General features: G+C 41.0%; 1 protein-coding gene across 2 annotated transcripts; it reads right to left on the reverse strand.

Annotated features, from left to right (window-relative positions):
- Positions 1–6,193: 6,193 nt before the first annotated feature.
- LOC115257976 (bestrophin-2) lies at positions 6,194–111,482 on the reverse strand. 2 transcript variants are annotated; one of them, XM_029857932.2, is made up of 9 exons: positions 111,233–111,482; positions 49,844–50,785; positions 13,025–13,135; positions 12,732–12,903; positions 11,580–12,422; positions 11,260–11,518; positions 11,015–11,190; positions 10,752–10,947; positions 6,194–6,847 (listed from the first exon to the last, which is right to left on the reverse strand). In XM_029857932.2, exons 2-9 carry the CDS (start codon positions 49,912–49,914, stop codon positions 6,384–6,386), a joined length of 2,292 nt encoding a protein of 763 aa, XP_029713792.2. In that variant the 5' UTR covers positions 49,915–50,785; positions 111,233–111,482; the 3' UTR covers positions 6,194–6,383. The 2 variants fall into 2 exon arrangements, with proteins under 2 accessions (XP_029713792.2, XP_029713793.2); XM_029857933.2 differs by lacking the exon at positions 111,233–111,482 and adding an exon at positions 110,364–111,226.
- Between the last annotated feature and the right edge of the window lie 6,304 nt (positions 111,483–117,786).

Consider the following 117,786-nt stretch of genomic DNA (forward strand, 5'->3'; position numbering starts at 1 on the left):
AGACAAACAGACGTCTCACTCTACTCACTTCCCATCGTTACCCTTTTTACCGGTTAGTTTAAATATTTTGTAGTTCGCAAATCGCTCGGTTACGGCGCTCGCATCGTTTTTGCTCTTGTTTGACGTTTGCTCACTACTGCCACCTACTGAGTAGTTTGCGTAACACAGCCTGGCTAGCATTGGGCGATTATGTTTTCGTGACGATGGTTTTTATCGCAAATTGTTCCAAGTCATACGTCTGTTTGTAAAGAGACGAACCAGCCAAGGGCTGAAAGTCTCTCTAATAAAGACAAATCAATCAATCAACGTCTGTTTGTCTGTGCATTTAGTATGTCACGCTAAAAATGGGAATTTTCAACCCCCCTCCCCCCTTCGTACGGGTTTTTCCTATACTTAACACATTGATTGTCACACTTTTCACAACCCCCCTCCCCCCTCTAAGCGTGACGTACTTTATGGATGCTCCCTAAAGTCTACGGGTGTTACGGTAATTTCTTTCATTATACAAAGCTGCGATTTGTAATCTGTCATGTCCAGTAAATCTTTTGAATGTTGAATGGACATCATCAGATCGGCTGTGGTCATTCAAACTATTAAGGTGGTAAAACTCTATTATCTACAGCAATTGGAGTTTCTGTTTTGGCTATATAGAGATATGTTTTATAATCTATTATACTTACTGGAGCTCACAGAATACTATCAGAGACTGACCTAGCTTCGGGATATTCTGATATTCAGAATCGTACACACAGTCCAGCAATATGGGTGCCATGCAACATGGAGTCTGCAGCTGTAATAATATCTTTTTTACTGTTTTGAGTTACACAACAGTACCAATCGTAATGATTGTACAGGGGTTACTCAAAATAACTGGGACAGGTAAAATTTTCACTTTTCAAAAAATGTTCAACTCGCTGTAACTTTTCGAAAAGTGCATCAAATATTCTCAATTTTTTACTGTAAGTTCATCATCTAGTTGTGTATCAGTAGTCCAATTTTGGAGAAGATCGGATCATTGTCCACGGAGTTACAATGATTCTAGAAAAAGGTAAAATTATCCGATAGCCAACTTTGAGCTGTTATATCTCCGGATTCAATGAACCGAATGCAATGAAATCTTGACCATTCATGACTTGTATAATGAGCTATGAAAAACCTTTGACATAACTTAAAATTCTTAACACGGAAGAAAATTATAACCATTGGATTATTTTTCTAATAAAACAACAAATTATCCAAAACTTCAACATCGTTTCAAAATTCAAGATGCAAATTATAGTTCAATTAATTTCCCTCTAAATGACTTATATACAAATGTGTTTTGAAGGAAAGTTACAACATAACCGCTAATAAATTGAGAAAGTAATGGGATGCATATTAGAAATTGATGAATTTACTAAAAAATCGTGAAATGAATGAAATCGTTATAACTTTTTCTCTTGTTAAAAATTTGAAGTTAAGTTAAACGTTTTTAAGAGTTCATCATATAAGTCATGAATGGTCAAAATTTCATTGCAATCAGTTAATTCAATCCGGAGATATAAAAGCTCAAAGTTGGCTATCGAATAATTATACCCTTTTCAAGAATCTTTATATCTTCGTGAAGAATAGCCCGATCTTTTACAAATTTGAATCACTGATACACAACTAGTTGATGAACTTACAGTAAAAATTTGAGAATATTTGATGCCCTTTTCAAAAAGTTACAGCAAATTGAACATTTTTTGAAAAGTGAAAATTTTACCTGTCCCAGTTATTTTGAGTATCCCCTGTATCTATTTCATTTATTTAGCAGTTATAACAATTATATTAGAACAGAATCAACAAACCTTCACCACAACACTTGATTCGTGGCTGCAATCCTTATTCTCGGCTTCGTCATATCTTCATCTTACCTGGAAATTCTTGGTTGTAGGGAAATTTGGTAAACCTGAAATATCTCAAAGGTATTTTGGAATTGCTCTGAGTTTTACATAAGTTCACGGATCTGGGTGGTTTAGACTAGGTAACGTAACTTTTTATAGCACAAATGTTTCAAAGGTACAATATAATGCCTAATAGTCTTTGAAGAATATTAGTAAATATGGTTCATAATGTATCATTATTTATTGTAGCAAGCTAGCATTGCAAGTGTTGATATAAAGTTGTGTACTCCATGTAAGATTGGATGATCTAAATTATCACAAATATTTCATGCAGTGACCCTTGAGAGTTACTTAAAACTAAGCTCCAAGCTCCATAATAGTAAGCATGGCTCATAAAATCCCAAAAATATATAACAACGCTTTTGGTTCCTCGAACTACTTTGGTAATTACACTGCCATGAATCACATTTCAGCCCCATGTTTGCTGGATTTTCTATGCAAATGGGACAGATATGCGATTCATGGCAGTGCAGTGAATGTAACACTACTTAACGTACTGACAAAGGCTATTATCACAAGTGTAGAACTGAAGCTAAGGTCTCCGAAGTGGTTTAGTTGATATTTCAAAATTGTCTTGGAATGGCTCATGAAATGCCAGGGGGACTACAAATTCAGTTGGATGTGTAATGGTACAATTCACTGTGAGAATTGCTACTGTTACTGTCAAGAATTAAACTTCAGGACAGTTTGGACGGCCCATAATGTTTCAAAGGTCCATAATAATATATAGTAGACTTCTGGTTAGTCCAGTGACCACGATTTATTATGCAACGTTACTCAGTATATCAGATATGGCTGCTGTTACGAATGTAGATCTGAAGTTCTGAACTTCAAGAACTGTGGCTGACCTGAAATACACCTATAGTGTCTCAAAAAGACATTTGAGGTTTCAAGAGCTTGACAGATCCCAGCAGATTATGCAGTGCTATTATTTATAGTGAAAACACATAAAGTTATTCTTGTAGACTTGAAGGACTTCATTATAGGACAGTTTTGGCAACCCTGAATGTCGCAAAGGTTTATAATAACATCACGTAGACTTCAGATTTCCATGGTTGAATATGCAACGCTACTCAGTATACGATAGTAATCCTACATTATAGAGATCTGCGGAGGCGGCCATTGTGAGCCAATCATGCAGAGAGAACTGTCAAAGTGTGAGCCAAATGAACATGCTTATCGTTCGTAGGAAGGCGTCATTTGAATGGTATTGCAATAATCGGAACTAAATAAATTAAAATTATTTATTTTTAATATCGAGATATTGGCGGCAATGTATGTTTAATAAAAAGATAAAAATTTATTAATTCTGCTTTCAAAAGCTCATGCTTATGACGACACTTTTGTTGCTGCACTTGTCGAAAAAACTTCCATTGCGCTTCTTGCTTCACTTCTGCCGATATAATTAGCGCATCACTTTTGCATTGAATTTCAGATTTCTTAGATTTCTCCGCTATTTCAACAAAATTTTGAAAAAAAATTCTACCATAATTAGAAAATGTAAACAAAACAACTTCAATCACAACGAAGTCACGCACAAAGTTTGAACATCTAGCTTTGTAGCAAGTGTTGGCAGCTGTTGTAAACAAAACAAACAGCGTTGCCGAATCGACGTATGTAACTTCCGCTCATCTCTATGTAGAGGATTTCTAGTATACGAGACATGGCTACTGTTACGAGTGTAGACCTGAAGTTCTTAACTCCAAATTAGTTTAGCTGACCAGGAATATCCCTAGAGTGTCTCTAAAGGACATTTGAGATTTAAAGAGCTTCACGGATCCCAGCAAATTATGCATTGCTATTATTTATGGCGAAAACACGTAAAGTTTTTCTTGTAGGACTTCATTATAGGACAGTTTGGACCACTCTGAATGTCCCAAGGGTTTGTAATAATACCAAGTAGACTTCAGATTGGTCCAGTAAACGCGGTTGATTATGCAACGATACTCAGAATGACATATATGGCTACTGTTACGAGTGTAGACTTGAAGTTCTGAAGTCCAAGATAGTTTGGCTGACCAGGAATATCCCTATAAACGACATTGTAGATTTCAAGAGCTTCACGGATCCCAGTATATTATGTAATACTATTATTTATGGCGAAAATACATAAAGTTATTCTTGTAGATTTTTTAGACTTTACCACAGAACAGTTTGGAATACCTAGAACATCCTAGAATATAAATCACATTCTGATATTCTTCGTTGGCATAGTCCCCTCGTTCGACCTATCTTAATACCGTAAACCAAAAACTCAAATAAACACGCATAACTAGAGATCGGAGAAGCTGTGCGACAAACAACTGAGGGGCCCAGAATCAAAGGGGTGTAAGTGACCATTTTGTCGATTTTGGGCTGAGCATATCATAAAATTCTTCACATTTCAAGCTTTCAGAAACTTTTTTAAGATTGTTTCTACGATGATTTGAAAAATTACAATAAATCAGAGAAAATTGGGTTGATTTTGAAACTCCATACATTTTGTATGGGATTAAAAATTGATCAAAAACTTCAAACCTCATTTACTCGAAAGTAAGTTTTTGTCACTTACACCCCTTTGCTTCTAACCCCCTCAACTGTAACCTTTTGTTTCAATTTTAGCACTAATAGGCCAACGTTGTATCCACTAATAGGCCAATTATTGTACCATAGACCAACATTGCATACAATCGCATCAAATCCTTTCAAGGTAATTAAGTAAGTTCTTGAATATTTACGTTAGTTTACTTCCGAGTGGCGAATCTTGCATTGTGTAAAGTGTTAAAACACACATAAATAAAAAAAAATAGGGTGCGTGATACGGTCATCATATCATTTCTAGTTCTATTAATTCACGAGTTATGGTCAAAATGGTTAAAGCGGCTTGCATATTAGGCCAAGGTATGATACATATGCCCAAACTTGTAAGAATTTGCACAACATATTTGAAATCAGAGACCCTAAATTCAGTGAGGAAGTGTATTTCCAACACAAACGAACATTGATCACTGCCATGATCAATGTTACCCCAAATCAACGAAATCAAAAATTAGTTTCAAAAGTTTATTTTAACATAATTTAAAGTTTCCCATTACTTTTTCGAGTAGCTTAACACATACTCAGCTTAGAGGGCCAGTACTTGTTTAAAAATATGAAACATGTAACGTTTGCTTTGATCGAGAATTCTGATCAATGTTACCACGGATTACGGTACTTTGTAGTCAAAAAGGCAGGTAAAATAAAGAAATTTCTTCTTATCCCGCAATACATTGGTTTTGAAATATTACTCGAAATAGGTAGAACGAGTTGACAAATTGAAGCACATGTATAAATACGCATGTACACATGAAAAGAAATCTGAAACAATCATCACACAGATGAAGAGAATGAGAATACTTGGCCAAGAAAAATGGAAATATCTGAATGAGCTGATACGTCGATTTGTTGGTAGTATAACTTCTGTTGATTTACAGCCTATATTTATTCAGTGCAGTTCGGATATAGCTTTAGCTAGTATTAAAAACATTACAGTGTAATTGAATAAAACATGATCGTCTGGTTTATTGTAATTGTCTCACTTGTTCTTCTCATTCGGGTAGTCGCTGGTCAACCAACAACACACAGGCATAAAATTGTAATTCGACTTGACTGCTCGCTAGCCTAGATAGCTAAAATAACTTGTTCTATTTACAGAATTTTAAAACCCTAAGCAATGCTCTCTAAGCAACGTATGAAATGCTATTTTGTTTATAGAATTTAAAACAATCGTCTATCAGTAGTAAGTAATCATCAGTTTTGCGATCGTTTGAACAATTGATTGTAACAAATTAATACTTCTCCTCACATTCAAGTATACTGTTGTTTATTTGTTTGTTTCCTTTTTTTTTTGCAAAAATGCAACATGCCACAGCACCATTCGTGTGCACAACCAGTTATGCACGCTATGGTGTAGTATTTAATAACACAGGCAAAACCATTCTGTGTTATTCGACTTTGTAACTCGTAGAAACGCCGGTAACGCGACCGCAGATGCTGTATGCTAGCGAAAAGATTATCGGTTAAAAAGTGATTGTTTATAAAATTTAATTTAAAGAGTTCAAAGCATACATACATGATTTTAAAGATTGTCACTATATATTTAAAGTTACTTTCTGTAGGTTGCATGTCCAGTCGGTCGCTTCTGAATTCCAAAAGTTAATTTTGTGAAAGTTTAAAATATTTAAAGCTGTTGCTAAATAACGGTACATGAGTAATTGGATCTCCAACCCATATTCCGTTTTTCTTGCAAAACTTTGCCAAATAACAAGAAGCTTAAAATCATTGAGGTAGTATGGGCCCATAACTGTATAGACCTACAACCTACAACCTCCATCAGATCATATTATGAAGCGTGTCTCTGAATGTAACACCGTATTGCTAGCGCATTCTTCACCCATATACACACAAGCATCATGCGAATCGACCCACAGACCGGACGGCTCAAACATAAACTTCACTATGCTTCGGTTTCCGCTTGCTAAGTGTGGATGCAGCGGACGACGATGGTTCAGATGTGGATGATTTCTTCTCATTGTTCAGCGTGACGGTGCTGCTGACCTCGACACCGTTGTCGCATGGCAATTCGGTAATGATGGTTCCTGTGCTGGCGTTTGCCGCCGTGGTGGTGACCGGAGTCACGGTGAAGGTCAGCGGTATCGAGGTAATCGCGAGGGGGATGGCATCGGAGGAAACGGTCACCGGGACGGCCGTGGCCGGAACCAGGTTGGCCGCGGTCGCTGTGGTTGTTCCGCCGTTGTCGGTGCTGTCGATGGAGCCATTGGTGCCGGCGGTGGCTGCCGGTAGGACTAGGACCGTGTTGGCACCGAGCGAGCCGGCTTTACCCAGCGTGGAGGTGTTGCTGAGTGCCAGTTCTAGGTTGGTGCCGTCCTTGGTGAAGGTGGTAACTGTGGGGAGAAGAGAAGGTGGTGGCCAATTAGCGAGTTGTATTTAATTACAGGTGTCGAGTTTATCGTTGTATAGGCACGAACATATATGCCTGGGAGCGATCAGTGAAATCTTCTGAGAACAGCGATGTATGTACATCAGACACGGCTGATCATGGACGGTATATTGTAATCAATGAGACGAAACGACAAATAGGATGTTTTCAAACCATTATTGCTCATTGATGATTCACGTACTTGTCGGTAGAAAGAAACCAACCAAATTATATCAATTGATACAGTGAGTCACAATTCCAAACCATCTGAGCTTCAGAGCTATTTCCATTTCTTTTTACATGAAATAGGGTGTCCCAAAAAGTATGGGCATAACTTTGCAATCATGTAACATTGCACTTTGGATTACAAGGGATATCCCAAATGATCAGGATAAATATTATTTATAATTTGGAAAAAAAGGTTGAACTACGTAGATTTTTTTTAGTAAGTGTTATTTCAGTAAAAAAAGCGAAATAACGTTAAAAAAACTGCGCACTCAGTCTTCATAAGTGCGAAAACGTTAATAAAAGAGCACGATTGCATTAAGTCCAGTTAATGTCTTCGGCGCACTATTTCTTTGATTTATCCTCAATAGTCCATTTTACGAGCCATTTTTATGAATGAAATTTTGACAGGAGGTAGCGTCCTAACCCGTGAAAATCAATATCATCATCAACGTTGTTGTCACTTCGTAAAATGGCTCATAAGTGCTTTGAACACACCAAGTTGATTTGTTGCAATCGCGCTCTTTTGTTTACGTTTTCGCACTCTTAAAAACTCGTGCGATAATCCAGTGGTGAACTAAATAAGAAGTTGTCATTACGCTCTAGAATTTGTAGTCTGAGCATTTTCATGACTATTGTTGACACAAACTATTTATTACGTTTGATTACACTACTTACATTAAGGAATCCCCAAATGATTTCAGGCAAGACCAGGAGGGGCCTCAAAAAAGTTTCATGAAGAAACTTCTGGATTAATCTTTGCAGGAACTGCTGTATGAAACCCTGGAGGAACTTTTGCAGGAATCTCTGATGGTTCAAGAATCTCTCTTAGAGAGATCCCTGCAGAAACTGCTGAAGAAATCTCTTATTGGAATTTTCGAGGAATTTCAGAAGGAAATTCAGGAAGAATCCCTCGAAGGGATTCCAGGAGCAATATCTGAAGGAATTCCGAAGAAATCCGCGAAGAAATTTGAAGAGGAATTCCAAGAGGAAATCCTGAAGGAATTCCAGAAGAAATCCCCGACTGAATACCAGGATAAATCTCCAAAGGGTTTCGAGGAGGAATCCTCGGAGGAAGAATCCCCCACGTGAAATCCCCAAAGGAACTTTAGGAAGAATCCCCGAAGGAATTCCAGGAGAAATCCCCGAAGAAATTATAGGAGGAATCCACGGAGGAATTCCCGGAAGAATTCCCGAAAGAATTCCAGTACGAATCCCAAAGGAACTCCAGCAGTAATCCACAAAGAAATCCTACCTGGAATCCGCAAAATAATTCCAGTGGGAATTCCCAAGGGAGTTCTAGGAAGAGTTCCCAAAGAATGTCTAGGAGGAATCAACAAAAAAATATCCAGAGGAATCACCGAATGAATTTCAAGAGGAATCTCCGAAAGAACTCCAGAAGAAATTCCCGAAGGACCTTTGGGAAGAATCATAGAAGAAATTCAAAAAGAAAACCCCGAAGAAATTCTAGGAGGAATCTCCGAAGAAAGTCTAGGAGGAATTCCCGAAAAAATTACAGGAGGCATTCCGGGAGGAATCTCAGACGGAATTCCTAGTGGAATCCTCAAAGGTTTTCAAAAGGAAACCCCGAAGAAATACCAAGGGGAATTCCCATAGGAAGTTCAGGAGAATCCCCCAAGAAAATTCATAAAAGAACAATCCCCGAATTTCAGGAGGAATTTCCGGAGTAATCACCGAAAAAAATTCAAGATGAAAATCCCGAAAAAATTGCAGGAGGAATCCAGGTTGAATCCAATGCGGAATTTCTGAAGCAATTTCAGGAGGATCTCCGAAGAAATTCTAAGAGATTCCTCTTAAGGAATTCCAGGAGGAATTTCAAGAGGAGTTCTCGAAAGAATATCAGTAGGAATCTGTGAAGGAACTTCAAGAGGAATCCCCAAAGGAATTCCAGGAATAATTTTCAAATTCAATCAAGGATTTCTAGGAGAAACTTTCGAAGAATAGCCAGAAGATTCCCGAAGGAACTCCAAGAGGAATTCCAGAAGAGATTCCCGAAGGAATTTTAGAAGGAATTCCCCTAGGAAACCCTGAAAGAATTCTAGGAAGAATTCCCGGAGGAATTTCATGAAGAATTTTCGGAGGAATGCCAGGAGGAATCTCTGAAGAAATTCGAAGAGGAATCACAAAAGGATTTTCAAAAGGAAACTCCGAAGGAATGCCAAAAGGAATCCTTATAGAAAGTTCAGGAGAAATTCTCCGGAGGAATTCGAGAAAGAATCCCCGAAGGAGTTCTAGGAGAAATCATCAAAGGAATTCCAGGGGAAATCCCCAAAATAATTCCAGGAGGAATCTCTGAAGGAATTCTTATAGGAATCACCAAAGGAATTCCAGGAGGGATCCACGACGGAATATCAGGAGAAATCCCCAAAAGAATTTCAGGAGGAATCTTCGATGGAAGTCTAAGAGAAAACTCTGAAAGAGAATCTAAGATCCAGAAGGAATTCCCGATATAATTTCAAGAGGAATCCCCGAAAGAATTCCAGGAGAAATATCCGAAGGAACTTTAGGAGGAATCCCCAAAGGAATTCCAAATGGTATCTCCCGAAGAATTCCAGAAGAAATTCTTAAAAAAATTCCAGGAGGAATCCTCGAAGCATGTCCAGAGGAATCCCGGAAGGAAGTCCAGGAGGAATCTCCAAGGAATTACAAGAGAAATTCCTGCAGGAATTTCAAGGGGAATTCCCGAATAAATTCCGGTTGGAATCTCCGAAGGATTTCCAGGAGCAATCCTCGAAAGATTTTCTACGGAATCACCCAAAAGGAATCTTCCGGGGTAGGGGTAATTATTTGCAGGAGGTATCTCCTAAAGAATTCCTGGAGGAATTCCAGTAGGAAATCCTGGAGGAATACTTGTAGAAAACACCATGAAAGATCCCTCAAGAATATCCTGGCGATATGCCTGATTATAATCCTAGGGAAATTATTGGAGAAACTCATAGAAGATTCTCTGAAAGAACTCCTGTAGGAATTCCTGAATGAGCTTCTGGAGAAATCGCTGATGTAACTTCTGGAGGCATCCGTGAGTCCTTCTTGAAAAATCTCAACCTACAATCTGAAAGAACCACAGAAGCGATCCCTGGAAAAATCCCTAAAGGAACTTCTCGAGGAATCCTCTAAGGATATTCTGAAGGAATCTTAGAAGGAACTCTTATACAGGAATCTCTGAATAAACTACTGGGGGAATCCCTGTATTCTCCAGGAGGTATCCTTAGATCCTTCTATAAGATTTTATGAAGGACCTCCTGGAGAGATTTCTGAAGGAACTTTTGTAGGAATCCCTGAAGAAATTCAGGAAGAATCTCTGAAGAAACATCTGCAAGAATCCCTGAAACTTCTGGAGGAATCTCTGAAGGAAATCCTGGACTAATTTCTGTAAGAACTGCTGTAGGAATTTCCAAAGGAACTTCAGAAGGAATGCCTGCAGGAGCCCCTAGACTAATTTCAAAATATCTACCTAAAGAAACTTCTTAGGGATTCTTGATGGATCTCCAGGAGGCATTTATGAATCCTTATGAATTAATCTCTGAAGGGACTTCTGGAAGTATACCTGAGGGCATATATCTATCATAAGGTCAATAACTATTTTAAATGGTGAGAATACAACTGTCAGAAACTGCACTTACCAGAACTTTTGATATTGGACGGCAGAATGGACTTCGCTAGGGCCGCCGTTGCCGATTGGCCGGCGTGCAGAGTATTGGACACCGAGTTCGAGTCGAGCTCCTTGATGGGAGCCAGCAGCAGTGTACCCACTACCGGTAGATCACTGTTGTACTGCGACTGCGTAGACGCCGGGTAAATGGACGGATTGTTGGCCAGCTGTGAGGAATGAGAGCAGGATGTAGAAAACGGTAGATCTGTCTTTAGTGATAGAAACTGAGTATACCTGAGTGGTCATCAGCGCCACGCCGGACGCAATGTTGGACGTCCGGTCCTGCAGGGTGGCGATGTTCGCTAGTGGATGCATTTTGCTATCCTTGGCAACGTCTGGAGTAGGAATGCGAGGCCGGGCCTTCGGTGGCACACTTGAAATAACGGACCCGTTAAGGCTCAGTTTGGAATCTGTGTTTGATGAGAAGAGTCATTAGATGTTTTATAGATCCGACTTACGATTTGAAGAATTGATCTCACTTTGTTTAACTATCTGCCGCGGATGATGTCCGGATTTTTTCCTCACGAACTTGTCGTAGAAGCTGATTTTTTGCATCGGAGCCCCAACGGCAATCGGTTGTGTGATGCCAGCCTCCGGACTAGAGTACACCGAGTTGTTTCGATGGCGCTTGAACAGACCGGATGAGTAGGTCGTCGAAGCGCTTCGGATCGAAAATCTGTTCATCTGTCGACCGAACCAGCCCTTACGGCGTTCGGCCATAGGAGTGTCTACGCTTTCCTGTTTTAAAGAATTGGTGATGAATATTTTATTAATCTATCAGTGAATTACAAGTACTTACATAATCAGCGTAGACTTCGTCGTTCACAGGACGTTTACCACCTCCGATGTTCGCGTAGACCGCTTCGGATTCCTTGACGACGTAGTGTTCAGCCGATCCCTTCGGCTCTTCTCGTCGGTAGTGTTCGGACGCAACCGTGTATGGCAAATCTTTTGGCACCACTTCCTCCCAGTATTGATCTTTCAGTAGTTCGGGATGTTCATCGTGCATCTCGTCGACGATCATGTATGATGCCTTAATGTGTCTGTCGATCAACCAGTTCAGTTCAATATCATCATCGTCCTCACCGAATGGGTTGATAAGGACTTCGGCAACCTTCAACCAACCAACGTAAAACACGAACTGTAGTGCTGTGAACAGTGGGAAGTACACATCCAGTTCCATGTAGGTGTTGGTCTTGGGGTCGAACGTTGGGATCATTTGGCTGCCCATGATGGCCGCCGTAAAGTAGGAATACAGCACCAGCGTGACTACCTGTGTATATACCAACGGTACACAGACCGTGTCGTAACCGATGAGACCGCCTAACCGTCGTCGGATGTCGGACAGCTCCATCAGCAGAGTCTGTACAATGTGATCGGATGGGATCATCTGATCTTTTCTGGCACGGTTGATGATGTTGGTTGCCCATACCAGGGGCATCCAGTATTTGGACATGGGACTCTTGGAGTCCATGATTTCGAATATTTTCCGCTCGCTTTCCAGCATCAAACCGGCATCCACCAGGTGTTGCCAGGTTGGAAAGCGACGCTTCACACGCAGGGAAATCTTCTGCAGAGTAATAACGTAGGCGAGGACCATGTATCGCATGATGTTTCGTCGCATCAGTCGGCCAGTTTCATCCTGTTATAAATGTTGACATACAAAACATGAATTTTATGGCAATCATATTTTTTAATATTGAATCTTTAACAGAGGTTTTCAACTTTATTTATATCGATACGATCAATTTAGGTCCATGGAATGGATGCAAATAACCCGGCATTGTCCCTAAAACTATGAGAATCTGATTGAAGGTTCGATATTCTAGTGAATAATGTTAGCTCTTAATTCAGCTTCAATTCAAAACTTCTGTTCAAGACTCTATACTGACAGTGCTCAAAGTTGTAGTCAAAATACTTCCTCAATACTAAAACCCAATAAAACACTTACATGGCCTTGGATGGCAGCACTGACGAATAGGGCAAGCGTGTCGGGCCAGGGCAGCAAACGGTATTGCTCCCACCACCTCTTCACCACCAGACTCACATAGAAGCCCAGAACGAACGAGAGTGGCACGTTTTCCCGCTGCTGCCCGCAGTAATTCCGTATCCTTTCGAATACTCTGAAAATACAACGAGTAACGAGGATTTCAAGTAATTAAGAGTTCCTTAATTAAGAATTACTTCAATTTTCATATTTGTTAATAACATGACTTTAAACGATTGGTGGATACAACGACTTACCTTCTTCCTTCTTCATTCAGACCATATCTATAGGTGAAATTTAGTGTGTAGTAGACGCATAAATATGCTAGTAACTCTCGCCAAATGGCTTTATATACACTGCCACGCCATCTAAAATGGAGAAAAAAAAAAAAGTTAGTATATGCAAAACTGTTCTTAAGATGGGAAGTTATTACAAAATTATGCAATATAATGCGATTGCTTCCAACATCATTTTTTTTTCAGAGTGCCATATAAAAACCATAAAACCTCTCTTTCAATGAAATACCGAAGATCAACAGTGTTTATCTTCGTCTTCGATTATGAAGTTTTGTATTAGTTGAATTATTCTTTACATATAACATTTATGAAATCTGTTAGATCAACTTCTTGATCTAAGATGTTATTTTGAAGTAGTATACAAAAAATAAATTTGAAGGGTAGGATAATGTTCAACTTTTAGCTAGAAAATACGATATGTCCATATGTTACAGGTTATTCATTATGGGTTTTCATTGAACTGCTTTAAACGACTCAGTGAGATGAGACTTATATATGAAGTCTACTTATTTTTGACGAAGACCTTTTATCAAAATATTTATGTTTTTAGTTTTATCTTAGTTCTATGGATTTAAACAAGTTTTATTCTACAAAACATGTTGGTCAAGAAAGCATGGACGGATCATTAGAGCAGAATTCTGCAATACGAACCTATAAGGCGTTTTGGATTTAAATGTAATATTAACGGAAACTATGACAATGGCGGCCAAGGGGCGCAAAGGGAGGTTGAGGGCATTTCAGGGGGTTCCGAAGAGTATCAGGAGAGGTACCAGGAGATCTCAGGGGCGTTTAAAGAGGATGCCAGGGGATTTCAAGGAGTACCAGGGGATGTAACTGCTGAATAGCTCAAGAGGGCAGCCTTCCTGAGACCTCCTAAACCAATACTCAGGGTCGGCATGCTTCTCGACCAGTTAACAGCTGGCAGGGAATCTTCGCACTATCGTACTTAAAAACTCACGTCATGTTACGTTCTTCTGCACATTTATTCCTGGACTTTTCCGGTCTTTTACTCTTCTTACACTTCCCGGACTTTTCCGGCATCTTGCCCTTTACTTTGCCATATTCTTACATTTACTCTAAACTGGCCTTTTCATTTCTTCAGGGCCCCTTCTTCTACTTTGCACGACTAGCCTACTCCTCCAGGTCTTCAACGATGGCGACGTGCACAGTTCTTCTGCAGCCTTACGGGGTGGGGAAGCAACGCGATGGCGGCATTCACACGCCCTTTTGGTCTTCTGGCGGCCGAGTATGTTGACGCACTCGGTCAGCTGCGGAACTCTCTGAATCTTTCCAACGAAAGTGGGGGGGTCACTTGAACTCTTACAGAATCGAGTTCTATCCAAAACAGCGGGGTTATATGGATCCGGATTTACGTATGAGGATCATCATATAGGTTTGCTGGAGGAAGAACCAAATACCAGCTGTCCTTCTAGGCTTCACTCGCATTTGCATTTTTATCTTCAACTCTTTCTATGCGGGTACAACCTTCCGCACGATTGTTCACTACTTACGGTTCTTGTGCCAGTCTTTCAGTATAATGGAGTAGAGTGTTGTTGGGTCACTGGCCTTCAGTTTTCGGACAGTTACCCGAGACATTGTACTGTAGTACTGTACTTTCACTGTACTAACACGGTCTAACAGTAACTAACAGAGAAAACTGCACGATACTTACGGGCACTACCTGCACTGTTTCATATAAACCACGATTTCAATTTTTCACAAAATCTCACAAATACTCCACACTGAACTGCGAACACTTACAGACATTAAGGGGTCCCAGTGGCATATTGAACCACTACCGGTTACTTGACCGAGTAGACCGTCGCGTAGTACCGTAGTACCGGTATGTCATCGGAGTGCCGGTCTACCATCAACCTGAATCACCGGGTCAGTTTCGGCACCTCGCTGGTCGAGATGCTACCACCAGGAGAACTTCCATGTCGGGGTTTTCTTCGACCGTGTAAGCTAGGACCATCGGTCGGGGATTTGACTAAGTAGCTCACGGATATTGGTCCTCTTGACCTGTGAACCGGAAGCCGGCCTCCAACTGGAATCGCATTGCCGACTTCGGCACCGTGCCGGGAAGAAAAATTGATTGAGTGAGAATTCTTATCGCCAGAAAACTTTTCGTTAGTGTAGGCTAGTTCATCGCCGAGGCTGGTCGAGTAGAGCGCGAGGATAAAACGTGGGCGCTTTGAATGAGTCCAAACAGAATGTGGTTAAGTTCGAAGCTAACTGTTGTGGCGTACTAACAGCATCCAAAGGATTCGATATGGTGCTCGCTAACAAGTTTACTATTAAGAACATGAAGAGCTCGGCATGCTGTATGCGGGTCGCGAAATGGCGAATATTTAACAGGAGCCGAGGGGCTCGGTAGTGTGCGTGTTGACAGAAAATATCCCAAGCAGCACCTGCAACATCATCCTAAATAATATGTTGCTTTTTATACTGGTCTAAAAGAATTGCAAAAAAAGCACACACAACTTCCATCTTGTCACTTGAGTTGCATTTGAACTCCGAATATCGTTAAGTTGCGGCTTTGTTTCTTAGAAATCACAGATAACATCGTGTTTGACATCGATTTATGTAGGTGGTGCATACATATTCTTCACAAGTGACGCCCTTAAAACTCCCGTAATATTATTGAAATGTCCCTGAAATCTCCGTAATTTCTTTGAAATACCTTTAAATACCCGTAAAAGGCTTCTGAGACCCTCCTGAAACGCATTGAAACGCCCTTGATACCCCTTGAAACGGCTTCAAAAGGCTCCTGAAACCCCTCCAGAAAAAAACCCTTGAAATGACCCTTAAATGACTTGATGTTTCTCTGAAACCTTCTTAACCGCATTGAAAATATCTTTAAATCCCCGTAATCTACTTGAAATGCACCTGAAACCCTTTGGAACGCCTTTGAAAGCTTCCAGAACCCTCTGAAATGCCCCTAAAAACCTCTTGAAGCGCCACTTAAACGCTATCAAACGCTCTTGGAAACTTTCGGAACGCCCTTAAACGTTCTTGAAGCCCTCCTAAAACTCTCTGAACCCCTTTGGAAAGCCCTTTTAAAGCTCCTGACACCCCCCCCCCCCCTCAATATTCCTGTAATTCTATTGATACGACCCTGTTATCCCCGTAATCTCATTGAAATGCCAACTAAACCTATCGTTACGCCCTTTAAAGGCTCCTGAAATTCCCTGAAAAAAACACCTGGAAGGTTCTTGAAACCATTTTGAATGCCCTCTTTTGGGCTCTCTGGGAGCTTCCAGGAAGCCCCCTTGGCACCATCTCATATGCAAAGCCGCATGGCGCAAAGGTCGAGTATTCAGGAGATACATGCGATAGACCATGCAAGTGAAGGAATTGCACTTGTCTGCCCCCGTAGTCCCACACATCCATCACAGCAAGAAAATCACCGACTTTGGTTTACCGAAATCTCAACCGCTGAGCGTTCGGCAAACAGTTTTACCGAAAGAAATCAGTAAAGTTAGCTGATTTTACCGAAATTCTGTGAAATATTATCGTTATCTGTCAAACTGAAGTCTCCAGTTAGCCTAGTGGCCATGTATCGCCAATCCGGAGATGGCGGGTTCGATTCCCGTTTCGGTCGGAGAAACTTTCTCGACTCCCTGGGCATAGTGTACTTGCCTCACAATATACAAATTCATGCAATGGCAGGCAAAGAAAGGCCTACAATAAATAAATGTGGAAGTTGTCAAAAAAACACAAAGATGACGCAAGGCAGGCCAAGTCCCAGTAAGTACTAAAACCATAAAGAAGAAGAAGAATAATATTGGATTGATCATGTTTACCATTTCCGAACAGCGTCGCGACGGCGTGTTTGACAACCGCGCTGAGAGAGGTGGTTGCAAGAAAATTGAACGCTCATGCGTGTTTACAAGCTGTGTGCCGGGAGTGTGTAGGTGTGTGTTAGCTAGCTTGAAAAATAAAACCGCTTCTATTCGCACCACTCAGGTTTTTCCTTATTTTCTCCCGAGTGAATGTTGGTAATAGTGAGCTCTGGTTGCGTATGATAAGCGGCAACAAAATCAGATCACCGTAGCACCCCCATGGAAATTTTAACTGATGCTCGTTCGGTAATGCAACGAAATTCTGTAATTAAATCTTAATTTCGTTAAAATGTGAACGTTTTTCTGATAGAATCTAACGCAGTTCGGTAAAGGAATAGAGGTAATAAACTATAGAGGGAGAATGTCGCTGGCGTCGCCGCCGCAACATCTCTTGCTGGCGAAGATAGGGAGGGATATAAGTGTCAAAGCGAAAAAGTATGCAGTTTGACAGATAGATACCCGGGATGTTTGCGAACGAGAACAAAGGGAACAGCAGCGACATTCGTCCTCTATAGTTTATTAACTCTATTGGTAAAGGTTGCAAACTTTGCCGAATTTCTCCTATAAAACAAATTTAACGGTTGAGATTTCGGTAAAACATTACCGAAGTCGGTGATTTTTTCTAAGTGTGTAACGAATAACATATGAGTTGCGCATGTAGAGAAGATGAAGTAAGATATAAAGTATTGTGGATTTACCGACTTAAGTAACCGTTACAAAGTAGCCGTTTTCATATAAAAATCAACTTGATTGTCAAAAAATGAATGTCGCTGAGTAGCTAGTGGCAACGAGGAATAGCGCATACAATAAAAATGTTTAAAATCATTTTTAAGTTACTCTTTATATAAAACGGCTACTTTGGAGGCCATACTGAAGCGACCGGTAGAATACAAGTAGCCGGTATATCCACAATACATATAAAGAAAGGGGCAGGCCAGAAATTGAACCAATGAACTTCTGCAGACGAATCAGAAGTGATAGCCATTGGACTATACCAAATCCACCATGTAAGATATAGGTATACCTTGATAAATTTCCTCTCAGCAACGATGCCGACAATGCAATTAGCAATAAATTAGCAATTCGTTTGTAAAACCTCTGACTAAAGTAGCACTCTTGTCGTATTAATGAAGTACCAGTGTTGAAAAAGCTATTGTGTCGCGGGAAAATTCATACGGAGGCAACTCACGGTTCCTCCTTCGATCATCACCATTTTCCTTCGCTTTCAGCGACTAAACGATGACGGACGGACAGGTGATGAAGCGTCGCAGTCGGTAGCAGATCACAGTACAAAAGCGACCGACAACAAATTAGATGAAGCCTATTATCGTCTAATCACTTTACTGGGCTGTGGCATTTTGCATTTATGATCATTTCATTAGCTTTGAGCTTAAGGCTGACACGATTGTTGCTAAATTGAATACTGAATGTCAAGCTAAAGATATCTGCGTTGTTTATAGTGCCTAGTGGGCGACAATAAACGGATAGCTTAATTATAAAACTTGTGATAATCTCTTCGGCTTTTTATTTATCCTGAAGTTATGATGTCATTACTTTTAGGGTATCATGACTGTTCCATCATTGCATGTTTTTTAAAGCTTCACTAAGATCCGACTGATGCCTTAGTCATTCGACACAGTAATTCACGTGACTAGGAAAACTATAACATTGAATGGTTGCCCTTCTAGAAAATTCATCCCTTATCGCCACGAACATTTTTGCAAGCCAGAAATCCCATTCAAACAATGCCTTGTCCATTGGAAACCAGTCGACCAACCGCACGGAATCGCCGTTTAAATTGATTATTTTTAATTACCATTTCGTGCAAAACGGTCACTCCCTGGATGGGTGGTGTAGTGATGCAGTTTGAACGATTCTCGCGCTTAGTGTTCTTAGCTTTGCTTTACAGGGTTGTTATGATTGGTGCACTTCACAGATTTACTTCAACGCTTACGATTTTATTATTCATAACAAAGTTATTATTGGACATTTTTTGGAAAACATTGCATTGCACAAGTTCAGTTAATATATCTTCTCCGATTCATTTTAACTAGGGTCACAGTGTCAACATCAATCTTTCGTTCTTAAATTCGTTCTATCCAACTTGAGTAATAGGGTGGCCCAAAAATTTTAAAGAAAATTTATTTAAGCTTAAAATATTCTAAGTCTTGCCAGCTTAATTTGTTGTTTTAGGGTTACATAAGCTACAGCGAAAATTTGAACGGAATTGGTCTTATAAGGTCTTATAAGGGGACGATCGACGAGTTTGAACTTTATATGAAAAACTAGGGGTGGGTAATGTCTGAGACATAACCGCAATGTTGACGTAGGACAAAGGCTGGAATGAAGTTCTGATTTTTACATATTAAAATGGGCCCTTTCATTTGAAGTCTTACATCAGCTGATTTTTCGGGTCATTGTTGTCCGACCTTCGTAAAAAAATGCCTAACGGATTTATCACATAAAAGGCCTATACAATGTATACTGGCAAAATTAAAATCGGCGGAGTGATGTGTTGATTAAAGTTGTTATATCGACGGTTTCCTGCAATAGGGGCACAACTCAAAATTTGTCATGGCAAATGATGAAAAACTATGCAAACTTTCATCTCACAAAGACTCGTTCCAAAATTCGTTGAGAAACTCGAGATTTTTGCATTTTCACCAATTTTCCGCAATAAAGACACAACTCAAAATCAGTCAACTTTTTCAATAGTCGTTGAAAAATAGTAATCCAAAATTCATGAAACCGATAGTCCTTCAGTCCCCCTCCATGATACAACAGTCGAAATTTGTTTACTTTTGTAGAATAATGAGATAAATAAGTGAACTTGTAGGAGGTGCTTCAAGGTTGCCAATTTTAAAACGCTCATTCTGAAAATTCACATTTTTTGAGTTGTGCCCCTATTGCAGGAAACCGACGATATGATTCATTTCACTGAACGCATTCATAAGATGTTAATTAGTTAAACCTTCCGTAACTCGCGTGGTTGGCCATCACTTGGGGGTTGAGCATTATTTCATTTTGAAGATAAATGTTCAACCGTTGTTTGAAAGAATTTTCGTCGAAAGGATAAAATGATTATAATATTGAAAGGCGTTAAGCCATAGCTTCCCAATAGGTTGTCCCAAAATTGCACATGGTCAAAAAGCTTGGGGGCTCACCCTGCAAATGATAGCTAAGGGTGTTAGAAACAAACTTTTGTATGACGGCAACTTTCAAAAATGACGTTTAGAGGTCGCCCCGGCGAGATTTTTGAAAAATGGCAATTTTTCTTAATAAATTTCATACAAATATTTTTTACCGTACAAAAATTGACAATACTCACTATTTTTATATTTTTTACAGCTTAATATGGATCCAAACTTCTTGGGAAAAATAATTAACGACATGTTTTGCAGGTAACTTTTTGATACTGAATTTTTGAATTTACTAAAATTTGTCATTTTTTGATATACTGTGCATTTTACCCATCATAAAAAGTATCTGAACATTATGCTAATTTAAAATAATTTCCATAAAAAGATAGGAAATTTTATGAGGAAAAACTTTACCGAAGACAGCATGGCGTTTTTTCTATCCGTTTTAGAGTTATTCACAATTTACTATTTAGTGAAAATTGAATTTTTGGGTACTTTTCTAAAAATGTCACATAAGAACTGCCCAGAAACACATACAAAGTAAAAAATCACATATGCTCAACAAGTTTGTGTCTTGATTGTGTTATGGAATTATGGTGACATAATTAATTGTTTTTTTCTTATTCAATCCCTTCATATAGAAATCAACTAGCAAGGATTTCTTAAAGAGCTAGCTCTCTTGAAAAATTACGTACTGCCTATTGATTTTTAAAGATATTCTCCACAAAATGTTGAGCCTTATTTTCGCGTTTATCTTACTTTCCTGTCGATATTCTCAATTATTTTTCTACACGAAGACGTATGCGTCCTGGACCAGTGAAACAGCCCAGGAAACAGTGGCAAAGTGAATAAAGGCGAATACGTTGATCCATACCCGCGATTACGAACATCTTACGTAAGAATACCAATTTTTAGATACTAAGTTCCAATTCAAGACATTCTAAAAAGCAGAGCATGTTTCTTTTTACATTTACTGACTTGAACTATCTTATCAACACCGAAAATAAGATATACCGAGGCAAATTGAAACGGGTGGGATAAGATGAACCAGTGAGTTAACGTAATGTTATCCAAGGTTAAGCCTGTAACATATAGCGTCCGTTCCGTCGAGGTTTGCGTTTTTTTTGACAGTTTTCCCATGGGAAATGTGTGAAACTACTGTCTCGCACACGCAAACGTATGTATTGTGTGGGGCACTTTAGAACAATTTGTTTACCATAACACATACACGGCATACAGTAGGATAAGGTAGGCTATTATTGGCAAACAACAGTTTTGGACGTAAACAAGTGACGTCATTTTTATCGCCCTATGTGTTGATCAAAATGATAGGGACTACTAGAACGTGTTATTCATGTCTTTGAACGATTTGAACAACATCATTGAAAACCAAAACGGCATATTTTGAGGAATGATATAGAAAATGTGCCGTGTGTTTGATTGTGTATTATGCTCGTATAAACCATGAGCCATTTTACGATGTGACAACAATGTTGATGATGATATGATGTTCACGGGTTATTGGACGCTACCTCCTGTCAAAATTCATTCATAAAATCGGCTCGTAAAATGGACTATTGTCAGTACATATCCGTTAAAAATGCCATGGTCTACTGAGGCATCTCAAAATGGTACCTAATGATAAAGTTTTTCGCTAGTAGGTACCTTTCTATATCAAAGAAAATGGATTTGTCAACGGAAACAAAAATTCAATAAATGATGCCACCATAATTCCTAAACACAATGAAGAGAAAAACTTGTTGAGTATACGTGATTTTTTACTTTGTATGTGTTTTTGGGCAGTTCTTTTGTGATTTTTCTTAAAAATACCTAAAAATCAAAATTTCACCAAATAGTAAATCGTGAATAACTCCAAAACGGATAGAAAAAACGCCATGCTGTCTTCGGCAAAGTTTTTCCTCATAAAATTTCCTATCTTTTTATGGAAATTATTTTAAATTAGCATAATGTTCAGATACTTTTTATGATGGGTAAAATGCACAGTATATCAAAAAATGACAAATTTTAGTAAATTCAAAAATTCAGTATCAAAAAGTTACCTGCAAAACATGTCGTTAATTATTTTTCCCAAGTAGCTTGGATCCATATCAAGCTGTAAAAATTATAAAAATAGTGAGTATTGCCAATTTTTGTACGGTAAAAAATATTTGTATGAAATTTATTAAGAAAAATGGCCATTTTTCAAAAATCTCGCCGGGGCGACCTCTAAACGTCATTTCTGAAAGTTGCCGTCATACAAAAGTTTGTTTCTAACACCCTTAGCTATCATTTGCAGGGTGAGCCCCCAAGCTTTTCGTTCATGTGCAAATTTTGGGACAACCTACTTCCCAAACATCATATTGCGATCGTGGATTAGAATAATGACCAGTTTCACTATTGCTGGCAACGATGCTCTGTCTTTTGCTTTTTGGTTGCACTACATCTCGATCGATGTTGGAAATTATCTAATTAACTCTTGAGGATTCATTTTCGATGGTCCTGAAAAGAACTGGTTTGAATAATAGACGATTATGATGCATTCACCATGCCACGTAATGCGTGTTGGTTTTCTCTGCGGAGAATGCTGGACGCCGTCGAAAATTGGCCCACCGCTCCGCTGCCATGGATGCGATTCCTGGTGCATTAGCACGATAGCCGAGAGTAGTCGCTGAGTTGGTGTGCTGCTGCCTTGCTGGAGGTGACATCCACCTCCAACCTTCTTGACTGAACCAACGAAAATGACGAAAGAAAACAGAGGACACTGCTTTTATACTCCTAGATTAGCAGATGAAGCTCCTCCCATTCGGCTGGCTTTCCAGTTAATTTCGTTTGCATGACCCGCCCCTCATGCTCCAGACGCATCAAACGATTAATCAACCGAGAAATGAGACAATTTCCATTGAACGGATAATGTAACCAAAATATTAGATGATTTAGATCATTTTAATTTGAAAAATGTTAGTATTGAAAAACTTTTCACGCAAAATAGTCCGGATATGATAATGCGTTGCCAAAGTCCACTGCCGGTCAAACTCATAACTCTTTTGGAAGGATTTTATTTGGTCCTGAAAAGGACCGTTTATATTATGGACGATTTTTATGAATTCACCACGCCACGCAATGCGTGTTGGTTTTCTCCATGCTGAATGCTGGAAACCGTCGTAAACTGACCCGCCGCTTGCTGCCTTGGATGAGATTTCCAGCCGAGCCGAGCCGTCGCTGGGTTGGTGTGTGCTGCTGTCGTACTGGAGGCGCCACCAACCTCCTTGACTGATCCAACGAAAATGACGAAAGAAAACCGAGGACAAAGCTTTTATACCCCTAGATTAGCAGATGAAGCTCCTCCCATTTGGCTGCCTTTCCAGTTTATTTTGTTTGCATGCCCCGCCCGCATGCACCCAGACGCTTCAAACCATTAATCATCCCAGAAATGAAATATACGAATGGTCTTATTTGGAAAATGCGTTGTGGAATTCCAGGTGGAATCATTAGTGGCCGGCTTTATCATTGTTGCTGAGCCATCAATCATTCAATATTTCACTTTTTTGTTGCACCACGCTTTTCCCGATCGATGATATTAGGCCTGGAATCTAGAGAAAATTACATGAATTCACCATTCCTCGCAATGCGTGTTGGGTTTCTGCGCGGTGAATGCTGGGCCACCGAAAACTGACCCACTGTTTGCTGCTATGGATAAAATTAATGGTCGGCTTCACTTTTGCTGAGAAGCGGAACTGTCTTTCACTTTTCATAACTCTGTAGGAAAGATTTTCCGTGGTCCTGAAAAGAACCGTTTGTATTATGGACGATTTTGATGTGGTCCTGCCATGTTAGTTTACGCCACGTTGAATTCTGAATGCCCTCGAACACTAACCGGCAGCTTGCTGGAAATCTAGTGATCATGATAGGATCCCAAATGTGTCGCGGTTGGAAGGCATCGCGCGATCATAGCAACAACGATAGAATTTTGTCGTCAAGCATTCATAACAAACCATGCTCCGCGAATAATGAATCGCTCGGGATGTGCGGCCGCGATGCGATCGTTATCATGAAGTCGAAATGATAAATTTCGATTTTCGATCACTTTTTGTGCATTCTTATTGCTGAAGCTTCACGATCTGCATATGAATGTATTATTCCAGATCATGAATTTTGGCTCCGGGAGCAAAAGTGGCCATAATCGTGATGAATAAAGTTTATCGCGACTTGTAACATGATCCGATAACGGTAGATCCCGTGATAAAGCGTGCATCAGATGTTTGATTGCTCTGTGATACGAGCACAGCGCGAGAGTGTCGTATCGTGCTACCGTAAGAGCAACGGCTATCTTTGATTGTTCGTATGGTGTATCATTTATCGTTAGAAGTGATTTTCTTCCATCCTTACGGCTGAAATTCCTGGCCGAGCAGAGTCGTCGCTGTGTTCGTGTGTGTTGCTGCCGGGCTGGAGGTGACACCAACCACCTTGACTGATCCAACGAAAATGACGAAAGAAAACAGAGGGTACAGCTTTTATACCCCTAGATTAGCAGATGAAGCTCCTCCCATTTGGCTGGCTTCCAGTTTATTTCGTTTGCATGCCCCGCCCCACATGCACCAGACGCTTGAAACGATTTATCAACCGAGAAATGAGAAAAGTTTCATGTAACGAATAAAGTAACCAAAATATTGGAAGATTCAGATCATTTTAACTCGAAAATGCTATAATTAAACAATGTTCCACTAAAAATGGTCCGGATAGGATAAAGCGTTGCTAAATTCCGGATGGAGCCAATAGTGGCCGGCATCATCATTGTTGCGGGGCCATCAAGCATTCAATCTTTCACTTTTCGGTCACACCACACTTTTCCTGTTCGATGGAATGAAATAATTATCTGATTCACAACTCTTGAGGAATAATTTTCGATGGTTCTGAAAAGAACCGTTTAAATATTGAACGATTTATAACAGAAAATGACATGAATTCATCATGCCACACAATGCGTGTTGGTTTATTCCTTGTTGAATGCTGAACGCCGTCGAAAATTAACCCGCCGCTTGCTGCCGTGGATGCGAATCCTGATGCTCTCAGCAATGCGCCGCTGTCACTCAATCCAAATCGAGGCCCCGAGGAAAGAAAAGCGACGCAACTCGCAAATTCGTCCGTCACGGCGGGTCTTTCTGTGGATTTTGCTGCTGCCTCTGCCACCACCGTCGATCAATCCAATTTTCGAAACACTTCCCTGGTCTGCCGCGTTAGACGGTTAGAAGGTGAATGTGCAACACACCCTTGCCGACAACCATCGATACCGAGCCGACACGGCCACCAAAGAAGAATGAGCGAAAACGAAGAAAGTGGGCAGCTCTCGTTCGATGCGTTCACCTCGAGACGACAAAGGCAAATGAAGGAAGATGCGAAGAAGCAGTAGCTTTTATATTCGACGGGAGCATCCAAAATGTGCTCGATCGTGATTGGCTGGAATAAACATGGGTTCACTTTTCCCAATTTTTCAATAGTGTGTTATTGAAAAACAGCAAATATTATTATTGGACATAATTGGTGTAAAGATTTGCAATCGATTGGTGCCAAAATTTTGAAGATTCAACAAGAAATGACTGAGTTATTAACGCTCAAAATCTCCACTTTAAACATAACGCGGCCGATTTCTGAAAATTTAGAATGACACCCGGTATAGAAAAGAGAGACGTAGTCCTACGTCAAAACTCGGCAAAAATATGTGCAGATTTGACACGGTTTCAGTTTACTGCCGCTATGTGGCGCTGCAAACATTCAATCCCAAATATTTTTAACATTGTTATAGGGAATTCTATGCACAATAATTTTATCTAAAGCATCATAGTGATCCGATGTTTGTAAGAAAAAAGTCCCGGTCTTAGACCGTGAATGAAAAACCATCAGCTTTTAATGAATCGAGGGTTGGGAGTGGACATTTAAGAACCGAAGAAGTAGTAAAGTTACGAATAAGAGCGTGGGGTGAGATGGCAATCGTCTTCAGGTTGGCTTTCGGCTCCACCGTAGCAATTTCGCTTATTTTGTGTACGAGCATTAAAATAGAGATATCAGCAACCAATCAATATTGCAGCTCCAAACAAACAGGTTATCGGTATAGCATGGAGTGCAAGTTTAACACTATATACGATGCAATCCATTTTATATTTTGCGTTGAATAAGCCAAATAGTGAGAGCATTACACAGGAAAACAAATCACGTTGACTTAGATTTCAGAAATAGAGCATTTTAGGTTTTGTGTCCCAGGTATGCATCTTGTCCGTTTTGCATCATGGCAAAATAACTCGAATCATCTAGAAATCTATACCATCCCATAGCTTCTTCTAAGCTAAACCCTAAAACTGCAATTATCACTGGCGAGATAGAAGCGGTCAACGGCCATCGTGGCGATAGTCATACTGCCTTGGTTGTCGCTCGCGTACCTTTTTCCTTCCTATTTTCAATCGATCATTGTTCGATTGTTCTCTTCCGGGCAAGTCTAGTAAATATTATTGATCGTGGTGGGGATAGGTAACTAATTGTAGGTAGTGCTCAGATTGAATAGTTCACTTCGTTGAGGAGGATGCCCTTCGGTGGGCTGGCCGCCGGGCTGTTTATCACGTTGTTGGTTAACACCCCTTTTTGTTTAGTTCGTTCGTGTTTGACACCTTCCTACGGTTGTGGATGAGATCTACATATTGATTGAAAATATCAATTGAACTTTGCTGTTGCTAGCCTTTAGCGTCATACATATTTCACATTCATCATCGTTGAATGTGTAACACAGATCAAATAAATAAAAAAAAATCGATATGAACATGGCTGTTTTAAATAACCAGTGAGAAGCAACGGGGTGTAAGTAAGAGAAACCTCACTTTAGATTAAATGAGTTTTAATGTTTTGCACCAAATTATAGCAATTGTGGTATCTCGAACCATAGGAAGTACCTACAGTCAGAACTCAGTAGCGTTAAATGCTGGTTTTGGAAATGGTTTAAATTTTTACGTATTTGAATAGCCATCTGTAGGAATGTGGAACAGATTCTCTTGGGACATTTTAGATGTGCCAAACTATACTGGAATTGAGTCCTTCAGATCGAATGGAATAATTTGGTTCGTTTTAACAACAAATTATAACATTGCATTATCTTCTGCAATCTACAAATCTCTTGAAAACTCGGAAGCCACTCATTGACATTATTAGGTTAATGCAGGTCATTAAAACTAACTTGGAGCTTAGAACCTCAGATCTCAGAACAGTAGGCATATCCGCTAAACAGAGTAACGTTGCATGATCAACTATGGTTGCTGGACCTACATGAAGACTAATAAATATTGCTCTATACATTCAAGGTCATCCAAACTATACTGGAGTATAACCTTTAACATCTACAGCTGTTACCGTAGCTATTATTCACTATAAATACATCATTTATTCATCTATTACCTATAACCCCCTTGGAATCTTATTGACCATTCAAAAATTAATTTGTGATGTTCCAGATCAACCCAACTACTACGAGGTGCAGAACTTCAGATCTACCCTCGTAACAGTGTCATATCCGCTATATAGAGTAACGTTGTATAATCAACAAAAGCTACTGGACCTACTTGGAGACTAATATAAATTGTTATATATTTTTGGAATATTCAGCGTCGCCGTCGTCCTGGAGTTTAGTCCTGGACAACTACAACTGTTACATTGATGGTTTTCGCTACAAACTCTATCATCAGATATCTAAGTATTATCTATGACCCCCTTGGAATTGTATGAATCGTTCCAAAGTTCTTTTGGGATATTCCAGTCCACCCAAACATATCCGAAGAGCAAAAAATTAGGTTTATATTTGTAACAATATTCATGTCCATTTTACAGAATTACGTTGCGGGATCAACTATTGTCTCCACACCTATTGGACACCTATTGCTCCTTGGAGCTGTAGTTTACAATTCACACTTCATATGTATTATTTTTGACATCCAGTCTATTCCGATGCTTCGTCTTTGTCTACAGCATCTTTGGAAATTCCAATTCGCAAAGATGCATGGTTTCGAATGACAATAGAACTCGCAAGACCATTTGTCAAATAGTGGAGTGTGTGTAGCTTATGAGAACCCAGAACTCACATTGGAACTATTCTTCGGACAAATACTTATTTGAACCGTTCTGGAGGTCGATGAGCTCATCCTGGAATTGATCTGGAACTTTCGCCACTACTACGCGAAAAGGGTTGCGTACCAAGTCTAGATCTATCTGGGCATCAGGAAAATACCGTTCGAATTCATTTGTAAGCATTGATAAGTGTTGAAGAATTTCATTCATAACGCTTTTTATGAATGTTTTCTCTCTATATATTTTGTTGTGATAACAGCCTTCCATGCATTGAAAAGTTGTAGGATTGTAACTTTCGCGTCCAATTTTGCAGTTTACTTGAAAACGCATTTAGAGAATTCACATATGATGTGATGATGGTTTGCTACCCTTGAAGTTTCAAATTGAATATTGTTGATGATTGTTCAAATGTTCGAAAATATCAGCAAAATGGGCTAGCTGTTGAATCCTATGACAAGTTTGGCTTAGAGTTCAAGAAAAATCATGACTTCATACTTGAGTTCATAAAAAAGATCCGTCACATTTCCGTGGTTCCGTTGGTGTGATATAAAAGCTTTTGATGATTGGAATCCATATTGGCACAGAGTCTTGGAAGCAGGTACAGGGTGCGGCAGGAAAAAATGCGAAAAGTTCAAGGCACTATTACACGCTAAATATGGGATATATATGACTATTTTTTCATGACAGTGTATCAGTCAATGTCTATATTCTAGCACTGAAAAATAAAAATGAACACATTTGATGTTTAACATGTGATAATGTAGGCCTAATAAACGGATATCAATAAACTGCGCGCCCAATGGTCATTAAACAAAATGACTATAACAGTAACAAAATTAGCTCAAATTCGATGAACAACCAGACTACACTGATCCAGAGCCATGTAGTTTCACATACCAAATGAAATAAGTACATATATTTGATGATATTGTAGAGAAAATCAAAATTTTTGTTTTATCAGATGCGAAATTTAGCGACCTGTGCGATTTTCTGCGGTTTAAAAATTCTGGTTGTCTTCATCTTCAGGCACCGCCCTGTAAAGGTTAGTGACCAAAATGGGAAATTTTTTAATTAACTTTTCAGAAAACTAGCCTATTATAGATCATGGAACGTTGAAACATAGATTGGTTAATGTCAAATGGACGAATATGAGGTTTGAAGTTGAAAAACACTTTCGCATTTTTTTCTGCCGCATACTGTACTTGACGATGAAAATTGATGAAAGTAAAATATTTTTCTTGGGTGGACAAAATTCCCACCTCACGAGAAAGGACGACACTCCCTCCCTCCTTCCTGGTTGAAAACCACTCTACTAGATCAACCAAACTATTCCGAAAAGCAGAATTCCAGATTTACACTCGTGAGTCTCACCCGCTCTCTGTACGTTGCATCTTTGGACTCTCTTGAAAACTGATATTAATTGTTATATCATTTTAGGACATTCAGTGACGTCCAAACTGTTCTGGAGTTTCGTCGTTGACATCTACAGCCGTTGCATTAGTGATGTTTGCTATAAACTATAACTTAACATATCCATGTATCATCTATGACCCCTTCGGAATTGTATGAATGATTTCTAAATTCTTTTGTGACATTTCAAACTCTTGAGTTCAGAGAAAACACGAAGTAGTTTAACGAGGAACGAATTAAAGTTTTTATTGAAAACGTCTTGATTGATTGGTGGTTGATACAGGAGTGAAGAAAAAATGGTTGGTGCTATTGAGCTTCCGTAACAACAGGTTGCTAGGTGTCTACCCAAGCAACCTGACTTATGTCGAATTCGTTTATTTGCACCGCCTGCACCGCTTTGCCACCGGGTGTAGTAAACTTGCACCGAAACCGTTCGTTTATTCGCAAGTACTGTTCTGTTTTGACACTCGATTGGCACCGGTGCAAGAAAATGCTACACCCAGATTGAGCTCGGTGTAGCAGGTACAAAGCTAGTTTTACCAATACATGCATATCGCTGAACTTGTATCGTGGTTTTGTTTTGGTAGGAATGATGATTTTCTTTTCGGCATTAGGTAAATAATTTTCTTGGATTATTTGTTTATTTTGAGATGTTTTGTTCCAAACAGCAAATCTGTGCATTTAAAAAATATTTAAACTTGATCGGCTTTCAACTTCTGAGGAATCTTCAAAATTTATCGGTGAAATTAAATTTCAAAGAATTGTTACAACTTATATTTTTCCCATCACTATTTCTTTTTGTTATCGCAAATATGAGGATGTATTTTCAGGGGAAATCGCACTTCCTTTGCTAACCAGAAAAATCCGTATTTATCCGTTGCTAACCGTCGTTAACCACGTCTAACTGCTGCTCGGTTAGCAGCGGTTAACGACGTTTAGGAATGAATAAACGCGGATTTTCCGGTTAGAAAATGATAAGCCATTCCCTTTGATTTTAATGAGAAATATGATTTTTATTACCATTAGAATTTTCTGTCCCAGGGTGATCTATTATTTATGAAAAATTTTGACTTAATAAAATTTTGATAAGCCTAGAACATAATAAAAATCTTTTAATTCAAATTGGACTAAAATATTACTGAAGTAACATTTTGTAGCTACAGAAAATTTCGAAAACCGTAAATTCTACTTTTTTTTCAATTACAGCAAATACTGATTTTTTCAAATTCAATGAATGTCAAACAAATGCCGCAAAAGGATGGTTAAAGAGTTTTTAAAATGAGTTACGTTTCAATAACGTTATGTTTTAAAAAGCATTCATTTTTATTCTTTTTACGTTGTAGCTAATCGTTATTGAACTGCCCTTAACACTGTTAGTGTTAAATTTGTGTACATACGTTTAAAATTGTATGTTTGCATTATTTTATTATATAATTTATATAATATAATTATATAATTTTTATTATATAAAACTATTAAAATTGTTAAAATGGGACTTAGGAAGTAAAAATATAAGTAAATTGAAATAATTTTGTTCATCACTGAATCATGAAAACATTGATTATGTTTATTTTCGACATTTTCCATTATTTTCATTGACGCTTTCACCCGCTCTTACTAATACCATCATAAGCTGTCAACAAATTGCACCGAAACCGTTCGTTTTTCCGGTGTCAATTGCTACACCGGTGCAGTGCACCGTCGGGAATAAACGAATTCGACATTAGGCATCGATTACTACGTTTCTCAACACCCCCTCTTAATCGGACGGTCTTGCATGTATCCCAAACACATCTGCCACTTAGTCGAGTCGGCTTCGCTGTCCCATCTTCAATGTCAGGATCATCATCCACTGCGCTAATGCTTCTTGACCATTTTCCGGGGTTGGTGTGCTTAGGCTTACTGCTTCGCTTGGACGATATGCCGAGGTACGGATTGGTATCGGCTGAGCAATCCCCCTCTGGTTCCATTCCATCGACGGTGATCCTCTGCTTTCTTCCAGGTGAAAAACTGTTAGGATGTTGCCTGATAGCTAATTCCAGTTCGTAGAAACTTCCTTGCAACGGACAAACTGCAACCATTTTTCCTTGGAATTTCATTTCCGCCGATGATCTTCTAAAGGTCACTTCCACACCTGCAGCCGCCATTTTCTTCACAGCGAGCAAATTTTCACGTAGATCTGGCACATACAGCACATCGTGTATTACCATCTTAACGCCGTGCCGGTTGACTCCTTCAATCGATCCTTTGTGCCAAGCAATGATAGACTGGTCGTTCTTCGCAACGCTTATCTTCACAGGCTGCTGCAGCTTTTCCAACGTTGTAAAATAATCCTTCGATTTCACGAGATGATCTGTGGCTCCAGAATCTATCTTGAAGCTGATTACTTGTTCACAGTTGTTACGAGGTATGCGATCAGTCAGAAATACAACCGGTTCTCCTCCACAAAAGGTCACAGGTTCATCGGATGACTTCTTCGTCTTACGGCTTCTAGTCATATGCCCTCTCTGCTTGGATCCAACAAGAGCAGCAGGTACTTCCTCACCGACATCTGTCATCCGATCGTTCTTCTTTAGCTCTTCTGCCAGAAGACGTTCACGCACTACATCCAAGGTCAGCTTGTCCTCTTCCAGGTTCTCCAATGCGGTCACCAACGGATCAAAGGATTCTGGAAGTGTGACAAACAGCTGAGACACTAGGTCACCCTCTTCCAGCTTTGCGCCAGCCGATTTCAACTGCCGGATCAGCTCGTCGAAAATCTTCAGGAGATCCTTCACTGACGATCCTTCAATCATCTTCAGCTTTGCCAACTGCTTCCGGATTAGCCTTGAGATGCCACTGATTTCTTCGCATACACGTTTGCCAGAGTTGTCCAAATCTCCTTCGCAGTTTCTTTCTCACGAACCAGGTCCAGTAGGTCATCATGAATAAAGGCAATTATCCAGTTTGACGCCTTACCATCCTTTTCGTTGAACTTCGCTGCTTCGGGAGCCGTGGGTGGAACATCTTGACTCAGGACTTCCAGTAAACCAACCGACTTCAAGAACTTTTCAACGCGAAACTTCCAGTTTTCGTAGCCAGCTCCGGAAAATTGCGGGATGCCGTAGACTACTTCTCGCCGCGCGGGGTCCATAACCTCTTGAGTTCAGAGAAAACACGAAGTAGTTTAACGAGGAACGAATTAAAGTTTTTATTGAAAACGTCTTGATTGATTGGTGGTTGATACAGGAGTGAAGAAAAAATGGTTGGTGCTATTGAGCTTCCGTAACAACAGGTTGCTAGGTGTCTACCCAAGCAACCTGACTTAGGCATCGATTACTACGTTTCTCAACACAAACCAATCAAACTACACCACAGAGCTTCAGGTATACACTCGTAGCAGTAGTCATGCCTGCTTTACAGAGAAACGATGCATATTCAACCATGAATACTGGATGTACTGGTAAACTGATTTATATTATTGTATATTTCTGTGGAAGTTCAGGGTCGATCACAATCCTGGAATTTCCAGCATTCTTTTGCAATATCCCAAACCAACAAAACTACTCAGAAGAACAGAACTTCAGATCTTCACTCGTAACAATAGCCATATACGTTGTAGAGAGTAACGTTGCCTGGACCACGTATTTGAAGCCTGATAGACATTACGACATTATTATGTTCTTCTGGGACATTCAGAGTCGACCAAGCTGTCCCCAAGTTTAGTCTTTGATGTCTACAGTTGGATAATTCATCCGAAAGAAGTGCGGTCTGAGAGAAAGATAACCTCGGAATTTTGAGTTGAAGTTGAATTCAGGTTGGCCGCTGCATCTCGTGGTGTAGTGGAAACGCACCAGTCAAGTAAGTAGGCGTCGTGAGTTCGAATCTCACCGAGAGGACGAGTATTTTTTTTTGCAAATTCCACTACAATTTTTCCGTCTCTCACTCAGGCAGTATTTGTAAGGTTCAGTTTTTGGAATTATGTACTGTTCGGCTTCGTGAGGTGAGGTGGGCTTCGTGGTTGTGCGGTTAGCGGTGCCAGTCGTTTAGACGTTTCGTATGCCTCGGAGTGTGGGTATATATACACACTCACTAGTTTTTTGTTTGTTTTGGAAACATATATCAAGGACCTTAAAAATCTCTACCCAGCTGGCTGCAAACTGTTTACTGTTTGCGAAAAATAAAAAACTCCCGACCAGCGAACTTCCGAATCATTCGAACACACCGATTACTTTTTCGCCAACTGTCGTGACTTTTTTGAAGATCTACAAAATCTCATATGTTCTCATGAGTATCTCCATCCCAATCAAATCAATAAACATAAGTGAAGGCAAATCATCTAGTAGGGGATTGTTATATTAAAAGCATTACCTTCTAGTTTTGAACTCTAGATCAGCTTCATGAAAATCCTGCATCTGCAGAAAATCCTGTAAATGTTTTGAAACGTCCCATGAGGTTTCCGGAGATACAGTTTTTTGACAATTCGATAATGTTGCATAACTCAAAAAAGCTAAAGAAAAAGTTGTTGTTATGACTGTAGATTGCCATATTCTGCAAGAAAAGTTTTGGTAATCCATAAGCATCTCAAAGTATCTGTTAATATTCTAAGAGCTTCAATAAGACTAGTTGATCTTGTACTGAACAACGCTGTTGATCCTATATTCGAGTTCAAATGACCTAGAACATCGCAGCTGATATTTAAATGTTTGCTGAGCATTCAGAAGATTCACTGCACATGGCTGATTTTATCTTCCAGCTTTGTATGAAACAAAATTACCATTTCACCCGGAGACTTTATGATGTAAATTCAAGGACAGTTTGAATGGCAAATCCGAAAAAAAATTATTCGGAATCTTTTGCCATTTTTATGTTTTCTATACTATAGACGTACGTTAACAAAACTGTATGATAACAAGACCTACACTGCCCATAACTGCATAACAGTCACATTCGACAAAAGTAGGCATTGGAGAAAATGGAACTCTAATTTTGCAATTTGCGTTAGTATGGAAAAGGATCAAAGTTTCAAAAATTTGGCAGAAATTCAAAATAAATCCTTTTGCAATGAAATCTTCTATGGGTCTTCTTCAATGATGGGCGAATAGTTGAAAAATTAATTAGATCAAAATATGGTCGACGGTTTGCTATGAGGCCAGTTTGTATTTCCAGGGTGACTGTTATGCGGTTACATTCGTGAATATTTGATAATGAGACAAAACGACTTGGTATTTATTTCACATTTTGTAGAACAAACTTGTTAAGTTCATTTGGGTGAATGAAAGTACTGATGATTTGGAGATAATCCCTGGTATTAACTCAATATTGACAAAAACTGCGAATGTTACAAATATGCAGTTATGGGTAGTCCTGTCTTCAAAATTTCATTTGTATTGCGTTGCTTTGATGCAAAAACACAGGAGCAGGAGAATGCATGCTCCCACTTTCTCAAATCAACAATGCATTGATTTGCTCCTATCATTTCGTGAAAATTCTGCATCATTGATCTAAATCATTCGTTGACTCCTTGTATTGAGGCTGTGAACCGTTTCGCTTGCTCGTTTAACTTTTAGTTAGAATTTGACACTTTGATACAGTGACGATTCGTTCGTTGAGAGCTCGTTAGATGGGCTGTCTCGATGGTTGAATGTTCACTGGTTGGGGCAAAACCCAACTAAAAAGCACTGTCAATGTCAAAATAGATGTCAAAACGAGTTTGACGTCTGACCGCCGTCACATCACAGCTCCTGTATACAGAACGTTTGCGCAAGTATGTGAGTGTTCCGTGACGTATTTCTCGTCACTTGCGTGTGTCTAGAGCATTTTGATCAGTTGTCAGTTGCCCCAACGAACGAACACGATTCGCTAATCGGGGCGCAGTCGTGACCCAACCAGCGAATCCGGACTGTAGTTATTTTGAAAATAACCCTACTCGCGAGCAGGGTTAGCCTTGACAGTTCGATAGTTATTTTTTGTTCGCAATGATTTGGCTGCGTACTGTATTTTGTTCCAAATAAATACTCCTCTGTCAAATTTCAAATGGGCTATCGTCGTGGTTATTTTTTAACTTTTCGATGGCAAATAACAATCAAAGTGTCAAATTTTAACTAAAAATTAAACGAACAAGTGAAATGGTTCACACCCTGAGAGGGCTCGCCACGAGCGCTAACAAACATGCAAGGTAGGCCTAGCAACGGTTCACATTCCATGGCGAGCTCGCATAGGGTTGCCGCGACCGAAAATGTTTGTCGTCGTCTGTCTGTCAGTCGTAACCGTGCTAGTCGAACTTTGAGTTCAATTTCTTGTTGAATTCTAATATTTAATGTGAAAATCTACTAAATTTCTTTTCATTTTCAGAATTTGCGTTTCACAGCGGATGTTACATGAAGCTAGGCTTGGTAATAGTCACTCCCACCGACAGTGATTATTTTTGCCGACTCGGCCTAGCTGAAATCTGAGAAATTTAAATAAAACTCCACATTATGGTAACGGCTTCCGTACCTTTCTGTGTTCACTCACTTAGACAATAAATCATGTAACTTGTCCTGCAATTGAATTATGAACTCGAACGAAGAATAAACTTTAGAATGATTCAAAAAATATCCGGAACCCTTCGGCTTTTACTTGTCTGATAGATGTCATCTAACGACGTTGTTCCTTCCAACACCCAATGCACTCACATCGGTCTTTCTGGTAAGGTTTAAACCTCCTAATAAAGTATGTATATGTTAAAATTGGTCTTCAACTGAACATGGTTTAGCTTGTTGCTCCTCTGAACCCAGAATTAATTTCACATTCCAACCAAGTCACAATAGTTTAGTACATTGGCCAGTTTTCATCACGTCACTCAAAATACGACGTTCAATGGTACATACATACATTTGGGTTTTGATCAGATTCAGGTTCGGCAAATTACAAGTGATTTAAATACCTATTGCACACAAAAAAAAAAAAAGAATATTTGGTTAAAAGTAAACCTGTGCGCCACGACGCCGCACCAACTCGGTGTGGAATCGGCGTGAAGTTCCTCAAATCATCAATGACAAAATAAACTATCTTTCTAAAACGGGGACTGGTGAAGGAGTAGTGTGTCTGTGCACCGTTAGCACCGTTAGAGTCGTTGTCTAGTTTTGATGCCGTCCCAGTACCTAAGGATTGGCGTGTCGGCGGGGCATTCCATTTACTTCCATTTTGTCTAGATCTAGATCCTTTTTAGGGATACTCAACATTTATTACGACTCAGCTGATGCCACTGAGGTCAAATAAGTTGAAAAACACATTCATTCCTTCAGTTATCTTGGTGTCAAAAATAGGACATTTATCCTGTTTGCTCCAAACATGCTGCAGTAATAATACACACCTACACGTTCAATAAAGGTCAAATGATTTGAATCAATGATGCACTATTTTCGATCAAGTGAGCACAGGAGTAATAAAATGCGAAGATTTGAATTGATCCTGAAGAAAGGATGTATTTCAAAGCATGCTTTTCAAAACTCGCGCTCGCAATGATGATCTTTGAAGACTGCGGTAGTACAATGCTGGTACACAGATTCAAATATTTGACGAAATGAAGATCAATGCTCAAAAGTATGATTTGACTCGACCAGGTTTTCATTAGTGTCAAACAGATGTTTACACTTAAGTTTGTTCTCTGTTAAATGTTTGACCCCATGAAATCTTACTTTCAGTTATTTTGCGTGAGGAGCCTACTATAAATTTGGTTTGATGTAAACCCAAAAAAAAAACAAAACTTTGCCACCAAGTAGGAAAAGATAAAGCTTCATCGTGTCACAAATTAAAAGACCACCATAAAAATTATCGTAGTCACTTGCTGCGACTGCTAATGTATGCAAACATCACTTGCGAACGTTTTGTACATAGGGAAACCCACAATGAATGGCACTACTGTTGTTCAATTATTTTTGCTGGTTTTGTTAGTTGATGATGGTGCACCAGGGCACTGCTACTGCAGTGGGTGCTTTATTCACGTAACAACATCTCCGCGGTGTCTCCGGATTCAGCTCAGTTTGGCGTAGGTATAGGTACCTCATGGTGATTACAGGAGACAGTTGCAATTAATTTCAATTGCTGCATAAATTTGCAATTAATAAATTTGATCATCTGCTGGGTGCTGGTAGCTGATGGTTGCTTTGTGCAGTTTGGATGTTTCACTCCAGGAGGAGACCTTTCACGTAGCTCGCAATCCAGTTAGGCAATGAATGAGCTCCCCAGCGCGCGGCTGGAACAATAGTGCGAAAGATTAAACGGTCGTTTATTGCTACACGATTGAAAACGATGCCGTCTATTAGGCACTACTTTTTTGTGTAGGAATACGTTCTAGATTTCCAAACCATTCTGAAGTGAAGGCTATTATATCTACACTCGTGTAATAATGCCTCGTGTATGTTTCAAACTAACTTTAGTGTGTTTTGGCAGTCATAGAAGTTCAATTGAACCATATGATAGTAGTATATACAGCTACAGATAGCGCATCACGACGGTGTAGTGCACGTTCATCGAGCCTGATTATGTCATATTGACCCCATTATCTTAATTAAATTTGAAATCAATAGAAGTGCACACATGATTTGTATTGATAAAAGTGCACAGATTTTATATACATACATGTAATGCAAGTCGTGGGAGACAGATTTCCAGAACATCAGGGATATCGGGAGTATCACTTATAATATTATATGGTTAAGGCCTTCAGATCTATACTCGTAACAATGCATCAATCTGTATTTAAACTTAAACTAGTTCTACACTAACTCGAACAAGGTGATCTAAAATGGATGAAATGCATTAATAGTAGTTTACGCAACAAGGTGCAGAATGATGATTTTTACAGCACGAGCCGTATATTTATCCAACGAGGCTTGCCGAGTTGGATAATTACGATGAGTGCTGTAAAAATCGAGTTCTGCACCGAGTTGCGTACAACGTTTTTTGCAACTTCATAAATTACCACTTGAGGATAGTTTTTAACAAAACTTTTTCATCAGACAGCACACTGATATTCATAGTCATGATTAAGGAAGTCTGATCATAGCAAGTTATACTGTGCAGTTGTCACAATTTTTCAAACCTGCGTCCAGAAAGCACCAATAAGTTGATCAAAACTCAAAACAGTGCTGTAATGGTTCATTACGCAACGCAAATCAGTGCTGTAATGAACTATTATAGCACTGTTTATTTGGTGTGGGAAAGTAGGCCTTTTCCTGTCAGATTTGCGTGAGGTAAAATGGCCTATTACGATGAGAAGTTGCAAAAAAGATATTATCCACATTTTTTTTTGCTTATTCTTTTTGGCATAACGTCCCAGATATGCCAAAGCCTGTTTCTCAATTTAGTGCTCTATGAGCAATTGATATAAACGAGCTCAATTTAGAGCCCCGGTAATGGATACGAAAGTAATATAAACTCAAAAAAGGTGACCAAGCTTATGAATATAGTGCGAGTAAAAAAATGCCACTTTTTTTTTTTTATAAACGGTTACCATGAATGTAGACAAACTAAAAAACTAATAATATTAGAAAAGCCCGAAATTACAAAATCTTTATCTTTAGAGATGGATAAAAAAATACAAGCTTATTTTGAAACGTGGCTTGCCACGTTGGGTCTGCTAGTTACTAGATAATGATCTAAACTTACTAAAAACATCAACGTAACATATACACGTTGATATTCTTCAGGCCCAGAACCAACTAATCATAGGCCATATCCAATTCCGTGTCAAACGCTAAACAAACAAATCACGCAATTGAAACCCGTTTGCGATCGTTGGAGCAGAGAACAGCCGTTCATTCGATTGTTTACATTCAGCTCGATTGATCGAAGCGGTCGTCGGTGGCGCATCGATTGCGTGAAACGCCGGCCTCACGAATTTAACGCTGTTTTCGGTATAAGTAGGTACATATATAGCAGTAGTCAATACGCGCGGGACCGATCAGAAATAATACCCAATATGTGCGTCACTCCAGCGACTAATCCGCACGTACCGCACCGGTCGGTGTTCGTTCCTACAAGGAAACATGTTTTTCAACTTGTCCAAAGAACTGTAGTCGGCGGAAGGCATCAGGTTCAACGTTTGCAAGCGAACTTGACATTCAGAAAGGTTTTACCGACTCCGTTGGGATGGGATCCCCTGAAAGAGTAGAGGTATTTTTATAAATAGAGCTCGAGATATGTCGAATTGAAGGACGTCCGGCTGACGTTGCCGGGGGTTTTGCCTTTTTTTTGTTTCTACATTTGGAAACTTATTATCGGCGTCAACATGAAACTGGTTCGATTACACGTTCTGTGGCATCCGGAAGGCACATAGGGGAACCCAGCCCAGAATGCACTTATGGGGTAAAATGGCCCAATCATAATATCATTTCCGAATGTGAATAGATCATTACTATAGGGGAACAATTAACCTAAGTTAAAATTCGCAAATTAAAAGGAATAAAACAACATTCTAGGCAAACCCACGGAACATCATTTGATTTCTCTATGGAAATTGGCACAACCGTATTTTTTTTTGCTAGCAATTAATGTTTTCTTGTGATTTTATTGTCAGCCATGCGTTTCCAAGGAGATTGAGAAAAACATGGAGGCGCATGGTTATTGATGCCTACGCTATCAATGTTTGGGGTCTTTCAAATATGACGACCATCGTTTAGGGGGGAGGTGGTCTTTAAAAGTGTGACACTCCATGTATTGAGTATACGAAATTGCGCGACAGAGGGAGGAAAGGGAGTCTGAAACGCCTGAAAAATGATATGTAAATATCATTTTTGAACGTCGTCACTAACGTCTTACATTAGGCTATTTATCATTGAACACGATGAAAGTTTAAAAAGTAGCATCTTATCCCACCGTACTCTACACGTTTAAATAATAATCGGAAGTCGGAATCAAATTGTGTTGGCATTATGATGCGTAGCGAGATATTAAAATAGAAGTTTCTGATCTGATAGCACAGCGCAACATTTTTTGTCTCATGAGCAAACTTATGTGCCTCTGACAGATTTTGGGCCGCTGAATCCGAATCCGAGCTTATATTTGCTCCAATACGTCATAATAAAAAAAAGACACGGACAACGTCTTCAGCTTTCGGCTGTTGTACAGACTGTTTTAAACTTAACATTAGACAACGGTCAACGGAGCATGCACCAGTGCAAACGGGGAAGAAACTATTCTCACGAAAAGTTTCAACGCCCGAAGCGGGAATCGAACCCTCACCCCATAGCATGGTGCGATTATAAGCTTGGTGACCCTAACCGCACGGCTACGAGGCTCCACATTTTGAGCTATACATCAATTTATAGAACAATATATGCGAACAATATGAATTGCTGACAGAATTTATGAAGGTTTCCTAGATTAATTCCTGGTGAAATTCCTGGAGAAATCCCTGAAGAAACTCTTGGGATAATTTCTTGAGGAATTCCTTGAGAAATTCCTGGATGAAATCGGGGAGAAATACCTGCATGAATTCCTGTAGGAATCCCAGGAAGATTGCTTGGATTAATTCCTGGAAGAATGCCTAGGAGAATTTCTGGTGGAATTCTTGAAGAAATCCATGCAGTAATTCCGGGAGAAATCTTTTAAGGTGAAGGTTGCTTGAGATCACAACAAATATACTGTCCCCTCTCGAAACATCCACCCAACCACCCACTCAAGATAAACAAATCAGGTGGTGCACATTGAACAATAAGTTGGACAAAATACACAAAAAAAATACTTCTACCAGTTTGAACTAATACAACTAGGAAGTAAAATTTGGATACATTTGAATTTTTGAATACTCATTATTGACTTTACCAACTAATCGACATGATTTGTTATAAAAAACATGTTTGGATCTATTTATAATTATCTTTTTGGCCAGTATTACTTACGTTCATCACACTATGCGCCATTTATTTGTCAGACGCTTTAATTTGACAGTTTTATTCTCTCTTCTCTCGCGACTCTACACTGAAATAAATTTTGTTGTCGTTTCCACCGAATCCATGGTAGAATTAAGAACTGTACCAACAATTTTCAACCGAATGCAAAATTCTGTTAATTGTAGGGTAAGTGTTCCAATTATGGTTATAATACTTATCATTCGCCATAGATGATTTTCACCCTTTAACGGTGTAAAACAACAAGAAAAAAATTGTGAACAACAGATCACGTTCACAAAAGATGGTTGCACTCATTTAAACTCCACATTTTGCTCAAAGTATGGTAGAAATAAATCATTTTCCTTAAAACTTCGGCTCCCTTGCACCCTTTTTCGCCATAGTGTACTAATTATGGCTAATGAACCATACTACTGCTTCTAAAATACTTTTAAGTCGATCGTGCTCGTCCCCGAGTAATATTAAATAGACACTTCACACCGTCGTCAGCCAGAGGCATACAGACTGAATATTACTTTCATTAGGCAACGGACAACGAATGCGTCAACCAGTGGCCCAATGAAGAATTTCTCGCTCGACGAAAAGTTTTCTCCGACTGGAGTGGGAATCGAACCCACACTCCATGACTTACAATACGCTAAAACGGCTGGCGCAGCCCAACGCACGACCACGAAGCCCACAGTTAGAATATTAGAATATTCATTAGGCAGCGTCCATTTATTACGTAACGCTAAAATCGAGCTTTTTCGAACCCCCCCCTCCCCCCTCCGTAACGCTTTTTTGTATGAAACCCTGAAAATTTGTATATGGGCCGTTACGCTTGGCTATACTCCCCCCTCCTCCTAGAGCGTTACGTAATTTGTGGACGGCGCCTTATAATCATTATATACGTCGCAATATTATATTCTATTATTAATAATTTATCATCAATTATGCCAATGTTCAACTTTTCTATCTAGGTCGTAGAATGACTCATCAGCGAATAATAATCATTCAAATAATCTTCAGATTTATGCCTTATGTCATGGTAATACATTACATTTCACAAATATTTTATACTGATTTTATCATATATAAACATTTAACTTTAATTAGCAACCCAGTCGAAAAATTCCACTACTTTTGCAGATTTCTATTCGCCCTGTTAAATCATACATTTGGGAGGATTCAGGCACCATGTCCGGACACACAAACACACATTTGGACCCTCATTCAGCGATAGACTAGACAGAAGACTAATATTATTATTTTTATTTTATAACCTTTGCCATGTACTAAACATAATATTATTATTATTATTATTATTATTATTATTATTATTATTATTAGCTTTATTAGGGAGGTTTTCAACCCGAGGCTGGTTCATCTCCAAACATAATACAACTTAAAGTACATTCCACAAGACATTCCATTAAATTATGTTCCTTTTTTAACTATATATAATATTGCGTTGACATTTTATTGCTATAATTATTCTCTACTCTATCATCTAGGTCGTGAAAGGACTCGCCAGCGAATAATGCTTATTAAAATTATCTTCGCTAAATTGAATTTAAATTATTAAATTTCATTATTCAATTATATTGATTATACCATATTTCAATATTATATTTTACCATAATAAATTGTACCATTGATTATACAACTATATGGGATTGGGAGGGTGCATCAGGGCATCATTGAAGTTGTAACTGTACGACGGAGTGGATTGCCAGCCGGAGTGTGGTGAGAAGTAACTATAACATCCTTGTAGATGGGTTCTTCTATCCCAACAGTTGCAATGGATTTGACGCGCTCTTCTTATAACAAACCATCCCGTAGAAAGCTTGACAAGTAATGTGAATTTCATTATTCACCTTGTTGGATCATACTGTTGGAAGGAGATTCTCATAAACCCGCGGATTTCGCGTAAGTGTCTCTACTTACGGGTCCGCCACACCCCCTTTTGGTCCTTCATACAGCGGTATGTTGAATTCAAAGTGATAATGAAATTTTATCTTTACTGTTAAGTGGAACTGCATGCAGAGCAAGACTCAAGCTAGGATGGTGGCTACCTACATACATACATACATACATACATAGTGTACCAATTATGGCTAATCCCATAAGAAATGCATGCAAATAGTGCGAAAAGGAACCGAAGTTAAAAAATGTAACCATAATTAGTACAGGGTTCCTATCATTGGCAAACGCTGTAATAAATACTAAAAGTAGTTTTGGCTCCGTTTTTATATTTTTCATGTGATGTATCAAAACTAAGCTATCTTATAATATATTGATGACATTCGTTGGTCTTCTCGTTATTTTTGTACAAGTAGTTTTCCTTAGTAGTGCCATAATTGGTACATCCACCCTACTGAAACATTGTCAATATTACCATGCGTGTACACCTAAACCTTAATTTACGTCCACTATTAGCTTAGCGAAAAAAAATTCTACTTCCAAAATAATGATCAAAATACACATTTTTATATTTTTGTACACTTCTCCTAATTACGAAGATTCTTTAAAAAATATAAAACTGTTGAGTTTGCTGATTGTCTTAGCGGTAAAATTTTTTGTCGCTTAGCCAATCATGGACGTAAAAAAAGGACGAGGTGTATTACTGTTGACTAAAAACATTCTTGGTTCTACTATTTGGGCATTGTAATTTCGACCATGTAGACTTTTTTTTTATCTGTATTAACGAGATTTTTAGCCCTAAGCTAGTTCATCTCGGGACCCACGCTTTACTTCCCTTCCGAAGGAAGAACTCACATTTTGTGAGTTTGTCGGGAGTGGGATTCGATCCCAGGTCCTCGGCGTGATAGTCAAGTGTTCTATCCATCACACCAGATCCGCTCCATACCATGTAGACTTGAATGTTGCGCGTCTTAGATAAACATGGTCAAAAATACATTGTCAAAATAGTAACATCAAGAATGTTTTTAGTCAATGGTACTTCACGCATGGTAATACATATTGACAATGTTTCAGTACAATTAACAGAATTTTGCATTCGGTTGAAAATTGTTGGTACAGTTCTTAATTTTACCATGGATTCGGTGGAAACAACAACAAAATTTATTTCAGTGTACTCTCTTACCGCAGGCAACTACCGTGATATGGGGTGACGGTAGCCAATGTAAAACAAATCGTAAAAAGCAATAAAAATCTGTTTCATCTTTATATCACTTTTGAATGCATTTCAAGAACGACATTTTATTTATTTTTTAATAGATATGCAAATAGACTATCCTTTTTCACGAAAAATGTAGACAGCGGTTTGACTAATTTCACGCCGCGCTGTACAACAGCACTCAGTGTAACGGTAGTCTTCTCAGTTCTTGCGGACCACGTTCGAAGATTCATCGGATTTGAGACCACAAAAATGAAAATTTCGTGTTTTTTCCAAGTGAAACAAGCAATCAGTCGAAAGAGGAGACAATATTAAGTATTTGATCAAGTTTCTAGAGTGCTCGGGAATTTGGTAGTACATTAAACAGTGATTTTAAGAATAGGAGTTTCGTGCCCGTCGGTGAAAAAAGTGAGGTGCCAGCTACATATTTGCACGAAATTGTAAATTTATTGTAACGACTGAATAAAAATGCTTCGCAACGTATATAAAATTGAGTTACCTAGGATTCCTGGATTAGTTCCTGTAGGAATTCCTTAGGATATTCCTGGTGGAATTCATGGAGGAATTCCTAGAGGAATTCCTGGAGGAATGCATGGAGGAACTCTTGAATCTCTGTAGCAGTTTCTGAAGAAATCCCTATATTAATTCCTGAAGAAACTACAGCAGGAATCCAGAAAGCAATTTCAAGAAGAATTCCCATGGGAATACCTAAACTATTCCTGGAGGAAGTATTGAATTAATTCCTGGAGGAGTTCCTTAAAGAATACAAGGAGGAATTCCTGAAGGAATCCTAAAAAGAGTTCCTGGGGTAATCTTTGGAGGAATTTTTATAATACGTTGTTCCAGAAAGAATCACAGGAGGAATCCCTGAAGGATTTCCCGGAGGAATCCCTGGAGGATATCCTAGAGGAACGCCTCCAGGGATTCCCGGAGGAATCTCTAGAGAAGCTCCTAGAGAAATCTCTAGAAGAATTCTCAGAGGAATTTCTGGAGAATTTCTAGAGGAATCTCTAGAGACATTTCTGTAGAGAGGGAGACTAGAGACGAACTAACCGAGATCTGAAAGTCTCTTAAATAAAGATAAAAAAAAAAATTCTGTAGAAATTCCTGGAGGATTTTTTAGAGGCATCCCTGCAGCTACTTCCAGAGGAATGCCCGCAATAATTCCTGGAGGAATCACTTGAGGAATCCCTTGAGGAATTCCTGGAGGAATCCCAGGAAGAATTTCTGAAGAAATCACAGATGAAACTCTTGGAGAAATCCTAAATAAATCCTAAGATGAGTTCGTGCAGCTATTGCTTAAGGAATCCCTGTAGCAGTTCCTGAAGAAACCCCAGAAAGAATCCTGGAAGCAATTCCAAGAGGCATTCCTAAAAAAATCCCTAACAGTCCCTGGAGAAAGTACTGGATTAATTCCTGGAGGAGTTCTTGAAAGAACTCCAAGAGGAATCCTTGAAGGGATTCTAAAAAGAGTTCCTGGTGGTAATTCACGGAGGAATTTTTAAAATAATCCCTGGAGCTGTTCCTGAAATAAACAAAGAAGAAATTCCTGGGTGAATCCCCTGAGGAAATTTCGGAGGAAAACCTGAAGGAATTCCAGAAGAAATCCCATGAGGAATCCCGGAAACAGTTCCATGAAAAAATCCTTTGGAAATCCCAGGAAAGCTTTCTCAACAAATTTCTGGAAGAATTTCGAATTGTACGAGTTATTGTTGTAATCTTTGGATGGACTCCTGAAAGAATGTTTTGTACAACGTTTTACGGAATTCCCGGATTATTTTCTATATTATCTCTGGTAAATTTTCTGAAAAGGGTTTCTGGAAAATATTCCTGCTACTTCGAATTATTACAAACTGATCTCTAGTGAAATTCTTGATCTCTGAAGGAACTTGCAGAAATAACTAAAAGGATCTCTGTTGACATTCCTGTGAGAATCGCTGGAGAAATTACTGAAGGAATCCTCAAAAAAAAAAATGAAACAATTACTGGAGGAACCACTAAAGTTATCCCAGAAGAATTTCCCGCAGGAATGTCTGGTGAAACCCTAGAAGAATTCTTGAAAAATCTCTGAAGTAATCCATGATGGATCACTGAAGGAAGCTATGGAAAAAAATCCTGGAGGAAATCGTTAATGTATCCTTGCAGAAGTATCTGTTAGAATTTTTGAAGAAATCGTGGGAGGAATTCTTGAAGCATTCAGCCATTTAATCAAGCTTGCTATTTGGTAAAATTGTATGATAAGATTGAAATGGTTCTCTTGGAGAAATACTTGGTGAAATTTCTAGTGCTTTTCGAGTAAACAAGGTTTTAAAATTATGGATAAAAACCTTAATTTTCAGTATAGTTTAATTCTAAAGACAATCAGTATTATCAAACCAAAAAAAGTAAATAAATAAACGGGTCGCTAAATTTCACTTCAATTCATGTCACTTAATGTAACTTCAAGCCACACCTTGAATTTTCAAGAACACAAATCTGAGGAACCAAAGACGGATTGCGCTGAAAAGTTGATCGATTGGTGACCCGCTGGTGGTGACCAATCGATCAACTGTTCAGCCCAAACCGATGCTGGGTCATTAGGCCGAAGGCCATTAGGCCGAAGGTCATTAGGCCGAATGGTCATCAGGACGAATTGAAAGTTAGCCGTTGTTTTTACCTTTTCCAACATTTTTTGCCAAAAACTAGTTTAACAATGAAACTAGAAAGATTAGCCTATGTTTAAATAAGGAAAAATTTATGAATTGAATATCAGCAGTTTCAGCGCCAAAAACTATTTTAAGAATGATACTAGAAAGAACAGCCTATATTTAAAAGAAGGAAAAATTTATGGGTAAAATATCAGTAGATTCAGCATCAATAAAGTATCTTCGTGCCTGTCACACGATACACACATGCAAAATGATCATTTGCAGAGGAAGCTTTTAGTTAATAACTGTGGAAGTGTTCTTAGAACAATAAGCTGAGAAGCAGGCTTTGTCTCAGTGGGGACGTAACGGCAAGAAGAAGCCCCAATGACCATTCGGCCTGATGACCATTCGGCCTAATGACCATTCGGCCTAATGACCTTCGGCCGAATGGCCTGACACCATCTAAGGTACACCGGGGCAAGTTGAAACGGGTGGGGCAAGATGAAACACGAAGTTTTGAAATAGTTTTCAATACAATTTGGAAATTTTCTTTCGCCAAAAGATTGTTTGAATAAAAAAAACTATGTGTTACGGCATTCAAGCTGTTTACCATCATTGGATAACATCATCTTAACCCGCTGTTTCATCTTGCCCCACCCGTTTCAACTTGCCCCGGTGTACCTTATAAAAATTAACAAAAGGCATCCTAAAAGGTTTTTCTGCAAGAGAGACACGTGTGAACAACGAGAGATATTGTAAACATAACGAACACAGGCATTCAACGCAACTCTTAGCCTATCCATTGATCCAGCTAACGCATTTGTGAAAATGAAATCACCGTGCAGAAAATGAGGCAAAATTAAAGATTTAAAAAGTTTCAGTTTAATGGCAGAATTACAGTGTGTAGTCGTTAAACTTAATGTTTTTAATGATCTGTAGATTTTGGAGCATTGCATATTAATATAAGCATCCCAATCTAAGTTATTTTTAAAGATAACACCCAAATTATTTATACGATCGATGAATTGAACTTCAACACCATCAATTAGGAGTTGAGGTAGTAGTGAAGTATTTCTTAGTTCGGATATTAACATCGCTTTAGTTTTATCGGGATTAGGCGGAAGAAGATTTTCTTTGGACCATTTCATAAGTTTTCGGATTCATGCGAATACCCACGAACCTCATATCAAAGCAATGTTTCCATCAGTACAAATATTAATTTGCACATCATCTGCAAAAATATGAACAGAACAAAAATCCAAAACAGTTGGGAGATCGTTTATAAAGAGTGTAAAAAGAATTGGTCCAAGAACGGACCCTTGGGGAACACCGGAAATAGATGGTCTAAAATCAGACAGCTCCCCATTGCGATAAACCGCTTGACTCTGCTGGCTCAGATTATTACCGATCAGTTTTGCAGAACAGTTGGAGAAATTGTACAGAGAAATAAGCTTGTTTATTAATTTACTATGAACCACACGATCAAATGCCTTTGAAAAGTTAATCAATAATAAAATAGTTACACCATTTTTATCAATTGCCTTTGCAACGTCGTCATGAACCTTTAATAATGCAGTATCAGTACTATGATGCTTTCTAAAACCAGATTGGAAACTATGAATGTAGTTCATTCTGGAAACGTAGTCTGTGATCTTGATTAATTTTTCAAAAAATTTAGATATTGTGGGCAGCAAGCGAATTGGTCTAAGGTTTGAGATAGCTTCTACGTTTGGTTTTTTACTTATTGCTACAATCTTAGTACATTTCCATTGAGTAGGCAATTTACTAGAAACGGTGATTGGGTTGAAAAGATGCTCAAATACAGGCAATGCAAAAGAGGAAATAATCCTCAGAAACTAGAAGGGAATGCCATCAAATCCAACAGCATTGGACTTGATATCAAAAATAGCATTTATGATTTCATAGTCCATTACAGGACGAAAATGAAAATCATCATCATTTGTTGAATATAAAACTACATGGCTCTGGATTAGTATGCCTTGAATTTTCATTGAATTATAGTATTTTTTTTATGCAATTCTGTATCATAATTTCTATTTAATACTACCCATTTCAGTATCATAATGACCTACTTTTCCGTACTGGGTCATTATGCAACTGAAATGAGTTGCGTAAAGAAAAATAGTTGCATAATGTTCATAATGCAACTCATTTGAGTTGCATTATGAACATTATGCAACTCAAATTTTGTATGGAACCCGTTGCAAAACTCGATTTTTTCAGCACTCTTCGTATTTACCCAACTCGGCAAGCCTCGTTACGACTCGTGCTGAAAAAATCAACTTTTTGCAACTCGTTACATAAATAACTATTAGTCATTCCGTCTTATGACCATTGGGCGCGAAGTTTTTGGATACTCACTTTTCCGGCTTATATTATCATAAGTTAAAAATCAAATATATTTCTTTTATACATTGACTGACACACTGTCACGAAAAAATAGTCATTTGTACCCCAAATTAAGCCAGTGACAGCTCTTAGAAGTTTTCGCATTTTTTCCCGCCGCACCCTGTATACTTTTCATGTGAGAAGGTGAACATGTTTTTGACGACCTCTCCGAATTTTCAATATAATGGCTGATTTCTCGTTTGTATTACGTAATTTGAGTTACAAAAAGTTAATTATGAATAAAATGGTACTCACTTCCAAAGAATGCGCCAGAAACATCCGAAATTGCTGCCATTGGGCACTTCGGCAGAATATGAAATGGTCATCTTGGCGTGTTACTGCAGCCACTTCTCCTCCTCCCAAGGTGAGGTTCCTATTTCATCGATCGTTAACAAGTTGGGTTTTCCGTTCACCCGATGGCCCCCGAACAATCAATCAATCAATCAATTGCACTTCACTCGTTTGTACCTTACACATCTAACAACATATTTTTGATCACATCCTTCCTTTATTCCGAAAGCTAACCACACTCGCGAGGGTGCTTATTTCTTTCACTTTCAAAAGACCCCCTATTCACGGCGTTTGGGTTGGGACCTTCGAGTCGAATGGCACGGACGACGGCACCTATTAAGACACAATCGAATTCACTGTTTCAACCTCTTCGATGGCTTTGAATATTTTATTTTTAGCAAACTTGAAAATTTCACTTCATCACACTATACACGCGACAACAACGGTTGCCCCCACCACTAACCGGCTTGCCGCTTGTCGCAGACGGGTGTCCTCTTCGTCGTCGTCGACGACACTGATTTTGCATGACACGACATCGACTGTTTGGCGATGATGTCGGATTTCTTCAGATCGATGCTTGTTGGACTGCGTGTTTCTTTTTCATGGCTGGTGATGTTGCAGCTTCGTTTTTTTGCTGTTGTATGCACGTCGTCGTTGTCGTCGTCGGTGATGATTTAATATTTCTTGTTTTCCCACAAACCTGGTTCGAGGGATTCACATTTGCTTCTTTGTTCGGAGATTAGTCGGAACGCAATTTCGAAAATTTTGAATGAATCAATATGAAGATTTTTTTTTGCACTTTGTATTTTTATCTATGAAGCACTCAGCTACAACTTCCTTGAATTGAACTTAATTGCTTGCTCTTCGGAGCTTGGCCGAGGGGCGATGACACAGATGGAAGAATTTCTGCAAGTAAAGAAAAAAAAATATAATTAGCATTAGCTTAAATTTGAATTTGGATAAATCATTGAATTCGCAATAGATAATTTTGTAATTAATTGTGATTAACACTCGCCCTGTCATGAATTCTGATTGTAAGGCCTTTACCTGTAATAGGATATTACTAAAGTATGCATGTTAGAACTAATCCATACATGTAAATCAGAGTATGAGAGACTAACTCCTCATCAATGGCGATTCTTCAGAGTATCCAAATCATTCTTAAGTTAGAGCTTTCATATCTACACTCGTAATAAATGCATCGGGTACATTTCAAACTTAGTATAGTGCGTTTTGGTAGTCATAGAAGTTCAGTTCAATCATACCCAAGCAACACACTTGGACATTAATAAGTTAAATTGTATGCAACTATATTGAAAGTTATGCCATTTGAACCAACCGTCTTATTAACGACTAAATTGCAACCAAAAAAGCGCAAGAGGTGGAGCCAATACAAAGCATCCATTTGTGATATAAACGGTTTTAATACGCAATCGAATTATAACCAAGATACAACTTATAGTCGACTTAAAAAATGGCGATTTCGACAACTAGTCAGCTAGTCACCACATTCGTCACTGCCACGCATTTTAGCTCCGTATTATCAACGCGCCTCAGTCTACCTATCATTTTACGAGTGAAAATTAAGGCATTTGTAGTAAAAATTAACTCGCCATATTGCTTTGGCGGAGTGCATTTCAGCAGCTTATTTAATGCACCCATAAAATGTTGAAAATTAATTTTAGAATTTAGAAAGATACTATTTGCTGAATCATGTCTATGGGAATCCGTATTGACACAGTACAACAATGCTGCACGTCACACTTTAACAATCCCCTCTCCCACTAGGATCATGACCTACTTCCCGAGTAGAAGTAAAAATCAGAACAATATCATCATTTGATATTCCTCAGTGAAGTACTCAAGATCATAATTAGCTATTGGTTTGTTTGACATAAGAGATAAAAGATCAAAAATAAGATCAAAAATTAGTATGGGGAAGAACATAATAATATCTCGTTTTGATGCATAAGATCAGACTAATTTCTGGGGACATCTGGGCTGTAGCACATCTAATCAATATCATAAAATGATCTGACAGATGGATTAGAGTAAAAAAAAAGAAAAATGGCCGCGACCAGAATCAAACTTATGACCTTCGGGTTTATGAGCAGTGACATTACCACTGCACTGCGACTCATATCTGAATATAAGAGGTAACAAGAGCATCAAGTTCTACGTTTTCCAAGGTGTTTGCGAGTCTTGGTAGTTGTGTTGGTTTGGTCCCGTTGGTCCCGTGTTGTAGATGAGTGTGTGAAAGAATTAATTATGATCTTGAATAGTAGTTTTCAGATCTTACATTTTTTGGATGTTATAGATGAATGTGTCAAAAAACTGATTTTGATCTTGAACAGTAATTTTCAGATCTTTCGATTTCTGGATGTTGCAGATGGAAATGTGAAGAGCTAATTTTGATCTTGAGCAGCATTTTTCAGATTTCTAAATGATAAATGTTCTATTGCAGAATATTAATACAGTTTCCACCCAAAATTTGCAAACTAACGTGATGGTATGGAAAATAAAAATGAATTAAGGCTCAATCAGGAATTACATGTTTTCCTAAACTAAGAGAGCATTTTTTTTTAGATGATTTCACATTTTATGCTCTTTCTCTGAATTGTTAACAAAGCTAGTGATCCAAACTTAAAAAACGACATGCGTAGAAACATGTTTGGTTTATTTTGCGCCTAAAACAGGACGAATTTCCACCAATAGGACGCAATCAGTGAAGTACTAGATTGTAGTAATGAGTTCAATTTTTGTATGGTGAGAAGGTTAATTCTGAATCTCTGCAGCGACATGACACAAAAAGCCTGGCTATTATGATCCAAGGGCGTAGCCAGCTTTTCGACCAGGGGGGGGCGAGCACCCTTACACTGAAAACCACTTTGCAGTAACAAGGAGTTCAAATACTTCATAATTTAAAAAAAATATAAGTGAAGTATGAAATATGGGTGATTAACAGGAATGGTTCAATGGAAGAATCGTATATGATTATAATCCTGAGGAATTCCTCAAGATATTGCTTCAGGAATTTCTTAAAAAATGCCATCATGAATTTGAATTTATCCAGCAGTTTCTCCAAAAAATTCTTTAATATTTTTCCAGGTTATTTTAATGTAGATATTCCAGCAGAAATTACCTTCGGAAAACTTGCAGTAATTCCGTTGGGAATGTCTTCAGAAGTTTCTTCAATAATTCCTCCAGAAGTTATATTACGAATTTCACCGGGCATTCTTTTGAGAATTTCCCCAGTAATTCTTTACAAATATCATTCTTAATTCCACCAGAAATCCGTTTGAGAAGCTCCAGAAAATACTTTAAGAACTTCTCCGGGAATTCTTTCAAAAATTCAATCAAACTAAGATTCCTTGCTTGAGGAATACGCTAAGAAATTTTTGGAGAAATTTCTTCGAAAAATCCTTTGATGAATTCCTTCGGAATTACCGGGAAAAATTCATTGCATATTTCTAAAGGAATCCCTTCGGAAATTCCTGGATGAATATCTTTGGAAGTTGCTAGAGAAATGCATTCGGAAATTTTTAAAGGAATCAATTAAAAAAAATTCATTTATTCCACCGGAAATTCCTTGACAAATTCTTCAGAAATTTCTTGAGGAATTCCTTCATTTCTAAAGCTCCTTGAGAAATTCCATAAGACATTCCTTCGAGAGTTCTTCTACGATTTCCTTCAGAAGATTCTTCGGGAATTCCTTGAGGAATTTCTTTGAAATAGATTTAGAATATTCCTTGAGGAACTCCTTCGGAGTTTTCGTGAGGAATTCTTCCGAAAATACCTTGAGGAATACCTTCAAAAATTCTTGGAGGAATTCATCCGGAAATTTCTGTGAGAATTCCTTCCCAAATTCCTGAAGCAATTCTTTCGAAAATATTGACAAAATTCCACTAAAAGTCTCATGAGATATCCCTTCTGAAATCCCATAAGGAATTTCTTTTAAAATATTTCAAAACTTCCTTGAAAAAATATTTCGGAATTTCCTGAAGAAATGCCTTTTGTGCTTTTTTATTTCCTAGAGGAACTCATTCGGAAATTCTTTGAAGAATTCCTTTAAAAATGCCTTGATAAGGAATATTCGGAAATTGTTAAAGGAGTTCGTTTGGATTTTTTTTTTGACATATGTCTGAAATATCTTATGGAATACCTTCGGAAATTTCGTGAGAAATTGTTTGGTAAGTTCGTTGAGCATTTTTTTCGTTTTTTTTATAAATCTTTACGAAATTCCTCAAGGAATTCCAGCGAAAGATCCTTGAGAAGTTTCTTCGGAAATTCCTCAAGAAATTCCTTCAAAAATGTATTGCGGAACTCCTACGAAAACTTGAGAAACTTCTTCACACATTCCTTCAGAAACACGTTTGGGGATTATGTGAGAAAATCCTAAGGAAATTTTTTGAGGACAACCGTCAAATTTTTTCGGAGGAATTCATTCGGAAATTTTTGGAGGTATTTTAAGGCAAATCCATAAGAAATTTCTACGGAAATTCCGGGAGGGATTTCTTTGGAAATTCGTAGAGGAATTCCTTCGGAAATTCAGGAGAAAATCCATTTAAAATTCCTGGAGGAATTCCTACGGAAATTCCTGGACAAACTCCTCCGGAAACTCATGAAGGAATTCTTCGGGAAAATCCTGGAGGAATTCCCTCGGAAATTCTTGGAGGAATTCCTTCTAGAATTCGTGGAGGATTTCCTTCGGGAATTCCTGGAGGAATTTCTTAGGAAATTCCTGGAGTAATTCCTTCGGAAATAACTGGAGAAATTCCTTCCTGAAATTTCTGGAGGAATTCCTTGGGAAATTCATGGATGAATTCCTTCAGAAAATCCTTGAGCGATTCCTTCGCAAAAGTCCTGGAGGAATTCCTTCTGAAATTTATGGAGGAACTCCTTCGGAAATTCGTGAAGGAATTCCTGGAGAAATTCTTTCGAAAATTCCTGGTGGAATTCCTTCGGACATTCATGAAAAAATTCCTTCGGAAAATCCGGCAGGAAATCCTTTGAAAATTCCAGGTGAAATTCCTTTGAAAATACCTGGAGGAAATCCACCGGAAATTACTGCAGGAATTCCCTCGGAAATTCTAGGAGGAATTCCTTCGGGAATTGCTGGAAGATTTCCTTCGGAAATTCCTGAAGGAATTCCCTCGGAAATTTATGAAGGAATTCTTTCGGAAATTCCAGGAGGAATTCCTTCGGAAATTGCAGAAGGAATTTCTTTGAAAATTCCTGGAGGATCTCCTTTGGAAATTCCTGCAGGATTGCAATTCATGTAGGAATTTCTCAGGAAATTCCTGGAGGAATTCCTTTGAAAATTCGTGGAGGAATTTCTTCAGAAATTCGTGAATGAATTCTTTCGGAAAATTTCTGGAGCAATTCCTTCGAAAATTCATGGAGGAACTCCTTCGGAAAATGCTTTAGGATTTCCTTCGCAAAATTCCTGGAGGAATTCCTTCGGTTTTCCTGGAAGAATTCCTCCGAAAATTCCTCGAGGAATTTCTTCGGAAATTCGTGAGGGATTCCGTCGGAAAATTTCTGGAGGAATTCCTTTGGAAATTCATGTAGGAATTCCTTCGGAAAATTCTTTAGAAATTCCTTCGTACAATTCCTGGAGGAATTCATTCGGAAATTCATGGAGGAATTCCTTGGGACATTCATGGAGGGATTTCTTCGGACATTCATGAAGGAATTCCTTCGAAAACTCCAGGAGGAAATCCTTTGAAAATTCCAAGAGGAATTCCCTTGAAAATTTTTGGAAGAATTCCTTCGGAAATTCCTTGAGGAATTCCTCCGGAAATCCCTAGAGTAATTCCTCCAGAAATTTGTGGAGGAATTTTTCCGAAATTTCCTGAAGGAATTTCTCCGGAAGTTCCTGGAGGAATTCCCTCGGAAATTCCTGGATGAATTGCCACGGAAATTCCTGCAGGAATTCTCTCGGAATTACATGGAGGAATTCATTCGGAAAATCCTGAAGGAATTCCTTCGCAAAATTCCTTGTGGAATTACATCGGAAATTCATGGAGAAATTCCTTTGGAAATTCCCAAAGGAATTTCTCCAGGAATTTCCGACAGAATTTCTCCTGGAATTTCTGAAAGAATTCTTCCTGGAATTTCAAAAAAAATCCTTCAGGAATTTCCAAAAGAGTTTCTCCAGGAATTTTCGAAGGAATTTCCAAAGGAATTCCTCCAGGAATTTCCAATGGAATTCCTCCGGGAATTTTTAAAGAAATTCCTCCAAGAATTTCCGAAGGAATTCCTCCAGGAATTTTCGAAATAATTGCATCACGAATTTCAGAAGAAATGCATCCAAGAGATTCCGGAGGGATTTCTCCAGGAATTTTCGAAGAAATTCTCCTAAGAATTTCCGAAAGAATTCCTGCAGGAATTTCCAAAGGAGTTCCTCCATGAATCTTCAAACGAACTCGTCCAGCAATTTCCGAAGGAATTTATTTCGGAATTTCCGAAAGAATTCCTCCAGGAATTTTTGAAGGAATTAGTAACGGAATTTGTAAAGGAATTCCCCTATGAATTATCGAAGGAATTCCACTTGGAATTTCCAAAAATAAAATCCAAAAAGACTTTCCGAAAAAATTTCTCCCAGAATTTCCGAAAGAATACCTCCAGGAATTTACGAAGGAATTCTTCCAGTAATTTCCGAAGTAATTATTCCAGCAATTTCCGAAGGAATTCCTCCTGGAATTTCCAAAGGTATTCGTCCAGTAATTTCCGAAAGAATTCCTCCAGGAATCATAAAAAGCATTCCTCTAAGAAGTTTTAAATGATTTTTTTCCAGGAATGTCCGTAGGAATTTATCCAAGGATTTTCTCAGGAATTTCTCTATAGATTTCTGAAAGAATTCCTCCAGAAATTTCCGGAGGTATTCATCCAAGATTTTTGGAGGGAACTCCCCAAGGAATTTCCGAAGGAATTCCTCCAGAAATTTCCGATGGAATTCCTTCAGGAATTTCCGAACGAATTCCTTCAGGAATTTCCGAAAGAATTCTTCCAGGAATTTGCGAAGGGGTTCCTCCAAGAATTTTGGAAGGAATTCCTACTGGAATTTTTAAATGAATTCCTCCAGGATTTTTTGAAGGAATTGCTTCAGGAATTTCCGAAGCAATTTCTCCCGGAATTTCAGAAAGAATTCCTCCAGAAATTTCCGAAAGTATTCATCCAAGATTTTTCGAATGACCTCGTCAAGGAATTTTCGGTGGAATTCCTCCAGTTATTTCCGAACGAAGTCCTTCAGGAATTTCCGATGGAATTTCTCTAGAAATTTCCGAAGGAATTCTTCCAGGATTTTGCGTAGTAATTTTTCCAGGATTTTGCGAAGGAAATCCTCCAATAATTTCCAATGGAATTCATCCAGCAATTTCCGATGAGATTCCTTCAGGAATTTCCGAAAGAATTTCTCCAGGAATTCCTAAGGGAATTTTTCCTGGAATTTTCGAATGAATTCCTCAGGGAATCTCCAAAGGAATTCGTCCAGCAATTTCCGAAGGAATTCCTCCCGAAATTTCTGAAAGAATTCCTCCAGGATTTTTTTTGAAAGAATTCCTAATGGAATTTCCGAAGGAATTCCTCCCGGAACTCCCGAAAGAATTCCTTCAGGATTTTCCGAAGGAATTCTGCTAGGAATTTCCGACGGTATTCCTCCAGGAATTTCAAAAAAAAATCTAAAAAGAATTTCCGAAAAAAAATCCTCCAGGAATTTCTGAAGGAATTCCTCCAGGAATTTCCAAAAGAATTCGTCCAGCAATTTCCGAAGGAATTCCTCCAGTAATTGCCGAAAAAATTATTGCAGGAATTTCCGAAGGAATTCCTTCTGCAATTTCCAATGAAATTCGTCCAGCAATTTCCGAAGGAATTCCTCCCGGAATTTCCGAAAGAATTCCTCCAGGAATTCCTAAAGGAATTCCTCCTGGAATTCCAGAGGAATTCGTCCAACAATTTCCGGAGGAATTCCTCCCGAAATTTCTGAAAGAATTCCTCCAGGAATCTCCGCCCAAGGAATTTCTGAAGGAATTCCTCCAGGAATTTCCGAAGGAATTGCTCCAGGAATTTCCAAAGGAATCCTTCAGGAATTTCCGAAGGAATTTCTTCAGGAATTTCCGAAAGAATTCCTTCAGGAATTTCCGATGGAATTCTTCCAGGAATTTGCGAAGGAATTCCTCCAGGAATTTTGGATGGAATTCCTTCAGGAATTTCCAAAGAAATCCCTCCAGGTATTTCCGAAGATATTCCTCCAAGAATTTCCGAAGGAATTCCTGCATACATTAAAAAAAATATGAGGATGAAGGAGAATTTTATTTTTACTAGTCAAAAACAGCTCTGATCATGTGAGTTTTTCGGTTAAGTTAGAATATAGTTGCTCGCTCAGGGGGGGGCCATGGCCCCCCCCTGCCCCCCTCTGGCTACGCCCTTGTTATGATCCCTTGCCTAACCTAATGGTGCATGAGCAAAACTTTAGGTAACTGTGTCATTGTTTTCTCCATTTCTTGCAACAAAGTTTTCCAAAGTTTTATTCAAACAGCACCAAATAAGGCAAGGAATCATAATACCCACGCCTCCTGCATAATTTCGTTGCAGAAACGGAGAATGTACCTTCTAGCCATAAAAAATCAGCTATAAATCTAGTATGTACTTCACTGAACGTGCTCTATTGTGAACTATCGTCCAGAAAAGCTTTGGAAACATTCAGAAGATTGTAGTCGTCACGACTGTCGTCTATTCGTATACCCGAGCCAGAATCGCTACGCAATTCGTAAACTCAAAAAGCTTGTCGTCTGCAGCGGTATGTTTTGTTGAATCTAGAATCAAACGGTCCGTTTTTCGAAATGGACGTATTTTGATTAGCGGGCCGATAAAGCTCTCTAAATGTCCGGTGATTCATTTATTGGATTCGTACCACAAATGCAAGCTCGACGTCGAGATCCAGCTCATGTTGTCATCAGACTCAATTGGAAAGTCTCTGCTGGTTTACTCACAGTGAAATAAACTAATTATAAACTGGGATTAAGAAATCTATCAGATAAAATCAGTACCGTAAACCGGGGTCAAATTGATCAGCGGGGTGAAATTGATCATTCGGGTACTACATTGTAATTCCATACTAGGAACTCTTAAGCATCGTAATGATCTTAAACTTTTTACGTCTTCTGGTTCGTAGCTGTCTAAAGATGAGCGTAGACTTTAACTTTTTTAGAAAAAAGTTAGTTTTGCCTTATTTTTTAAGGAATTTGAAATGTATTTCTCATTTAGCTGAAATCATTGCTACTAAACAATCGATTGCTAATAGGACTTCCCGTAAATTCTCTATTTTAACATTTTTGTGGAACCTTGGTTAGGAAGTTATGAAGCTAATCAAAACATGAAATAGTTATAAAAAGTTCATTTTATGATTAAATAGTCATTTATTGCGATAACAATAACTTATTTCAAATTAAATTGCCTACCTTTAGGCGTTTAAGGGGAAATTTCAATATTTAATTTTGCATTTAAAGCATTAAATTCACTAGTTGAAAGATTTTAAACGCGTTATTCGGTTTTAGAAGAGCAAAATTAAGCGGAGAAGGAAATTTTCCTTTCCAACCGGTGCTAAATTGTATAGTGATCAATTTCGCCCCAAAGTGGCATTTCCAATATTTTGATATTTGGAGTTATTTAACTTGAAGTTTAATTTTGTTGAACGAAATTTTGTCACGTGGTTCCATGGAGATCCACTGGGTACTGGTTTTACAGAAATTCTTTTGGCAATATTTGAACAAGCACTGATGTTATCCGCAAAAGTTGTTTTAAAGTGATCAATTTGACCCCGGATTACGGTATATATTTTTATGCCTTTTTTAAAGAAAAGCAAATATCGATTATATGCATTTTTCTTGTGCCGATTACTCTGTTTTTTTGTTCAATGGCCGCATCCATAAACCCGCTTATTGAAAATGAAGGCCACTTCTACTTCCTTTTTGTCCCAGTGCTCGTTTGTAAAATTTGTGGTGTACATAAGGGAACATCTATTTATTATGTAACGCTAAATTCGATATTTTTGAACTCGGTGGTTGGTTCATTAGGATCTGGCGGAATCCATAATGTGCTTTTGTATGATAACTCCATCTTTTTGTATGGGTCGTAACGCTAGGCTGTATTCCCTATTCCCCTGGAGCGTTACGTTATTTGGGGACGGCGCATAAAGTTGAAAACTTAAAATAGTTTTCATGCGCAATGTTGGGAAACATCGACATTTACACAGCGGGTTGCACTAGGCTTTCTAAAGATCAAATTAAGTACTAATTTTGAAATCATATCACGATGAGATATTGAGCAGATATTTGGCAACTTTTTGAATATCTCATCAATATCATTTTAAGATATGACATCAAAATTTGATCGTTTTAAGATATGATTATGATATTCACGTCTACCCGGGTTAATGGACGGTCTCATGCATGATTTTGGTTTACTTCTATATTTTACCATTTCCGGCGGGGCACTCGTTACCTGTTCTTCAACACTACCGGCTCTCCCAAATGTGCATCTGAGACTTTTTGCTGACAAACTGTTGATTAGGTTATTGAAAAAGCCGCGATTTGGTGTGTCGCATGCATAGGTTCAGTTCACTTTTATATTTTACCACTTATGACGAGACACCTAAAATCAGTTCCCGGACAGGACCTGTTGTCCCCAGTGCCGGATTTAGGCTTCGGGGGGCCCGGGGCAAACTTTATAGAGTAGGCCCCCAAAAGCAAGATTTTAAAGATGTAAACCATATATTAATGTTTTGTCGATGTTTTGTAATTCGTATTTTTTTAAATTTTTCCTGTTTTTTGCGATTGAAATATTTTACGAATACTTCAAAGACTTAGACTGAAAAAAGTTAGGTCTTTAGGGGGCAACTGTAGCAATAAATTCTCGAAAACGTCGGTGCAACCCAAAATATAGATATGTAAAACCACTGCCCCGAGATGTTTTTGAAAGCTAGGTTTCCAAAATTGATCCGAATTTCCTAAGTATCTCCTGGAATAATTATCATATCTTTCCCATAATAACATCTATCCTCAACGAACTGAGGCAGATGGGTATTGAACAGGTGTTTTCAGAATATAATCGTATAATCAACAGAAGCATGCACAATCATTGTCAAGTGATTGCATTGTTAAACTGTCAATGAAGTGACATTTCTCTTGATGCACAAATATCGTTTAATTTACTCTGAAAAATGTAATCTTTGGTTTTGTTAAGAAAGTTTTAAATTGTTCTACAGAACTCAATAAAAACTTTCAAGAGGTTTTAGAGTAACTCGTGTCCACCAAAATTAACAAGAAACATCTTTTTATCCAATTGATGAATATTGTATACATCTCTGGGGAATCAATTGAATCGTTCAGTTGTTGTTTTTTTTTTAATTTAATTTGGATGGACAACATTGTTTTGACAAAACAGTTTCATGGTTATTGAATGGCAGCTTATATCGAAAAAAAATATCCCCCAAAAACTGTAAACCCATTTTAAAAATAATGCCAGTGCACCGAAAATCATGAAGTTTAGGATTTCGATTTATTCACAAGTCAAATTTCAGATTATGAAATAATCTCGATAATTTTGGTAACCCAATTACAACTACTCTAGAACAACTGCATTTCATATAAGTTCGTTCAATAAAATATACATAGTGCTTCGGGATTCTTGGGGGGCCCCCTCAATCGGGGGGCCCGGGGCATTTGCCCCCATTGCCCCCCCTTAAATCCGGGCCTGGTTGTCCCCAAGACTATTTTCTTGCTAACCGTTCATCAGGTTACCGAATAAATCATTTGACATGCATTTATTCTCTTTTACATTTTATATTTTCGGCGGGACAGACGGAATCGGTTCTGTAGAACACTGATTGGTCTGAGACTTTTTTTTCTTGTCAACTGCTCATCATGTTACCTAAAAAGCCGTGATTTTAGGTGTCGCATACATGGGTTTGGTTCACTTTCAGATTTAGCCACTTCCGTCGGGACACCCGAAACCGGTTCCGGAACACTACCGATAGTCTCTAATACAGTGTGATAGGGTGTTCATGAGTGCAAACCTTTATTTTCTTGCACCGTGCATCGGTGGCGTTGTCTTTTTATTTCATACACACAGCTGCTGTGGTTCGGCAGGTGATCAAGACTGTGTGCGTGGTGCAAAACGATATATTGACTGGGGAGCTGAATATGATACACCGCGCTGCCTTTTTTTTTTTTTTTTTTTTTATAGAATGAGGAAACCTGTTGGTTAGCAACACCGTAGGAAACCACATTCTGCACTACCTGACCTTGCTCCGCGGCACGCCCGTTAGGGATTACTTCGTAGAGGAGGGGGGGGATTGTGCTTTCGCACTCTCGCTCATCTGTCAGCCATCACACTCGGCATATCTCTAGGGGGCCGACTCGACTTACTGTTGGTCGGCCCGCCATTTCCTTTGGAGGTGGAGCACGATTGTGGATACCGTGTTCGACACGACATTCCACTCGTCCACCCCCGTACACATCCTCTCAATAATGTTATCGGGAGTAGTATCCCTGCCGCATACCTCTAACATGCTCGACCTCTGCTCCGCAAAACGCGGGCACTCGAAGAGTACATGTTCCGCCGTCTCCGCCCTGTTTGCACACTCCGGGCATGAGGGTGAGTTTGCATGCCCGAACCTGTGCAGGTACCACCTAAAGCACCCATGGCCCGACAGGAATTGCGTCAGGTGAAAGTTCACTTCGCCATGGGGTCTACACGTCCACCGGGACACGCTCGGTATGAGCCTGTGTGTCCACCTACCCTTTGTTGAAGAGTCCCAGACTCTTTGCCATTTCACCATAGACGAAGTTCTGGCGTTTCGTCGCGCACCTCTCGTACCTCTTTCATCGTAGCACTCAACATCCTCGGCCAACACCAGTGCTATCGGCATCATGCCCGCTAGCACGCATACCGCGTCTTTCGAGACAGTCCGGTATGCACTGGCCACCCTGAGGCACATCAACCTATGTACACTCTCTAGTCGGTCAACATTCCTCTGCAGCTTGAGCGCGTTCGACCATGCGGCGGCGCCATACCGTAGTATGGACACCGCGACTGACGCGAGCAGCTTCCGCTTACTCGAGACAACTGCCGAACTGTTTGACATCATCCTAGACAATGCCATAACCGCTACACTCGCCCTCTTACAAGCATACTCGCAGTGAACAACAAATCACAGTGCAGGTAACGCAGCTGAACCTGAACCACTGTGATGCGGCTCAGCAACTGCTTTGTCAGGCAGTTTCTGAGTGGGAGACGGATATCGCCATCATATCGGACCCATACCGAGTACCCGCCGGCAACGGCAACTGGGTCGCGGATGGGACCAGAAAAATGGCGGCGATATGGACGACGGGTAAATACCCCGTTCAGGAGTTGATGTCTACTACCTATGAGGGCTTCGTGGTCGCCAAAGTAAACGGGGTCTTCTTCTGTAGCTGTTATGCGCCTCCGCGGTGGCCGATCGAGCAGTTCACGCAAATGCTGGACCGCTTAACGACCGTGCTAACAGGGCGAAGGCCGGTGGTAATAGCGGGCGACTTTAATGCCTGGGCCGTGGAATGGGGAAGCCGTTTCACGAACCAGCGGGGTCAGATCCTGCTAGAAACACTGGCCATCTTAGATGTCGACTTGGCTAATGTCGGTACCAAGAGTACCTTTAGTCGAAACGGAGCGGAGTCAATTATTGACGTGACCTTTTGTAGTCCTGGCCTAACAAGTAGTTCGAACTGGAGAGTAGATGATGGCTTCACTCACAGCGACCACCTGGCGGTTCGCTACAGTATCGACTACAACAACAGCAGACAGCGGATAGAAGAAGAGGCGGCTAGGCCAAGGCCAAGCCCTCGCAGGTGGAAGACATCATACTTCGACGAAGGAGTATTTAGGGAGGCGCTCCGCCGTGAGCGAAACTTAATCGGTTTAGACGGCGACGAGCTGGTAGCGGTGCTCTCACGTGCGTGTGATGCGACCATGCCTAGGCGAGTCCACCCTAGAAATGGGAGGCCACCGGCTTACTGGTGGACCGACGCGATTGCGGACCTGCGCCGCGCCTGCCTACGGGCTAGGCGGCGGATGCAGCGAGCACGATCAGAGGAAGAGCGAAACGAACGGCGGGTGGTGTTCGCCGCTGCAAAAGCCGCGCTTAAGACCGAGATAAGAGCAAGCAAAAAGGCCTGCTTTGAGGGTCTTTGTCAGAGTGCCAATACGAGCCCGTGGGGTGACGCCTACAGGATCGTTATGGCCAAGACGAGAGGTGTGATGGCTCCTACAGAGCAATCTCCAGAGATGTTGGAGGGGATCATTGGAGGACTTTTTCCGCGTCATGATCCTAGTCCTTGGCCTCCTTTCGTAGGACAGCCGGGGACTGGGGCTGGCGATGAGGATAGGGTCACCGATGTGGAACTTGCGGGGATAGCTAAGTCCCTTAGCGTAGGTAAGGCCCCAGGTCCGGACGGAGTTCCGAATTTGGCCTTAAAAGTAGCTATTGCAGAGGCTCCCGAGATGTTCAGGTCTGCTATGCAGAAATGCCTGGACGAGGGAGTTTTCCCAGAAGCTTGGAAGAGGCAGAGCCTGGTACTATTGCCAAAGGCGGGGAAACCACCCGGAGACCCGTCGGCATATAGACCAATATGCTTGATTGACACGGCGGGGAAGGTGCTCGAAAAGATCATCCTCAATAGAATGTTGCGGTTCACCGAGGGCGAAAATGGTCTTTCGAGTAACCAGTACGGCTTCCGGAAGGAGAGGTCCACCGTAGACGCTATCTTGTCGGTTACAAAAACCGCCGAGAAAGCACTCGAGCCTAAGAGGAGGGGAATTCGCTTTTGCGCGGTAGTGACTCTGGATGTAAGGAATGCGTTTAATAGCGCCAGCTGGTCTGCTATTGCCGATGCGCTCTTGCGTCTGGGGATACCGGAGTACCTGTACAAGATTCTCGGAAGTTACTTTCAGAATCGTGTACTAGTCTACGACACGGAGGTGGGTCGGAAGTGCTTTCACATAACCTCAGGAGTCCCGCAAGGTTCCATCCTGGGTCCGGTGTTATGGAATGTCATGTACGACGAGGTGTTGAGGTTAGAGTATCCAGTGGGAGTGGTGATTGTCGGATTTGCCGACGACATTACGCTCGAAGTCTACGGTGAAACGATCGAGGAGGTAAAGTTGACTACCAACCACTCGATTAAGGTTGTGGAGGCGTGGATGCGGTCCAGGAAACTGGAGCTGGCTCACCACAAGACAGAGGTGACGGTTGTTAACAACCTGAAGTCGGAGCAGCAGACGGAGATCAGTGTAGGAGACTGTACTATCCTGTCAAAGCGCTCCGTCAAACACTTGGGCGTGATGATCGACGATAAGCTTACCTTCGGTAGCCACGTCGATTATGCCTGTAAAAGAGCCTCCACAGCTATTGCGGCACTGTCCCGGATGATGTCCAATAGCTCTGCGGTGTACGCCAGTAAGCGCAAGCTTCTGGCTAGTGTTGCTACATCCATACTTAGGTATGGCGGCCCGGCGTGGGGCACCGCGCTAAGTACTAAATGCTACCGACGGAAGCTGGAAAGTACTTACAGGCTTATGTGCCTGAGGGTTGCGAGCGCGTACCGTACCGTGTCACACGACGCTCTCTGCGTCATTACTGGTATGGTGCCTATCAGCATTCTTATCAGTGAGGACATGGAGTGCTTCGAAATGCGCGGCACAAGAGGCATACGCAGGACTGTCAGGATGGCCTCTATGGTCAAATGGCAGCGCGCGTGGGACAGTTCCACCAAAGGAAGGTGGACCTATAGGTTGATACCGAGGGTAGATAGTTGGATTAATAGGCGCCATGGGGAAGTCACATTCCACCTGACACAGGTCCTTACAGGTCATGGTTGCTTCCGACAGTATCTACACCGTTTCGGGCATGCGGATTCTCCCGAATGCCCAGTGTGCAATGGTTCAGAGGAAACGGCGGAACACGTTTTGTTCGTGTGCCCGCGTTTTCGCACAATGCGTGACCGCATGCTTGCCACATGCGGGGAGGACACAACTCCGGACAACTTGGTCCAGAGGATGTGTAGGGATGAGTTTGGCTGGAACGCCGTTTCAACGGCTATTACCCACATCGTCTGGGAGCTACAGAGGAGGTGGCGCGTGGACTCGGAGAATGGCTAGTCCAGATGCAGTACAAGAGGTGGTCCAGGGGTTCGGAGTCGGCTTCGTAGGTCATACCGGTGCCCTGCGGTCGAGATCGACCCTTACAACGATTAAGTGGCCGCGGAGAGGAAGTCCCGGTAGCGGTGCTGTCGTGGCGTCGGTCTACTGGGTTGGATCCAAGCCCGCGGTTGGAAAGGGGTCCCCGGCAAGGGTCGGGGCAGGTGGAGACCCTGCCGTCAGCAACCTACGGATGCATCTGATAGGGCCTGAAGGGTAGTGATACCCTTCCTTTGCGGGCAGGTCAGATCGGGTTGCATGTGGGCATCAGTTCTTGATGTCCGCTCAGCAGTAGGGCGCGGGCGGGGTTGACTCTGCCCGCCTTCCGAGGACAAAGGGAGTGGCGAGGACCACTCGGGAAACTGGCTAAGCGCCAGCATGCTACCGTGATGGACTCTCCAAAGCGAGTCATCGATGTTCGTTGCTGCAGGCTACGCAGCTAACCTTGTGGGTGCGATGTGCACTAGCCCCTCTCTGAAGCAATACCTTCTTGGTGGTTCCGGAGAGACGTAGGGTTTGGCGACCATAGGAATGGTTTAGTGGGTACGAGGAGAGAGTAGTCCTGGATTTTACTTTTGTTGTAGAAGACGGCCTGTCAGACCTACACTACCCTAACCTTCTGTTAGGGTGTCTGTTGAGCAGATTATCCCCCTATGGTTTAGAAGGAAAAAAAAAAAAAAGCATACTCGACATGACTACTGAAGCTCAACTTGTCGTCGACCATGACTCCAAGGAGCTTCAGTGAGCGACAGGACTCGATCGAGCACCCGCCCGTGGTGACCACTGCCTGCTGTGCAGACTGGCGGTTGTTCACCACCACCACCTCTGTCTTGTGGTGTGCGAGTGTCAGTTGCCTCGACCTCATCCAGCCCTCCACTATGTCAATCGCATGCGCTGCCGTCAATTCCACCTCTTCGAGCGACTCACCGTATACCACCAGGGTAATGTCGTCGGCGAAGCCAACCAACTTTACTCCCGGTGGTAGTGTTAGCCTCAGTACTCCATCATATGCCGCGTTCCACAGTACCGGACCCAAGATGGATCCTTGCGGTACACCTGCAGTGACATTGTACTGTTTTTGGCCTTCCTCGGTGTCGTAAATCAGCACCCTGTTCTGGAAGTAACTACCCAGAATACGCCTTAGGCCAGCCGGGACACCTAAGCGAGATATGGCGCTCTCTATGGCGGCCCAGCTTACACTATTGAAGGCGTTTCTAACGTCTAGCGTTACGATCGCGCAGTACCGTATGCCTCTCCTCTTTTTCTGCAGCGCAATTTCGGCCAATCCAGTCACCGACCTAATGGCATCCACTGTCGATCTACCTTTGCGAAACCCGTACTGGCTGTCTGATAGCCCCGCGTTGTCCGACCTCTCGGTATAGACCAATAACCTTGACAGAATGATCCGCTCTAGGAGTTTCCCGGCCGTGTCCAGGAGGCAAATTGGTCTATAAGCCGACGGGTCGCCTGGTGGCTTCCCGTGCTTGGGCAGTAGAACCAACTTTTGCCTTTTCCACCTCTCCGGAAACTCGCCTCTATCCAAGCATCTCTGCATAGCCAATCTGATCATGTCAGGGCTAGCCTCGATGGCCGCTTTGATAGCCACCGTCGGAATGCCATCCGGGCCCGGGGCCTTGTTCAGCTTAAGTGATTTCGCAATTGCGGCTAACTCCTCATTCGTCACTGGGGGAACCTCACTCGGACCAGGATGGTCTTGTGGTGTGGGTGCCCATGGTCTCACCTCGTGGTGCGGGAACAACGTTTCCACGATCCTCTGCAGCATCGCGGGAGAGCGTTCCGGTGGTGCAGATGTGCCTTTCGTTTTGCACATGACTACGCGGTACGCATCACCCCAGGGGGTTGTGTTGGCCGTCTGACAGAGATCGTTGAAGCACGCCCGCTTACGCGCCTTGATCTCTTTGTTCAGTGCCAACTTTGCCGCCCTGTATGCCACCTCTCGCTCCGCTCTCGACTCATCGGTCCGGGCTCTCTGCATCCTTCTCCTTGTCCTGTGGCAAGATGCACGGAGCTCCGCGATTTCTTGACACCACCAGTACACCGGTCTTCGTCCATTCCTGGGTATGGATCGCCTCGGCATTGCCGCATCACACGCTCGTCTCAAGGTACCAACTAGACCGTCGCTAGACAAGTAGTCTGTATTCTGCTCCATGAGCATCCGCTCCACAAATGCCGGCTTATCGAAACTCGAGGTTAGCCATCCTCGGTGAGTGTCGGTTATCCTCGACTGCTGCCGTCTACCGCCCTGTTCGATACTGTATCGAATCGCCAGGTGATCACTATGCGTGTACCCGTTGTCAACTCTCCAGTCTGAGCTAGGGTTAAGCCCTGGGCTCCAGAAGGTCACATCAATGATGGACTCCGCACCGTTTCTGCTAAAAGTGCTTACACTGCCGACATTCGCGATCTCAACGTTCAATCCCGCCATAGCTTCGAGTAGAGCCCAACCTCTCTCGTTCGTAGAGCGACTGCCCCACTCGACCGCCCACGCGTTAAAGTCCCCACCGATGACCAAGGGGCTCAGTCCAGCTAGAGCGCTTGACAGCGAATCTAGCATGGACGAGAACTGACCTATCGGCCACCTAGGTGGGGCATAGCAGCTGCAGTAGTAGACTCCGCCGATCTTCGCAATCGCGAAGCCCTCGCACGTCGTGGAGATTATCTCCTGGACCGGGTACCGACCGGTCGTGCAGATCGCCGCTTTCTTGGCCTTATCCGCAACCCAGTTCCCGTTATTGGGGGGGATGCGGTATGGGTCCGAAAGAAGCGCGATGTCTATACTCGACTCCGAGGCGGATTGCCACAACAGCTGCTGCGCGGCTTCACAGTGATTCAGGTTCAACTGTGTGACTTGCGTCATTTTCGGCCGTTACGTCCACTTGTGCTTGGGCACTTAGGCCCACCCGTCACATGGCCCTTGTTCGTCGTGCAAATCAGACACTTTGGCGCCGATTTACACTCCCTGACGAAGTGGCCTTCTACTCCGCATCTCCTGCAGAGCTTGCTCCTATCCGGGCCTTTGCATGCCCACGACTTGTGGCCTCGTCCGAAACACCTGAAGCACACTTCCGGCGGCTCACATACACTGAGCGGGCACTCCGACCATCCGACTTCGACCATGCCCTTAGCAGTCGCTTTCTTCGCTTCCCCGACTGGAAGCTTGATCGTCGCGATCTGCATACCTGCTGGGCCTCGCCTCATGCGGATCGATGCGCATGGCGCGTCCACATTACACTGCTGTTTAAGAACAGCAGAGAGCTCCTCCGCGGTGGTGATCTCATCCAAGTTCTTACACTGGATGGTCATCTCCGGCGTCAGAGCCCTCACCCGCACTTTTTCACCAAGCACTTCTTGTGCTAGAGCCGTGTAGGAAGAGCCCTTGTTAACGGCATTCTTCTTCAGCTCTAGCATCATCTCTCCAGTCCTAGTGCGCCGGATGCTTTTAACATCCGCACCTAGTCCCGAGAGACGATCCTCGCTCCGCATAGCCCGCAGCACATCTGCGTAGCTATTGCCCTCTGCTTTGAGCACCAGTGCGTCGCCTTTCGTACGCTTACGCGCCGGCTTCGCCTTGGTTTTGCTCAAAACCTTCTCTCTTTCTACGCGCCCTCTCTTGCCAACCGTGATCCAAGGGTTCACCTTCCCTTGGACCGGTTGGTCACTGCTACCGCTCTTAGCAGTTTCGCCTCGGGGTTTCGGCTCTTTGCCCCGAGCCCGTTTCGCGACCGGCTTGGCGTTACTCGCACTACCGCGCTGCCTTTGTAATGTTTCAAACGCGCATTTGCACGAAATTCCACGCGTCAAGTCCTCTTGGAAAGGAACAGCCGCACTTGAGGAAACGCCGTAATGTTATCTCCCATCCATAAGAATGGAGAAAAAGGGGAGCAAAAAACGCGGCTGTTCCTTTCCTCAGAGATTTGCGGCATGTACGTTTGAGCAAATGCGCTAATATCAGCGGCACAGTGTGCAAAAAAGTGATTACCTTTACAGTTGCAAATTCATGATGTGAAATACGATGTTGAATTCGAAATTACAAGAACACGAGAGGAGCTAGACGTTTGATGTCAAAGAACGAATTGTAGAACGGATCAGTGGCCTCAAATTTTCATAAGAGAATATTCAAATTCATTACGCATTTTGGAATGATAATTTTCAAAAAACAAATTAAAAAACAATACTTTCGAGCTTATTTGCTTTAGAAAATTAAGTTATTTAACTAATCCAATCGATTGAAAGATATTTTTTGGTAGAAACTTTTTATAAACTTTCGAATAAGGGTTAAAAAGCTGCGATAAGTTTGACCATTTTCAAGTTATAGCTAGCTAGAGGCAAGCAAAGTAAAAAAAAAACATGTAAAGTTCAATTACTACGTAACGGTTGAGATTTGACCATATGCGTACACATTTTTTCACCATTTATGATCCTCTATCACTCCTTAATAAGTTTGCATTCACGAACCTAACACCCTGTATAGTCTGAACCTATTTGCTTGCTAACGTTCATAAGGTTATCAAAAAAGCCGCACTTTGCTTCGTTCAATTTTATATTTGGCTGCTTTAGGAGGGACACCTGAAACTGGTTCCGGCATTACCGGCAGTCCCTAAAGTGGTCTTAGTCTAGTCCCTTGATAACCAGTCATCAGGTTATCGGAAAAGCCGTTATTTGTTGTATCGTTGTTGCATGGAATTGGTTCTCTTATATATAAGATCATTTCCGGTGGGACACCCGGAAACGGTTCCGATACAAGATCGGTTCAGATATGGTCTGAGACTATTTTCGTTCATCAGGTTATCGAAAAAAGCCGCTGTTTGATGTGTCGCATGCATGGGTTTGGTATACTATTATCTTTGTACACTTCCGGTGGGACATCCGGAACCGGTTTCGGAACACTACCGGATCAGATATGGTCTGATACTGTTTTCTAGCTAACCGTTCAACAGGTTATCGGAAATTCCACTGTTTGATGTGTCGCATGCATGGGTTTGGTTCTCTGTTATATTTGGCCACTTCCTGTGGGACATTCGGAACCGGTCAGTTAACGGTGATTAGCACATCCAATTAAAAATCATTTCTGCACTGGATACTCACATTAAAATCCCTTTTTTCTCTACTCAAAACCCCCTCTTCAATTTTTGAACACAAAGAAAGCCCCCCTCCACCATCACCCCATCCATCTCAGGCACCTCTTACTCGTTGCAAGTATGTTCGACGAGTTCAAACCACTTTTTATGAGTAAAGAATTGGTTAAAAAAGATACCAATTTTGTCAGTCCCAAATGCTAACAGGCGCGGACATAATCGAGTCCTTACTGTAATTCGATAGAAACCCATATTTTCATTCACCTCGGCTCAACGAATGTCTGCTTTGGAAATTGCTTTTATAATTTCATTTGAAATTGTTTTGAAAACTTTTTTTATGCTAGTTCATCCATGGATCCACGCTTTACTTCCCTTCCGAAGGAAGAACCCGCATTTTGTGAGTATGTCGGGCGTGGGATTCCACCCCAGGTCCTCGGCGTGATAGTCAAGTGTTTTAACCATCACACTAGGTCCGCTCCACACTCTGAAAACTCATTTGGAAATTTTATTGGGATTCCTTCTGTTATTCTCTTTTACTTTGCGATTCCCAAGTAGCATCATTATTTTTGTAATGCTTTTGAAGTATTCTTCAACACCTGTTCTTTAAAACCATGCATAAATCAAATTTCTCTGCAAAACGGCATTAACTCAACCATAAACCCACCATAAGACCAAAGTGGCCTATCCTAAGATGCTCTTGAAGAGTTGTTTTTAAATTTCTCTTAAAACTTGTTGTACTTTCTAAGTTGTCCTCAAGGCAAATTGCTCTCTTCTTGTATTCTGCAAGTGCACGATAAAACGATAATAAATTTGTCAGTGTTGTTGCTGATGCAGCTTTTATGTCAACAGAAAAGTTCGGTGAATTAAAAACACAATGAAAATGACACATTATTGTAATCGGGATTAATTTATTACACAAATTGGAAATATTTCCGTAATATAACAAGGATGCCAAATGCCAAGCAAAATTCATCGTATGTATGTTGCAAAATACTTCCAAAAATTGCAATGCGCTTCCATTATAATGCACTAATAAAATATTTAAAAATACTATTCCTGGTCATGAGAACATTGTTCATGTGATTTCTCAACGTGGCTTCCATTGAAATCTATGCCGGTGCGGTGGTCGATCCATTATCGATGGTTTTATTCAACAGCACGATAAGATCGTCTTAAATTTCTTTCAACTCATGCCAGAACTAAAAGCATAACTCAAGAATACTAGGATTTATAACAATGCAGCCTGGTTGGCCTCCATCAAGAAAGTCTTAAATTTACTTCATCTTATGCAAGGGTAAGAAGTATTACTCAAGAGTACTCAGGTTTATAACGTTCTTGATGTAGGTTTATGCAAACTCCGCTGAGAACGTCATTAAAGAACTCGAAATTTGGGAAACAGGATTTTTTTTAATTACTTAACCTAATTTACAGCTCTATTGTCCACTAGGGCACTGCGTGAGCGATTCCAATTGGAAGTTGTACATACACTTTGTAAAAATTTTAATAAGATCTTTTGGATATTTGACCACTTCACTACATCAATGTGCGATTTTCAGTTTCGGTTTGCGGTGACAGGTCCTTCTTAACATTAAGTAGCACGCAATTAAAGCCAGTTGTCTCCTCTCTCTCTCTCAGGTTTTAATCAAAAAAGGATCAATTATTTTTCAGAATTGTGAATTTTTAGACCGTCTCGCATAACATTTCACAAGGTAAATATATTTTTTCTTTTTTTCTTTTTTTTTTTTGATTCGATCGCTGTAAGAACAAAAAATAGCCATATTTTTTACGTTTTACATTTTGACATTTAACATAGACATCCGCGATCAATATTACTCTATTTTTTTCTAATAGTGCTCCCTGGTGTACCATGAGATATAAGATCTTTGTTTAATACATGTTTATCAGTGATTTCCTAATGTAAATTTATAAGAAGAGGTGAAGACTAGAGAGACCATTTGTAGCAGTTTCAACAGGGGAAGAATCAAATTGTTTATGTTATATGCTGTTTCAATAGTTTAGCTGTTGAAAAACCAACAGGGAGAAACTTTCAGAGGATTTTAGTTCATATTTATTACTAAGATTTTTTACACGAGGCTCAATCTCGGAACCCACGACTTGACTTCCCTTCTGAAGAAAAAAAAACACATTTTGTGAGTTTGTCGGGAGTGGGGTTCGATCACTGGTTCTCGGAGTGTATGTACGCTCACCATCCCACTTGGTTCGATTCACTTTCAGAAGATTCAAATTTGGAAAAAATAATGTTTCGTTTTTGGTTAAATAGTTGCATAGAATTTCCAAAATTGAGACATTGTAAGTTCACATGATGTGTAAGAATACATAGAACATTTATGTGGGTAAGTTTATGAATGTCACACTTGAATGAGGTGCAAATAAAAAATAATAATAAAAGAGCCCACATAAGTGTGATGCTGAGCTCCACACAAAAGATAGGGAAGGAAAACATAAAATTCATCCCCTTTTTACAGCCACAATATTTGTTATCTCATTAGCAGCTTGGTGCTCCGGTGCAAACAAAACCAAAAGTCACTGAAAACTGGAAACGTCGAACACCGTCATACGGAAATTCTAATTAACTCTCGCTGTCGCTGGTGGGGTGCCTGGTGTGCACTTCTGGGAAAAAGGTGACATGGGCGACGAGAAGGTTCCTTTCCTGTTGATAAGCACCAGCATTGCTGTTGTTTTTGAAAGTGACTGAGTTTGCGCTTTGCTCATCCGCGGTGGAAATTCTGGTTTCGAAGTTAGGGTTATTGGAAAGTTAATTAACAAAGATAATTGCTATATAAAAAAGATTAAAAATGTATCAAACGTCCTACTGAGAGATTGAATCCAGTAATGGACAATAATTATTTCCAGCTGGCAGTATCCCCGTTGCGATCAGCCATTTAGTTTAACGTTCATTTGCCAGAGCGCTATTTGTGGGCACATTAGTAAATGACACGGTTCAAAACAATTACAGAAAACTGACGCTGAATTACGCTAATGCATGTGATAATAAACAATGATAGAGGCATACGTTATGTACATATATGATGGCATTTGTATCTACAGCACATATTTGAATGCCAGTTTCAACAAGGAAGGTGGAGCTGGTTGACTGAAGCGCAAAAATTGCAAAATAAATGAACTGGTCCTAGTTTCGTTCATTTGCTACTACTTCAGAGAGAAGCACTTTTTATTTGCATTCTTTCAAGTGAATGGTGTTGTTAACTTTCGAGGAGACATAAATAAGCCTCTGACTGGTCAAACTGGCATACATCAAAGTATTGTGACAGGACTCACTCAGACGAATGAAATAGATCGCGCTTTTGTGGAGATGTACGTTTTTGTGTGGCGCAAAATTCGAACAAGTCTTCAAGTTGTTAATTTTTGCGAAATTATCTCAGAAAAATCTTTTGCGATAAAAGCTGTTTGTAAACAAAACCTCTTAGCAGCATGGCATCATTTCATGTTTTCAGATATAATCCGCAGCTTTGTACACACCTGGAACATAACAATAAACCCTGACAGCCAATTAGCATACTCATGAATGCTTCATCATTCTGTGATTTAACTCCCTAGTAAATCTGTTAATTATTCATTAAAAACTCCGCTTGAAACGTGACACCCCAAAGCATTGTCCAATAACTCATTCATAATGAACTCCCACCCCATCACCGATCGATCGTCCATGGCGATTTTCGCGAGGGTTCTCCCATATTCATGACGCCAGATAAGCTATCGCATGTCAAGCCGTTTGAATAATGCTGCACGTCCTCTGATAGACATCTTCCCGGCCCGACGAAGGCGACCTCAAAGACGCCTTGCCGGTGTTGGGACTTGCCTTGACCATCATCATTATCATCATCGGTTTACCTTCGTCATCAATCGTACTAAGCGCGCGCGAAAACAAAGATCACTCCATTATAGCACCCAACACCGTAAACAAACAAAAACTGTAATGGATTTCAAATTATACACACGAACCCGGTTTGCTCACCTGGAGAATATACCAGAATGTACCAGACCAGAGTGAATTCGCACATAGGTAATCAGGGGGCTAATGAATGGATTTCGTTGGTGCACCGTCATTGTTAGGTAGGTAGGGGAACTGCGGCCATAACGCCCATAGGGGGCAAGTTGCGCCACCTATGTTTTAGGCAAACCACGTTATTTTCAGTACTTTTTTCAATTGCAATTGCTAAAATAAGAATAAAAAGGCTTCTTTACATTTGAGTTTACATATTTTTACTAAAAAAATTGTACAAAAACTTCGAAAAAAGATTTTGATTACTTTTGATGTAATTTTAGCCTGTCGAATGTTTGCACTTTTTTACATCATTTAAAAGATTTTTTTTCTCGCTATCCCCACAAACTGTTTTGCACACTCCCATTATTTGTGTACCAAGCAGAAAAAGTATCGAATTTGACCCTTACAATTTTTTTACAAGGGTCCAAACTTCTGAGGCATGTGTGGGGTAAAATGCCCACCCCTAGTTATTTACATTAAAATAGCCATTTACAATTTAGATCCAAATTCTGGCACAAATTATGTTGAACACAAGTTGGAGCCAAGCAACGGCACATTTTTACTATAAATAAGTTCACTAATCACACGGCCATGCGTTATTTTGTAGTAATTACTGATAAAATAGCTCACTATGGCGTTTACATGGAATTGACCCATAATTACAGGTGATCCATAATAACGTAATGATTGTATACCATTCACGAACAATAACAGTTGACAATAAACCAGGCGCGCAAGTATATGTACACAATTTGCCATCCTGACGTTAGCTGTGGCTAGTGGCGCGTTTTACCCCGCATTAAAACTAAAGTTCTGAAAATCAAACTTTTTTTCAAATTTGAATTTTTCAGTAGTAAAACATAAAACTGGTTTGTGGTTTCTTCCATTTGGAAGAAAACATGTTGGTGCTTTATGTTAGTGCCAAAAAAATGTGTATTATAAAGTGTTTCGTGGTTAAAATTGGACTCTTCCTTAACGTGGGCGTCTTACCCCCAGTTCCCCTACCTACCTATCACCAAACGAGTTCTGCCAAGTTCACTTTCGAACTGGTCGACGGCTTCAACTGGAAATGTTCCTCTACAAATCTTGGTTATTTTCCATGTAACCTTTCTCCGCCGCCGCAATCGGTTCGGTTGTTGCATTGTTTGAAACTTTAGGAATGTGGGAAAAGTGCGGCGCGCTGATAAGGGTCCGGTCTCGTGTGACCTACAGACTCGACTCGACACCTATTGTGGATGTGTTCTTATAGACGAACTTGTTAGATGTGTTTTGGTGTAGTTTCTACATCACCCGGTAGACGTCTAGTGATGTACTTACATTCATTCATGTGTGTAGATTTCTAGAACTTCATAACTTAGAACAGTAGTTTTCAACTGCGATGGTATATTTTATTTCAATGGGCTACAAAATGGTAAGCCGACAAGAAGCGTCCAACATATCGCTGGTCCTCCACAAGTATGACCACGGATCAATCGATGACAAAGACCGCCAGTTAAGCTATGAGTGCTTATCTGGTAGTGCAGCTTGTGCACTGGTTTCCTTCTGACTACAGTTAGATTGAAGACAACATCCCAAGCGTTGTTCAGCAAGGAAGTGCTTCTCAAACAGCGCCGCACCCAGCGGCTGAGTATGAAATGTTACTCTACCGGAAGCTATAACAAAGGTGGCAGCCTCATCACGGAGAATAGGGGACCTTAGGCCAACAATCAACAAGTTGGTTTTCTGTTCAGCGCTCATGAAGATAATTGTGGTCAGGCTCAGAATATTTTACGAATCCTTACAATAACCTTACTAATGCTACGCGCCAAATGCAAAAAAAAGGATTTTTTACGGCCAAGTGAATGTTTTCGCGGATAAGGTTCGAAAACGTGATATCATTATCGTCCTGAGCGACTTCAACGTGAATGTTAGTTCCGGCAACTCGGACTATGAGCACGTCATGGGACGCCATGATCTCGGAGAAATGAGCGAGATCAAAGAGCTGTTTGCAGAGTTTTATGGCAATACATGGTAATTGGGGAACGCTCTTTCTCCATCGACCAGTGCACTGTGTGACATGGGTTTTACGTGATGGCGTCAAGGAAAATCATAAATCGGCCACATCTGCATCGACCGAAAATGAAGACGGAGGCTTCTTCATGTGCGGAATAAACGTAGCGCCAACATTGTGTCGACGAGATCCGACTGTCCATTCCCAGGATACATCAGCAGGATGAGAAAATCGGGTACTGGTTCAACACATGCCGACTGTTAGACGCTTCGGTGAAAACGTTCTTCGCCGAATAGCTGGAGAACTATGCTACGGATAATCCAGAAGGTGGCAGCTTAGAAGAGCATTGGAGCGCCATCAAAAATGCCATTATCGCCAACGGTAAGAGTTATTTGGGTGAGCTACGCACTCAGAGAAACCAATAGATCACAGTAACAGCTGGAGGAAGATAGCGGAGCGAAGGAACGCTGTAGCCACGGTTGAGCAAGCTTTAGCTCCTCCTCCTCTTCTTGGCGTAACGTCCTCACTGGGACAAAGCCTGCTTCTCAGCTTAGTGTTCTATGAGCACTTCCACAGTTATTAACTGAGAGCTTCCTCTGCCAATGACCATTTTGCATGCGTATATCGTGTGGCAGGCACGAAGATACTTCTATGCCCAAGGAAGTCAAGGAAATTTCCTTTACGAAAAGATCCTGGACCGACCGGGAATCGAACCCGTCACCCTCAGCATGGTCATGCTGAATACCCGTGCGTTTACCGCCTCGGCTATATGGGCCCTCACAAGCTTTAGCACGAGGAGCCAAAGCCGTAGCCCGTCAGCGCTATTCAGCTCTCAATAAGTTTTCCCTCGTACTCCTCTCGTTTCATCACTACCGTACTACAGTTCTCAATAAGGAAGTGAAATACACCTGTAGATGGTAGATGGGACACACAAGCGTGGGCTGATTCTCTAGCCGATGAAGGCGAACAAGCAGCAAATACCGACGACATTCAGCCCCTCTACGATGTCTCACTTCGTCTTGGTGAATTCTACCCGAGCAGAAGGGCATACCTTACAAATACCGTGCAAAGAGCAACTTGTGCTCTAATTCCTCAAGTTGGTATTGCTATATTATTCTACACAATGTTATGAGAACACTACAATAACCAATGCAATGGAGGTATTTCAGCAAAGTTAAGTATTGATGTGGTATTGTTGATTTAGCTGGGAAAATAATTGAATAACAAGATTTGTTATTACATCATGGAGCTCTCGAAAAATGTTCAATATAATAGCAAGACATGTTATTACTTTCTTATTTCATACCTTCTGGATAATAAATAGAGCACTTGGAATTGATGGTATGCATTAATTATTGAAATAACAAGACTTATCATTTTGCAGGTGTTATTTATACAAAATTATGGTATTCATTTTTGTTATTTTGCCTCTTATGTCTACCTAATGAAGGGCATGTCGAGGTATAATGTTATTTAAGATAAATACCTCGATATGTTATTTTGTTGCTATTCTTTTCTGCTCGGGTACGATGCCCGTCGCCTTCTTAGATGAAGGCTACGATGAAGGACACCTTTGGACAACTGAAACTCTGGTTCGAGCACTTTGGAAACATTTTCCAGGTTTGCCACACCACCAACACCTCAGCATAACCTGTCAATCATTGCAAGAGCTAGAAACAGCCATCTGAAACCGAACAGAGCCGCGGGGGTTGATCGCATATCAGATGCTGATATCTGACCCCGTAGTACCCAGTACAACTGTTGCATCAATTATGTTGCAACATATGGGAAACCGCGGCATTCCCGACCGACTGTATGTAAGACGTCTTGGTAAAGGTACCCAAAAAGGGTGCCCTGACGTTCTCAAAGTCCTCTGCAAAGTGATCATTGACCGGGTACATGAGAAATTTCACACAGTAGTAAGCTGGAATCCGTGCCTCTGCGATTCTGTGGGGACCATACTGTCACGCTCCGTATCATCTTAAGGAATTCTAATAGCCTCTCTACCTTATGTTTATTGATTCCGAAAAAGTTTTCGACCGTCGCAGGCACTCAACCTTCAGGCGCAAGGATGTCTCTGAGAAAATCATCGACCTCATTGAAGCGCAATACGAAGCATTTACGTGCAGAGTACTGCACATCGGTGTCTTCTCCGAACGTGAACCAAATTGTGGGTTGTTGTGGCTGTGGAGCACCAAAATTACTTCGAACTAGTTTATGACGTTGCTCTCATAGCTCAATAGCACTCTGCAGAGTAGGCTCGATGATCTTGACGCTCACTCCTCGGTAGCAGGTCTTATCATCAACGCCGACATGACCAAATCGTTGGATGTAAACACGGTCAACCCTTTCAATTTTACTGTAGCTGGGCAAGCAGTGGAGATTAGATTATCGAATGCTTCCAATATCGTGGTAGCCGGCCGATGGTGGCTCCAAGATCAAAATAGATGCACGGATTAAAAAGGCAAAGGTTGATTTTGAGAGTTTCAAACATTTTAATTTTTAACTCTACTCAAACGTAAAATCTGTGCTGCTGTACGCCAGTGAAACTTGGTGTGTATCAGCGGAGAGCACTGGACGGCTGCAGGTCTTCATCAATAGATGCCTGTGGTATATGAATCGTGCATGATGGCCTCACAATTAGATCTCCAACGTGGAGCACCATCGTCGAAGTCATCAAAAGCCGATAGAGACAGAAGTTCGAGAGTGAAAGTGGAGGTAGGTCGGCGACACTCTACGCAGGAGCTGGAACGAAATCTGCTAGCAAACGTTAGATTGGAACTCAGCTGGACTTCGCAGTAGAGCAAGACCTATAGGCTCGTGGCGGTGCAGCCTCAACAAAGAAATAAAGGAAGTTGACAGAATTTTGTGCAGGCTACCGGTCAAGGCGATGGCGAGCGATCCTGCCTGCGTGTTGAGGATACATAGAACAACATCTATGCGTCGACAAACGACGAACCCGGTGATATGAAGGACACTTTTTACGAATGTCTCGACAAAACCCTATGAAAAGTACAGTCACTACATATACAGTCTGGCGGATAGACCTATCGGAGCCATTTCGAGTGAGCTTGAATATGAGGGGAATACTGTATCGCGTTCTGAAAACGCAAAGTCTGTCGAGAGCTTGAACTTTTTCTAGTGTTGGCAGTATATACTCCAGTTGCCAGTTCGTAGGATTTTCTATTCGCCAGGCTGTATATATAGTGACTGTCATGAAAAGTGCTCAAAGTGTGATGTTCTCGCACGAAAAGTGATGGGTATTGCTCAAAGATGACCCAATATCGGCTTGATGAGGAGTGCTACAATATCGGTTTGATGAGAAGAACGTTTTTGAAAGCTGTGTGTTAAAATCTGGTGATCGGCAGAACAGATAATGGTACAAAAGAAGCGAGAGCAACCGAGAAAAAAAAACACAGAATAAGGTGTGCGATATTTTGGGAAACTGCCCTTCGGGAATTATACAATATCAGGCGTACGATTTGAGTAAGTTTGTAAATAGGAATTAGTTTTTTTTTTTATTCTTAATCACTTAACCTAATTTACAGCTCTATTGTCCATATGGGCACTACGTGAGCGATAACAATTGACAGCTGCACTTACACTTTGTACAGCGCCTAGATGTTTTCTATTCTATTCTTCTATATCGAACTGGTTGCCTTTCTGCTGCTTTCACTTTTCTACTCTATACATGGTAGAAGGATGAGCACAAGGATGATGGATGGCCGTTGTTCCTTTCCAGTCCGATTGGGGGTCCATTATGAGTAGCAGTTCGCCGATGTCCAGGTATCCGGGTCCGTTTGAGCCACGGGGCTCAGAAGAGGGTCAGTGCCAGCCGCTCTCTGGGGAAGAGCAACTGACGAAAAATTGCAAGTGCCGGGGCTGGGAATCAAACCCATGACCATCCGCATATGAAGCGAACGTGTGACCAACTACGCCACGGGCCCCGGCTTATAGGAATTAGTTGTAGTTTATAATTAAATTCAATATGTTCCAGCATTGAAGCTGATCAAATATGATCTGCTGTCAATAAGTGTTTTATTCTGGAGGAAGCTGTCCCAACAAACTTCAATGATCCTAAATCATTATGGAAAGAACAATAATGGAAGATACAAAGCGAAGCCTTAAATTTCTGGAAGAACGGACTCGACTATGGCGGATGCAGTATACGCGTAAAAGGAAAGGCTTTTAGAAGAGGCAGAGCAGGGTTGGCAACCATCTGTTTCGTCACTGACTAACGACGAAAAACTAAAAAAGTTCGTCACCAAATAAAACTCCGTCACTTGCATCATCATTCCCGACCGACAAAGAAACCACGACGAGGATGAACCGAAAATAAAACAGGGAGCTATAGTTTTCGTCATTCTCTTTTGTCTCCTTTTGCAAAGACGAAAAACGAACATGCATTCGTCACATGGCATCCGACAGCAGACGTAAGGCGAACCAGGCAAGCTTTTATTGACGATTTGGGCTCGGTCCTTTCGAGCTGTTGAATTAGCTCTGTTGGTATGCTTGATGTGCTGCCAATCTGAAGATTTTTGGTTCGATTCCGAATGAAGGCGTGCTCAACTTTTGCATTTTTTTTCTGATCAGCCATCCACGTGAGGCTGATTATTCGTTCGTTCGAACAGGACGAAAATGCCAATAAAGAGAAACGGCAAAACTTTTTCGTCGCGACCAGCAAACTGACTGACGGTGTTTGAAGAAAAATATTCAAGAGCTGCTGACTCAGTGACGCAAACTTTTTATTACCCGTTGTTGTCAGTGATTATGCTTCAGCTCCGGCGACTATTAACAACTCTGGCAGAGGTTGTAAAGGTTGTTGGAGATAGAGGAGGAATATGAAAGTGTTGTAAGGATCTCCAGTTAGCCTAGTGGTTAAGGCTATGGTTCGCCAATCCGGAGACGCCGGATTCGATTCCCGCTCCAGTCGGGAAAATTTTCTCGACTCCCTGGGCATAGTGTATCATTGTACTTGCCACACAATGTACAAATTCATTCAATGGCAGGCAAAGAAAGCCCTACAATTAATAACTGTGAAAGTGCTCTAAGAACACTAAGTTGAAGAGAGGCAGGCCAAGTTTCAATGCGAACGTTGAGCCATAAAGAAGAAGAAGAATGAAAGTGTTGTAAACAGATGCAGTGGAATTACTCTCAACTTTTCCGTGTTTTATGCTCCATAAATCTTACGTAGGTGAAAACTAACAGGACCAAACTAAGACGCCCAAATCGGACTTCCGTTCGCAAGTTATGCGAGTTCCCACGTTTGCCACTGTCTAGTATTGATAGATTGATAGATGTATGTTTTTAAATAGAAATTAGTTGTAGTTTATAATTCAATTCAATATGTTAAAGATGATCGAAAAGGACTTGCTTTCAATAAGTTTTATTTCTTAGGAGACTATCCCAACAATGACAATGTAAACAAATTGTTGTTGGCAAAGATTTAGTTTTGGCGACTGCTCGATGAAGATAGCACTTCGAGACTTTATTGCGTAGAGAGAACAACTACATCGTCGGTGTACAGGTTTTAGCATCAGTGACAAGCAGTGAAAAGCCCCCTACGCTAGTTGAGGGAAAAATACTATTATGTATAGGGCTGAAGCGCTATAAAGCTGCTGGAAAGGACGAGTTTTCGGCTGATCTTTTGAAACACGGTATTGAGCAGCTACATTTCACCGGAATCTGTTGAAGATAAGATTAGATTTCGTCGTCTTTCGTAACCTTAGACGGATTGAAACAGGCTGATGTGTTCTTGAACTTGGTGTTCAATATTGCTATTGAAGGTATCATCGTTATACGGGTAGCTCCGAGGTTTAGTGAACGACATGCAAAGATGGCTGTTAGCAGCTGTAGAGTGCAACTAAATGCGATTGGACAATCTCTTCATTAAGTAAGACCTGTGACAAGCGGTCGGAACATGGCCTTTTCTGCCAGCAAAGAAAGTGGCTTTCAAAAGATCAAACAAATGCCATGGGTCCATCGCCAGTTTTTAAGGCGAATCCTTGACTTCTCCCAACCATCAACTCCATAGTACTTACGAGGGTTTCACTGAGTCGGAGGTCTTGTAAGTTAGTGCTTTATATCCTTCCCCTATCTTAAGTTACGGTAATAATGGGCGTGGGCAGGAATTATGCTTTTAGTATTCATGCTTGTACTGGAGCAAGGTTAATTCCCCAGCCTTGTTCCGAAAAGCAATCTGAGCAAGATTATCAAAAGGTACATGAATATTGTTAGTATCCAATCTACGAAGTATACCACTACGCTAACGCTAACGCTAGAGGGCAACTGAAAGCGATTGATCCGGGCTCAATGGAGTATTCTACATTCGATGTAAATTCAACGGGAAGCATTGTAGCCCAACAACGTAAAACGTAATTTGCGACAAACATATCTAAAGGTCCAATCTGCAAAAAAAAAGGCTCTCTGTGTTCCGATTCTCTTTAAATTATTACGATGTCACGGTGAACATTTTGACAATTTGTGATGTGTAGATCGGAAAAGGATTGTTTAATCTGCCTTCCAACGCAAGAAGTAAATCAAAATTTATAAACACAAGCACGTCATAATCGAAAGAGAGGAGACTTAAAGAGAACTTCTCATCTGCACTTAGGACCTGTTGAAATGTTTGGCCTGAATTAAAGAATGTTGTCTATAACATGTTTTAGAATGTTTGAATGGTAGGAAATGGTTGAAAACCACTGTGCAGCATATGTATCTGCACAGAACACGACCAAAGTGCCCTTGCATCTCGGAAAAGACGGGGGCCGGCAGGCTAGAGTTTGCATCAGCTGAGTACGGTTATTGTGTGTAGTGCGTGAGGTTGCTCGTACTTAGCTCGTGTATCACAACTACTTGCTCACTTACATTTTACGGGAGTAATGTGTGCGAAACAAGCTTCATGATTAATTGAAATAGCAAAAGGTTTTTACGAATCAAATGCAGTGAAATTCGGCATTTCATTAGCTCATATATACGACTCAACATGCCTAGTCGAACTGGAGTGGCAGTAACCACCAAAACCGCCAAGACTGAGATGTGTTATCAACCCTAAAAGGGATACCTGGGGTCCATTGGACCCCAGGCGCCTTTCAGAGCTCGTCTTTGATGGAGCACACTTAGCGAGGTGACGAAACTGAGGCCATGAAGGTATCTCTTTTAGGGTTTTAGGGTTAGATAACAGGTGCATTGCAGAATAACAATTATTGCGTCTGAATTGACAATGTATGTAGTTTTTGGAATTATCTGATTGACTAAATATTTATGGGGCTCAAAAATATATTTCATCAAAGAAATTCGAAAACACTGGATTCTGAGTAACTAGCGAAACCTCAATTATGCTGACATTGCGATGTCAGTTACCAGCTCACAGGCAATTGGTATGGTGCTAAATTTTAGTTTATAAAAACAAAACGTACTGATTCGAAGCCGTACCGAGCATGATATTGGTCACATACATTCATTATCCACCAGCAAACCTAATTGGACCAGCCTTGATTAGACCCAACGATATAATTGCATTACATCGAACTCATTTACATACATGAATTAATTCGACTCATCACTCTATCGCCCGATTAAAATTCCGTAATCGCCTTAAAAGCCGCCCGGTCGATTTCTACACCAATCAATCTTCCCCGAACAAATTTCATAATTTTCATGCACTCGCGGTAACTCGGACACCGTGCCCCGCAAACGAAATGAAAGTGAATCCCTGCCTGTGCCGAGGAAAGTTTCAGTCCAACAACGCAGCATTTACTGGATCGTGATGGGCGACACAATTGCATCGGACGACGAAGACGACAAAGACGATATGCGTTGCAGTAGAATAATAAAGCACCAGTCACCGCACCGGTTGCGAGTCGAGTGGTGTTTTTAAATTATTCGACATGACCATTTTTAAATATTTTAAAGTTTCTTTTGCCTTTGCCGATCCGGCTGGACAGGTCTTGTGCGGAGGCATTAGCACGGACTTTTCAGTGGGGAATGGGTTTCTAGTGAACGGCAACACCGCTAGTCGTAAAACACTACCATTAGCTTGAAGTTGAGGTTAGTATACAGGTACCGGCAGCAAAGTGCGCCGGCAGATCATGGTGACGTCGGGCCGGTGGGGCAACGATAGAGCAGGAGAGTGATGACAGACATGTGCACAGAGGGAGAAATCTTTGAAATGGGGGCCTGAAATGATCTTTATGGAAGATTCTTTGATTGCCTTGGGCATAGCGTATCTTCATGCCTGCCAACGATATGCAAAGGATGCTCTCACCCAGCACACATTTTCGCTGTAAAAGAGTGGGACAAACGACTCTTAAGCAAACTTTAGCTTGAGAAACTACTATTCAGCTAGTTCTGTTTCTTGGGCAGATAATAACAGCGGAAGTTCTCAAGCTGCTGAGGAGCAGGCTTTGTCCCAGTGGGGACGTTACGCCAGAAAGAAGATGGTGAATTTCAGCAGAATTCTCACCGAACTCCTACTAGGAAAGGTCCAGATATTTATGATTTTGAATAATTATTTCAAGTATGGATTTACACTTGGATCTCTATATAAATAATGAGTTAGGGTACTCAGTTTGGGGGCTGTTCGGGTCCGTAGGAAGTTGATCATCAATATTAACTTCTTTTCTCAATCAGCCTAGATAGCTGTGTAGTGTCGGTAGCGGTTGTCTCAATTGGCTAAGAATAACACTACGGATCGCCTGTTCCGGTGGTAAGAGTCCACTAACAGGTGACCCCTAATTCATGGTGTGATGCGGCTATGTGCTTACCGTGCTTAGGAATGAATGGTTTGGGGGGGGGTCTAATAAAAACCTAACCTCTAACAGAGCCTGTTGAGTACCAGGCAGTGAATCGAATTTCAACCATCGCGCAACAATAATGTCAATGTCGCAACCTGTATTTGTTGCGACAATCCACCCAATGCGACATAAGTTTGTCCCAACTTGAAAATAATAGGATTAACATCGTACACCACGAGTTTACAGATTTTTAAGCCTTGCATTGCGATTTTCGAACGGTAATTTCGAGTCGGTAAACACTGCAACTCTACTGAAGATCTATCATCTAACAGTTTCAACTTTGGGTTAGGAATAATTGATTATTCACGAGTTGAAAAGTACGCAACAAATTCAGCTTCCGTTTTGACTGCAACAAAAATTTTCGAGATCATGTCATTATCTGTTACCAGTAGGGATAAAGAGTAATCGTCGCGCCTATTTTGTTGCTTGTTTTGTGCCTCTTTTATCTGACAATTCTCTTCACTGGACCAGGGCACCCTCCACAGTATTTTGCTCTTACTGCAATGGAGCAATGGTGCAGTGGACCTTGTGTTTCATCGAGACAATCAGCTGCTCTTCTTTAGTCTCAAACTTGAGGCTGAATAAGGGCGGGATTATGAATATGTTGTTAAATTTTCACCTATATGGTTTCGCATTATTCGATTATACAGTGTATTCTGTGTATCCTCGCCTTCGGCGTTTTCCAAACGATACTGATCTGCTTTTATAGCTGCTGTTCTTTATTGTGCTGTGATTGTAAAGAGTTTAATCTTGCCTAGTTTGGGTAGTGGCTACGGTTAGGATAGCTCAGATCAATCGTCAGCATAAAAGAACAACGATGATCAATCTTCGTAGACTTATGCAAAATAGTACAGCCCAAGAGGCCTTAGACGATGAACCTTATTTTCGTAAGAGTTTTTTTTTGTATCTAGGAAACCTTGCGAACCCGGTGTCATGCTTCGAGCCTGTGCGCTTGTTAACAACGCAATCGATGCTATACTCATCTCTGAACTAATCACTAGAAATGTAGGGTCTGAGACCATTTGGGCAGGGGGATCTATTTTGGGCACTTGCTGTTATAACTCAGTCAATTACAAACCGATTGATTTGAATATTTGATCATGGCTAGATACTGTGCGTATCTGATCGTGTCCTAAAAATTAGGTCAATCGGGTCAAAATTGACTGAGTTAAAACAGCAAGTGCCCAAAATAGGTCCACCTGCCCAAATGGTCCCAGACCCTATGTGCTATCACAATTGATTTTTCTGTTGGAAATCTCAACAGGAAATACGCCTATTGTTCGGTGTATTTACCGCATGATGAACCGTCCTCTATGGATGCTTTCAAGTGATCGCATACTGCACTTCAAAAGGCCTTCATCTGGGGCAGCTCAGACATTAACTTGAGAGGCCCCAGTTTGATGAACTACTTAAGTAGTACAGATCTTGGATTACTTAACATAGGCAACCACCCAACCTTCATGGTATCTGCAAGAAATGCAATGTTAGACATAACGCTTTGCTCTAACAGAATTAGTCACGAGTTGACCAATTGGCATGTGTCAGATGAAGAATCTTTATCTGATGATTGCTACATCTGTTTTGAACATTCAAATGTAACTTCGCAAACTTTGCTTTTCAGGAATCCCCGGTCAACCAACTGGAATCTCTGTACTGATTTGATTGCGGTCAAATTTCATGGATATTCACCATCCATTGACATTTGATAATACAACGGCCCTCATCTTGGAAGCTTTTGAAGAAGCTTGCTCATTACGGTCTTTGAAGACCACAAGGGGAATTCCTTGGTGGAACTCTGATCTGGCAAAGCTCAGGAAACATTGTTTGAAATTACGGAGGTTTCAGGGGCGTTTCGAGGCATTTTAGGCAGGGTCGTATCAAGGGGTTTCAAGAACACCCTTACATCAAAGAGTATTTCAGGGGCGTTTCAAAAGATATGGGGTACAAGCCCGTGCACACTGAAGGCGACAAGGGAGGGGTTTTTACTAATTTGGGCGGAAGGCGGAGGGGTGCCTAGTGTATGGAACATCTGCAATGGTAATTTTTGGGTTTAACCTTCAAAACTCCTTCCCTGTACACGGGCTTGATGGGGTTTCTAGAAATCCTCTGAAACTTCCTGAAATACCTCCAAGATTGCCCCAAACTCCCATAAAACTCACCTGAGAGGCTCCGAAACCCAAGAAACTGCCCCTCTGTAACGCTTCCGTAACGCCTCTGAATCCCGCCGAAAATGCTTTGAAACTTCCTAAAGTGCCTCTAAAATTCCCCTGAAGCTCTCTCGGACCCCATGTAACGCACTTGAGAGGAAACCCCCGGAAATTCCACTGAATCCCGTCGAAACTTCTTGAAATGCCTCCGGAATCTCCCTAAAACCCCGCGGACCCTATGTAACACACTTGAGGTTCTCCGAAACCCCCAAAAACGCCTCCGCAGCGCCTCTGAAACCAGTCTAAAATGCTCAGGCTTCCTGAAATATCTCCGAAACCCTCTTAAAACCCACTCGGACCCCATGTAACGCACGTGAGACCTTCGGAAACCCCCGAATGCGTACCTGTAACGCCTACAAAACCCGTCGAAAATCCTCTGAAACTCTCTGCAATGCTTTCGAAAACCCCCTCAGACCCCCTGGTACCCCGCTGAAATGCCCCGGTTACCTTCCTTATAAATACCCCTGGCCACCGTTGCAATAGTTCGTCATTATTATACAATCCCGATCAAAAGTTTGGGGTCACCCCCTCAAAAACATGTCATTTTTTTAGGCCCATATCTTCGCCAATTTGCGCCCGATTTCAAAACCCTAGGTCTCATTCAAAAGATTATAAGTCAAAGAAACTTTGAACATGATTCAAAAGAAACTTTTTGAAAAAATGTTGTATGTAAACTTAAGCTTGAATATAAACTTACGGCAGTGTCACTGGAAATTAGGTCGACCACATTTTAAGATGAGAGCGGTAATATAACCCATTTTCTATTAGCTTTCAACTGCTTTTTACAGAACTTAGCTAAAAAATCTAGAGAAAAAGTTATTAAGTAAATTAATCCTTGATGTCATCGGCCAAAAGTTTGGGGCCACTATCGTAAAACATGGAAAAGTGATTTGTTGATATCTTTGTCATCTTTCATTCAATTTTAATTCTTCTTGGCTTATTTAAAACATAATGAATGATACTTACTGCATATATATTGAACCACACATATTTGTTGAAATTTTGCATACTTAAGTTGTAGTTGTAAAGTTGCCTCATTTTTTGAAATGTGGTGATATGTGTTAACTTTACATAACATTTTTATATGCAAAAATCGTTAAATACGTAAAGTTAAGGACATCAAATGTAAATTTATTTAATTATCTTTGATATGAGCCAAAGAGAATTAAAATTGAACTATAGATGACGAAGATGTCATCAAAGCACTTTTCCATATTTAACGATAGTGACCCCAAACTTTTGGCTGATACATCATATTGAGGGGTGACCCCAAACTTTTGGTCGATGACATGAAGAGTTGATTTACTTAATAACTTTTTCTCTATATTTTTTAGCTAAGCTCTGTAAAAAGCAGTTGAAAGCTAATAGGAAATGGGTTATATTACCACTCTCTTCTTAAAATTTGGTCGACCCAATTTCCAGTGACACTGCCGTAAGTTTATATTCAAGCTTAAGTTTACATACAACATTTTTTGAAAAAGTTTCTTTTAAATCATGTTCAAAGTTTCTTTGACTTATTATCTTTTGAATGAAACCTAGGGTTTTGAAATCGGACGCAAATTGGCGGAGATATGAGCCTAAAAAAATGACATGTTTTTGAGGGGGTGACCCCAAACTTTTGATCGGGAGTGTATGTTCTTATGCACAATATTGGCTCTGAGTGGCTTTCCATCTTTTTATGCAGGGCATAAAAAAGGTGCATAATTTAAAAGTGCATAAAAATAATATGCATAAAAAGAGGTTTTAGTGTGTAAACTAAATGTTAATATTTCCATCTAATTATCACAAACTGTGCGTTACACACATTCCAGACTGCTGGAGTATTACGGACCATGTGACGATTGTGGAAATCTTTTCCGTTATTTAGGCCTAGTGACCAAGACTCCCTCCTCCATACTACAAAAAGTTTTATATCCGCCCAAATATGATACTGCCATAGAATATAGAATTTACTGGATGACAGTAAATTTTACATAGAACGAACTCACCAAACTCACGATAAAATTGAATTATTGTTGACATCGGTCGATATTCAGCAAGTGAATCGTTTGACCTATTTTGAAGAAAGGGATGGGATAAAGCCATTGAATGTGTTCTGCTTTTTGTGAACCGCCATCCAGCTTGTAGTAAACTCAAATCTTGATATCTCTTCCCAAGTAATTGATCAAATAGATACTGGTTGAGTTTTGTGGAAGTAATACATTAAAAATCGTGTGTACAATCCACAAAAGATCTTGGAACAAACATGCCAGAAAACATTTTCTGAAATTCTTTGAAGATTTTTTTCTCAGAGTAAATGCAAAGATTTTTTTCTCAGAGTAAACTCTAAGAATTTAACCACAATTTCCCAGACGTGTCCCACAGTGATACTGCGAAGCGCAGGTTTGCTGACCGACATTCAGCCGGTGTATGTTGTAAAATTTTTATTATATATCTGCGAAGTGGATACTTTTTGCACTGTGGGCTATTTCCCTCGTTGCAACAGACTTCCTTGAGAGCGGTGGCTTGCAAGACACAACCCAGCTGATGACTTATGTCTTGCACACAGGTGAAGACGCTTGACGACAGTCACAATGCATGGATGGATCTCTCGATTCCCCAAGAGCACCACTGAAATGGTTCTCCAAAGTTCACCTGGTCGTTCGGTCGGTCGGTACGGTTCAACTGGTTTGTAAGCATTTTGCATCACTGCTGCGCTGCTGTTGACTGACAACGATCTTGACCACGCGCAACAGCTTAGCATACCCGGTAGAGGTGCGTCAATGTGCCTGTTTCAAGGTGGCACGTGAGCCACTTAAACCAATCAGCTACGGCGCGATGCGATGGGTGCTCGATCTCAAATCTCTTAACGCGAACCATCGTCGTCGTCATCGTCGTCATTCGGTCAATTAAGCCGACAACTCCGTGAGACCTAATCTTGTGCGGATGGTGGCTTAATTGTTTTGAGTGCTTCAATTGTTAGGTGTAAATGAAGATTTGCGTTTGCCGGTTGGTGCGGCTGGGTGCACTAACTGGGCTATCGGGTGAAGGCTGTTTGAATAATTAATTGGAAATATACAATAAACATACATCACGCAACGAAGTTAGCCAAAAAGTTGTTAAACTTTAATTTACGATCTACATCTGTTGCACATTAATGGGCTTCCGGATGTGATGAGGTGTAAAATAAATGTATTTAAAAACTTTTCAATAAACTGCTATTTTCACTGCCTGCGTCAACAGATCCTCAACTGATGATCCAAGAATACTGTGTCCAATCAGGTCCAAAAGAGTGCACTAGATCGTAAGTCTACAGAGACGACAACCAGCATGCAAGAAAACAAAATCCCTACAATTTTATTTCTCGCTCTTCCATAAGCGAGTAATCCATCATCTTCCAAGATTCCAATTTGGGATTCCCGAAGTCAGCTTTCCGGTGAAAAACCTATAGTTAACAATCGCAGAATCACCTACGGAATGAGGCAGAGCAAGAAGGTCACTATACATTATACTGAGTCACTCCTCGACCAGTTTTGTCCGACAACCGCAAACTAGTGGCTGTCCGTCCAGTTTGGGTTGTTTTCAACTACCTTCTTCCCGTTGGGGAACCCCCTCACCCCCACAAAACCTGGATCCACCTGGGGCAAGGGGTATCATAGTTGAGCACCAATCATCTATCATCATCGTCATTAATTATCACCCATCATCGAAAGCTCTGCTGATGGGTAGGTACGGACGGACAACAGGTCTCCTCTCGCTCGCGTTGACCGAGATCACTTGACTCTTGGAGGTTGAACCGCCGATACACTAAACCGGCACACTCGAAACGCAATCAACGAGAATGACGCGTCAAAATACCTATGTGTAGCTCAAGACGACCAAATCGCCACATTCGCGTCGTCGCACCAAGTGACCAATCGATCGATTCCTTCTTCTTGCGACCTTGCGATCGTATCGAGTTTCCAGTTGTTGTTTTCTGTTTCTCCTAATGAAATGGCTAAAAAAAATGCCATCACTGAGCAGGCCCCAGAACCATCACCACGGCGTCGTCAATCGAAATGGTAGAGGTTATAAAAATATGTATATTTAGTAGAGGTGTTTATTCGATGAGCTGTTTGTTGTTTGTTCATTCGGTAGAATAAATGATCAATTCCACGCGCATCGTAAGGAAGCGTTGTTATGTGTCGGAAACTCGGTCGGATGTCCTTTGTGTCATTGAATGCGGAAGTGGTGGATGGAAGGTTACATATGGAGTTCAGTTTCATGAACATAAGACATTTACTGATTGTTTGCATATTTTTATGTAATCAATGCCCTTTCTATACAAAAAAAAAATGGCCGCCCTGAGAAAAATGGTCAGACTAATAATTCCTTTATCCCAAAATGTAGGTGGAATTAGGGCGGCTCACGTCTTAGCTTAAATTTGGAATACAGCTTTTCAATGTGATGTCATGTGCGAACCAGATCTTCGGCAATTGGAGACAGAGATGAGAAGTGTTTTTCTTCTTGAACGTGGATTCGGACCATTGTTAGCCGAAGCTTTTGGTCCAATTAACTCTTGTGTGTAACTGAGTACAAAACAGTTCCTACAAATCTTTATTTCTCATGCATTTAATCCATATCTGTTCCTTTAGCTGTTTGTTGAAAAGTAGAACAAAGGTGGATACATATGTTGCGAATTACACACTTTTTTAATCAGAAATCATCCTGAGTTTTATATACCAATTGCTCCGGGTAGAGAGATGAAAACGCGAGTGTGGAATGCGGAATCCGAATTGCTCTAGAATTTTCGTGTAGCGGACGATTCTCAGCTAAGAGTGATAAAGGCGTGAGTGCGGGAACAGAATCACGCGACAATTTGTGTGGGAAGCTCGGTATTCACTGTTAAGTAAACTCTCAATGCGCTGACGCATTTAATATTGAACGGCCGTTGACGTATGTACAGGTGTCAGGCCATTCGGCCGAAGGTCATTAGGCCGAAGGCCATTCGGCCGAAGGCCATTCGGCCGAAGGTCATTAGGCCGAATGGTCATTAGGCCGAATGGTCATCAGGCCGAATGGTCTTCTTCTTGCCGTTACGTCCCCACTGAGACAAAGCCTGCATCTCAGCTTAGTGTTCTATGAACACTTCCACAGTTATTAACTGAGAGCTTCCTCTGCAAATGACCATTTTGCATGTGTATATCGTGTGACAGGCACGAAGATACTTTATTGATGCTGAATCTACTGATATTTTACCCATGAATTTTTCCATCTTTTAAATATAGGCTGTTCTTTCTAGTATCATTGCTGAAATAGTTTTTGGCGCAGAAACTGCTGATATTCAATTAATAAATTTTTCCTTCTTTAAAACATAGGCTATTCTTTCTAGTTTCATTGTTAGACTAGTTTTTGGCAAAAATTGTTGGAAAAGGTAAAAACAACGGCTAACTTTCAATTCGTCCTGATGACCATTCGGCCTAATGACCATTCGACCTAATGACCATTCGGCCTAATGACCTTCGGCCTATTTAATGACCTTCGGCCTAATGACCCAGCATCATCTACACCTCACCCTATCCCGATAAAAAATTCTCATTCTCGTGACAACTGTGGGGATGCTGTCGATTCCACGGTTTCTAGCAGCAACGGTTGTCAAACTGACATTCCTTCCCTTTCCCGATGATCGTATGGACGTGGCCGGCGTCGATATTTAGTTCCAAATGTTCAGCTCTCGAATTGCGCACATTGAGAATGATTAGCTAGTTGCTATCACTATTCGTTGGTTGCCGTGTGTAACTTCGATTGTTCTGGTCAATCACGGAGAAGCAACTACGATGTGTACGGTTATCTATGCTTTGTTTTGCTTTGCTTCGGTGTTCCTACACGGGAACTTTAAACGCACAACTCTGACGAACAGAGAGCATCGAGCCGAGCTACATTTTTTCAGAGTTTTTTCCTGGGAGTTTTAGGAGGGCTGAGGGATGTTATGAGGCGTTAAAGCGGGAGCCAAGGGCGTTTCCGAGGGTCTCATGTTCTTTACAGGGGGTTTGAGGGGGTTTTCGTAAGCATTTCAGGAAGTTTTCGTGGATTTGCAAAAGATTTCGAAAGCATCACAGGAGCGGTTTCGGGGGTATCGATGGTTGAGCGGTGCGTTACATGGGATCCGAGGGGGTTTCAAGGAGTTTTCGGTGATATTTAAAGAAGTTTCAAAGAATGTTAGGCTAGATTCAGAGCTGTCAAAAGGGCGTTTCAAGGGGTCTAGGCGGTTGTCAGGTGCCTTACAGGGAGCTGAGGGGGTTTTCGAAGGCATTTCTGGAAGATTAAGAAGATTTTCAGCGGATTTCAGAGGCGTTACAGAAACGTTTTCGAAGGTTTCAGAGGTTCATGTGTGTTACAGGGGGTCTGAAGCAGTTTCAGGGGTTTCGGAGCCATTTTGAGGGGTTTAAGGGCCTATAGTTTTTGAACAAAACATTTCGGATCGCTGCTCTCAGGTGAGCTTCAGGGAGATTTCGGAAGTTCATGACTGGTTACGCTTGTAGATCCGATGACGTAAACTATTAGAGATTCAAACATTGAATTCATTACTTGAAAGCACATACATGAAGCTGTGCAAACATAAATTTCATTCAAACTTGTAATGTTATTCTTGCTTACTCAATGTCTTGTGATCAAGAAAGTCTTTGAGGAAACCTTAAACAGTATCAACCAACTTTGTAAGCAAGGGCAGCAACACTCGTTTTGATGTTTTCGTTGGCATTCTTTCAGAGATTGATTCAGAAACTATTTCAACAAATCCTCCGAAGAATCAAGGAGTCTCCAAGATTACTCCGTAAATGCCTTCCACAAAGGTTCAGGATTATTCCAAACCCTCCCCGAGGATTCCTCAAGATATTGCCTTATCAAAATTATCACTCCAGAGTGTGCTCTATGAATTCATATAGAGATTCTGGAACTTCTTCGTAAATTTGAGCAAATAATTACGCATACATTTATTTGCTCATTACAGTGGTTTTTCGGTTTTATCACGCTCAAAAAAAAAATTACCGTGATATAAACAAAACCGTGAATTTGGCGAAACGAGAAATAAATGTAATTTTTTTATCCCAAAATGTTCAGCTGCAAAATATATAAGTCGTAGCTTATATTTATTAACTGTTTTGGTGGGCTGGACAATGCTGTATTGATTTTATATTGATTTCGGAATGTTTTAAAACAAGTGTGATAAAAACGAAATGAAAATCGTGATAAAATCAAACAGAAAACCGTGAATTTGGGCGAGTAGTGATTAAAACGACTAGTGATAAAACCGAAACCCCACTGTATTACATTTAAAATAAGGCCACGCTCAAAGCTCGCCAGGTCGCGGTCAACCTGGGCCACCCATAGTGCTTCCTGAGCTCCACGCCTTCTTGTATAATCCGGATCAGTGGTAAACACCAACTTTGCAGGGTTGTTGTCCGGCATTTTTGAAGTATACCATGGCCACCTTATTCTTCCGGCTTCGACCATCTTCTGGATGTTGGCTTCGCCGTAGAGGACAACGAGCCCATCTTCATCCTTCTCCGTCACACACCGTCCTCCTTCACACCGCCGAAGATCGTTCTTAGCATAAACATTCCGAGTGCTTTCAGGTTCTTCTTGATTATGGTTCATGTCTCGTGTCCATAAAGGACCATCAGCCTTATTAGCGTTTTGAACATGGTGCATTTGGTGCGGGAGTGAATGTTTTCTAGACCGTAGCTTCTTCTGGAGTAATGCCTACTAAAATCCACTGATTATGCGCCTTCAAGTTTCACGACATTGCATTGTTGCAGTCCCCAGCAAGGATCCGATGTAGAAGAATTCCTCCATCATCTTGAAGGTATCCCCGTCTAAGTAGGATTATTTCTGTATTATGTTGCCTTGACGTAGTCGTTAGATTGTTCTCCAACGAGATCCTTTCGATCACCTCAAGTCCTCCCGTCAAAAGGCCCCCGTCCCTGTCCCTGCATATTTCAGCTCGTGGCTCGAAGCCGTTGCGATATGCGTTGATCTCCTGGTAGAACTTCAGTGTTTCTTGGGAACGGCACAGCAGTTCCTTTTCTTCGCACTCCGCTTTTTCCCTCGAAAAAGGTGGGTCTGCTGTTCCCGTCCTGCTTTTAACACTGTAGCCTTTGCTCCATGTTAAACATGAAACGAAAATCGATTCAATCAAAAGATCACCATCCAAACTGATCTAATCCAAAACACGCCTTAACCCTTTCAGGACGGTTGGGTCATTTGCACCTCGCTGAAGCGTTCTACAGCGGCGAGGTTGGTGAAAAAAGTCATCCCGAAGGGGTTAAAGTAGACCGACTTAAACACATAATTTGTCGACATTGTCGGATTCAAGCGTGTTTTCATTAACTCAATCGGCCCTGAAAACTATCTCCGAAGGTCAAGTTTCATTCGGAATCTTCGGAGAAAGTAGAGAGAGAAATGGTTGCGATCGAACGCGAAACCTAAGCGATCGGCCAGGGTATTCTTTTAGATTACCGAACTGTTTCGAAAAAGATCGCGGGACAATTCGAGTATCCGCTGGACTCGGCCGAGGTCACTTTCCCTGATCTGAGGGTCACGGCTTCAATTGAATTTCGTCCGAACCGTCAACCAGAGTAGAAGTGTTGCGATTGTGCGTGTGTCGTGTCCTTAACCTTTTCCTAGTTAGGAGATAAAGTCGTAGGCTGTGCGTATCAGGTATCAGGTATCAGTAGGTCAGCTCAAGAGGCACGTTCTCCTCCATTTGGGAAAGTTGTGCCATCGCCATGAATACGAGCCTATTCATCATTTACCTGAGGGAGAGCGAAGGGAGGGATAAGGGATGGGATAGGGAAAGGGAAGGTAAGGGAATAGGGTCGACATAATCGCATAAGCGTACCACAACGGGATCAAAAAGCGCCCTGAAGAGGGCACTGTAAAAAACGTATAAAGCGTAAAGTAAGCCTATAGCTACTTGCCACAACGGGTTTAGAACAACAGAACATCCTGAAGATTCAGGCTTCTTAGGTCAGTTTCACTTAATCAAGTGTTTACCGAGTACTCGGAAACGCAGTTGCGTAAAAAACTGGGTAGTTACATATCAAATGATTCAAAGTTCCACAGACGGATTCTCAGCTAAGATATACAAATGAAGCAGGCTGTTGAGGCTTGTGATGGACAAAGTGGGAAAACCACATTGAGTTATCTCAATTGCGTTTCTGCTACGAGATTCCTCAAATGTCCTGGCAAGACTCCCACATGGGGGCATCCACAAACACTCAATTTCCTAATCGCTGCTTGACGTAATGCCGAGAAGAGATGTTGGTTTTTGAGCATTTGGTAAATCCAATTGGAAATCATTGAAAGATAAATAGGACAATCCATGCGGCTTCCAATATGGAATCGAAAGGTACACGCTCAGAAAACCGTTCTGATAAACGTGAACAAACAAACGCAAATATGAGAACAAGCAAATATACACCGTGAACCAGAACTAGTTCCAGCTGTCAGTATGGGCGTTCTAGAAATCGTGAAATCTAGTTCACGGTGTACATTTCGTATTGTTGTTATCGTTGCTATGCATAGTTCTCGTTTGTTCCCGTTGCCGTGACTGGGAGTTCACGCATATCGGAACGGATTTTTTTGCGTGTACGTGTTCAAAAGTATCCTGGAAATCCGAGAAAACACCCAAACAAAATTATTTTTGAATGAATGCGTTTCCAATATCGTAAACAACATAGTGTAATCAAATCACAGTGGACTTTCCATTTTGGTAAGCATGTTGGTTCCCATGGAGAGGCATGTTTGCTAGAAAAACATCACGGGTGTGATACGAAGACATTATCCACTCACGACATTATCCACTCACGGAATAAACTTGACAGTGTAATCCCACCAAGATTTGGGAATGGCAAGGCTGCAAACAAGTAGTTTTACCAAAACATTTTGGGGCTCGAAGCATGACACGCAAGATTGTCATTTCAATTTTACTGAAAGTAGCAAACATCGGGTCAAACGCAAAATGCGGAACCATATTGGTGTTAATTAAAACATTACATCTACATAGAAATCCTCCCTACGAAAGTAAGGTTCTTGGACCAAAGCTGTTCTTTTATGCTGAAGATTGATCTGAGCTGTCATAACCATAGCCACAGAGCAGCGATAAAAACCAATTCGGTATCGATTGAAGAGCGCCAGAGACGAACATACACAGAGGACACTGTGAAGAACGCATAATGCAAAGAGCCATATAGGTTATAATTAAAGCTAATAAACAACATTCTAAAAACATCTAATAATTAACATTGATGGTCAACTTCCAGACGAGCCCGAACAGCCGGCTGTGCGTAGTGAGTTTGTGCGTTTTCTCACCAGGAATACAGTGAACGACCTCGTGGACTACGGCAGCGACACTCTGAACTCCACCATCGTGACGAACTCCTGAAGCGATTCGTCACCACATCGCTTCAGGCTCAACACGGTTTCCAAGTGCCGTCTCAAGAAGGCCAGAGTAATCCCCAAGGCCACTGCAGGCCATCCACCACGTGGATCCGCGATCCCACGTTCCAAATCCACCACCGTGGTCCGTGGTTCCACGCTAGGACCAAGAGCGCAGACCACCGAACAGCAGTGAACGATCGCCGACAACCACCGTTCCAGCTGCACACCAGAAACTATCGGTGAGTCCGTTCTTTTATTTGCGAAGGGCGGCGTCCGGTGAGGGCGCCGCGGAGGGATTTTTTTGCCGGCCGAAGGTCGAGTAGTTTTGATCTGGACTGCCCATCCTGTCTTTGGATGCGTCCGTGAATTTGGAGGTTGGGTGCGTGACCGAATAAAACGTGCGCACGTAGTTTGTGGATGTTCCACCCAACCCTGTTTTCTATTAGCCACCCGGGTGCAAAGCCTTTCACACCACCGCTTGCCTCGTCGTGGGAAACCTGATCATGCTCATGAATGAGATCGCACACTAAATGGGAGCACAGAACAGCAAGAGATGAGATAGGTAGATTGAAAACGCACACAGTAGGGTTAGGAACACACCTAGGTAGTCGAAGGGAAGATGAACACATAAATACATGCATGTAAACCGTTTTGAATTAAAGTATTTTGTTTTTTCTTCTGGTAAATGTTATGTGTTTCAATAAAAGATTATTCGTAGTTAAGTTCCAAAAGCGACCCGTAGACGTATTATTGGAGGAAGAAACGATTTCCATGTTATCGCGTAGCGTGTCCTATCCGTTGAATGTCTTCCGAGCGGCGGAATTTGACTGTTTGAATTTTGTCTCTTCTATTGTGGTTACGCCTCTGGCGGAAAAAGATTGCAGCTGCAGATGATGATACTATAGCGTGCAACACTTGAATGTTGTGACGCTTTCAGGTATGGGTGATCTCTCACCGCTCTTTGGAGGAACAGTTTGTTAATCTGGAAGCATACTTCGGTTGTATAGGGTAGTTTCCCCAGTTTTGGTGTAGTTAGTAGACGAACTGGCTCGATCTGTACTTTCTTTGAAGATTTCGAATGGACTCGCCCTGAACGAGTCTCAACCGGGCAAATTAAACTTGTCGTGCGGTCTCCTAACGGAGTGGCGCTTAAGCCGCATGATTTCGTCCCGGATCGGCCAGTGACGGCTACAACACGTTCTGCCGGGCTACTTGCTGTAGTTTTATCGCCCGCACTGCGTTCGTATCCTCCACAATTACTCTACACTCCTCGTCGAATCAATCGTTTCGTCGACTTTGTAACCTTTGTAACGATTTTGTCCTACCTCAGAGACAGCAATCGCGCCCAAATTTTGGGCAGTTATTTTGGGCTCGAAGACACTTTCTTCCAAAGTGGTGCGATTAAATTTTAATTTTCGCATGCAACGTTAACCCTCCCTAACCCGAGCAGGAGAAAATAGCTGAAGAATAACAAACTCAGGCATGGAAAACTAAATATCTACAATCTGAATGAGGTATTAAGAAACCCTGCATAAAAGGTAAAATACCTAAAATAATAACTGGTATGTATTCTGTGCATAACACGTGAATAATTTCTTCAGGTATGGCAATAGGGGGATTAGGGGCATATTGGAAATGGACACCCTAAGCAAATGAGTACGTTAGGCCTGTATAACAGAGTAAAACTTAACATATTATCAGTTGACTTACAACTTTAACTTGTTTCCTACGTCTTTCAATCATTTACAGCTGGAAGAATGTCTTTATTGTGAAGAAATAATGAAATGTAAACCGTGTATTTTTCAGGGCTAGCAGGAAAGGTACGGGGCGAAATGGACACCCCTGTATATTTTATGCTAATTCTTTGATTACATCGACCATTTTGTCTACCGAGATCAATACCACAGATATAAGAAGAAAATCTCGAAGGAATCCCAGAAGGTATTCAAGAAGAAATAATACTCAATCTTGGACGAGTATACATAACATCAAAGTTAATTAAATAAACTTTAGGCTAAAATAAATGGATTCTTTTTTCCTAACTCTCTAAAACGCCTAACAGTATGCAATGCGCGTACATCCATTCGTAATTGCCAAGGTTTATTATGACCCGAATCGAATACAACAATTAAATTGTTATTTTGAGAAAATTCTGATCAAAAATGTACTTCATCCATTGCTAAATCTGCGTATACATATAGATAAGGTAACAATTCACTTGTTTTTATGGTGGACACGTTCAAACACTCGTAATAACTTATTTGCTGCTGCTTCGATATTATAAGAATTTCACCATATGAAAAACATATTTCAATTTCAATGATATTTTGGTTATTTTGGAGCAATATAAATGGTACTTTTGAAAAACTAGAACAATGCCTTGTTCCTTTACAGTTTTGCAACGATCAACGTGTGGGATCAATGGTTTCGGCAAAAACAGGGGTTTCCAATTCGCCCCGGGTGTCCATTATGCCCCTAATCCCCCGACCTAAATAATAATCGGCGATTTTACCATACAAATAGCTATTTTTCTATAATTTAATAATACCTCAACGCCAAACCAATAAATTATTGAGGTATTTCATCAATACCTACAAAATACAACAGTAAATTATTTTCTATACCAAGATAACCGACCATTAAATTGTCTTCTGGTATGATACCTAATATTGGTATGCTGTAGTTATGTGCCAGTTATTCCTTCCTGCTCGAGAACTTAGGGGAACAAAGCCCAAAATGCCAAGATGGGGTAAAATGGCCCAACTGATAAAATTATTCCTGAATGCGACTTGATCATTACTAGAGGTGAATGGTGTCAAGATATGTTTGCATCGAACATTCTTCTAGAAGTTAGGCCACCAAACCCACGGAAAATCTTTTGATTTCACAATGAAAATTGGCAACTTCCGGTTTTTCGTGCTTGCAATTAAGGTTTTCTGGTGATTTTAGTATCAGCCAAGTGTTTCCAACGAGATTGAGGCACAGATGGGGACGCATGGTTGTTGATGTCTACGCTTTCTATGTTAGGGGTGATTCAAATATCACGATCATCGTTTTGCGGGAAGAGGGGTAACACTCCATTTATTGAGTATACGAAAAAAGCGGGACAGAGCGGGGAAAAAGAGTCGGAAATGCTCGAAAACTGATGGACGTAATTTTTGAATGTTTTCATGAAGTTGCATCTTACCCCATGGCAGATGGTCGTTTTGCACCACTTCCGTTTTACGAATCAGTTTTTAAAATCGCTAAAAATCGATGAAAATGCAATAGTTTAGTGAATAGTTTTGCTGAAGTATCGAGCAAATATTGTCTAGTTGCTGTTACCACTTCGAAAGCCGAACAAATGAGACTAATTATCATTGAAAACAATGAAAGTTTGAAAAATGGCATTTTACCCCTCTTGACCCTATGTGTTTTTACCCCAGGAAAATATGTTGGTAGTAAACTGTCCAACTTATATCAGTCACTGAATCTCAAGATCATTTTATTTTAACTGCGATTATTTGAGAAACTTTTCCGTTCACATGAGATTCTACCGATCTACTGGAAGTGATTAACATTACCCAACTGCCGGAGCCCGACGTAAACGACAAAATTTATCTCAAGAACTGACAAAAAATCGCAATAAAAAGGAAGTACTCTGAAGTGGGGTAGTAGTAAAAACAACTCGTCCCATGCAATGAAGCGTAATCCGTTTTTCTGTATATTATTGACTGTTTTGCTCTAGGCACAGATTCAATTACCACCGACCGACATTCACCAACTGTTGTGCCTCCGCCATTCGATACCCGGCCAGATATATTATGTGACGTCTATTAGTCGCTCATTAGACATCAACACACAGGAGCACAGCCGGCACAGCTAAAAGTGCAATACGGCGCGGTGTGCCTCTGAGTAAGACGGAAACCTCTCTCGATAGCAAACACACCAGCCAGCAGGGGAGTTGCGAAAATAAAACACAATCACTGTTGATCGCATCGGTTGGCTGATTGGTTGGTTGGATGGTTGGTTGGTTAGCACACAGAAGCAGGAAATGTTGCAAATTCAGCCACCAAAGTCAAAGCAGCATGACGTGTGGGGTGGTTGGCAACAATAAGACGATTTCTGATCAACGATTTAAGATTTCAACGATTTAAGGCCCTGATCTAAAACTTATCATCATTGCTTGGTTTGTCCAACTATTGACTACCCTCCCCTATATAGCACCAAAAGCGGCTGGAACGAATTTACTAATTTTGCAAAAGCTTTGCTGAACAGCAACAACAACAAAGTGCGGCAACCCCCCAGAGCACACCCCAAAATAAGTGGGACGTGATTGTGTCGATGATGCTGCTCAGTCAATCTCCGATGCTTGTCGAGCTAGGCGAAAAGTATGGAATTTTTCGGAGTGGATCGAAAAAAATCAAATTTGTGTGTTCACACGGGGTTATGTCAGGTTGACGAGCTGCACAGCGGGATGGAAAGTGATTTGGATCTAGAGTCGTTGGTTTGATGGATGAATCCAAACATCCGCGAACTTTGTCGGTTTTTTTCTTACGTAACGGTTTCGCTCTGCTAATATGGAAGGAGTCAAGGAAGGAGTTGTTTTCCATATGGGATTTTATTTCGGGCCTACACCTCCTACCATGTCTTGTGCTTTGAACTGATTTTTTTCCATGTTTATTACTGTGCAATAAATTATATCCAATTGTCATTAAGGTGACCTGAATTTGCGACCTCGTAGATTATTTAGCACATTGTTTTTCAATTTATTTTACTTGTTCTGAACTTTCATTTGTTTATTATTATTCACTTCAAATTATTGTTGAAAACTACAGTGGAGCTTATGCCAACTAATTATTCCTCTAAGAATCTCTGATGCAATTCATTGTGTAAGTTCTGGAGAAATTTCTAGTGAAGTTTTCGAGGGGAGAATCCCCAAAGTAACCTTTAACCGTCCGTAACTTACGCGGTTGGCCACCACCGTCAGTACCTCGCTCAGTGCCGGATTTAGGGGAGGTGGGTTTCCAGGGCCCCGGACTCCACATTTCAGGGGCCCCCACAAAATTTCACTTAATGAAAAAAATGTGAAGCAAGGAAAAAATGTAGTGCAAGAACTTCTCTTGGTTTTATGTTTGTCATAAGAGTTTCAAATTACTGTCTACTGGCCAGATGTGTGTGATTCTTTTGAGAAAGACTGCAACTATTTGTTCAGCTATTTTTTAAATTTAAAAAAAATCCTCCAAAACTTATTAACGTTCATTTTTATGTGAGCAACTCCAAAACTATATAACTTGAAGATTCAAAAAGTTCCTGCTGAATTTGCTCGTTTTTTGTCTAAAATTTTTTGAAAACATTTTGAGGAATTTTTCACAGATTTCTTGGAAGTATTTTTGATGTTTTCGAGTAAGATTTTACTTAGATAGCTTACGACTGACTTAAATCGGAGCGCATCAAAACTGTTGCAACATGTTTTTTAGAGGGAATTTGGAATTAATTTAAGGCATTTTTAAAGAGTTTCAGTCCAAATTTCTTAAGTTGAGAGATTTTCTTACTGAAATAAAGATGTTTTTATGGCGAACTCCTGATAAAATCCATAAATTCTACTGAGAAAGTAACAGGAGAAATTGGCTAAGAAATTGTCCGGATTTTCCACTAAAGATTTTCAAGAAATTCAATATTAAATTCTATTGAAAACTAAGTCAGAAATTTCATCATGAATTAATCATAGATTCCCGCTTACGCAATCACTTATTAGAATTTTCTTTTTGATTTCAGAATTTTCAATTCATTCGGAAGATCGCCAGGACCTCCTCACGTAGTCTCGTTAGTGATCGACCAGAAACTTCTCTAGAAATTGCAGCAGAGATCTCCTAGAAATTTTCATAGTATTTCGCTAAACTGACACCACCAATTGCTACACATTTTACTTGAAATTTTCCGAAAATTTCGGCTATACATTATTCTTGCTACTTTTCCAATAATTCTTACATGCATTTCTACTAAATCTAAATCTACGTACTCGTGAAAAGCATTTTTCACTTTATATAAATTTCTTTTATTATTGTTGTGACACTAGAATTTCAAATCTTTTATGAATAAATATAGTGAATACCAACATTTTTCTTAGCTCTGTTCTAGATTCAAATTGTTCCATAACGACATTTATACCTTCATAAATACATTTTTGTAAGAAAGATTAATATTTTTAGTTTTTGTTTCTAAGTTATATGGGCAAAAATATATCCTCTATATAAAGGGCCCCCACATTTGTAAATCCGGCCCTGACCACGCTAATGCTGAGTACAAAAAGCGTGATTTTTTTCAACATGTTGTACAAAATACAACAGTGCGATTGCTCGCGGGTTAAAGGAATTCATTGAGAAACTCCTAGAAAAAAATGCCGTGCCTCTGGAGCCGACCGTTGTGTTTGTTTTAAAATGACGAAAAACATGTACCCTTTTCAAGTACCGTCAGTGGGGGTGTCATTGGGCCAAAATTGTATAGTACATCTCTTTGTAGGTCGTTACAACAATATTTTAGCTCTAAATCAATGTTGTATTCGGTAGACACGTTCATTTTTATACTGTTTAGGATTATTTAAAGTGAAAATGTTTTAACTTCAATTTTGACAATGATATAGCTTAAATGAAATTGGACCAATTCCACCCCTTCTAGGGGGTGACATTGGGCCAAACACTAAAATTCAAACAAAACAGTTCAATGTGAGATAATATCGCTTGAAAATCGAAACTATCAAATATATAGATACTTGCCTACAACCTCTCAGTGTCTAGTCACTTTAAAATAACATCACAGACAAACAAACGTGACAATTCATCAAATGTTGTACATGAGTTTGTGTAACTGAAACTGCCTAGACGTGTAAATACCTAGGCTTCCTGCAACTTACAGGTATTCGCCACACAGCGATCAAGAAGGAACTGCAGGACAAATTCTTGCATCGTGTCAACTGTGTTCTGAGGAGCTTGCTGTCAGCCGGCCACAAGGTGAAGGCGATCAACACGTTTGCTGTCCGGCTGTTGACCTACTGATTTGGGGTGGTAAAGTGGACCAAGACTGACTTCGAGGTGTTAGAACGAGCAGTACGAGTGGCGTTCGCCAAGCACCGCATGCGCTATCCAAAGTCGGAAGCAGAAGGACGCACCCCCATCAACTGGAGCTCGAGCATATCGATAAGGCGGCACCGAACGCGTGGCTGGTGCGGGGTGACCTTTTCTTGGAAACAGAAGGATTCATGGTAGCCATCCAGGACCGGATAATTGGGACGAAGAACTATTGGCGGTATATATCGCTGTAGGAAGTGCAATTCAGTAGGGGAAACGATCGAGCATGTCGTTGCAGGCTGTTCAGTGTTAGCTGGATCAACCTAGCTCGATCGTCAGAACGAAGTTGCCAAGATTGTGCACCAATAGCTTGCTTTACAGCACAACTTGGTGGACAGATTTGTACCCTACTACAAGTACCAGCTGGACCCGGTTATGGAAAACTGTTGCGTAAAGCTGTACTGGGTTCGCGATGGCGATCATTACGGACGTCCTCATTATTGCCAACCAGCCTGATATTCTGGTTTACGACAAAAGGGTAAAGCGGGTAACCCTCATCGTCATCGCTGTACCATTAGACCATAATGTCCAATCAACGTTCTCCAGCAAGATAACCAAGTACCATGACCTAGCGGAGGAGTTGAAGCAGATGTGACACCTGGAGGCTGGAGAATCATCGCAACTGCCCAGCCAACCACATATCGTAAATCATTGTGTGGAAAAAATCGTATATTTTCATATATTGAATCAGAATTGTATAATAACATGTATATTTGTTGACAATGATTGCGTAAAATCGCATTTCATGCCAAATTAAATTTCAATTGCGATTTTGTTTCATATAGTCGTCTCCGATCATAAAAGGTGCGAGATACTATCGGTAGGATCGCACAGAATCGGATAGATTCGTGAAAAAAAAACACATTCTTAGTGTCAAGCTGCAAGTTCGCTAGCATCGCATATATGATTTCTTCGAATAGTTGAAATCGTCGCTTCACATCGTATATGAATCTGTTAAATCGAGCTTGCTACCTAAAGGTATGATGAAAATCGGTAAAATCGTATACAACTATAACAATGTTGTATATTGATCGTTTGCGTCACACTTGCGTCGTATACGAAGTGAATGAAATCGTAGAAATCGTATATTCATTTTTACAGTCGCATATAACTGTTACTGCACTTTCAATAGTCGAATCTCAATCTCGGAAATCGTAAATGGTTTTGTTTACATATTTGTATGATAGAGAAAAAGAAAAAATGGTATTCATCACAAATTTGTTGTTGTTGTTGACACATTCCAACCATGGTAGCAATGATTTCAACCAAATAAATATATAGGTTTTCATACTAGCAGATGACTTACAATGAGTGATGTATAGATTCCAACAACGATGTGAATTCCGGGCCTCTTGCACGGCACCACTTTTGGTGCCACTCAATGCACAACAACAACGCTCCCACCACAAGTCTCGCACCGTATCATGCTAATTTTTATTCGTTTCATGCCATTCACTATTTTCACTATTTTCAACTTGGCAATATAGCCAATAGAGATAACGCGCAGTTCTCAATCAAAGGACATAAGTTCGATTCCCACTGAACATCAATTGGTTTTTATTTATTTGAAAATCTTGAGTCGTATATTGGTACACTCAATCGTAATAAGATCATGCATAATCGTATATTTAGACGGATAACATCGGCGAAATCATGTTTAAAACTAAAATTTTATTTTTTTAAACTAACTCAATTACACATTTATTTCGTCATCACCCATTGATGAGCCCCGCGTTCCGCCATCGAGAACATAAACAAAACTCACAAGTTCCAGCTGCAACATCAAACAAGATTTCCTCCTGCAAAAAAGGCAAGGTTCACCGAAAGTCTGCACGAAATCCCGTTGTTTTCGGGAGTGTATGTTATCTAATAGATGTAAACATGATGTTGGCATTGAAAGTACAACACTGAAAGTGGTTTTTTTTTCAGCGAAGGAAATGCCTTTATAAGTTAAATGGGAAACAAACATTTCCGTAAGGCCGACCTGCCACAAAAAAATAAACAAAAATATTATCATTTATTTCTAATATAATATGTTAGATAATGTATTTTTGTTTCAAACATGGATTTCATTTGCTTCAAATGCGATGTTAGATTTGCCTCAAACAGTTTTATTTTTGTGGCCTGAACAAATTGACAATTTATTTGAATTTACCTAAAATATTTTTGATTTGAACATAGTTTTTTCTGCGTGTGGTACTGAGGCTGAGGGCATATCAGTTTAACATTTTTAATCGTGTGAAAAAAATGTGGAGGCCCTCGGTATATGGAAACAACGTTCCTCTCGGCCCCCTCAAACCAGCTCTACCCTCAATGGACTATCCGTGGGTGATAATGCTCCAGTTCTCAGTCAAAAAGCTACACAGTCAAAAAAAATCACCGACATCGGTAATGTTTTAACAAAATCTCAACCGTTAAGTTTGTTTTACAGGAAAAATTCGGTAAAGGTAGCAACTTTTACCGAAGTTCGTTAGAGTTTGACAGATAAACGATAACATTTTACCGAAATTTGTTATTTTTTTACTGAATTTCGTTAAAAATCCATTACCGAGCGCTCAGAGGTTGAGATTTCGGTAAAAATTACCGAACGCGATTAGCTGTGTAAACGAGATGATTTTGATAATATTTTAAGAACAAATCTAAAAAAAAATGGATGGAATTTAATCAAAATTTAAACAGATAAAACGGATAGATACGTAATGAGTTGGATAGATTTCCAAAAAAAACAGTTATGATTGCTAAGTAACATCACAGCAGCAGCAACATCATTACCTTTTTCTAAATGCTTCATCGATGAAGTATTCAGAAAAAAAAGGTACACAACCGTAGCTACCAGTGCAGGTGATCCAAATAATGTGTAAAAAAGCCACATAAAATTCCAGCATGTAACAAAAACTACGAAAGTTTCGTCATGGAATCAATTGATCATCTTAAAATAGCTTAGGAATTCAACTCCTGTAGGCCGTTTGATTTGTTTTTGAAGCGTTAGGGCATCCTAGAGGTAAGCCGAGGGGCGTTGACCGATTTTTGTTTTGTTTTTTTTTTGTAATTATAAGAATACCACAAGAACTAACGCAGTGTCGAAATTTCGATAAATCCTGTAAAAAATTGTATACATTTTAGAATAATTGAGAGGTTATAGGTTACATTTTTTCAAACTCGAAGTCAAAGTCGAATTCAAACATTACAAAATATTTTTATGATTATTTTACGTTGATTAGAAAAATCACATAAAATCAAAGAAAATTTGTTTGTTTTGGAGCTCCATATATTTTGAATGTGATGATGAGTTGATGAGAGCTTTAAGAATTATTTTCTCGTAAGCAATCTTTCGTAGTCTGGCATTTATGAAAGAAAACTCAGTGAATGACCAAGAGTTTGTTGCGTAGTAATCAAAATAATGTGCCAAAATAGTCAAAGTCGCTTGCATCACTTTGTCAGACCACGGTAGCAGTGGCTCAGTGTGATGAGTAAACCTATTAAACCATATAATGGATTAGAGTTCTTTTGAAATGTTATGAGTCAATATATTTTTTGTAGAAAATAATGTGAAAATTGTATATAAAAGACATTTTTCAAGAAATCTGTTGTGCCATATTAAGTAGAAATCTTCTATACACATCTCTGGCAGAAGTTAATAAGAAATATGTACTGGAATTCTTGAAGTTTTCGTAATTTTCTTAAAAAAATGTTTTATGGTAAAAATTACGGATACATTTCTGATGATTTCAAGTTTGTCTACCACACTTGGGGTGTGTACATTATAAAAGTTTCACAACTTCTGCTGCATTCTCACTGTCTTCAATATTGATTTTAAATAGTTCATAGATCGATGGATTTTAAGTTTTCGATACCAACTAAACATTTTGTTCTTCTTTGAGATAAGCAGAAATCACATCGTACCTCTGATTATAACAGAAAACATACTTTCAAAAATCTTTAGGTTTTGAAGCAAGAAGAAAGGTTCTGAGAAAAGTATAGCATTAAAAATAAAATGTGCCCCAATTTTATTATTATTCCTATTTTATCACTTTAAGGGAAACTACTGAACTAATATAATTTTAACTGTGGTATATAAGTTAAGTTGTGGTGAATGCAATATTTTCAATTATTGGATACTCAATGTTGAGAGTAAACTCTGTAAACTCAGTTCTTCAAAAATAAAAATCCCTTGATAAATAACCCTGGTACTACTTGTCATACGTCATATCAAACTAGAGTTCAAGGGAGAAATGCGAAACTTTTCATCCCAAATGATTTAATTTGCTAGTTGCGAGATCATGAAGGACGCGCACCGTCGAAGACCTTCAAGAGGTGTGTGTGTGTTTGATGTCAATATTCATTTTTTTTTTCAAGGTGTTATAAACCTAACGCACTTTGTGGAATTAGTTTCTTAAAAAAATATTGGCGTACAGATTCAAAAAACAAGGTTGCCCAGTATAAAAAATAACATGATAAAAAAGTTTATATTCTGATATTATTTTCAAATCTATGGTTTGCCAAATAAAAATATTTTACCCATGTCTCTAGTGATAGTCAAACCTCCAGCTCATTACATTGGAATCCCCTAGGCCCAGTTCTTATCATCCAGCAGCTGCTACCTATTGCCATAGAGGCAAGTGTTACCTGTTTGTTTAGCTATCCGTCGTAACCACCTCCTACTGATGATACCACTTTCAATTCTCGTACCTTTTAAATATTCAAATAAGTTCATTCATTTCCAGAGGCTTCGCATACTTTGCACATTCAACTCGGAACGGAATGGGCATGTGTCACGTAGTCTGCATATGAGCTGATATACTGTGTTCCGAATGAATGTTTGAACATAACACGTAGGGTACACAAAGTGTTCTTAGCCTGCATTAGATTAGGCTGCAATCCACACATAGCACTTGTTATAACGCATTCAATCGTTAGAATAAAAGTGTTTGTTTTTAATTTTGTCGAAATACGTCCACGTCCACAGCACAGTTCTTTACCCTAACTGCATGCGTCGTCAGGTGTAACCACCAGCATTGGACATTGACGATTTCGCTTTGGTCTCCACATAGGCGAGCTCTCACTCTCGTTTGCAGGTCATCAACGTAAACGTCGCACTAAATTCCGATACTTCTCAACACCATCACAAAACGGCAGGCAGCATGCACGCGCCTGGCTCTAGGCGACGACAATGACGGTAGCGAATGGATCGCGACATTTTTTTCTCCTATCGATTTGAATTTCGCGTGAAAAAACACGTCCGTTACGTCGCTATTGTTCACCGTCTATGGAAGTTTGGAAAATTGCCTCCAGGTCACTTGCAAAACAGGCACATATAACTCATTCACCGCTCACAAACATTCACCTCGATGCTACACGTAGAGAACCGCAATTATCAACAGCTGAATCTAGCTTTTATTTTTTTTCACAAAGTAGGGCATAACAATGAAATTACTATTGCGAATTCTAATTGCTGTGGATTTCGATTAAAAACCTGACTAATATCTATACAGAACCTGATCGCAGTTACCGGATCAGCGCAGCTCGTGCGCACACACTAAACCCTTCGGTCGCCCGTTTGGGCGAAGGAGACAGCAACTACTGGTCAGGCACGAACCGCGAAATGCACACACAACGCACTATCTATACACAACTCCACTTCACCAGTCAGCAGGTCGGTCAATCCCAGCCAGGGGGGACCACTTCTAGAGCGATAGTAAAATACCCGATCGAGTCGGCCCGAGCGCACTTTGAATACTGAACTGACGATCGCTGCCGCAGTGACTCCTTTGTTCGATCGAGGGTGGTGGCGCGCTCGCGGTGGAGGTTCCATCCACACTATCAAGTCATACAGAGAAGAATCGTCACAGCGCCGGTCGTGGGCAGGTCCGGTTCAAGTAGGTTTTAAAATTTGTACGAATTAAATTAAAATTTGACCGCATCTGTAGCGAACACAAACGTTGCAGAGTTGTTGATCGGCATTCCAGTAACATGCCCACTCATCGTGTCCGCCCCTCTTTGGGCCAGCTTCAGGATGGTTGGTTCGCCGTAGAGTACAGCGAGCTCGTGGTTCATCATTCGCTGTTGCACACCGTTCTTCTGCACACCACCAAAGATAGGTCTTGGCATTCGTCGCTCAAATACTCCTAGTTGTGGTTGGTCCTGTTTGAGCACGGCTCCACTCTCATGACTGTACAGTACCACCGATCTTGTAAGGATTTTATACATGGCATATTTTGAACGCAGTTTCTTCTGATTTCCCTAGTAGTCACGATGTCCACTCATAATATCTACCCCTTTAAATTTTATGACTCCTATTGAACAATGTACACCCTCTGCTATGTAATTCCGTTCAAATCTATTGAACGGAATGACATAGCAAAAAATCTGCGATTTTGAAAGCTCTAAACGTGGATCTTAGAGGAATTTGATGAGTAATTTAAAATATAAACCCTAATTAATCCACCTAGCGGTGATGGCGCCTTTCTCGTGCTTTCGATAACCCATTTCAACAAAACTTGATGAATATCGAACTTCCATAAGTTTAACAAAAATCCATTTCATGGCACCAGAAATTATATCGTTTATCTGGCTTTTTATGCTTGAGCCTAAAAAAAGACGCAACTTTGAATTTAGAGCCGCCATTTTTGGATTTAAGTCGGCTTGCAGTCACAGAAATCGTGGGATAGAGCTAGTTAACAAGTTAACTCTGCGAAGGGTCCGCAGATCGTCCTCCACTTGATTGACCCACCTAGCTTGCTGCGCACCACGTCATCTTGTACCGGTCAGATGACTCTCGAGAACCATTTTAGTCGGGTTGCTATCCGACATCGTGATGACGTGACCCACCCTTCGTGCTTCGTGCCCATAGAGGACTACCGGTCTAATAAGCATTTTGTAGATAGTTACTTTGTTCGATCGTAGAGTTCTGTGGAGTCCAATGTAAACTCGATTTCCTGCCACAATGCGCCTCTGAATTTCTCTACTGGTGTCGTTGTCGGCGGTCACCAGTGAGCCCAAGTACACGAATTCTTCATCCGCCTCGATTTCATCACCGTCGATATAAATTCGGGGTGGCGAACGCGGTGATTCTTACCTGAAATCCTTTGCCATCACGTACTTTGTTGTCGACACAATAATAACTTATCCGATTCGCCTGGCTTCATTCTTTAGGTGGATTTACGTTTTCGCCATCTATAATATCAATATCATCAGCAAAACCAAACAGTTGAATGGACTTCGTGAAAATCGTTCCACTCATGTTTATCCCCGCTCCTTACACCCTCTAAAAAGTAATGTTAAACAGCAAGCACAAAAGACAGGTGCGAGATTCGAAAGGACTTGAGAGTGTCCATGATACCCGAACTACGCACTTCACTCGATCCATCGCCGCTTTGTTCAATTGTACCAGTTTATCCGGGAATCCCAATTCATGCATAATCTGCCATAGCTGGTCTCAATCGATTGTATCATACGCCGATTTAAAATCGATGAACAAGAGAGGTGTTTGGCACGTTGTATTCACGGCATTTCTGCAACACCTGGCGAATGCCGATAATCAGGTCCGTTGTAGCGCGTTCACCCATGAATCCAGCCTGATATTACCTCACGAACTTTCTTGCAATCGGTGATAGACGGTGGCATACAATTTGAGAAAGTCTCTGGCAGGCAGCGCTCAGTACTTAGTGTGATCGCGCGATAGCTCCCGCAATTCAACTTGTCGCCCTATTTGTAGATGGGACATACGATTCATTTTCATTTATTTAGTTAACATCAAATTCATGATAGTACTGAATCAACAATTTGCCGCCATAATACTCGATTTGCAGCTGCAGCTCTCCAACGTCGGTCACGCCCAACACTCGCCAGATCACGCTCCACCTGGTCCGCCCATCGTGCTCTCTGCGCTCCAAGCCTTCTTGTATCAACCGTATGGTTAGCAAACACCAGCTTTGCAGGGTTGTTGTCCGGCATTCTTGCAACATGCCCTGCCCATCGTATCCTTCCGGCTTTGGCCACTTTCTGGATGCTGGGTTTGCCGTAAAGTGCAGCGAGCTCGTGGTTCATCCTTCTCCGCCACACACCGTTCTCCTGTACGCCGCCGAAGATCGTCCTTAGCACCCGTCGCTCGAGAACTCCGAGTGCTTGCAGGTCCTCCTCGAGCATCGTCCATGTCTCGTGTCCGTAGAGAACCACCGGTCTTATTAACGTCTTGTACATGGTACATTTGGTGCGGGGGTGAATCTTTTTTGACCGCAGTTTCTTCTGGAGCCCATAATAGGCACGACTTCCACTGATGATGCGCCTTCGTATTTCACGGCCCACGTTATTGTCAGCCGTTAGCAAGGAACCGAGGTAGACGGATTCTTCTACCACCTCGAAAATATCCCCGTCTATCGTAACATTGCTGCCAAAGCTTGTCCTGTCTCGCTCAGTCCTACCTACCATCATATACTTTGTCTTAGCCGCATTCACCACCAGTCCGACCTTTGCTGCTTCGCGTTTCAGGCGGGTGTACAGTTCTGCCACCGTTCCAAATGTTCTAGCAATAATATCCATGTCATCCGCAAAACAGACAAATTGGCCGGATTTCGTGAAGATCGTACCCCAAATGTTGAGCCCGTCTCGTCGCATAACACCTTCCAGGGCGATGTTGAATAGTAGGCAGGAAAGTCCATCACCTTGTCGTAGTCACCGTCGAGATTCGAATGAACTGGATAGTTCACCCGAAATCCTTACGCTGTTCTGCACACCGTCCATCGTTGCTCTTATTAGTCTGGTAAGCTTCCCGGGAAAGCTGTTCTCGTCCATGATTTTCCATAGCTCTGTGCGGTCGATACTGTCGAATGCCGCTTTGAAGTCGATGAACAGGTGGTGCGTTGGGACCTGGTATTCACAGCATTTCTGGAGGATTTGCCGTACGGTGAAGATCTGGTCCGTTGTCGACCGGCCGTCGATGAAACCGGCTTGGTAACTTCCCACGAACTCATTTACTTTAGGTGAAAGACGACGGAAGATGATCTAGGATAGCACTTTGTAGGCGGCGTTCAAAATGATGATCGCTCGAAAGTTCTCACACATTAACTTGTCGCCTTTCTTGTGGATGGGACAGATTATCCCTTCCTTCCACTCCTGGTGGATGGCATCCTTAACTTCCCTCAGCGTGGGAGTTTGTTCGTCTCCGTCCTCTGCTGCATCAACATAGTCATTTCCTCCGCCGCCATGGTCCTTTGTGCCTACATTCTCTTCGCCATTCAGGTGCTCGTCGAAGTGCTGCTTCCACTTTTCGATCACCTCACGTTTGTCCGTCAGGAGGCTCCCGTCCTTATCCCTGCAGATTTCGGCTTGCGGCACGTAGCCTTTGCGGGATGCGTTGAGCTTCTGGTAGAACTTACGTGTTTCTTGTGAACGGCACAGCAGTTCCATTTCCTCGCACTCTGCTTCATCCAGGCGGCGCTTTGTCTCCCGGAAGAGACGGGTCTGCTGCTTCCGCTTCTGTCTGTATCGCTCCACATTCTGTCGGGTTCCATGCTGCAGCATTACCGCCCGCGCTGCATCCTTCTCCTCCAGAACCGCTCTGCACTCCTCGTCGAACCAATCGTTTTGTCGACTCCGTTCTACGTACCCGATAGTGCTCTCGGCTGCGTTGTTGATGGCTGCTTTGACTGTACTCCAGCAGTCCTCTAGAGGGGCCACATCGAGCACACCCTCGTCCGGCAACGCTGCTTCGAGATTCTGCGCGTATGCGGTGGCGACATCCGGTTGCTTCAGTCGCTCTAGATCGTACCGAGGCGGCCGCCGGTACTGTACATTGTTAATAACGGAGAGTTTTGTGCGCAGTTTAACCATCACCAGGTAGTGATCAGAGTCGATATTAGCGCCACGATAGGTCCTGACGTCGATAATGTCGGAGAAGTGCCGTCCATCAATCAGAACGTGGTCGATTTGCGATTCCGTTTGTTTTGTGGTTTGTTTTGTGGTGATCTCCAGGTGTAACGATACGGGAGGCTGTGTTGGAAAAAGGTGCTACGAATGGCCATGTTCTTGGTGGCGGCGAAGTCGATGAGGCGTAGGCCATTTTCGTTCGTCAGCTGGTGGGCGCTAAACTTTCCAATCGTCGGTCTAAATTCCTCCTCCTGGCCTACCTGAGCGTTTAGATCCCCTATGATGATCTTGACGTCGTGGTTTGGGCAGCGGTCGTACTCGCGTTCGAGCTGCGCGTAAAATGCGTCTTTGTCATCATCAGTGCTTCCGGAGTGAGGGCTGTGCACGTTTATTATGCTAATGTTGAAGAATCGGCCCTTGATCCTCAACCTGCACATTATTTCTTCGATCGGCCACCAACCGATCACGCGCCTCTGCATGTCGCCCATCACTATAAAAGCTGTTCCCAGCTCACGTGTGTTGCCGCAACTCTGGTAGATGGTATGATTACCTCTAAACGTTCGCACCATAGATCCTGTCCAACACACCTCCTGCAGCGCTACGATTCCGAACCCGCGGTCCTTCAGTATATCGGCGAGTATGCGGGTGCTCCCGATGAAGTTGAGAGATCTGCAGTTCCACGTACCGAGCTTCCAATCGCAAGTCCCTTTTCGTCGCTGTGGTCGTCGCCATTGGTATCGGTTCGCATTCTTCTCTTGTTGATTTTCCGGTGCTAGTCTTTTTTACGGCTGGCTCGCAGGGCCTGACACCAACCCACTAACCCAGAGAGCTGGGTTTACCTTCCCGGAAGCTACGGGTTCTGCATTGGCATTTCTTCCAACTACAGTGCTAAATAGCTAGGCTCGAGCGCCAGTCTTCGCCGGGGGTGGTGTTTTTAATGGGCGCCCAGGAGATAATATTTTACCTGAGCTTCCACCCCCGGGACACACGATACCTTCCATCAATTCCTCCGGTAATACTTCCTTTTCCCAAATCTTGATAATGACTCAGTGTAGTGCTCTCACCAGTGCTCCTCCACCGTATTTAAGAAGCTCGCTTGGTAGTTGATCTACTCCAGCGGCTTTGTTGTTTTTCAACTGGCTAACGTCCTTCTCAATCTCTTGGATGGAAGTTAGGGACCGGAAGGCTTTCGTCCTGCACGCGTGTTCCTAGATCGATTACCACGTCACCTTCGGTACTTGCAAAGTCGCCATTGAAGTGCTCATCGTAATGCCGCCGCCACCTCACGCTCGCTCGTGAGAAGATTCCCGTGATTGTCTCGACACATGTCAGCTTGTGTTACAAAACCTCTACGTGAGCTTCTCGTAGAAGCTCGTGCGTCCTTAGCGCGGTACAGCTCTTTCATCGCTTCGTGATCTCGTTGCACTTTCTATCTTTTAGGAATCGCGGGATAGAACTAGTTAAAAATGCCCTTTTTACATGCTCACTAGCGTTACCTGGCCGCAGTATTGTTTTGGTACGCAATTCTTCTTTTTCATGCTCACTAGCATCGCCTAGCGGCAAAATTGCGAACCAAACTGCTTGCCATTATGAAATAAACGACCGTCTGACATTGGCGTAACTACGTCATAGCTCTAGGGGGGGCCAAGGCCATGTCGATATAGATTTTTTATACTGAAAAGATACTTTTCGCCTGAATTGTGTGATTTTTTTCCGAAATGGATTATTCTGGAGGGGGCCAGGCCCCCCCTGGCCACCCCCTATTTACGCCAATGCCGTCTGAATAACTTTGCCGAAGACTTGAACTTTCTGTCTTTTCGGGATTGCGTAATTGAGCTGGCTAAAAATGCCTATTTTCACATGCTCACTAGCGCTATCTAGCGGCTGAACTACGAACCAAACTGCTTGCCTTTCTGAACAACTTTGCCAGAGACTTGAACTTTTTACCATAGCGGGATTGCGAGATAGAGCTGGCCCAAAATGCTCATTGGTTGGTGGCCGTTCGGCAAAAGAATGCACACTGTGCAGGTTGATGATTAAGGGCCGGAGGGATTCTTTAGCTTCCGCTTTATCATCGTATATCCGCATTGTGCGCGCTGCTCGAATGCGAGTACGACACGCCCAAGCCACGACGTCAAGATCATCATATGGGATTTAAACGCTCGCTCAGGTAGGCCAAGGAAAG

Source organism: Aedes albopictus, chromosome 2 (assembly GCF_035046485.1).
Source record: "Aedes albopictus strain Foshan chromosome 2, AalbF5, whole genome shotgun sequence".
Taxonomy (NCBI): domain Eukaryota; kingdom Metazoa; phylum Arthropoda; class Insecta; order Diptera; family Culicidae; genus Aedes; species Aedes albopictus.

What these genes read in the sequence shown, in the direction of transcription:
- LOC115257976 (XM_029857932.2), bottom strand. Translation starts at nt 49,914, where the DNA reads ATGACCATTTCATATTCTGCCGAAGTGCCCAATGGCAGCAATTTCGGA. An exon ending in TTCTGGCGCATTCTTTGGAA is followed by an intron (nt 13,136 to 49,843) that starts GTGAGTACCATT and finishes TCTCCATTTTAG; the next exon opens with ATGGCGTGGCAGTGTATATA. An exon ending in GTGCTGCCATCCAAGGCCAT is followed by an intron (nt 12,423 to 12,731) that starts GTAAGTGTTTTA and finishes CATTTATAACAG; the next exon opens with GATGAAACTGGCCGACTGAT.